The 123,856-nt window shown below is 42.7% G+C and overlaps 13 protein-coding genes, 1 long non-coding RNA gene, 14 other non-coding genes and 2 pseudogenes across 39 annotated transcripts in view; 12 read left to right on the forward strand and 18 right to left on the reverse strand.

Moving 5' to 3' along the window:
• Window positions 1-384, reverse strand: part of H2BC8 (H2B clustered histone 8) — a 478-nt gene extending 94 nt beyond the window's left edge. The window contains exon 1 of the mRNA XM_001927717.7: window positions 1-384. This exon is cut by the window's left edge and continues 94 nt beyond it. Coding sequence (XP_001927752.1) covers window positions 1-337 — 337 coding nt within the window. The 5' untranslated portion in view covers window positions 338-384.
• A 10,179-nt stretch (window positions 385-10,563) lies between these two features.
• Window positions 10,564-12,416, forward strand: H3C6 (H3 clustered histone 6). Its single transcript, XM_013988945.3, has one exon. The coding sequence runs from the start codon at window positions 10,590-10,592 to the stop codon at window positions 10,998-11,000; it is 411 nt and encodes a 136-aa protein (XP_013844399.1). The 5' UTR covers window positions 10,564-10,589; the 3' UTR covers window positions 11,001-12,416.
• Window positions 12,417-18,014: 5,598 nt separating this feature from the next.
• LOC146401241 (histone H2A type 1-B-like) lies at window positions 18,015-18,556 on the forward strand (annotated as a pseudogene).
• A 91-nt stretch (window positions 18,557-18,647) lies between these two features.
• On the reverse strand, window positions 18,648-19,313 carry H1-3 (H1.3 linker histone, cluster member). Its single transcript, NM_001031792.2, has one exon. The coding sequence runs from the start codon at window positions 19,311-19,313 to the stop codon at window positions 18,648-18,650; it is 666 nt and encodes a 221-aa protein (NP_001026962.1).
• Window positions 19,314-24,341: 5,028 nt separating this feature from the next.
• H4C6 (H4 clustered histone 6) lies at window positions 24,342-24,747 on the forward strand. The gene has a single exon (XM_021098435.2). It carries the CDS (start codon window positions 24,369-24,371, stop codon window positions 24,678-24,680), a length of 312 nt encoding a protein of 103 aa, XP_020954094.1. The 5' UTR covers window positions 24,342-24,368; the 3' UTR covers window positions 24,681-24,747.
• A 193-nt stretch (window positions 24,748-24,940) lies between these two features.
• Window positions 24,941-29,123, reverse strand: LOC146401242 (histone H4). Of its 2 annotated transcripts, none has more exons than XM_084967645.1 (2): window positions 28,757-29,123; window positions 24,941-25,112 (listed from the first exon to the last, which is right to left on the reverse strand). In XM_084967645.1, exon 1 carries the CDS (start codon window positions 29,093-29,095, stop codon window positions 28,784-28,786), a length of 312 nt encoding a protein of 103 aa, XP_084823771.1. In that variant the 5' UTR covers window positions 29,096-29,123; the 3' UTR covers window positions 24,941-25,112; window positions 28,757-28,783. The 2 variants fall into 2 exon arrangements, with proteins under 2 accessions (XP_084823771.1, XP_084823770.1); XM_084967644.1 differs by lacking the exon at window positions 24,941-25,112 and adding an exon at window positions 26,774-27,999.
• A 4,240-nt stretch (window positions 29,124-33,363) lies between these two features.
• LOC110261735 (histone H3.1) lies at window positions 33,364-33,859 on the reverse strand. The gene has a single exon (XM_021100026.2). The coding sequence runs from the start codon at window positions 33,828-33,830 to the stop codon at window positions 33,420-33,422; it is 411 nt and encodes a 136-aa protein (XP_020955685.2). The 5' UTR covers window positions 33,831-33,859; the 3' UTR covers window positions 33,364-33,419.
• Window positions 33,860-34,836: 977 nt separating this feature from the next.
• Window positions 34,837-38,364, forward strand: H2BC9 (H2B clustered histone 9). Its single transcript, XM_084967649.1, has one exon. It carries the CDS (start codon window positions 34,869-34,871, stop codon window positions 35,247-35,249), a length of 381 nt encoding a protein of 126 aa, XP_084823775.1. The 5' UTR covers window positions 34,837-34,868; the 3' UTR covers window positions 35,250-38,364.
• LOC146401243 (histone H3.1) lies at window positions 35,861-43,812 on the reverse strand. Of its 2 annotated transcripts, XM_084967647.1 has the most exons (3): window positions 41,550-43,812; window positions 40,869-41,014; window positions 35,861-36,113 (listed from the first exon to the last, which is right to left on the reverse strand). In XM_084967647.1, the coding sequence occupies exon 1, from the start codon at window positions 42,279-42,281 to the stop codon at window positions 41,871-41,873; it is 411 nt and encodes a 136-aa protein (XP_084823773.1). In that variant the 5' UTR covers window positions 42,282-43,812; the 3' UTR covers window positions 35,861-36,113; window positions 40,869-41,014; window positions 41,550-41,870. The 2 variants fall into 2 exon arrangements, with proteins under 2 accessions (XP_084823773.1, XP_084823772.1); XM_084967646.1 differs by lacking the exon at window positions 35,861-36,113 and having other exon boundaries at window positions 39,651-41,014.
• Window positions 39,651-43,812, reverse strand: H2AC10 (H2A clustered histone 10). Its single transcript, XM_084967648.1, has one exon. The coding sequence runs from the start codon at window positions 43,770-43,772 to the stop codon at window positions 43,380-43,382; it is 393 nt and encodes a 130-aa protein (XP_084823774.1). The 5' UTR covers window positions 43,773-43,812; the 3' UTR covers window positions 39,651-43,379.
• Window positions 43,813-44,119: 307 nt separating this feature from the next.
• H2BC10 (H2B clustered histone 10) lies at window positions 44,120-46,668 on the forward strand. The gene has a single exon (XM_021099836.2). It carries the CDS (start codon window positions 44,167-44,169, stop codon window positions 44,545-44,547), a length of 381 nt encoding a protein of 126 aa, XP_020955495.1. The 5' UTR covers window positions 44,120-44,166; the 3' UTR covers window positions 44,548-46,668.
• An 846-nt stretch (window positions 46,669-47,514) lies between these two features.
• H4C8 (H4 clustered histone 8) lies at window positions 47,515-48,621 on the reverse strand. Its single transcript, XM_021099847.2, has one exon. The coding sequence runs from the start codon at window positions 48,586-48,588 to the stop codon at window positions 48,277-48,279; it is 312 nt and encodes a 103-aa protein (XP_020955506.1). The 5' UTR covers window positions 48,589-48,621; the 3' UTR covers window positions 47,515-48,276.
• An 867-nt stretch (window positions 48,622-49,488) lies between these two features.
• TRNAM-CAU (transfer RNA methionine (anticodon CAU)) lies at window positions 49,489-49,560 on the forward strand. Its single transcript has one exon. It is a non-coding gene; the product is annotated as a tRNA-Met (tRNA).
• Window positions 49,561-52,608: 3,048 nt separating this feature from the next.
• On the forward strand, window positions 52,609-52,681 carry TRNAR-UCG (transfer RNA arginine (anticodon UCG)). The gene has a single exon. It is a non-coding gene; the product is annotated as a tRNA-Gln (tRNA).
• A 2,217-nt stretch (window positions 52,682-54,898) lies between these two features.
• TRNAS-GCU (transfer RNA serine (anticodon GCU)) lies at window positions 54,899-54,980 on the reverse strand. The gene has a single exon. It is a non-coding gene; the product is annotated as a tRNA-Ser (tRNA).
• A 2,210-nt stretch (window positions 54,981-57,190) lies between these two features.
• On the reverse strand, window positions 57,191-57,262 carry TRNAQ-UUG (transfer RNA glutamine (anticodon UUG)). The gene has a single exon. It is a non-coding gene; the product is annotated as a tRNA-Gln (tRNA).
• Window positions 57,263-57,810: 548 nt separating this feature from the next.
• Window positions 57,811-57,882, reverse strand: TRNAQ-UUG (transfer RNA glutamine (anticodon UUG)). Its single transcript has one exon. It is a non-coding gene; the product is annotated as a tRNA-Gln (tRNA).
• Window positions 57,883-58,935: 1,053 nt separating this feature from the next.
• On the reverse strand, window positions 58,936-59,017 carry TRNAS-UGA (transfer RNA serine (anticodon UGA)). Its single transcript has one exon. It is a non-coding gene; the product is annotated as a tRNA-Ser (tRNA).
• Window positions 59,018-59,478: 461 nt separating this feature from the next.
• Window positions 59,479-59,550, reverse strand: TRNAM-CAU (transfer RNA methionine (anticodon CAU)). Its single transcript has one exon. It is a non-coding gene; the product is annotated as a tRNA-Met (tRNA).
• Window positions 59,551-60,261: 711 nt separating this feature from the next.
• On the reverse strand, window positions 60,262-60,332 carry TRNAG-GCC (transfer RNA glycine (anticodon GCC)). Its single transcript has one exon. It is a non-coding gene; the product is annotated as a tRNA-Gly (tRNA).
• A 755-nt stretch (window positions 60,333-61,087) lies between these two features.
• Window positions 61,088-63,288, reverse strand: LOC100626507 (histone PARylation factor 1 pseudogene; annotated as a pseudogene).
• A 2,431-nt stretch (window positions 63,289-65,719) lies between these two features.
• TRNAW-CCA (transfer RNA tryptophan (anticodon CCA)) lies at window positions 65,720-65,791 on the reverse strand. Its single transcript has one exon. It is a non-coding gene; the product is annotated as a tRNA-Trp (tRNA).
• A 1,920-nt stretch (window positions 65,792-67,711) lies between these two features.
• On the forward strand, window positions 67,712-67,784 carry TRNAR-UCG (transfer RNA arginine (anticodon UCG)). Its single transcript has one exon. It is a non-coding gene; the product is annotated as a tRNA-Arg (tRNA).
• Window positions 67,785-71,715: 3,931 nt separating this feature from the next.
• Window positions 71,716-71,797, forward strand: TRNAS-AGA (transfer RNA serine (anticodon AGA)). Its single transcript has one exon. It is a non-coding gene; the product is annotated as a tRNA-Ser (tRNA).
• A 363-nt stretch (window positions 71,798-72,160) lies between these two features.
• Window positions 72,161-72,233, forward strand: TRNAR-ACG (transfer RNA arginine (anticodon ACG)). The gene has a single exon. It is a non-coding gene; the product is annotated as a tRNA-Arg (tRNA).
• Window positions 72,234-73,599: 1,366 nt separating this feature from the next.
• Window positions 73,600-73,671, reverse strand: TRNAM-CAU (transfer RNA methionine (anticodon CAU)). The gene has a single exon. It is a non-coding gene; the product is annotated as a tRNA-Met (tRNA).
• A 1,080-nt stretch (window positions 73,672-74,751) lies between these two features.
• Window positions 74,752-74,823, reverse strand: TRNAW-CCA (transfer RNA tryptophan (anticodon CCA)). The gene has a single exon. It is a non-coding gene; the product is annotated as a tRNA-Trp (tRNA).
• A 9,674-nt stretch (window positions 74,824-84,497) lies between these two features.
• Window positions 84,498-91,574, reverse strand: LOC106507685 (uncharacterized). Its single transcript, XR_014809773.1, has 3 exons — window positions 91,066-91,574; window positions 86,827-87,053; window positions 84,498-86,214 (listed from the first exon to the last, which is right to left on the reverse strand). It is a non-coding gene; the product is annotated as an uncharacterized LOC106507685 (long non-coding RNA).
• LOC100626604 (butyrophilin subfamily 2 member A2) lies at window positions 91,301-104,785 on the forward strand. Of its 10 annotated transcripts, XM_084967651.1 has the most exons (9): window positions 91,301-91,504; window positions 91,980-92,109; window positions 93,086-93,433; window positions 99,021-99,302; window positions 100,728-100,895; window positions 101,361-101,381; window positions 101,481-101,507; window positions 103,200-103,264; window positions 103,463-104,785. In XM_084967651.1, exons 2-9 carry the CDS (start codon window positions 92,025-92,027, stop codon window positions 103,820-103,822), a joined length of 1,356 nt encoding a protein of 451 aa, XP_084823777.1. In that variant the 5' UTR covers window positions 91,301-91,504; window positions 91,980-92,024; the 3' UTR covers window positions 103,823-104,785. The 10 variants fall into 10 exon arrangements, with proteins under 10 accessions (XP_084823777.1, XP_084823776.1, XP_084823780.1 ...); XM_084967650.1 differs by having other exon boundaries at window positions 100,728-100,949; window positions 103,200-104,785; XM_084967654.1 differs by lacking the exon at window positions 101,361-101,381 and having other exon boundaries at window positions 100,728-100,918.
• A 10,257-nt stretch (window positions 104,786-115,042) lies between these two features.
• On the forward strand, window positions 115,043-121,250 carry BTN1A1 (butyrophilin subfamily 1 member A1). The gene is made up of 7 exons (XM_021099851.2): window positions 115,043-115,121; window positions 115,367-115,714; window positions 117,890-118,171; window positions 119,256-119,405; window positions 119,894-119,914; window positions 120,018-120,044; window positions 120,451-121,250. Exons 1-7 carry the CDS (start codon window positions 115,043-115,045, stop codon window positions 121,122-121,124), a joined length of 1,581 nt encoding a protein of 526 aa, XP_020955510.2. The 3' UTR covers window positions 121,125-121,250.
• Window positions 121,251-123,856: the final 2,606 nt, after the last annotated feature.

The following is a 123,856-nucleotide window of genomic DNA, read 5'->3' on the forward strand; positions in this document are numbered from 1 at the left end:
ACACGGCGTGCTTGGCCAACTCCCCGGGCAGCAGCAGCCGCACGGCCGTCTGGATCTCCCGGGACGTGATGGTCGAGCGCTTGTTGTAATGCGCCAGCCGCGAGGCCTCGCCGGCGATGCGCTCGAAGATGTCGTTGACAAAGGAGTTCATGATGCCCATGGCCTTGGACGAGATGCCGGTGTCCGGGTGGACCTGCTTCAGCACCTTGTACACGTACACGGAGTAGCTCTCCTTGCGGCTGCGCTTGCGCTTCTTGCCATCTTTCTTCTGCGCCTTGGTCACGGCTTTCTTGGAGCCCTTTTTGGGGGCTGGAGCAGATTTCGCTGGTTCAGGCATTTTAACAGAACTGCAGAACCACACTAAACAGAGATTCTTAAATGTCTGCTTGCGTTTAGAGCGTCTCTTTTTATAGGCGGTCTATGCAAATTAGGTATTATAGAATATCCAGTTCTGATTTGATAATATATTGGTGACGAGATTATGTAAATTTACTTGCATCACATCGCCTTTCTTATTGGTTGGCTAGTAACAAGATGACTTTAACCAATCCTACCTCTCAATTTACAATTCCATCCAGCACTATAAGTGTCCTCTTGTTGGTCTTTACAGGTCATTTTTTTTCTGATTTTCCTGTGGCTTTTCTTTCTCTGCAAATATCCAGAATGTCTGGACGAGGCAAGCAAGGCGGAAAAGCTCGCGCTAAAGCTAAGACTCGCTCTTCTAGGGCTGGTCTCCAGTTTCCAGTGGGCCGAGTGCATCGCCTGCTCCGAAAAGGCAACTATTCCGAGCGGGTTGGCGCTGGTGCTCCGGTGTATTTAGCGGCGGTGCTGGAGTATCTGACCGCTGAGATCCTGGAGCTGGCGGGCAACGCGGCACGAGACAACAAGAAGACCCGCATCATCCCGCGCCACTTGCAGTTGGCCATCCGCAACGACGAAGAGCTCAACAAGCTGTTGGGTCGTGTAACCATCGCTCAGGGCGGCGTCCTGCCCAACATCCAGGCGGTGCTGCTGCCCAAGAAGACCGAGAGCCACCACAAGGCCAAGGGCAAGTGATTTGACAGGGACCTGAGCTTCCGGAAGTGCTTTCAAACCCAAAGGCTCTTTTCAGAGCCCCCTACCATTTCAAAAAAAGAGCTAGTAACATGTGTTAAAAGAAAAAAAAAAAAAAACAGTTTTTACTGGAACTAGGGTAGTAAAAATCTAGGCCTTTAGCAAAAGCTCCAAGGAGTAATTGGAGATCTGCATCATTTTGCAAAAAGTGTTAAATAGGTTAATGTCTAACGGGATACGCAATAATTGGCTACACATTTAAGACAGTCCAGTAATCTGGCTTTGGTCAGTAAATCCTGAGCGTGGCTTACCTACAGAAGTATTTGGTGGTCTATATATTTGCCTGGCAAACTACTTGGTTCATAAAGGCAAGCATATCAAACGAAATGGCCAGACCTCGGGCGGCTCGTCCTAAACTGCCTTTTCTAACCCTGTAGCTTTTTCCTAACCCTGCAAGGAAGTTAGGCTCTCTGTTCCTGATAACTTTCTCAAACTACCATGTGAAACAACCAGAGCATTGAAAGGGCATCAGAAACTGCCTGGAGTTAACATGCTGGCTCATAACAGAGAGTGTGGATTGGATTCGTGGATTTTCCATTGACAAACTGAGATTTGGGGCCAGTTTCTAACCTGGTACAGTTTTGTCCTATGTAAATTGGATGCTTTATTTTTTTTTATTTTATTTATCTATTTATTTATTTTGACAACAAAACCACCTAATGCCTCTAGGATCAGTGTAGTGACTGACATTTAGCAGTTCTTCAGTCCCCATTCTGGAAATTAAAGGCCCTTTTCAGAGCCACACAGTTTTTATAGAAAGCTCTGGAACACTTGCTGTGCAGTTTCCATGAAGTTTTCTCTGTACTAGCCAGTTAAAGTTAAAAATGGAAAGCTGCTCCCATCCTTGCCACAAAGAGGTGAATTTAGCCATGACTCACATTTTATACACCAGGAAGTCTTAAAAAATTAATAAAGTTAGGTTTTTGCTCTCCCTTTTTACTGAAACAAAAGATGCACCTCAAGAATCCTTAATTCTGTGTCAGGACATAAACCAGAGTTTGTAGGCTATATGGATGACATAAAGTATATGTAAGTGGCAAAGGATCAAGACCATAATGCCTCATGTTGAGAGGTTTCTCGTGTATGTGCATGACGTATATACATTATTATATATACATGTATTCTCAAACTTTCTGTCAAAAAGTCTAGAATAAATCAAACGTGAGAACAAAGGAGGAATAGCTAACCAATGACAGGGCAGGGAAGGCATTTTAAATTTTGCAGATGGCAGTATTAGTGAGAATTGTTTAGTTTAGGTTATTTCTCTTCAGCAAAAATGCAATGAAAGAAGTACACTAAAATCAATACTACATGAAACCTTGTTAGGGACTCAATTTACAGTGGACCATAAACTTGAAATATGATTATATTATATATTAAATCTATAATGGAAATCTAATCATATTTCTCCAAAAAGCATTGTGAGAACCAATTAGATCACAACAAGGGACCTGGGAACAAGACTGATCTGCTTCTGTAAATAAGGTCAGAAACAGCACCAGCACTAAAATACCCTCCAGCCAATTTTCCTTGACATTACCTTCATGGCTTGCACTAAGCAGACCACTCACAAGATACCCAGCAGCAAGACCTACCTGGTGGGGCTCAGCTCTTCAAGGACACCAACCTGTGCACCATCCACGCCAAGTGTGTCACCATCATGTCCAAGGACATCCAGCTTGCCCACCACATTTGTGGGGAAAGGGCATAACCCAAGACTTTGGCTTACTCGGAACTGAAAAAGCCTTTTCAGAGCCATCTGCTTTGTTAATAAGAATTCTTGCAATGCTTTCCCTTACTTTACCTCCCTGGGCAGTTAGTCAATAAGCAATAATAACAAGATAAAGCTTTCTCTATCCTTCTCTTTTTCTGCCTTAAGGCAGGATATAAACTCTGTTCTGGAGACTGCCTCATATTTGTCAGACCAGAGAGGCACTAGAGAAATCTGCTAAAAAACCTTACTGTTTCTTCCGATATATTTATTTCCTCTTCAAACCCTAAAACTAATTTCCTCATCCTATCATTTCTCTACAAACCTACTGCTCTTTCTTCAAAATACTTTATAAACTGGGGTTCTAAACACTCTTTGAATTGCTTTTTCATGGGTGTCCTTCCCATGCACATATGAAATATACATGTTAATAAACCTGTTTATTGTTCATTTGCTGATCAGTGTTTTGTTACAGGGGCTGGAGCTGAAAACCAAGATGTATAGAGAGTCCCCCCACCCCCCAACCCCAGAAAAAAAAGATTGAATTAAAATCAAAAGAACAAATTTAGATGGAAAAGGTTTATTAATTGCCGTATGGCTGAATTAAATTATAAAATTTAGGTTATGTTTTCTATTGGATAGAGATAACATTCATCTCTAATGGACAAAAGTCACTGAAATTATCAAAATATCCTATGAGTTAACACCAAGATTCATGAATACTTCATAGATATTAGACTGATAAATAGTTAAACAGAAACACATGCCTCAAGAATATCTTAAAAACACTTAGTGGAGTTGCCACTGTTGATCAGTGGGTAAAAATAAAATTCTTATCCAAGAGGTCATTAATCTTTGGAGTTATTTGTTCTACTGGACAGAAATTATTTGCATCTCTACCAAAGAAAACCCTACAAGTTAAGAAATATCACTGATGCCTTTAATCAACAGTAAATAGATGATCAAAATACATTCTCACAGAATTCTTATGATGCCTGTAACCTTGTATATTGGACATCACAGCCCCTGTTCCAAGTCTCAGATAATTTTTCTCACACTAGATTGTTCAAATTCTGCTGCAGAAGATTAAGAACCCGAAATAGTATCCCTGAGGGTACAGGTTCAATCTCTGGCCTCTCTCAGTGGTTTAAGGGTCTCCCTTGCCCCCAAGCTACAGGGTAGGTAGCAGAAATGGCTGCAGCTCCAGCTTGACCCATGGCCCTGGGAATTTTCATATGCTGCAGGTGCAGCCCTAAAAATGCAAAATATATATATATACACACACACACATATATACATATACACATATATATATTTTACTGTAAATCCTTACCCCCCAAATACATATATATTTTTATTTATATAAAATATATAGTGAGAGAGAATATATGGAAGAACATTCAAGATTTTTTTTTTCTTTTTCGGGCCATACATGCAGCACGGCATAAGAAACTCCCAAGCTAGGGTCACATCGGAGCTATAGCTGCCAGCCTGCACCACAGCCATAGAAACTTGGGAATCAAGCCATGTCTGCAACCTACACCACAGCTCATGATCTTTACCTCCTTTCCAGAAATGATAAATTGTTTTCTTCCTTCTTTTGAGAAAATGCATTTGTACTTCTACTAAATGATTTTTCTTCTTGATAAAACTACTGAATCCACATTCTATCATACAGAAGCTTAGGCCCTTTCCGACTCTCACTGCTTTAATAATCAGTTTTGAAAGTTTTCTCTCAAAAAACCCACTTTTTTTTTGGAGTTCCCTGATGGCTCAGCAAGTTAAGGATCCAGCATTGTCACTGCTGTGATGTTGGGTTCCATCCCTGGTCGGGAAATGTCTGCATACCTTTGGCACAGGCAAACCACCACCACCACCACGAAAGAAAGAAAAGAAAGAAAGAAAGGAAGGAAGGAAGGAAGGAAGGAAGGAAGGAAGGAAGGAAGGAAGGAAGGAAGGAAGGAGAAAGAAATGCACTTTTGGAAAAAACTACCAACATGTATTCTCAGGTAATCTCCATCTTCTGATATTCCGTCCGTAAAGAATTCTACGGTCACCAATTTTTCTGGAATTCATCTTTCCTTATCTTGATAAGTAATGATTTATTTGACAAGCCTCCTTTGTTCTCTAATGTGATTGATTGATTGATTGATGTATTTTTACAGTGCTTCAGTCAATTTGAGACCAGTCTCTATAGTTCAGTTTCCTAGAAATGTAGTGAATGTCCACTGTATTCCAAGATAGCAAGGCCAGATAGAGAAACAGAGAGGAGAAAGGAAGAATCTTAGAGCAGTGCTGTGCAAAGAAAACAATGAAAGACACGCATATTAAAGGAAAATTTTCAGGAGCCAATTTTTTTTTTTTTTTTTTTTTTTTTTTTGTCTTTTTGCCATTTCTCAGGCCTACTCCGCAGCATATGGAGGTTCCCAGGCTAGGAGTCTAATCAGAGCTATAGCCGACAGCCTACAGCAGAGCCATAGCAACGCAGGATCTGAGCCGCATCTGCAACCTACACGACAACTTATGGCAAGGCCAGATCCTTAACCCACTGAGCGAGGCCAGTGATCGAACCCACAACCTCGTGGTTCCTGGTCGGATACGTTAACCACTGAGCCACGACAGGAACTCCAGAAGCCATATTTTTAAAAGGAAAAAGATGTGATTGCTTAAGTACTATGTTGCATTTCACCCAAAACATCCAAGACATTTTCATTTCAACATATAACCAATACAAAGACATTACTAATGCAATATTTTATATTCTTTTTTTCAACCAAAATCTTCCAAATTTGGTGTTATTTTATTCAATCTAATACTGATTTTTTATTATAAATGATGTGTATTTAAATTCCATACACTTTATTGTTTAAAATTGAGTTCCCCTGCCCAGATTGTTCAAACGTACATAAAAATTCCCATTTAAATTTAAAATTATGAAAATTAAATAAAATTTAAAATTCAGCTCCTCAGCAACATCGGTCCCATTCCTTAGCCTCCAAAGTTATTCCTGACTCCTTTATAAAACAGTGTATCCTAGGGGAAACTGTGTTTGGAGTGTGGAGGTAGCAATGGAGACAACAGGTTAAAATGGGAGAATTATATAAATTTATGTCTAGTCATGTAAGTTTGGCACTGACTGTTTAAATTAAAATTTTTTCACAGAGATATGGCGATTATGAAAGCAACTGAATATAAACCCAGATTGCAAAATACCAGATTAGAAGATTTAAGGCTACTGGGGAGGGAGTTCCCCTTGCAGCTCAGCAGTAACAAACCCAACTAGTGTCCATGAGGATGCAGGTTCAATCCCTGGCCTCGCTCAGTGTGTTAAGAGTCCAGGGCTGCCATGAGTTGTGGCGTAGTTCCCAGACATGGCTCGGATCCACTTGCCACGTGGCTGTAGCTGTGGCATAGGCCAGCAGCTACATCTCCAAATCAACCCCTAGCTTGGGAACTTCCATATGCCCACAGGTGTGGCCCTAAAAAAAAGTAAAAGAAAAATAATATTGGGGAGAATGTCAATCTGTACAAGAATTTCCTCAGGTAATTATAGTAGTCCTCAACGACTGTGTTGAATATTGACCAAAAACGTACCTTTGACTTTCTTTTTTTATTTTAAATCATTTTCATTTTTTTCATTATACCTGGTTTACAATGTTCTATCAATTTTCTACTGTACAGCGAGGCGACCCAGTCACACATACGTATATATGTTCTTTTTCTCACATTATCATGCTCCATCATAAGTGACTATAGTTCCCAGTGCTATACAGAAGGATCCTGTTGATTTTCAAAACACCTTATGTTTTGTTTCCACAGGTCCATTCGCCAAAGAAAAAAAGAAAAATTCCATTCTACAAATGAAAGAAATGGCATGAAAATGAAAAAACACCTGTCACAAAACAGGTTTTGGAGATCAGGAGGTGAAAGGTAGGGACTGAGGGCCCAAGCAGTGGAGGCATGCCTCACAGGACAGATACGCCAGTGGAAAAGCCTTGCTGCCCAATGGATTTCAGTAATTTCCTTGCTCCCTAAGACCAGCTTACCACCATAACTATTTCACCTTCATTTAAAGTGTTCAAAAATGATTCTCTATGAAAAGAGAAGCCAGGGATGCCTTTACATTTCAGATATGCATACAAAATATGAGGCAGGGTATAATAGTGATCATTGACTTGCCCACTGTGTGTAAGTATCCTAAAATATCAAATTTGAAAAGCAGATGTTGGCTTGATAAAGACAATTACTTCAGCCTCTTGAAAAACAACAGAATTTGTTAAATGCCCTTACACAGGACCTGTTAAAGTGAATTCAGGGGAGTTCCCATTGTGGCTCAACGGAAACGAATTCCACTAGTATCCATGAGGATGCAGGTTCGATTCCCGTCTTCGATGAGTGGGTTAAGGATCCAGTGTTGACGTGAGCTATGGTGTAGGTCACAGAAAAGTCTCAGACCCCGAGTTGCTGTGGCTGTGGTGTAGGTCAGCAGCTGTCACTCTGATTTGACCCTTAGCCTGGGAACTTCCATATGCCTAGAGAGCGGCCCTAAAAAAAGTAACAACAACAAAAAAAATCTTTAGTGTGAACATTCATTTTCACAACTATGTGACCCTAAACTCATATGCCCAATCATGAACAAGTACATACATTTGTAGTAGCTTCCTGGCTCCCAAATACCAAGTCCCTAAGCCATGACAGCAATTGATCACTCATTTTGCCTTCAGCAGTACAAAAACTATCAAAACAGTAACATAGAAAAACTATGCATTTCCTTCCATATCCTCTGTAGTCCCTGCACCTCTGCATGTTCTTATAACTGTTTTTTGTTTGTTTGTTTTCTTTTTTCTGACTAAATGACCTAACATTGACTGAAGGTAGGGAATACAAAAAAGAATTATAAAAGAACAATGATTTAAAATGAGGATGTTCTGAGGTCCCACTGTGGCTCAGCAGGTTAAGAATCAGGCTTTGCCTCTGCAGGGGCTCCAGTCACTGCTGAGGGATGGGTCTGATCCCCTGCCCCCAAACAGTGGGTTATGATCCAGAGTTGCTTATGCTGTGGCGTAAATCGAAGCTATGGCTTGGATTAAATCCCTGGCCCAATAAAGTCCACATGCTACAAGTCCAGCAAAAAAAAAAAAAAAAAAAAAAAAAAAATTTTTTTGATTAAATAAAATGAAGGTTTCAGACTCTGCTTCAGACCCATGTAGGGGTAATCATATCAGTTATATCCTGAAGGCAGTACAAGTGGAAAAAAAATTCCTTTTAATGAAATGTTGGAAAATCACCTTTGAAACACTCTACCCCAGTACCCTACTAGTTGAAATTAAACTCTGGAGTTCCAACAAATACCCCAGGCCTAATCCAGTACATACTGGATTATAACTGTGTCCTTTGTAAAATATGGACAGCTATTTTACATGAGTTAATACTGGTGAAGCACATATAATTATATTGTCATATTATGGGCATTGTATTTAAAGCAAGGAACCCAAGTTCATAGATACCCACTATAAAATCTTTAATGTTAAGCTATTATTGGACAATTATAACAAATTATGAGTTACCAGTGTGGCTCAGCAGGTTAAGAATCCAAGTAGTATCCATGAGATGCTGGTTCGATCCCTGGTCTCACTTAGTGGCTTAAGGATCCCATGGTGCGGCAAGCTGCTGCAGAGGCCGCAGATGCAGCTCTGATCTAGCTTTGCTGTGGTTGTAGTATAGGCCAGCAGTTACAGATCCAATTCCACCCGTTTGGGAACTTCCATATGCTGCACATTTGGCCATAAAAAGAAAAAAAAAAAAAAAAAAACAGAATACTAGAAGTTTCTAATAGTTCCTACCATATAAAATTATTTCAAATTCTTTGCTGCTCTAAAGAACAGAAATTCAAAAAACCTCTCATACTTCGATACCATGTTCTGCACTTTAAAGAATGACAGAATGTAAAAATAAAATACATGCATTTTTAAAATGCTGGAAAATCTGGATATTTAGTTCTCAATAAACAAAATGAGTGGTTTTTAAAAGAGCATCTGAGGAGCTTTGGTACTTGGTCACAGCTTTGGGGCCCTGGGACACAGCCACCTGGGCGAACTCCCAAGGCAGCAGCAGGGATGTAACCTGGATCTCCCTGAACTTGACGGCCAAGCGCTTTTGTAATGCACCAGGTGCAAAGCCTTGCCCTCACATGCTCAAAGATGTTTGACCAACGAATTCATGACGCCCACGGCCTTAGTCCAGATGCCTGGGTCAGGGTGGACCTGCTTCAGTACTTTATAAACATAGACAGAATAGCTCTCCTTATGACCCTATTTGTATTTCTTACCATCTCTATTCTGAGCCTTTGGGGGCCCTTTGGGAAACCAGGTTCACTCAAGCAAAAAGAAATTGATAAACAAAGAAAATGAGGACAATAGGTACAGCGCAAGTATTTACAGTACATAAATCCAAATGCAGAATCACAAATCTAAATTTTCATTGGGGGCCCAAGTAGACCAATAGCAACTAGTATGTAAATTAGGATTTAAAATGGCTTTTTTTAATTGGATAAAAAGCCGAACACGTGCGGGGACTCCAATACATTGCTTTACAATGCTGTTTCATTGCTATAATTTAATTCATTTTAAAAAAATCTATAAAGCCCTTAAGAAAAAATGGAAATCTTTGCGTTTAGTACGAAAACTCAGGATATCCTATTATCTACCCCAGTCCAGTCCTGACCACAATGCTGTCAGGTTTCTTCTGACTTGCGCAGGACACCTCGGGTCTCGGCGAGAATCGCGAGATGCCGGCCCACTGCAGTGTTGGAAAAATTCGGTCGCCGCCATCTTTTTCAAGGTTCCGCATTGCAAATATTTTCATAACAGATGTCACCATTGGAGCCGGACTGACATTTAAAATTCATTAAAGCCAAACAGCCAAATTCCTAGGTTTTGATTTTTGATTTGTTCTTTATTTTTTAAATTAGTTTCCTTTTTTTTAATTTTCGAGCGCCGAGGCTCACACACACACCCACCCACACACACACAACCCTTGCTTGGCGCCTGCTAGTGAGCGCATCCCCGGATTCCGGTCTCACGGAAAGGCCCGCGGCCACTCCGCGAGGCAGAATGCGCCCAGGGCCTCTGGGAGGCACTCAGATTAAGTCAGCGCGTCCTTCATCCGCCACAGATATCCAGTTTTGAATTAAAACCGACATTAGAGATGCAAGGATTCCAGGATATTGAAATTTTGCTGCGTGTGCCCATGATGAAATACACAATTTTTTCCATCTTAACCGTATACCCCGGAAGACCGCTACAGTGAACTGGGTGTTTACTGTAAATGTAGAAATAGTACTCATAAAATGCTTAGATGACGGATTTTTAAACAGGGGATAAGGACTAGGACTATGATCCGGATGAAAACGGGTTAACTATGCATAAAATGGCGGTTGTTTAAAGTGTAAAGAACTTTCGCTTCCAAACGCCATTTTATGTATCCAAACAGGAGAAAGTCCAAGAATAATATGACTAATGTGTTTATACACCATCCTTGAATGTGTGAAGAATTGTCAGTAAAACTCGAAAACAGATTTTTTGTTTTTTTAAAGGGGGCTGGGCTGCTAATGGAAATTAGCCAATCGGAAATCTATCGGGGCACTTCCGGAATTTAGCAGCCGATGACTAACAGGGATTGCCCACAATCCAATCAGAGTGATTCCGTCCTGTATAAATATAGGAGCAAAATTTCCGGACAAATCTCTTTATTTAGCTGAGAAGTCATGGCTCGTACCAAGCAGACCGCTCGCAAGTCCACCGGCGGCAAGGCGCCGCGCAAGCAGCTGGCCACCAAGGCGGCCCGCAAGAGCGCGCCCGCCACCGGCGGCGTGAAGAAGCCGCACCGCTACCGGCCCGGCACGGTGGCCCTGCGCGAGATCCGGCGCTACCAGAAGTCCACGGAGCTGCTGATCCGCAAGCTGCCGTTCCAGCGGCTGGTGCGCGAGATCGCGCAGGACTTCAAGACGGACCTGCGCTTCCAGAGCTCGGCCGTGATGGCGCTGCAGGAGGCGTGCGAGGCCTACCTGGTGGGGCTCTTCGAGGACACCAACCTGTGCGCCATCCACGCCAAGCGCGTCACCATCATGCCCAAGGACATCCAGCTGGCTCGCCGCATCCGCGGGGAGAGGGCGTAAATTGTTTTCTCTTTCCGACTTTAAACCCAAAGGCTCTTTTCAGAGCCAATTACCTGGTCTATGAAAGACGTTGTAATGCTTTAGAGTCATCGATAGAGGGCGAACTTGGCCCTCTTCTGGGAAACCTTTCTGGAGCTTTTCGTGGAGTTAACCTCCATTAAAAAAAAAAAAGAAAACTGTTCATTTGAAGTCTTAAGTTGTAGGAACTAGGTCCACGGTTTTACCTTGAACACCAGTTTGTCCTATTTTACGCAGTTCCGGTACATTTGGGTGTAGCTAAACTTTTGGTCTACACTACGGTGCCCTTGCTCAGCAGAACTGAGGCCAAGCTCGCTAGAAAGGGCCAGAACCTGTTGAGGCTGTACAGGGAATATATTACCACCCCTAAAACGGAGCCAAGGTTTAGGTTATTAGCTGGAGCACTCAAAGGGGAGACTCCTGGCCGTGAAAGTTGCTAAGAACTTTGTGGCGGTCTTTGCCCAGGTCTTCTCTACAAGAGCAAAAGCAAACCCACAAGAGCTACTGAGTGAGTCTCTGTGAAAGAAAGGAAGAATGCAGGTTTTGTGAGCGTTTTTAGCTGTTTTCCTAAATTCTCTATCTTAATCTCTAAATCAGATCTCATGAAAGTACCTCATATTTGTCACTAAAACATGAAAATCTGCTGGAACGAAGTTTGAGAGCTCTCGCAGAAAATACACTGTCTCCTCTTCTCATTCATACAAAACAGCAATATTATACTATTCTGTATTAAACAGATAACTCCTTCCCATGGAAGTAACAGATTCCTATTCCCAAACTGCTAGCTGAAGGGAAAGGAAATCACGAATTTTGTTCACAAACTGTACAAGCTGTTATTTGGAAATGTGGAAAAGTCGTTACTCATTAGGATACTGTTTGGAAGGATTTTATATCTATTCAAACTCGAGCAAATTTGAGTTTCAAGATGGGTGAGGGAACTTTAACTACAAAATTGAGAGGTTTCTGTTAATTTCTTCTTCAATGGGCTGTTTCTTCTTGAGCACTAGGAAAAGGGGTGGTAAGTTTAACAGAAACAAGGCTATAAATAAGTATGGGACCATTGTAAATCCTAGGGGTTTTATAGAAGAAATCTTTGTTTTTAGAAGTCTGACAGACATTGAGATTCAGGTGCTGGGACCTGGGGAGTCTGTGTCCACATATGAAAAAAAAAAAAGCTCAATTATTCATAATTCCAATAATGGAGTGTTAGATATTTCTAGTATTAGATTTTTTATTCTTGTTGCATATATGAATAATTTATTTCACTTTATTACTGAATAGTATTCTATTGCATGGCTGCACCAGGATTTGTTTCTTTCTTCACCCATTGATAGGCATCAGGTTTTTCCCAGTTTATGGTGGTTACAAATAAAGCGGTGATGAACATTTGTGTATAAATCTCTGTGTGGACATATGTTTCTCTTGGGTAAATAGATAGAAGTGGAATGACTTGGTTATATGTCATGTGAATGTTCAGTTTTCAAAGAAACTGCCTAACTTCATTTTTCTGATTTCAGATTCTGATTGTTTGATACTAGCAGATAGAAATGCCTTTTTTTTTTTTTTTTTTTTTTTTCAGTTTGCTAGTATGTAGAAATACAACTGATTTGGCATTGTATCATATGGCTTTCTTATACTCATTTATTCCGTAGTGTTTTGGTAGATTCCTTAGGGTTTCTAAGGAAATGATTATACATCTGCAAATAGAGACAGCCTCTCAATTTGTATGCCTTTTATTTATTTTTTTTCTTCCTGATTGCCCTGTCTAGGATCTCCACTATGTTACGGAATGATACGGGTAAGAATGATCATTCTAATAATTTTTTTCCTGGTGTTCGTATCAAGTTATGATGGTCTCATTGTTTGAGTTGGAAGAAATTCTCTCCTCCTACTTTTGGGAAGAGTTTCTATAGAATTGGTTCATTTTTAAATGTTTTGTAGAATTCACCAGAAAGCCATCTGGGCCTGAAATGTTCTTTGTAGGATGTTTTAATGTTATAAACACATTTTTTTCTAATAACTATAGGAACATTCAACTTATCTATTTCTACTTTAGTTAGATTCAGTAGTTCACGTCATTCAAGGAAATTGCCCATTTTATCTTAATTATCAAAGTATTTGGCATACAGGTGTTCATAAAATTACTTTATTAATCTCTTAATGCCTATAGAATCAGTAGTGAGGTCCTATTTCTCATTCATGATAATGGTAAAATGTGTCTTCTCTTTTTTCCCTGATTAGTGTGACTAAAGGTTTGTCACTTTTCTTGTTCTTTGCGAATGTAGTATTAGATTTTTAAAAGGCATTCCATGTGAGAACATGGTTTCCCATATCCTGTGCTTTTTTGAGATTCTAGCACAGTAAGTTTTTTTATGTGTGTTTCTGTCTTACCAGATGATAGATGTCAAGATAGGACCCAGAGGGGACAGAAAACATCTACTTATATGAATAAATCCACCAGAACATGTAGAAAAGTCCTTTGCCTAAAACCAATCCTCAGGAAATTAGTCAAATTGGAATTTAAAATTAAAAATTACTGAACACTCAAGAATCACAATTCAGTGCATTCCTGATTACAGACATAAAGGATTGATAGAATTCTTGCAACTTTAGTATTACAGTTTTGCCAAGTAGAAATAATCAACATTTGTTGAGTCGTTGTATTGAATGGGCCCAAAGTCATGCATTAGTCTGTGAAGACTCCAAAATATAAAGCAAGTTGAATAGTTGTATACTAGTGTTATCTACTATACATAATTATTATCCTATTAGTACTGTACAGAGAAAGAAATTGAAACTAAGAAAATTTCAGATAATGAAGCAGAGCCAAACTTTTTGTCTTAGGTAGACACTGCTATATTAAACATACTAGCATCAGTATGATCTTCATTAGTTATGCCTGAGGCATTTCCTTTGAAGAGCTGTCATAGGAATACTAACATCTTAATGCTTTCATATATGTTAAAGAAAATGGATTTTGAAAATGTACAGGGTCATATATGACTATGTTCTATTATACTATAATTATTACAGTGAATCACAAAAATAATGCACATCAATAAAAATATAACATTAACAGGTCCAATCGGAGCTGTAGCCACCGGCCTACACTACACCACAACCACAGCAACGTGAGATCCTTAACCCGCTGAGCGAGGCCGGGAATTGAAACTTCAACCTCATGGTTCCTAGTCGGATTCGTTTTTCTAATTTTTTAGTGCCGCACCTGCAACATATGAAAGTCCCAGATTATGGAGTTCCCGTCTTGGCTCAGTGGTTAATGAATCCAACTAGGAACCATAAGGTTTCAGGTTCGACCTCTGGCCTCACTCAGTGGGTTAAGGATCCGGCGCTGCCGTGAGTTTCGGTGTAGGTCGCAGATGCGGCTCAGATCCTGCGTTGCTGTGGTTCTGGCGTAGGCCGGCGGCTACAGTTCTGATTAGACCCCTAGCCTGGGAACCTCCACATACCGCAAAAAAACCAAAAAAAAAAAAGGAAGTTACCAGGCTAGGTATCAAATTGGAGGTGCAGCTGCCAGCCTACACCACAGTCACAGCCAACAAAGGATCCAAGCTGCATCTGCTACCTACAACACAACTCAGGGCAAGGCTGGATCTTTAACCCACTGATCTAGGCCAGGGATAGAACCTACCTCCTCAAGTACACTAGTCAAGTTCGTTACCTGTGAGCCACAATGGGACCTTCAAAACTGCATTTTTTTTAATCAGGGGAATTTATTCATGGAGATGGAATTTGAGATAAATTGGAAAAATTCTCCCAGTTAGAAAGGAGAGAAGGTATTACAGATGAATAAAGTCCAAAACAACAACAAAGGAATAGAAAGGTAACTTTGAGTTATTATTAGTGCTAATTAGTGTGAGTCGAAAGTATTATTATGAAAAAAAGCTATAAAGTTCTCACTGGAACCTAAGGGAGCTGATGACACGTTTCATAGGACAATGAACAGAATGACCAGAATTTGAGAATTAGAAGCTGGAGAAACTGGTTAGGATACTAGCCAGGAAACAGTGGACTCATCCCAGTTATGAGATGTTTAGGATAGAATGTGAAGAGTGAAAAGGTCCATTACCTGGACTTATTTAATCATCTACCTGATTTCGTGACTGAATGCCTATTGAGTATTCAAGGCCTCCACACAGAGATATGAATTCAATCTGCCTCCTCCAGTTAAAAAAAGGCCAGGAGTTCCCGTCGTGGCGCAGTGGTTAATGAATCTGACTAGGAAGCATGAGGTTGTGGGTTCGGTCCCTGGCCTTGCTCAGTGGGTTAAGGATCTGGCATTGCCATGAGCTGTGGTGTAGATTGCAGATGCGGCTCGGATCCCTCGTTGCTGTGGCTCTGGCACAGGCCGTTGGCTACAGCTCTGATTAGACCCCTACCCTGGGAACCTCCATATGCCACAGGAGCAGCCCAAGAAATGGCAAAATAAAAAAAAAAAAAAAAAAAGAAAGAAAGAAAAAAGGCAGTTGATTATTAAGTAGAAGGGAGAGAGTACCACCTTCTGGCTGCCGCTAAAATTACTTTTGGCTCAGATATATACCATATGCATAAATCCCCTCCTGCAGCTAAGAAAATATGAACATGCCTTCACACCTTCCATACTAAGATGTCTTTTTTTCTTAATCTTATTGAATATTTTGCAAACAACTCCTCACACAAGCTCCTGCCTGATGTTGGCCATCTTTAAGTGTCAATTTGTTGAGTGTTTCTAAACCTGAATTTTTGTCACTGATTGACCACATTTGTTCAGCAAAAGAGCATCACAAATCCAAGGATGAGTATTTCAGGAGACACTCCTAGGGGTGGAGTTTAGAGATGAAAAACAGGGACTACGACTAAACTTCCTGATCTCTCATCTTCCAGCTACAAAATACCTTGACATCTTTAGTCTTCTTTACTCATGACAAGATGTTCTTTTTAACAGCTTTAACTGCAACAAAAATTCAGAGAAATAGAGTAGGATTTGAACAAGTTCTGATTTCCTTGGAAATTTAGGACTGTCCCAGGGAAAGGAATATGACTTAATTTACATAAGCCAGAATACAATGAAAGCCGCATTGCTTGAATCTTCTTTAATTGCTTCTGGTGCATTCCAAAAGGGATTGTGAATTGAAATAGGTCATAAAAGGCCTAATATAGAAAGACATGAATGTTACTCCCTGCTGAGTGAGCTTAAAAATGAAATCGAGAATTCTACTCCTTTTCTAATTGATGTAAAAGAGAGGAAGCAGTGCAAATACACACACACACAAACATTACGGATAAAGAAACTTGCGTTTGAGACCCAGATTCGCCATTTATTGACAAGGTGAAACTACCATTTCATCTTTCTAAGCCACAATTTTAACTTTAAAACAAGCAGCTTAGCAATACCTACTGCAAGTGCTTTATTTTACAGTGAGGTGGTCATAGAAGTGGTTTGTAAAATATAATGAACTACAAAGATACTATATAGTCATTGTAACCACTCTTAATGAATGTCACATTCCCTCCTAAATCTTATTCATCATTCCTCATCAAAAAACCAAACTCTTCTCTTTCTGGATACTAAAGTCCTCACCGGTCTTTTCCTCCTGATCTTTTCCACGTGAAGCAATCACTTAATTTCAAAAAGATTCTTTTGAGTAATCATGACATTTTCCCATTTATCCAGATACCTTTCTCAACTAAATCATTCTCACGAGAGTAAAGTTTTTTGGCTCTTGCTGGAAAGAAGAAATTATGATATGCAGTCGTGATGGGGGAAAAAAATGAACCCCTGCTTGGAAGAGCTGAAAAGATAATCGGGCAGGCAACATCCTTTTTTAAAAAGAAAGTGTAAATAGTAAAATTTAATAAACTATTAACCAAAAAGTTGTGTATGCGGCTGAGGGAGGTGAGGAGGGTGGGAGAAGATGCTGTAAACAAAGAAATAAGATGAAATATATCAACTGCAAGGTATTTGCCCACTGGAGATCTGCTCAGGGACTCACTTGTTTAGGTGGACTTTGCATAGCCTGGGGAAACTTATAACACCTTCTCAAAACAATGTTGTTAAATACTGAAACCACACTGGATAAGAAGTCAATGACATTAAAATACAGTTGTAAAAATGTATTTATTAAGTATGTCTAATGTGTTTCATTGGTCACATCAAAAAAAGGAGCAACAAGTGTAATGACAAAGGTCAGTTTCAATTATTCAGCCTAATTTCGTAAACTTTCTTTCACCAGAATCTGCAATATGTTCAAAGTGATACAAACACATCTGATTGCCACTGTTGAAATTCACGGGTACTGCAAGACCATTGTTGCCTACAGGTATACTTGAAGAAAATGCTTAGCTGCGAAAATAAAGATGCAATTTCCCCTCATCTATATTTACAAGCCCCTAATGATCTGCAGAACTCAGATTTTTGTTAAGATTTGCCAATAAAAGCGACCTTCCCTGAAATTAAAAAAAAAAAAAAATCCCCCAAATCTCAGGCCCAATCAACCCAAATTCCTAGAGCCCATTTATTTTGACCTGGTTAACCCCAGCTCCAAGAACTCTCCAAGCAATACCGTGGTCTTTCCCAAAGCATTTTTTTCTCCCTTCCTATTCACCAAGATAGACAGCCAACTGTGGCTCACTGGGTGCAGTCAACATCAGCGGGGGAGAGGATTTGGCAAAGAAAAAGGTAAATCATAACCAGCCAAGGGTGATTTACACTTCTCACTATCCCTTAGCCTCAGGGTGGTAGCAACAATTATACAGATTTAGGCAGAATAATACGATGAATAATCCCCTGAAATAAGGACAGCATTAAATAAGCCAAAACAACAACAACAACAAAATCTAAGCTTTTCAAAGGCTTCGTAATATGCAAATTAGGATCTCAACCTCTAATTGGCGCAGTATTTTCTCTCCTGAAGTGTGTTCTGATTGGCTCCCAAATAGCCACTGCAAACCAATGGGAATGGAAATTTTAGAAACATCTAGAAACTAGAATAACCTCTTCCTCAAACTGCACTCTTTCCTAACGTGTCTCGACCTGGGAAACTAGGCAGCAAAGCGCGAGCAAAGGCCAAGACCCGCTCTTCGCAGGCCGGGCTCCAGTTCCTGGTGGGACGAGCGCACCGTCTGCTCAAGGGCAATTGCTCCGAGCGGGTCGGGGTCAGAGCGGCCGTGTACGTGCTGGTGCTACCGGAGGAGCAGACGGACGAGATCCTGGGGCAGGCGGGCCAAGGTGGCTAGCCAGAAGGCGCCGCATCGTCCCGCGCACCCTGCAGCAGGCCATCCCCAACGAGGAGGTCAATAACCTGAGCTGCGTGACCATGGCGCAAGGGCGGTGTCCAGCCCAACATCCAAACAACCAAAGTAGAACAAGAGTCACAAGGCCGATGGCAAGAAAAGGGTTGAGAACACTATCCCGGCGCTGAGTATCTTTAGGCTCTTTTCCGAGCCATTTAGCGCTCAAAAGTTCCGCGCGCGCCCCCTGGCGCATTAAGTCTCAGCCAATCACATAAAAGCGGCAAGTTTAAAAAAGAATTCACCGAAAAACATTAGGTCCAGCCCTTTTACCTGAAAGCAGTGGGTGGCTCTGAAAAGAGCCTTTAGGTTTGCAAAGCAGGAGGTCCCGCCACAATTTTACTTCTTCTTGGAGACGGCTTTCTTGGCCTTTGTAGCCTTGGGTTTTGCGGCTTTAGGCTTGGCTGCCTTGGGCTTGGGGGCTTTGGCCTTGGCCGGGCTCTTAGCAGCCTTTTTCGGCTTGGCTGCCTTCGCCTTCTTCGGGCTCTTGGCCACCTTCTTGGTGCCAGCTGCCGCTGCCGGCTTCTTGGCTTTCTTGGGGGTCTTCTTGGCGGTCTTCTTTGGGGTGGCTGCTCCGGTAGCCTTCTTGGGCTTCTTGGCTGCCCCAGCAGACTTCTTAGGCTTAGCTGCTCCCGCTTTCTTAGCTTTGGGCTTGGCTTCCCCGGTGGCCGCCTTCTTGTTGAGTTTGAAGGAGCCCGAAGCGCCAGTGCCTTTAGTCTGCACCAGGGTGCCCTTGCTCACCAAGCTTTTAAGCCCCAGCTTGATTCGGCTGTTGTTCTTTTCCACATCGTAGCCGGCGGCAGCCAGCGCCTTCTTGAGCGCGGCCAGAGACACGCCGTTGCGCTCCTTGGAGGCGGCGACAGCCTTGGTGATGAGCTCGGACACCGGAGGCCCGGACGCTTTGCGTTTCCCAGCAGCTGCGCCCGTCTTCTTCGCCTTTTTCTTTACAGGTGTTTTCTCTGCAGGCGCGGGAGCAGCAGGAGCCACTGGAGCGGTCTCCGACATCTTTCTGACTATCCAGGAAAAGCAAAAAGTACGCTTAAACTATCAGAATGGCGTGTCCCAAGCGCCGCCGGCTGGGGGTTTATATAGAGAGTCGCTGAGTGATGATTGGTTGCCTGCTCGGTGCGCCGCACTGCTAAGAAGGGCTCCTCAGCTCTGCCGAGTGGCTGTGTTTTTTGCCCCTTAAAAAAGAAGAAAAATATAAGAAGTCTGGGCACGAAATAATTAGGGATTTGGGGGAAATTGATCCGACACGCTTCAGGCTTCATTCCTGCCTTATTTGCTGTACCTGGTTTCAAAACTGGCCCCCTGAAACTTTCCCGATTCCCCCAACTCTCTTTGAAACTTCAGTCAAATCGAGACAACTTTCAGATTTTCCTTAAAATTACTATTTCTCTCTGTTTCCTTTGCAAATCTTTCTTCCAGGGCCTTGTCATGCACATTGTTTTCTTTGCAACCCTATATAAATAAGCTCATTTTTACTCAAATATACAAGGAAAAACGGTTTTTCCGCGGGAGCAATAACACAGCTCTCCTGCAACTTGTTTGCACTAAGCCCTGGGAATTGGCACTGGGGTAGAAAATTCTACGTCCGAGATGGATAACTATTTTAGAAAAGATAGATTTTTTTTGAAAAAAGTATTTCAGTGATCAGTGTATAAACTAGTTTGGTCCCAGTATTTCAGTATTTGAAACATTTTAGGAAGGATGGGGTGTGAGGCTACTCCATTTGTGTTCTAGATAAACAGTTCCAAATCAAGTCACCAACCCTCTTTACAAATTAGTATGATGGATTTTTCAGACCTGGAATGTGCATTAAAGATCAATCATGCCATCTACAAAGACTAAAAGTGAATCATGAAGCAACAGAATAGAAATTCTACATCATTTTACCAGCTATGAGTTCAAGAACACTGTAAGATCACATGGGTTGGAATTGTAAAGTACTTATACATGCCCTGTCCATAGAATTTTTCTCTTCTAATATTTAGCATAGAATTGTGTACATATTTCCTATATTTCAAAATGTTATTTAAAATACAAATTTGACTTACTTTTTTCAATATTGCAAGGAGGGACAGAGAGATTCAGAAAGAAAAAAATTTAGATCACTTTCTGAATCTTTATAACTCTCCTTGGGGGTTTTACTAACAAAATATGAACCAGGCTGTCATAATCTAAATTAATTAGCTGGATATATTCACCTAAGCATTTGAGCAAACTTTTCATAACAAATATGACTGACTTTACTACTCTATCTCTTTGCAACACACAGGACTAATGGAATAAGGAAAATATTGGACAATTAAGCATAAAATATCCTCCAAAGAATCAAATACTGAAATGAAACCTTATGTTTGTCAAAATAAATAAACAACAAAAGTATTTTGGTGCTATGTTTTTTCTAGTAAATACCTCTACGTCCAAAAATCTAGTTATTCTGGCCTATATTTAATGGTGATTTGATAATTTTCTCATACAATTCCGAGACAAGAATATTTACTGATGTCATCTCTCCGCATTTAACTAATTCCATAAAAATCACTTGGCTTGTTTTTAAATAGTCATTATTGGCTGGCACTGTCTCTGGGAGTTGAGATCATGTTATAGACCAAATACACTCACTGCACATAAAGAGGAGAGCTTAGGAGTTCCCTGGTGGCTCCACAGGTGAGGGATCCGAAATTATCACTGCAGCATGGCCTGGCCCTGGAACTTTTTCATGCTGCAAATGTGGCCAAAAAAAGGTGGAGAGGAGCTTATAGGATTGGATCTAGAGCTTTCCAGTTTTCCCAGGACAGGCATTTTATGAGTACCTGGAAGAAGAGGTTCCTTTTCATCTTCAATAGCATCACTGTCAATACAAATGGTAACAAACATTATATACGCCATTTTCCTTTTCAGTCCAGAGCCTAATACTATCTAGAATTCAAGATAAATTAAAACTCAGATTTTTAAAAGATTACTATTGGCCATCATTATATAATATCAGGTGTTTTATAATTATTGGAATTCCTCCCTAAGATACATGTACTCAATTTAAGATAGGTGAAAAACTCTTTCTACAGCAGACATCACCATTTCTTTCTTGTGCAACTATTACTGGTTCCCATGGCTATTTAGGTTCCACATAAGTGAGATGACATTGGGGCTCAGGGCCATTTGCTTAATTGTTTACAGGTAATCTGTGCCCTTCCTGGAGAGCAATAATTGAGATATTATGTTCCCTAAAATGTTCTTCTCCAGATGTTTAGAGAAGAATGAAGCTGTGTTGTGTATAGGTTCTGTTATTGCTTGAGATCCAGGGACTGATGCTCTAACTGTAGGGTGGGCAAGGTTCTTGAAAGTTGAGAAGTTTCACCTATTACTTGGTAAACTTGAGAAGTTTCACCTATTACTTGGTACCCCACCAAAAAGTTGCATTTATTACTTATGAACTTTCTATTTGTTTATGTCCTAAAACAGTGGATTTTCTGCTAGACTAAGACATGAACTATTTTTATTTTTATAGATGAAAAATAACCTAAGAAAACTAAAGTTGCATAAGCGATGGATGTTTCACGACTTCATGTTCTCTCAATTTTGGTGTCAACCCCCCATCCACCATAGTAAATACCTGTGAAAGATATAGAATGCTGCTTACCAGGGCAGTCCAGAGGGCCTGTACTTAGGTGTTCCAAAATGCCATAAATTTCAAACATTTAAGGCAAAAAGTGACCATGATGAGTAAATACCAAATCTATTTATTTGCAAATAGAGTACTGTGTGACAATCTAATGTGTTCAGAACAGTAATGAGAAAGCGCATCTATTTTAATTTCTGTCAGACGATCTCAGCTGAAGACACTCTCCCACTTGAAACTACTTTTTAATCACATCTATATAATTTTATTCCCTAAAAAGGATACTACTACTCTCAAACTTCCAATTTCCTCTTTTTTTTTTTTTGTTTTTTTTGGTTGTTTTTTTTTTTTTTTTTTTTTTTTTTGCTTTTCAGGGCTGCACCCAAGGCACTTGGAAGTTTCCAGCCAGGGGTCTAATCGGAGCTGCAGCTGCCAGCCTATGCCACAGCAATACTGGATCTGGATCTGAGCCACGTCTGTGACCCACACCATAGCTCACCGCAACGCCAGATCCTGGTCCCACTGAGCAAGGCCAGGTGTCAAACCCACATCCTCATGGATATTAGTCGGATTTGTTTCCATTGCACCACAATGGTAACTCCTCCCAATTTCCTTTTTACTTGTCCTTCTACATACATTCTGACTATCTGGTACACCCCAAAGTGTGTACCTGGTAATTCTATTCTACTTTAAAAATACCCCAATCCTCATTCTCAGCTATCTATGACACTCCCTTTCCCAGGCTGGGACTGGAAGTTCTTCAGAAGAAATTCTCTATCATAATATAGCCCAATAAAACCTACTGCAATGACAGAAATGTTCTGTATCTGTACCTTTCAACAGACAGCCACTACACCTGCCCGTGGTCATTGAGCACTTAAAAAGTAGAGTGACTGAAGAAAGTCATTTTTAATTTCACTTAATTTTAATTAAATTTGAATGAACACATGTGGTAGCAGCTAACGTGAGAAAGCACAGCTCTCAAAGCATGCTTCTCAGACTTGAATGAGTACACCTCCCACCTGGAGATCTTGTTTATAATGCCATATCAAAAATTCAGTAGATTTGAGGTTGGGCCCAAAATTCTGAATGTCCATCAAGCTCTCAGGCGATGCTAATATTGCTGGGATAGGGCTGCTCCAGCCATCACTACCAGAATGAACCTAGGAAACTGCTGGGTAGATATTAAGACCTTTCACCCAGAGTTTACTTCTTGCTCCCTTCTGCTAGACTTTGAGTTCGTTAAAAGAATGTGTGTGATCTGTCTTTGTAAACCTGATATTTGTACACCATTCTTGGCATATAGAAGACCCTAAACTGTTGAATGAATCAGTCAATCAATGATTCTTGTTTGATGCCTTTCTCAAAAAGGAGAGTATGGAAGATCACAATGTCTAAATCTACAGGTAACCACACCCAAACAAAATCTCAAATCGCCTGTGACTCAAGGAAATTAATAATCTTCTGACTGCCTAAATAGTGAGTACCAGCAGACAAGGGATTTTTTTTTTTCCATCCCCCCATAGTACATAGAAGGCAATCAATATGAATTTGTGGAATGTAAGTGCTGTCTTTCGTCTATTAAAATATCGATTACTCTCATCTGTATGTAGAATATCAATTACCCTTTTTACTGGGACAGCATTTCAGTCTATTAGCGTAATTTTTGTTAATCCTCTTAATTTGCAGACTTTTGTTCATCACGATGAACCCTCAATGCTTTATGGACACAGCTCTGTGGTAGGTGACAAGTAATAAGACTGAATCAAAAGGCTTCAGTTCTAACGCCAATAGTGCCACCTATTAGAACAGGATTAGGTCTTCACGCCAGAGTCTTCACCGACACAATGGAAATAGTGCTTTAAAAATTTGGGAACAAAGAGTGGCAATTCAACTAATGTTGGTTCCCCTTCCTAGAGCTCCCTCCTTATCAGGAATGCTGATATCGGTGTACGTGTAAATGCTCTGTAAAATGGCAAAGTTCATTATCAGCCAAATTTAATAAGTACTGCCAGAGTTTAAGATTTACTCCTGACACTTTTTCAGTATCTTCACATTTAAAAATAATTGTATTCCACTTTCTCTCCCTTTTGTAAACAAGTGTAGCGTTACTGCCTCCTTTTTATTAATGATAAAAGGAAGGGACCTGTACAATGAGAATTGAGAAAATCCACAGGCACGTAACTAGAGACCACAAAACCAGCAACTCTGGACCCCAACCAGGAAACAGGAAGAGGCAGACAGTGAGTCACATTTCCCCGCCCCGTTCTCTTGCTAGACAATAGTAGACGCCCAGTAAGACAGAGAAGAGGAGGGGACAGAGGTCTCGTTCCCGCCCCCGCCGTTTCAGTCTCCAAAAAGGTCCGCAAAACTGCTACATAAGAGACTGAAGCTGCCGCTGAAGCTTTGTAATAGCTTAGTAACACTGTCTAGTCATGTCTGGCCGAGGCAAGGGTGGCAAAGGACTAGGTAAAGGGGGCGCCAAGCGCCACCGCAAGGTGCTGCGAGATAACATCCAGGGCATCACCAAGCCCGCCATCCGGCGCCTGGCCCGGCGTGGCGGCGTCAAGCGCATCTCCGGCCTCATCTACGAGGAGACCCGCGGGGTGCTGAAGGTGTTCCTGGAGAACGTGATCCGGGACGCCGTCACCTACACCGAGCACGCCAAGCGCAAGACCGTCACCGCCATGGACGTGGTCTACGCGCTCAAGCGCCAGGGACGCACCCTCTACGGCTTCGGCGGTTAAGCTTTCCTCTTGTTTCTGGCTAAGAAGCCCCAGCTTATTAACAAAAGGCCCTTCTCAGGGCCACCCACTTAGTCCCATAAAAGGCTGTTACTAATACAACCAGGGAGAAAAAGTAAAAGTAGATTGCTAGTTGCTTCTGGCAATGCTAAATTGCAGCTTTCACTTGGTAATGCAGCCATTACTCCTTTGCGGCGTCTTTCTCGTTCGCAGTCGTTTCAAAATGGCGGCCCCCACATCGTGAAAGCACAGATTAGGAGTTAGCGGTGTAGTTGAATTTATTTCAACCAGAGTAGGTTGCATATAAAATGGCATCCGTCTTCTCACTGAAGCAGGTTTGCATTCATTCTACTCCAGAAATAAAAGACCACGATGTTCGGATCCAGTACCGAGCTTCCGCGAGAGGGCAGCTGGCTCATTTAATTAGCTTCCCTCCTACAGGAAACAATACAAATAAGTATGGATAGTTGGAACCATAATTAATAACGTCTATGAGATATTTTAAACTTTTGTCTTGCCCTGAGGATCCGTTGGAACTGTAACTTGCATTGGTTGCCCTTGTCCCCGAAGTCCCACAGGGGCAACCTGGAGGGGCGCGGGTGGATGCTGCACACACACTGCGTGGGCATCACAGCTACGGGATAATTGGGGAGAAATTATGGCTTAAACTGAGTATAATAAGCAAATTTGCTCTTTTAGGGCAGCCATCACCTTTCTTTAAAGCACCTCAACCCTGATAAATGGTGTATTTGGCACACCCAGTAAGAGCCCTCAGGGCCCATGGCAGATTGCCTCTGCCAATGTTGCTGTTCCAAGGTTACACGATAAGGCTGTAATTGTACTTTGTCTCAAGTTATTGTGCCCTCTGAGTATCTAGTCTATACATTGAAAAAATGAGTGCTGTCAGGAAACAAGAAAGCTTAGTCCTAACCCAGTATGGTTTAAATTAATTAAAAATTTTACCCATTTTAATTTAATCTGTGAATCTATCTATTCTGTAAGATCTAGGAGAGTTGCCTGGTAGTATTCTTGGAGGTGAAGGAGGACAGAACATGCCACCCTAAAATATGCTATATTGACCTGAGTTATTTTTAGCTAAAGCCACTTGAAAAATAACAGGGGCCAAAGGCACTCTGACTTCCTCTTTTCCTTCTAAAACCAGGAAATGAAACACCTGTATGGAACCTCCCAGTACCAGGAACAAAATAGCATTCTTATCACCAGAGATGGGAAGCTTGAAGCTGAGATAAATTTATGAAAACAAATATTGTTAAGCTAGTCCTTATCTTTTCTGCCATTAATTACTTTTCTACCATTTGTTTCTTTTATACCAGTAATTACCACCAAGCTCCTTTGTCTTGTCACACTTTCATAATTTACTACTCTTTGTCAAATTCAGTGAGTTTATAAGGATTCAAATCTAAATGCTTCTTTGGGATCTTCATATCCTTATGAGGATGCCTGTGTTATGTAAAACTTACATGATTTTATATGCTTTCCACCTGTTAATTTGCCTTATGTCAATTTAATTCTCAGGCCTAGCCAAGAAGGCTCAGAGGATAGCCTTGGCCTTGACTCCCCAAAGGAGACTACCAGGGCAACAAGGTTATCTTTTCCCACCATAACCAGAAATGCTGCATAGAAAGCATTTAGTGTTAACTGTTAGCCAGACATTTGACAGAGCAGAATTTTGTGAGCTGGAGCTAGACTCCCTGGCTTCAAATCCCAGCTCCATTTCTGTGGCCTTGGACAAATTACTCATCCACTCTGGACCTCAGTGTGCTGATGCCTAAAACTGAGGTGATATTAATGTCTTCTCTTGGAGTTGCTTTGAGGAATAAATAAGTTTTAATAAGTACACGATTGTAACTTAAAATGTCTACTCTTGGAGTTGCCGCTGTGGCACAGCAGGATCGGTGGCATCTTGGGAGTGCTGGATCACAGGATTTGATCCCCCAGACCTGCACAGTGGGTTAAGATCTGGCACTGCCACAGCTGTGGCTTAGGTCATGACTGTAGCTGGGATCTGATTCCTGGCCCAGGAACTCCATATGCTGAGAGTGGTCAAAAATGAAAAAAAACAAAAACAAAAAAAGTGTCTATTCTTATTATTCCTTTATTAAAATGGTACAGAAAGCCATTTTAAAAAGAATGTACATATATGTATAACTGAGACACTTTATACTGTACAGCAGAAATTGGCACAATATTAAGTCAATTATGATTTTTTAAAATATGGTACAGGAGAGAAAACCTGTATTAACAGACTTTTTTTTCCCCAAATGCAGACGTGTGTTGCCTGTTTTGAGCCTTTCAAACCTAAAATAAACTTGTACAGAAAAATTTGTTTGGAATCCATTTTCAGAACAGTGGTAAATTTTGTGATGAGCTTCTTTGGACCCAGAAACTAGTTCTCTTCTATAATATTATACCTGAGCAAAAGTGGAATACTTAAGCAGTCATTTCTCATGTTGGCTGCTCTGTGGCGTGCACAACATAGGGTCCAGTTACCCTAACTCTATCCCAGAGCTAGAGAAACCATGGAGGGTAGGATTAAGCCTCTGGTGAATGGAAAAGAGCCATGCTATGGAATGACTGCTACCAAATTGTTGTAGAGCAGATGGAAAAGTAAACAGAAAACAGAGGGTCCCAACGTGCTGCCTGTCCTTGAGACCTGAGCTGATTCTTCCTGTGTTTGTCCTTCAAGTGGTGGCACTTTGCCAACTATACTGGGAGCAAGAGAACTTATCATGACTTACTAAATTTCTTGATTCAAAAGGTTCCTTCTCTCTTCTCTTACAGATTTGAGGATGCCATAAGGTTCAAAAAATAAAATAAAAAATTTATTTCCCCTCTCTGCAGACACAGACGTTTACAGTCATATGTTCAACAACCTCTCACAGTGACACAGATGAGTTTCCAACACGTAGTCACCTGCTTAATTTTTCCCGAAATTTTATTATATATTCAAACGAAAAAGTTGAAAAAATGAGACCTAAGACTTAACCCCTAAGTATTTTAGCATTACACACTAGAATAAAGAAATTCTCCATATAATCCTAATAATATCAAATCTAGAAAAAAAAATTATACAATTATCTACAGCCAGTCCACATTCAGGTGTCCTCAACTCTCTTGGAAATGCCCTTTATAGCCTCATCTATAGAGCCAGGATCCAATCAACACGTGGTGTTTTAGTTGCTCTGTTGCTTTACTCTCTTCACTTGGAACAGGCCCCAAACTTCTTTAATTACTTGCTTTTTTTTTTTTTTTTTTTTTCCCCTTGGGATGGTGTTTTCCTGGCTCTTTCTTCCACTGTACTCTGTAAACGGGGTTGAGGCATGGTTAGATTCTAGTTACATCGTTGTCAAGTCTATATAATTCACAGGAGGAACAATAAATGAAACTTTTTAGTAGTACTAACATCACAACAGGGGGCTGTCATTCCACTGTAAAGATACATTTTCCCCTTTGCAAATACACATGTGTGGGACTATTTTGGTAGTCTACATATACTGTTCCCCAACTTCCATCCCAAAAGATTTTCGCATCCGTTGATAGCCCATGACGATAGGACGAAAACCGTGTGCAACAAATGCATCCTGAATGGCATATTGTAAGGCTTCTTATTTAGCTTCTCCTAGTCTTCTAACAGATCTGACTAGAAATAGCATGATTGGATTATCCTAGCAAGGAATGAGTGGGTGGAAAAAACTAAGACTAGAAGAAAATGCATCCCGATTATAGAAACAATTTAGCAGGTTAAATCTGTGGTGTCTTGAGACAGCACACATTTCTATGTAAAGAACCCATGACCCTTCACTTAGAAGCTGTGTGGACATTTTTTGCCACTAGGTACCTGTTGGTACTTAAGTGCAGTCCTAACAGCTGATACTAACACCTACAGCATTACAAAAAGATTTTAGAGACTGTGAACCTAGCTACACATAGGCAATACAATACTCAGGCTTAATTTTCCCCACTTTTTACCACCAAGACACCCCAAAAGCACCCAACAAGAGTGAGCTCTTTCATGGAAAAGGTAGGTGGCCCTGAAAAGGGCCTTGAACTTTGCTTACTCAAAAAAGGGCCTGCAGAGCTCGGACTTAGCCTCCAAAACCGTAGAGGGTGCGTCCCTGGCGCTTGAGCGCGTAGACCACGTCCATGGCGGTGACGGTCTTGCGCTTGGCGTGCTCGGTGTAGGTGACGGCGTCCCGGATCACGTTCTCCAGGAACACCTTCAGCACCCCGCGGGTCTCCTCATAAATGAGGCCAGAGATGCGCTTGACACCGCCACGCCGGGCCAGGCGACGAATGGCCGGCTTGGTGATGCCCTGGATGTTGTCGCGCAGAACCTTGCGATGGCGCTTAGCGCCTCCTTTTCCAAGGCCCTTCCCACCTTTTCCGCGTCCAGACATGTTGGGAAGAAGCGAAAGATGCAAGTGTGTAATGCCTGCCCCCTGCAGCCTGTTATGTAGCAATTGCACGGACCTTGGTGAAAACTGAACGAACAGAAAGGCGGGAAACCGTGGAGTCCCCGCCCCTTGCTCCAAAGATTCAAGGTATACAGGAAGTAAGGAGATTTATTGGTATTTAGAAAATAAGAATCTTTACACCGAATCGTCAAACATGTACACAAAAGAAACTGCCTTGTTTATGTATATGTATGCGATTTTTTTTTTAGGACTTATGCATTCCATATATTACTGGATCATTTGCCACACTGAAATACAAGACTAAATCACCAAATCAAATTAATTCCCAAGTACATTAACAACCATCCGCACCAGGCTTTGGGTTTGGAATCCATGAGCTAGCTGCTCTCAAACTGTTACTGGGCACGTTTATTAATCTATCTGAGTCTCGGTGGGCTTAGCCACAATGTAGGATCAATACTATTGATAATTGAGTTATTGTAAACAAAAAGACTGGCTTCTAGTTTGTGAAGAATTAATCCCTCTAGCCCTGGACTTCGGTTCTTTGTTTTAAAAACAAAGTCTTTATAATACAGACAGGACTAAGGTACAAGGAAGGATTTCAAAACATTTCTAATATGACACCAGTTGTAAAATGTGCTTTAATTTATGCAAATTAACATATATATTTAAATAATGAAGGATCTTGGAGGAAAAGAATGTAAATTGTCAGAAGCTAATGCCTTGTCCTCTATAGAGGACAGGGAGTGGAGGGGTGATTGTCCTTTCCTGGGGTTGGTACATGGAATTCAAGCAAAGCTATCATAAATTCTAATGTTAGGGAAAGGGATTTTATGCAAGTGTTAGATATAAAAAATGTGATCGAAGCTATTTTTTTCCGTTGTGTTTTTTGGGGGGGGGGGGCAGGGGAACCTTGGCATGTGAAGGTTTTCCAGCCAGGGAAGGTGCTTGCACCTTGGCAGCACCCAAGCTGCTGCAGTGACAGCACTGAATCCTTAACTGGCTGCAGCACAAGAGAACACCTAGATTTTTATATTATTCAAAAAAATTACTGAACTAGCTACTCAAGAGCATCAAGATATAAATGATGTCCTTAGAATAAATAGAATGTACAGAATAAGAGATTATTTTTGTTTCACATTTATTATATACCATGTACACTGCCCTAAAGAGCATGGACTAGCTCAGCCAAGTACTCATCAGAAAATTAGAGGCAGCAGAGGCAAGATCTAAAAAGAAAAAAGAAACAGGCACCAACGTAAATGAAACAGGTGTCAATGCAATGGACATTTCATCCTTATAACAGCCAAGAAAGAAAGCAGTGATGAAGAAAGAAAAACACTGTTTATGCAAAAACAAAACACACACAATAAAGAACATTAACTTTTTAAACAAGCCCTAGAATCCCAAAGAATACACAGTAGCAACTGCTAAAGAATTATCAGATTTTTCTTTACCTTGTTATTTTGAAATAACTAAGTTTGTAAGTTGCTACAATAGTAACTAGAGTTCCTTGAACCCACTTTCCCCCAGTAGTGACTTCCTATATAATTGTTTTATAATATCAGGCCTGGTAATTGACAATGACAAAATACTCTTAACTAAGCTGCAAGCCTTATTTAGCTTTCACAAGTTTTTACAAGGACGCATGTGTGTATGTGAATGCACGCTTGTAGGAGCCTATGCAATTTTTTCCCATCTATAGCCTCAGTGCTGATGGAAAACTATTCCATTACCACCTAAGAATTCCTTTTATAGTCACACTCAGTGACCTCTTCCCTGTTCTGGGCAATCAGTAATCTGTTATCAATCTCTAGTATTGCCATTTTGAGAATCTACATGGAGATTTTGAGAATATACATGGAGTAGTACAATAAGTAATTTGGGGGGGGGCTTTTTTTTTTTTGCTTTTTAGGGCCGCACCCGTGGCATATGGAGGTTCCCAGGTGAGGGGTCCAATCGGAGCTACAGCTGTCGGCCTTCGCCACAGGCACAGCCACAGCCACAGCAACGGATCCGAGCCTCCTCTTCGACCTACACCAGAGCTCAGGGCAACACCGGATCCTTAATCCACTGAGCGAGGCCAAGGATCGAACCCGAGTCCCCATGGATCTTAGCCAGGTTCATTACCACTGAGCCACAACGGAAACTCCAATATGTAACTTTTTTTTTTTTTTTTTTGTCTTTTTACCTTTTCTAGGGCCACTTCTGTGGCATATGGAGATTCCCAGGCTAGGGGTCCAATCGGAGCTGTAGCTGCTGGCCTACGCCAGGGCCACAGCAACGAGGGATCAGAGTCGAGACTGCAACCTACACAGCTCATGGCAACGCCAGATCCTTAACCCACTGAGCAAGGCCAGGGATCGAACCCGCAACCTCATGGTTCCTCTTTGGATTCGCTAACCACTGAGCAACAACAGGAACTCCCAATATGTAACTTTTTGACATTGGCTTTTTTCACTAAGCATCACATTGTTGCATATATAAACAGTCTACCTTCTTATTGCTAAGTAGTATATTCCTTTCTATGTATGTATGAGAATTTACTTAGCCAGTTCACTGGTTGAAAGATATTAAGTTGTTTCTAATTTGCAAATTAAGCTGTCATGATCTTTTTTCTACAGGAGTTTTATTTCTCCCAACCCTCACCCCCACTTTTGGTTTGCCTTTTGTATTTCCGAAGTTCCACCTGAAAATTACATTTTTTTAAGATGGCAGAAGTGCTAATATGATGACTGGGTACCTAATGAGCCTTTCAATGGTCACAGGAAAATCACACTGTTTTACTATTATCACTTGCAAGTTTGCTTCAAGTTTCAAAAACTGCACGGAGCTATTCCAACAGTTTCTAATGTTGGACTTCTGGTTCCTATAGCTGAGGATTTGGTCCAGCAGCAGTCTACAGTGTTTGTTAAATAAACTGTTGATGTCAATGTTCTTTGGTTCCTTCCTTGGGACTTGTGTTTTCACTCTAATACAGAGCTATTCATTTAGCTCCTTGAGAGTCTCCAGTGTTCCCTAGTCCCCAAGAACTAGGAGTAAACCCAGGAATAAGGCTGGGCGTTCCCATTGCTAATGTCTGTAAAACCTGACTGAATCCACGAATTCTGCACGGCCCTAGGGTTCATCCTAGGACTCTGCAATTCATCAGAGGAAAGTTGGGAGCTGTTATCTCACTGGATCTTTGAGGGAGGATTACCTATAGGCAGGTCATTGCAAAGTTTGAGTTCTGCCTTAGTGACTACATCATGCTTCTCACGCAGACAACATTCTGCACAATCTGAATTGTCAGTTAATTGCTGCGACAAGCTCTACATTCCTGCTGGGCAGAACATATTATTTCAGGCCCCAGATTTGGTGCACCAGTGCTCTGCTCAGCTGTATCACTAACAGCACTGTTGCCCACTCTACTGGTGATGCTAGCAGAAGCTGAACTTTGGAAATCCCATGGAAGCCACGTTTTGGGTACCAGATCTCTATTTTCAGTACTACAAGGATGACTACATTTACCAGAGGGTGCATTGCTCAGTAAGGCAAATGGATAATGACCAAATGGCTCTCCTGTAGTACTCAGCATGTATCCTTGAACATCATTATTTGTGCTTGCCAGGTAAAGTGTTGTATACACCTAGGATGCTTTCTAGGATGTTTAAGGATATGTCCATCTTCTCATTCCCTATGACATTCCTGGACTTCCTGTGTCAGGGAGGGTGATGGGAATATTTGAATTCTTTTGCCTACTCTAATAATTAAATTAACACAAGACATTAATGGGGAGGAAGTCAAGTTTAAATTCTCTGCACGGGGGCTTTCTTAGAAATAAGACCCACGAAGTAAACAAAGCAGGAGGTCTAGGTATTTTTAGCATAAGTATAGTACATATAAACTTAGTATATATATTACATATTAAACTATATATAGCTTGTTCTTGGGGTAGCTAAATTTCTTATACAGCTTTCCTAGTGATACACTCCTAGTTTCCATTCTGCTGACAAAAGGGGTATACTATCAGGTTCACTTCTCAGGAGAAAATCTGGTTTCTATCATTTTTCCTGTTTCTCCAATGAGTACAGTTTAAAGTACTAGCAAAGTTTGTTAAACCCTGTTAACGTCTGGAGAGAAAAGTAGATGTTCTTGCTTTCCTGGGGTCAATACATGGAATTTTGAGTTAAAAGGTTAGTTCTCCCTTGCTACATCTTCAAAGGGGGCTGGCAAATTAATCCCGTGTGATACAGCTTTTCAGAGTGAAATTATAGGTGGCTCTGAAAAGAGCCTTTGGGTTAAATTGACACGCGTTGATGAGAATTTACGCTCTCTCCCCGCGGATACGGCGAGCCAGCTGGATGTCCTTGGGCATGATGGTGACGCGCTTGGCGTGGATGGCGCACAGGTTGGTGTCCTCGAAGAGCCCCACCAGGTAGGCCTCGCACGCCTCCTGCAGCGCCATCACGGCCGAGCTCTGGAAGCGCAGGTCCGTCTTGAAGTCCTGCGCGATCTCGCGCACCAGCCGCTGGAACGGCAGCTTGCGGATCAGCAGCTCCGTGGACTTCTGGTAGCGCCGGATCTCGCGCAGGGCCACCGTGCCGGGCCGGTAGCGGTGCGGCTTCTTCACGCCGCCGGTGGCGGGCGCGCTCTTGCGGGCCGCCTTGGTGGCCAGCTGCTTGCGCGGCGCCTTGCCGCCGGTGGACTTGCGAGCGGTCTGCTTGGTACGAGCCATAACAAGACTTTTCAAACACTGTTACAACTGGAAGTGCTGTGCTTCTTCCTCTTATTTATAAAGGCAGAGTCATCCTGATTGGTCCGAACCTTCAAATTCCGCGCCGTGAATTAAATAACTCAATAGGCCTTGTGATTGGCTACCACGTCTCACTTTAGAACAATTTACCCAATCATAGTATGCGCTATACTTTCTCGCTTGAAGGGCCCCGCAATTTTTTCTGCCTGTATTTTACATACTTTATTTGAACGTTAGTAGGTTTTGTTTTAATCCCCTAGTTCGGGATTAAGTTTGGGAAGAGACGAAAATGAATGTTCCACAGGTCTGAGCCCTTTTAAAAACTTCGTTTTTGAACGCAATTGATCCAGTCCAGCTTTGTCCTTTAAAGCTTATGTCCTTCAAAGCTTATGATTTTGAGTAAACGTTTTATCTTAGCACTTCAAGCAATTTATCATATAATTCCCAGCCCTCCAACAAGCACTTCCAGGCACTGCTCCTAGGAAACATAAAAATAATAGCGCTGTTGAAATGTGATGATCCCTAATTCCTGTTAAAGCTTAAATGTTGTCTACATTGAAATAGCGAAACTGGGAATGCCAATGGCATATTTGTGAAAGCAATTAAGTATTTAGCTAATTTTAATGCTCTCTTTTCTAAAATTAGTGACTTTTAACTGAATTTTGGCAGAAAAACTAGAATCGTAAGTTTATATTGGGCTTTTATCTCTTTAGATCTAGGAAGGAGCAAGGCTCACAAATAGATACTTATGGACAAGACATCGATTTAGTTTTTTTCACTATTTTGAAGTTTAAAGCTATCTTCTCTGCTGGAAGAGAAAGGAACCTAGGATTGTTCCAGTTAAATAGCCACTAAAAAAGCAGATTTGTAATCACCTTATTTGCATAGAGACTTTCTACTGGCTGATTTGACCCAATCAGAGACTGAGATATGTCAAGCACCTATTTGCATAGAAGCCCTACAAATATAGGTCCGCAGTACAGCGGGTGTTCAGTTAGTTTGGCCTAACAACCTGATAACATGCCTGAGCCGGCGAAATCTGCTCCTGCTCCCAAAAAGGGGTCTAAAAAGGCAGTGACTAAGGCCCAGAAGAAAGATGGTAAGAAGCGCAAGCGCAGCCGCAAGGAGAGCTACTCCGTGTACGTGTACAAGGTGCTGAAGCAGGTCCACCCGGACACTGGTATCTCGTCCAAGGCCATGGGCATCATGAATTCCTTCGTCAACGACATCTTCGAGCGCATCGCCGGCGAGGCCTCGCGGCTGGCGCATTACAACAAGCGCTCGACCATCACGTCCCGAGAGATTCAGACGGCCGTGCGCCTGCTGCTGCCCGGGGAGTTGGCCAAGCACGCCGTGTCCGAAGGCACCAAGGCCGTCACCAAGTACACCAGCTCCAAGTAAATGTACTTTTAAGTGCATTGTCAAACCCAAAGGCTCTTTTCAGAGCCACTTAGGTTTTCTTTTAAAGAGCTGTAATGCTCTTCTGCCTATACCTGATCTCTAAAAACAATTTACATCTGAAATTTGCTGAGCTTTTTAGCCAAAAACAACAAAAGCAGAACCTCTTATACTCAATAGAGAAAGCTGCTTTTCTGCTTCCAGTCTTCCCCAAAACTTTCCACACTTTTAAGAGTTGCTGTACATGACCTTATTCTTCGGCAAGCTGGAGAAGCCAGATGGGTGGAATTTCCTCACCTAGAAGTGGTCAGGCACTTAGAAGCTGCAGTTGTTTTCAGTTCCGTTTCCCCTGTCCTAACCCCCTCCACCGCCAGGTTATTCTACCCTCCCGGTCTTCTCCCTGCCTTTGGAATTCTGAGCCTAATCTCTTCCAGGCCTTCCCTCCCAAATATTAATTCTAATTGCCCTTTTTGCGTCCCTGGAGCCACTCACTTCAAATGCTTGAATGTCTTTATGATCTATGGAAAAGTGATGGTGAACTTGGAAGTTGTTTACCTTGGTTATCCTTACCATTCTAATTATCCCAAATTTAATTCCTTTACTTGAGCAGAAGCAATTTTGTCAAGCATAGCAGAGAAGTCGTCTTTATTAAAAACTGAAGTCAGTTTTCATTGTTTACTATTGGTTAGTGGTTTTAGTAGGTGGACTGTAACAAAGGCTCTCTTTCGAATAAATGAAATCCTTAGTTATTGTGCAGGTAGAAGAGGAGAGAAGCCTCCAACAGCCTGGGAACAAAGGCTCTTAATTTTGGGGTAGTGTCCTTGGCTGGCGCCCAAGAAATCAGTCTTGTGTAGTCTTTCCTTGAGGCTGGTAGGAATCAACAGAATACAATTGCAGCTTTATTTTCAAAATACTTTGAGATTAAGGATCATGCATAGCAGGCTAGATAGTTACTATCCTCGCTTTTGATAAGTCCCCTCTTGTGGACATTTCTATGTTGGATCATGGGTTGGGGGGAGGACTGTGTTGTGTGTTGCAGAGTATTCTGATTTTGAGACCTAAGTTTGCCTAAGACTTCTTTAAAAGAAGTGTTGAGTGGGAGTTCTTTTTTTTTTTTACTATTATGATTTATTTATTTATTTATTTAGGTCTCTTTTTTTTTTTTTTGCTATTTCTTGGGCCGCTCCTGCGGCATATGGAGGTTCCCAGGCTAGGGGTCTAATCGGAGCTGTAGACACTGGCCTATGCCAGAGCCACAGCAATGCTGGATCCGAGCCGCGTCTGCAATCTACACCACAACTCACAGCAACGCCGGATCGTTAACCCACTGAGCAAGGGCAGGGACCGAACCCGCAACCTTATGGTTCCTAGTCGGATTCGCTAACCACTGCGCCACGATGGGAACTCCGTGCGGGAGTTCTTATGGCGCAGAAGAAACTAATCTGACTAGTATCCATGCGGAGGGAGGTTTTATCCATGCGGAGGGAGGTTTGATCCCTGACCTTGATCAGTGGGTTAAGGATCAGGCATTGCCTTGAGCTGTGTGGTGTAGGTCACAGTAGTGGCTGGGATCTGGCGTTGCTTTGTGTGTAGGCCGGCAGCTGTAGCTCCGATTGGACCCCTATCCTGGGAAATTCTATATGCCACGGGTGCAGCCCCCAAAAGAAAATTTAAAAAAAAAAAAAAAGTGTTGAGTGAAAAAACTAGGACTCTGAGTTTATTCCTTTATTTACTGAGAGTTTATTAAGTTTCAGAAAGTGACAAGTAGTAAGTAAAGAGCAATGAACAGAATAGGAACAACTCTCCTCACAGGGTTCACAGTCTAAAATGAATATTTAGACAATAATTTAATAGAAAGGAGAAGCAAAGGTCTAAATGTCATTTTAACACTGCCACAAGCTGAGTTAACCTTAAGTTTTCAAACTCCCTGCAGGCAATCCTGGAAGGGAGATAGAATAAGAAAGATGGCAAAGGAAGGAGAGACAGCAAAAGAGAAAGGAATCACAGAAATGGTCAGGGTTCAAGTTTTTCTTTAGGAACTATGCTTAACAACAAAAGTTGTATATTTATATTTTAAATGCAACGATGTTTCATTCCAGTTGTCTTAATAAGATATGGTCCTTGTTACCTAGGGCATATAATGTCCCATAGAGGAAATGATAATATATTCAAATACAGAACAGCAATAAAATATGCTTCAAACTAAGGGGCTTTGAGACTCACTACTTGGGCTGAACTTTGTTGTCATCATTTACTAGCTGGGTGTTCTTGGGCCTTATGCAGAACCATTCAGCATGTTTCCCCATCTATAGAGATAATTAATACAGTAACTAGTTGACTTGCTCAAACTTATTTGGCATTTGTCTTACACCAGAACTCTGTTATTTCAATGTTCTTTCTAATACTATCAAGAATGAAAGGAGGACCTAGGCATAGAGACTTTAGAAGATATGCAGGTTTTCTAGAAAGGAAATTAGAGCAAGTGAGGATATCAGGCAATAGATATATGACACTAACTGGTACCCTAGTTCCACACAGATAAACTCTACACCTGGCTGTTAATTTAACCCCTTTTTTCCTGGAACCTCTGAGACCTCATTTCCCAGCTTCCCTTGTAGTTGGGTGTGGCCTTCTATTTGATTTTCTAACAAGGGAATGTAAATAAAAGTAAAATTTGACATTTCTGGGCCTGGGGCATAATATGGACACAGGAAAGACTTTCCATGCTCATCCTTTTCTCAGAGAAAAAATGTTTTAGAAATAAAACATGCCCCAAATAGGGTCATGGATGCTAAACCTCATGTCTTCAGACTTAACTGCAATTTGGGCTTCCTCAGAAATAGAATCGTAAATCAGTCAATCAGGAGTTGCGTGCTTCTCACCAGTTAGGTAATCAGCCCAACAGATCCCTGCCATCTCCTAAAGGAAAGCAACCTTGCAGTAACAAACCCACTTTTTCCCCCTAATATTACTTCCCTGTTCCTGCTCCCTTCCACCTATAAAAATCTTTTATTTTGTTCAGCTCCTTTTATTTTGTTCCACTCCTTTCTATCTGCTAGATTGAATGCTGCCTGACTAGTAAATCACTGAATAAAACCAGTATGATCTTTAAAATTTACTCTGCTGCATCTTCTTTTTTTAGCATGGACAAGCAATGTGTTTAGGAAAATTAAGGCATAAAGATCAGGATGATTAAGGCACAAAGATTAGATGATCAGGGCACCTGGGCTCCAGAGCAAGTGCTTGGAAGAGCTGCTGCCAGCTGATTTAGAATACTCTTTTTGGACCTCAGAAAAGCAGAGAACAAACGAAATTATCCATTAAGGTTGTCAACTGACAAAAATGCATAATCTAAAAGTTGAGAATCATGTTTTATTCAGCAGAGAGCCGGAGGAATGTTAAGTGCAGGAGACAGGCTCAGATAGCTCTGAGAAACTGTCCAGAAGAGGTAAGACAGGAGGCTAGGTATATAGGTGTTTTTGCAAAACAAACAAACAAAAACCCAGATAGTCAAAACATCAAAAGATTGATGTAAATTGAAGAAAACAGACATTTCAAGTTAATGAACTTAGTGCTTTTCTATGCATGGGAAATGCAAGAGTCTGGGCTCACTGAAATAATTCCTTTGATATACAACTTAACCATTTTGTGTCAATATCCTGTTTTACTCCATCCTGAATTCCCTCAGGGTGAACAGTCAGGGGCTGGGCAGGGGATGATGGCCAGAATATCCTTTGTTTACTGATATGGCAGGTGACATTTTTTTGTCTACAAGGTTTGGGGGTTTATCTTAATATACTCTCCACCAAGTGCCCTAATTTTTTTTTTTTTTTTTTTTTTTTCCCTCTGGCTGGCATGGCATGCCACGGTTTTGATCCAGCAGTAACAACTCTGGATCCTTTACCCTCTGAGCCACCACAGAACTCCCCAACCTCTATTTTCTCAAAGGAAATTCAGTCACTTGCTGGATCTGAAGACCTGTTGTGCATTTTTCTCAGCGCACAGAGGGCCTCAATCCTGATCTCTGCCCTGAGTTCCTTTCAGGGTGAGTTGAAGGGCAGCTGACCACAGTGACTAAATGATTCAAATCTTGTAAAACCAGGTGGCCAGCAACATTCTTTAGTTGGCAAAAAATAGAGGAAAATTCCTTCCTCCCCAACAGGTTCATCGTTATCTGGGCAAATCCTGAAGGATACCAGTTTCCTTTTCTTTCACTGAACATTACTTATGAAAAATGAAAGTAATTTCACAGCATAATGAAAATCCCTGCATTTGGACAGCAGTCTCATCCAATAGGAAAGGTTCAGAAGAGATGAAATCCCTTATTCCTTGTCAGTTATAGCTCAAGATCAGCAGTTGAGAACATGTAACATCTTTATCATGAATAAATAATTTTCATTTTAATTTTGCTTTATTTTAAAAAATCATGAGTTTGGGAATTCCTTTTGGCCTAGCAGCTAAGGATCTGACACTGTCATTGCTGTGGCCTGGGTTCAACCCTTGGCCTTGGAATTTCACATGCCATGAATGCAGCCAAAAAACAAATAAATAAAAAATAAATTATTTTCCTTTTAAATCATGAGTTTGGCCATCAAATCATCACTATTATGAAGCCTCTAATATAGAGTGGTATTCACAATGAACCAGCAGATGGACAGATTTATATATATCTAGGGACTCATCCAATAATTATCCAATATAATCTCAGCAAATTTGCTTGCTACAGTATATAAAGCCTTTTTAGAGACATTACATTTGGATTCTCTTTCTTCTGAAAGGGAGAACAATGATGGTGACTATGTGGAACCTTGAAATACCTTACTTTTTATTTTAAATAAATTATCATGTAATTAATACTCTTTCCTTAATGACTAGTATCCTTGAATCAGGCTGGCAGTCTTCCATGGGGTACTCATCTATTCCTACCCCAGCCCCAGTTTACCATCTGTATCGGGAGTGTTCACAAAACTTGAACAGTACTTTTAAAAATTATGAAAAATGTATAAAATCATTGCTAAGCTATCTAGATACTCCAGCTTGAGAAAAGAGAAGATGAACCTGCGTCTATCCAGTTGGTTATCAGACATCCCCATGTAATACCATCACTGTTTCTTGTCTGGAGTGAGAGCAATCTTCTCACAGGTGAGTGAAGTCCTTTCTCCCTTCCAGGCTGCATGACACTGGCTTTCATGTCTCATGTCAGTTAAGTCTTCCCAACCCATCACATTTAAAATGACAAAATATTCACACACACCCCATCTCCCATTCCATGGTGGTCCTTAATCCCCTTCGCCTTAATAAAATCAAGAATCCGTTGCCACCTGGACGGTTCCCAAGGGAGGAATTGTTAACATAGCTATTTGGCAAATAACATAATAAAGATCAAGAGTGCTACAAAGAACTTGCAACCCCAAGGGCATGCACGGATTCGGCCAGATCTGCTACTGACTGAATGAGCCAATGAAATGAAGCTGAATAGTACCTCACCACTATACCACTATACCAGATAGATGGATGGAGAGATAGATAGATAGATAGATAGATAGATAGATAGATAGATAGATAGATAGATAATCAGACGTGGTCCCTGAATTTGCAATTCAAATAAATCAAGTTCCTTACCTGAAGGTAAACAATTTGCCTGTGGCCATAAAACCAGTAAACTGAAGTGTCTCTACACTGTATTAATCAGCTTTAAGCCCAAATGTTTAGATTTTCTCTTTCCTCTCCAAGTATGAATCCTCCAGGTCAGCCTCTATTTTCAAGGACTGAAAAGCACAAAATAAAACTGGGTCTTAATTTTTGCATTGGAGTACAACTGAGTCCACCTAAAAACAAAGCAGAACCCGCTTAAATGAGAGAGGACACAAAAACTCCTCTGCAACTCCTCTCAACTCCTCTGCAACTCCTTCTATCTCATTCAGAGAAAAAGCCAAATTCGGTGCAGTGGCCTACAAGCCCCTACATGTGACTTGGCTCTGCCTTCATCTCCTCCTATAGCGCCCCTCCCCCACCATATTGCCACCCAGTGCTTTTCCTTTCAAAATCCGTGTGCTCAAAAAATCCAAGACCCTCGCATTACATTGATTGGAAAGAGCAAACTCCCTAAAACATGCCTGCTGTCAAGCCCAGTAATACCTCAATCCACCAGCATATGATGTATTTATATCCCGCATCTCACAAAAGACCTGTTTTCAACTTTTGCCTGTAACACACCCACTAAACTATTAGGAAGATTTAGAAACAAAAACCTTTTCAAGTTACAACACTCCCAGTTGCGATCAAATACCCTCAGTGACTTACTGAGAACAAGAAATTCTATCTTCGTTTTCACTGTGGAGAAACGGGATAGGTTTCGTCTTGGGAGAGCTGAAACCCAGGTTCCAGTCCCAGGTGGAAGTGGGTAAGTATTTGGCATTGCCGCAGCTGCGGTTTGGGTAGAAACTGGTCTGGATGCGAGCCTTGGACAGTAAATGCCATATCCTGTGGGACAATGAAAAAAACCACCTCAGCGTCCTCAAAACGGACTTTCAAATGCTCAGCACTAAAGTGACAGCTGTTCTAAAGAAAACATGGGTGGCTCTTAGAAGAGCCTTTAGTTGGATTGGAACAGCCAGCGAAGCCTTACGCCCTCTCCCCGCGGATGCGGCGAGCCAGCTGGATGTCCTTGGGCATGATGGTGACGCGCTTGGCGTGGATGGCGCACAGGTTGGTGTCCTCGAAGAGCCCCACCAGGTAGGCCTCGCACGCCTCCTGCAGCGCCATCACGGCCGAGCTCTGGAAGCGCAGGTCCGTCTTGAAGTCCTGCGCGATCTCGCGCACCAGCCGCTGGAACGGCAGCTTGCGGATCAGCAGCTCCGTGGACTTCTGGTAGCGCCGGATCTCGCGCAGGGCCACCGTGCCGGGCCGGTAGCGGTGCGGCTTCTTCACGCCGCCGGTGGCGGGCGCGCTCTTGCGGGCCGCCTTGGTGGCCAGCTGCTTGCGCGGCGCCTTGCCGCCGGTGGACTTGCGAGCGGTCTGCTTGGTACGAGCCATTGCAGTAGAACAGAAGAAAAACGACACGCTGATAGACAACCAGGGAGAAGGTGTCTTTATATATTGTCAGAAACACACTGATTGGCCTTGCCCTATTTCAAAAGTCCCGCGAAACAAAACCATTGGCTGAGAACTCAATGAAGTGATTGGTGATTTAGCCCAGACTCTGATTGGATGAATTACTCTACATTCTAATCCCTTCTTTGCTATAGCCGGCGATGCAAAGGAGCAAATTTTCCAATGTCCTACCTCAGTGCCCTCTCAAATTCTAAGGAACCGTTGGGGGATCGTGGAAGATGCCATTTCTGATTCAGTAGATCTACGTAATGGGCCCTAAAATTCCTAGGACAATGCTTCAAAAAGATTTACTTGTATTCTCTTTTTCCTTGGTGGTAGCTTTTTCTGAACTGGAGTCTCCTCGTCTGCCACTCCCTATCTCCACTCTAAGACACCAGAGGTAAAGCGATGGGCCTGAGATGACTGGGAAACAATGCGAAAGAAATTACTGACTTTCCTGTGGTGGCCAAATGACATTTTGCTTCGGTTCAGAATTTGAAAAGCCCGCGTTCATTTTTGATTTGCCAGCACTTCTAACATATTCCTGTTTCATTGTCTTAGTCGTTTAAGGCCACCACCTCCACCAATCCTTCCCATGGTGTTGAACGTTTCCCCTCTCTAGAAATCACATTTCAAGCAGTTCTGTGAAATAGCCAAGATCACTTGCGGAGAATAATGAGCTGGAGATTATATAAAAACAGTGGATTTAACTGTTAAGTTTCATGGACTAATCACGGGTTTAGAATTATTTCAACCTTCTTTCAATGTGAAAACGTGGATGGCTGAGTAGAGCTTTTGAGTAAAAACGTGTAGCTGAACGGACTGATATTTAAGACTTTATGGTGCATAAGACGTGAGCAATGGCTAAACTCACCCCTTTGTGGCTAGGACGGTACCAGCTTTTCATTTTTAGTTTTAACTGACTAGTGCAAAGAAAACTTAAGCGAAACTACACAATAAGTATTCCAGCGCTTTTCAGAAAAAGTGGGTGGCTCTGAAAAGAGCCTTTGATTTCCAGAATGGGGACTAAAAACTACTGTTTCACTTGCCCTTGGCCTTGTGGTGGCTCTCGGTCTTCTTGGGCAGCAGCACGGCCTGGATGTTGGGCAGGACACCACCCTGAGCGATGGTGACTTTGCCCAGCAGCTTGTTGAGCTCCTCGTCGTTGCGGATGGCCAGCTGAAGGTGACGTGGGATGATACGGGTCTTCTTGTTGTCGCGGGCCGCGTTGCCAGCCAGCTCCAGGATCTCAGCAGTCAAGTACTCCAGCACTGCTGCCAGGTATACCGGCGCGCCGGCACCAACCCGCTCAGCATAATTGCCTTTTCGGAGAAGTCGGTGCACTCGACCCACGGGGAACTGAAGACCGGCTCGCGAAGAGCGAGTCTTGGCCTTAGCGCGTGCCTTTCCGCCCTGTTTTCCTCGACCAGACATTGTGAAAGTAGAAAAACAGTCTGAGGGCCAAAGAAATTGTGCCTGAAAACACAAGCAGCTAGACTCTTATACTCTGCGGCGGTTTGGCAAAACAGCCTGTGCTATTGGCCGAACACAAACTTCAGCCAATCAAAAGCCAGATGTCAAACAACGACGCCGCAAATTTAGAAGAGCTGGAAGTTGAAAGGTCAAATTATGTCAGAGGAGCTAAGGGAAGAGCCAATGAGAGCTTGAAAAAAAGAGCCAATCAGAAGATAGGATGCAAAAAAGGCCAATAAGAAACCGTAATTCTGCCATCCTTAATTTGCATATAGGCCAAACAAATACTAAGGCCCTTTTGTTTCTGAGCTTATTTCGCGAGTATTGTCTTGTTCATTTCTATTTTACCTTCGCGATGCCTGAGCCAGCCAAGTCCGCTCCTGCCCCGAAGAAGGGCTCTAAGAAGGCGGTGACCAAAGCCCAGAAAAAGGACGGCAAGAAGCGCAAGCGCAGCCGCAAGGAGAGCTACTCCGTGTACGTGTACAAGGTGCTGAAACAGGTCCATCCGGATACCGGCATCTCGTCCAAGGCCATGGGCATCATGAACTCCTTCGTCAACGACATCTTCGAGCGCATCGCCGGCGAGGCCTCCCGCCTGGCGCACTACAACAAGCGCTCGACCATCACGTCCCGGGAGATCCAGACGGCCGTGCGCCTGCTGCTGCCGGGGGAGCTGGCCAAGCACGCCGTGTCCGAGGGCACCAAGGCTGTCACCAAGTACACCAGCTCCAAGTAAATCTGTCTTCTGCAACAATACCAATAACTCAAGGCTCTTTTAAGAGCCACCCACGTTGTCTCTTAAAGATCTGTAACTACAGTTTGTGAAAGTGGCTTGACCAATCAATGAGAAAAGTATTTTATTGCCATCAAAGTTCACCTTTTTGAGCGGTGGTGGGGCAGAGAACCATGGGTAAGAAAGCATAAACCTGTGTTCAAAAGTGTCATTTTCCATTTATTAGCCATATGTCTGCAAATAGCTGCGAGGGAGAGCAAAACTTGCCTATTTGATATCTCTATTATTCTAGACTAGTTAAGCTTAAGAAAAAGGACCAACTTTGAGAACGTAGAAACTGTTATTCTTGTAAGACATATTTACAAGGGAAATTCCCATTTATAATAGTGTCTCCCTCGGTGTACCTGGAAGAGTACGGCCTAATGTCTAAATCTGCATAACCGCCTTACCCGTGTTTACTGTGCTTTTCCTGGTTACCTCCCACAACCGACTCCCCCAAACATTCTTTGTATCTGAAATAGTATTTAAGGTGGTGGCTTCAGCCATTTCCTCCATGAACTTAGTTTTCCTGGGGCTGGCTCTCCAATGTATACAGGAGGAATACATGTTAATGCCTTATGTTTTTCTGCCGTTAATCTGTCTTGTATCAATTATTAGACCAGCCAGAGAACCTAGAAAGGAAGAAGGAAAAAATTTTCCTCCATACAATGACTGGATTTTTGTGAACATTAAGTTACTGTATTTTTTAATAGTGTTGTGAATCAAATTCCCTAAACCCCATATATAATAAAGGGCATTCATTTCTTGTTTTCCAAAGTTATTTTTAAATTTTTTTTTTCCTTTTTGGCTGCCCCGTGGCATATGGAGTTTTGGCTGCCCCGTGGCATATGGAGTTCCTGCAGTTCTGAGCTGCAGTTGCCAAATCCTTAATCCACTGAGCCAGGCTGGGGATCACACCTGTGTCCCAGCACTCCAGAGACACTGCTGATCCTGTTAAGCCACAGTGGGAATTCCTACATGCTTTTTAAAACAATGTATTTGTGAAAATAAATTTATAAGCATGGATTAAGAGTTAACTCCCCAGCATATGATACAGCACTGACTGCCTCTTTGAATGGTAAATTTGGCCAAATTACTTAAACCCTCTGTGAGCATTTCCTTACCTCTAAAATGGGAATAATAATTAGCAACTACTGTATGGCAGTGCTGGGATTGTCAATACAAGAGCACAGGTAAGGCACTTAGAATGATGCCTGCACAAAGAAAGTCCTCCAAAATATTTGCTGTTGCTAAAGCCTCCGATCGAAGTGCTGGGAAGGTGCATTTAGTTCTGCGCACTTTGGAATCCTGAGGCCTTGAAGAAGGTAGTAGGCCAGAAAGCCTAGTAGCATTTGACACCAATTAGGATTCCTTGTCTGGCAGTGTGAATACTCCAAACCCCTTCTAACAGTCTAAACCCCTCTTTGAAACCAAAGCTTGAGAGTTCCCTGGCGGGTCAATAGGTTAAGGGTCCAGAGTTGTCACAGCTGCGGCTTGGGTCATGGGTTAAATCCCTGGCCTGGAAATTTCTGCATGCCCTGGGTTTGGCCAAAAAATGTAAATAAAACCAACTTTTTTCCCTGAACTGTTCTGAGGACAACCTAGTGCCTGTGATTGTTAAGTCCTCCCTATCTTTGATAGCCAACTGAAGCAACATGTGCCTTACTTTCCAGGGACCTTCTCATGCCTCACTAGAACTAGGGGTACGGGTACCTCCTATACTCAGATGTTTTAGGTTATAAGGAAGGTCAAAAAGGAACTACTCACCTCCATTTGCCTCTCAGATATGTGATCTCCTTTTCCTCCACACCCCCTTCTGCCCAATCACAAAACTTACTGCTACCTCCAGACTTTCCTTCTTGATCTTCCCTCCATTTGGAACTTCAATTTCTCAATCTTTTTTTTTTCCCCCAGCATCACTTAGGAGTAAATCGTTCTTTATAACTTTACCACTTAAAATAGTTCTATGACCATACCATACTCCTTCCACACTTTGTTTTCCCCAGCTTCAGTGGTTTTCATAGCACCATGTGACAGTTTTACCTGTTTTGTTTGTGCCTCCTCCAATAAAAGTTACATGAGAAGTATTGTTCTGTTCACTACAGTAGTGAATTCTTGTAATTCCATAGCATCAAACAGTGCCTGGTATGATTTTGCATGTTTGTTAAATTAATATCATCACATGAATTATTTCCTCAAATTGGTACCCCAGCTCCAATATCGTCTGATTCTTTTCATTGTTAAGCACCAGGGTGGTTAAACCGCGCCCCAATGAGTTAAGCATCCCCACAGCAGCGGCTGGGGTCCCTGCGGAGGTAAGGGTTCGATCCCCAGCGGCAGCACAATGGGTTAAAGAATTCGACATTGCAGCAGCTGCGGGCGTAGGTCACAGCTGTGGCTCGGATTCAATCCCTGGCGCCCAGGACCGCCACGAACGTAGCCATAAAATTTAAAAATAAAAATAAAATAGTTCAGATTCCCAGTGATTCCATTGATTTCTGACTCAAAGAATCACCCTAGAGCAGGCCACGAGGAGGAAATACCTGATGCAACCCTGCAAAACAGGCAGGCAGGATACCAAAGGAAAATAAATTCGCCAGGAAACAAGTCAAACCAGGACATTCTATAGGGCAGGCCTACGACAAATCAATGTCAAAAAAACTAAGCGGGATCTCTGAGGAGAGAAAACTTAGAGACCTGAGACACAACAAAAGCCTGATTGGAATCTCCTCTAAGCAACCCAGATACCTAAAAAAGCATAACAGGGATTGGTTAATGTGAACAGAGTATTAGATATTAGGGAATTTGGTTTTAGATTGACAGCAATTATATGAGAGCTTTAAAAAAAATAGTGCATACTTACGAATGTGAGGTAAAATATCCTGATGCCAGAATATGTGTTTTTTTAAATCATGTCTACTTAACAACTGCTAAGCTTAGCTGTCATTTATTTTCTTTAAGTAACCCTTCATATGGACAACGTTTTTCCTAACAGGAAGCCAGAATTTAGTGGTCTCTATAACCTAACAATACATGCTAGCTCTCTCCGCGTGTACATTTTAATTTTGCTCCCTGTCTTTTGTACAAGTTCTAGTTAGCAGAGCCGAGCAACGTCTCCACACGCCACCCGAGCCGAGCAGCGCGCGCCCCTGCCCAAGGTTAACATGCCGCCTCCCTCACGAATTCGCCTTTGTTCCGGGCCCGCGTCCCGCCGCAAACACGGCCTTCCTTTGTTCCTCGGCCTCGCCGCCATTTTGAGCCCGGACCACGGACGGGGGAGGGGAGGCTTGCGGCGCTCCGCCGCGGGCCGTTTAAGCTGAATTCTCTCTAGTATTCAACACCAGACGTACACGACTCAAATTGGAATGCTCCAGAACTGAAAAAGGAATCCTTCGGGGGTAGAAAGTACCGTAACTTACTTCACTGGCCCATGAACGTAAAGCTGGACGATAAACATCAGCCTAAAACCACGTTACCCGAAGCGCAAACACACAGCCCAGCACACTTCCAAAGCCTTAGGACGCGAGCTAAAAAGTACTAGTTTTAGTTTAAAACGTACACACTTCGTTATCTGCTTTCACAAACACCGAAGTATAAAAGAAATCAGCAAGTGCCGGCTCTTTCGCAGAGACACGTGGGCGGCCCTGAAAAGGGCCTTTGGTGGAAAATGTTAGGTGGCAGGAATCGGGAGACTTAACCGCCAAAGCCGTAGAGGGTGCGGCCCTGGCGCTTCAGCGCGTAGACGACATCCATGGCGGTGACGGTCTTGCGCTTGGCGTGCTCGGTGTAGGTGACGGCGTCCCGGATGACGTTCTCCAAGAACACCTTCAGAACCCCACGGGTCTCCTCGTAGATGAGCCCAGAGATGCGCTTGACCCCCCCACGCCGAGCCAAACGACGAATGGCGGGCTTGGTAATACCCTGGATGTTATCCCGCAAGACCTTACGGTGGCGCTTGGCGCCCCCCTTTCCGAGCCCCTTTCCGCCTTTACCACGACCAGACATGGCAGCGAGAATTCAGAAAGCTTGCAGAAAAGTGAGAGACTGAAGAGGCAATTGCCTTATATGAGCGGATTGCGGACCGAATTGAAAACTGAGGGCGCGCTCTCCGGAACACTTTCATTTATCCTGCCGGCCCCTCCCTTCGTGGGCCCGTTGAGTAGTGACGTCATGACGCCTTAGTCCCCGCCCGCCTAGAGAACCCTCGGCTAAGTTATTGGTCGCTGATCCGGCATCTCTAAGTGGAAATTTTCGGACCTATTTTACAAATTCGTCAGACTACAGAAATCAACTTTTTTTAAAACTGATTATCTTCCCGTTTGGGATGCTTTGAGACAATTGCGCAGAAGCCTTGACCCACACGACCGGAACTGCTGCAACCTTCGTAAGAATGCGAAGTTCTGCTTTGCCCCCCACGTTTACGGTGCCACCAGTATTACTGCTCCCTGCAAACAAAATTCTTCAAACCCAAGACCCACTCCGGAGTTTAAAAACTGCAAGATTTCAGCTTCATCACCAAGCCAAGGGAAATTTGACCAAAACGATTTTCTTACCAAAACCGAATATCTGGTTGGTTAGTGATTCTGTGGCTCGCCCGCCACGCGGACGCCCGTGTTCATTTCCCGTTTTGTTTTCTTTCCCTTCCCTGTATGTTAAATCCTGTAATTCTCATTTAATTATATAACAATTTACCTCACCTCTGAGCCCAGTACCTTAACACTGTGTTAATGTTTACTACTCTTCATTTTATTTTCTCTGATTCTGGTAGCGAGATTATTGCGGAGATTTGGCAACTTGTAGTCAAGGTATTGAAATAAATAAGCGACTTCTGACAGATTTCTTTAGAGGCCAAGTCTCCGCTGATTCACGTTAACTACATTACAAGTAAACGTTTTTCTAACGGGTAGCAGAGTGGCGCAGCGGAAGCGTGCTGGGCCCATAACCCAGAGGTCGATGGATCGAAACCATCCTCTGCTAACTACAGTTCTTCTTTCTTTTTCCCTTCCCCATTACTTCTCTAGTTAAAATTCTGTAGCTTGGTCTCACAATAAGGAAAGAAAATTAAATGCCACTCTCCCCCCCTTTTTTTTAAATGCTGGAACTAAAATGGTTTCCTGAAAACAAACGTGAAACTGTTATGTGAGTTCTTCTGGATGCCAGAGTGACCACGCTATTGTTGCCACCAGTTATCTCGACAGATCTCCTAGCCCTGTGAAGCCAGGAAAATGCTGAAATAAACTGGGCAGAGGTGAAAGCCAAGACATTGAGTTATATTTCCTTCTATAGCATAACTCGGAAAGCACCACTTTTAGGTAATTGTGGCCATGTGGTTAAGGTAATAGACTAGAAATCTACAGGCGCTGATCCTAGCGCTGATTCATTGCAACTATTAGAGTTTTAATCTTGGGAATAAATAAGCAGCAGTTTGAGAGAGGGCAGAGTTTTGGTGGCCATGATTATACTCTGACCTGAAGAAAAACCACTTTGGCCTCTGCTGGTAAATGAGTTTTTACCCTCTACCTTCCTTTACAATTTCTAACAGAACTATTCTCTATTTCTAACAGAACAGAACTATTTCTAACAGAACATGCTCATTTTTAAAATATATGTGTGGACTGTTTTATACTTCTCTCTCTCAGAAAGGATTCCTATTCAGATATCTATGTGTTAGTTGCCTGCTAGGTGCTAAGGCATTAAGTAGCCTGCGGTGTAGGCATGCTTTTAAACAAGTAAGTATGTAAGTATGTATAATACAAGAATGTATAATATAGACATTTCTTTTAGAAGATTGTACACTAAGTGAGTTGGGAACAAGGGGTAATTATGGCTGTTTCTGTCCACCCTAGGGCCACGCAGTAGTTGGTGATTCACAGGAAGGATTCGCATGAATCAACATATACCTAAGGTTAAAATTTCTTACAGCAAAGGAGAAAGTGCAGACACAACAAAGAAAAGATATACAGAAGCAAATACTAGAGAAGGCTTTCTTGCCTTCCATCTTCAGGAATGACACAGATGCCCTTCCTGACTGAAGCGGAAAGTCATGGAAAGCAAGACACCTGTCATGCTCAACAATTTTTGCCTGGATTTCCTTGCCAATGATATCAAAGATGGAGTGTGTATCTTTTCCTTGCTGCGCCCTATATATATATATATGTATATATATGTGTATATATATGTATATATGTATATATATGTATATATATGTATATATGTATATATATGCATATATATGTATATATGTATATATGTATATATATGCATATATATGTATATATGTATATATGTATATATATGCATATATGTGTGTATATATATGTGTGTGTATATATATGCATATATATGTATATATATGTGTATATATATGTGTGTGTATATATATATATATTCACAATTTTGTATATGTATACATATATCTTAATTTGACCACTCCAAACTTGGATGTTTAGTGCACAAATTAACATGTCAAAAAAAAAAGAAAGAAAGAAAAAATTTAACATATCCAAACTGAACTTTTCATCCTAACCCCATACACGTACATTCTACCCACAAAATGCTCCTTCTCCTCCTTCTGTGGTGATCGCTCATCTCAGCAAATGGAAACTTTGTTGTTAACAGCAAAAAATCTTGGAGATGTATATGACTTCTCTATTTCTCTCACACTCTCAATCCAATCAGCAAGTCCTTCAAACCATAGTCAAAATTCAACCACTTCTCACCACTTCCACCAACACTATCCGCTATGGTTTAGCCACCATCTTCCTGCTTCCAGGAAGAGACGAAGAGAGAAAACAAGTCCAGCTTCAAATATATGCAGAATAGAAGGATTTTTGTTGTTGATGATGTTGTTAAATAATCTCCATCAAAAAGAAAATGTATATGAGAAACTCAGCACATTTATACTGAGCTTCTACTATTTGCCAAATGCTATTCTGTGTGAAAGGGCACATTTCTATACAACAGAAGCTGCTAATTTACCAATCAAGAAAAGCCAAGACGTATCATAAATAAACCAGGAAGGGCAACGCTCACAGGGCCTCACGGGTTTCTTTCTCAATTTAAGAAAATTAAGTAACTGCCTAATATGTAGGCTCTCGACATTATCTTCAAAGGAGATACATGTGGTCACAGAGATTCACCAAAAAGCTTCAAAGGAGCCATTCAAAATGTAACTTTAAATGTTTACCTTGTTATTGGCCCTAGCCATCTACAGAATATTATAAATTCTACAAATATATTAACCATAAAATGATTTTATTGCAACACGTTTTTGTGTTGATTCATCTATTAAATGTAAAAATTGTCACAGTCAAAATTTGTGTAATTTTACCGTAGTGTTTATTTCTTAAATATATGGAAGCCTCACATAATAGTAATGGCCCTGGACGTCTCTAAACCTCTTGAGAAACGCCGAGAAAAGCATTCTCTTCTTCAAACAGAGAGAGATATACTGTGGAGAGTGCTCTGATGTCCCATTGTAGCAATTAGGGAAAATTGAAGAAGAGCATGGGGAAGGGGAAATTCTTATATCTGCGGGCCTGAAGATATCCATGCCAGATGACAAGAAAGACAATCAAGTAGATGCTGCCTTATATAGTAAAACTGTCTTCCAGGTGTGGTTTCGGTGACAACTGTCCAGGTAGACATCCCAAATACCTAGAGGTTGAAAATGGTGCATATGAGTATTAAGGGAAGAGTATTAAAAAAGAGTTCTCTTTTTTAAAAATATCCCTCAATGTAGGCAACATGCAGTAGTTTGACATTCTTGAGGCGCCATAAACTCCAGTTTTTCTGTACAGTGATTTTTCTCTCCATGGAATAATGGTCAGCTCTTACCCTTCACAAGGCCCTTCTCCGTGGCCCCAGATAACTCCCTTAATCTCGAATTTCCATTCTTCCAAGGACGAACAGCGCAGGCGGCGCGAGGGCCATTACCTTTACGTCATTGCGTGACTTTCAGGGCACAGGACGGGACAGAAAGCTTATTATACTTTCTAAGCATGTCAGCTAAATCCAAACCCAAAGAACCACGTGGCCTAATGGATAAGGCGTCTGACTTTGGATCAGAAGATTGAGGGTTCAAGTCCCTTCGTGGTTGGTGTTGATTTCCAAGTGTTCATGTAACCGGTTAATACCGGTCTTTCATGAGTAGTCACTCGTGTTTTGTGCACTTTCTTCCTGCTTAAAGAGATTATTCTCAAAAGCCTTGGGAGAACCAATATGAAGAATGGTTGGAGGTCAACAATGAAATAAGGCCTTCCAATTACTTGGAAACTCTCTCTCTCTCTCAAGTTCTCCCCAAATTTGAATTTCAGACCTTGAGTTTCATTTTCACAGGCCTGGCTTGTCCTCGAACAGAGAATTCCTATCTGTAAAGGGAGTTCTCTGGACCTGAGGCCCCAGTGGTTAGCACAGGGGCAATCCTGCTATTTCTCCTTCCTGATGGCTTTGCCCAACGACACAACATTTACAGGTTTCTCTTCTAGTCTGAGTTCAGGCTGCTGGTGGAATCTCTAACTGGTTTCCATTCCTCCCCTGATTTCCGTCTTAACTTCCTTTTTTCCTTTGATTTTGTTGCCATCAAAAGGAGGAAAACAGCCTACGTGCAAATCTAAAGTGCAGAAAATATTAAGGTCATTTAAAGAGCCAGACTCTTTGCGGAGTGTTTGCAAACAAGAAGGCAGAGAATACAGCTGCGTGAAATATACAGAAACTTTTTTCTATGCTTAAATAACTGAATTTAATAATGACTCAGGATAAAGAAAACTTAATTTCCAATTGTCGACTTTCTGGCGAAACATACGGTGTTTCTGGATCCAAACACTGGTTCAAATCACATGGAACCTTAGCTCTTTTCTACTTAAGGTGTTCCTATTTGGTTAAGGAAAAAAAAAAAAAAAAAACAGACTCTTTGGGTTTAAAAGAAATGAGAGGCAGAGGTAAATTTGCCCCCAAATTTATCTCCTTATTTTGGGAACAGTACAACAGATTAGCCATTTAAAATCATCCTTTAATATGTATTAAAAGGAGTGACAAATATCCTGGGTTTATTCTGCCTGAACAAAGTTTCAGTCCCTCCCCTGTCACCATCCTGCGTGAGCACACATGCACACACACACACACACACACACACACACACACACACAAAATATGCCTGTGTTTATTATATGCATATCCATTGAATGTTTACAGAGTGCCAAGTTGGAGAGAGAGGATATAAAAGGGTGGTACCCCTACCTACAACATTATACTCCAACAAAGTAAAATGCGGATGGAAGGGCAAGAGAGATAAGACTGCTCAGGCATCCAATTATCTCTGATTCTTTGTTAGAGAAAATTCAAAAATATAAAAATCATACCACCCAATTCCTCAAGACTCCTCTTTGGCCTCCAACCTGGATCATCACCTCCAGAGTTTTCATTTTCAAGATTAAATGGGTTAAAGTTTTTAAACCATCTATGAAGCACATATACCACAAAAGCTAAATATTGTTCAGTAAAAATCAAAATGGTTATTACTTCAAAGTTTGTGCGTCATAGATCTCAATCCTCCTAAGCCTTTGGGAGAATTGCTGGCAGATGGCAAGTATACTTCAGAAGGATTTTCCAGGTATCAAAAATCACAATCCCAGACACTGGGTGTGAAAGACTTTATCACCTTAATCATCTGATCAAAAAAAACTTGGCTCCCATGAACCTTAGTAAGGAAATTTTGGTTATATGATTTTTTCAAGAATTAATTTGTCTGGTCTCTACCTCAATTTTCTCATCTGTAAAATAGAGATCGGTAATGTGGGGAAAGGGATTTTCATCTTTACAGTCCCTTCCAATTTTGTTATTTATTCTACACTGTGTGCTCAGCCCCTTGCTATACCTTATTATAAGGTGATAAAGAGGGGACAGGTGAGCTTTTACGGGATTATGTGCTAAAATTTTTAGATGTAAGTGGCAGAAGATGATCAAAGAAGAAAGAAACAAAGAGAGGCTGGAACACCTGGAAAAAGATCTTTGACTTAACTTTATTCATCTAAAATACAAAGTGGAGAGTGATGCTTTCATTTGAGGTTTCGGCAACCAGGCAGAAGCTGCAGAATCGGTGAGCGTACCTGTGCCTAAGTGGAAGTAGCACCAACACTCTCATCCACGTGCTGCAACGCAAATCTCCTAAGTCTTTATAAAAAGTATTGTTAGTGGTTGATGTTACTTTCCGGGAGGCAACGGTGGAGAACCTCTGACATCGGAGAAAGCCCTTATCCTTTCGGATTCTTGCACTAAAACCTCACTGCCACGTTGCAGTGGACAGCGACGGCGCAAACGACGAGGATGGGATTCGAACCCACGCGTGCAGAGCACAATGGATTAGCAGTCCATCGCCTTAACCACTCGGCCACCTCGTCACTTAACAAAGGCAGCCGTGGATAAATATTATGTTTCTTTACTCAGCAGCGGTCTATTTAACAAATTATAATTTTGTCTCTTTTGTTGAGGATGACACGGTCTTTGCGCTCTATAAATGGCCCACTTGCTTCAACAAAGGAAAAAAAAAGTAAAGAGACAGCAGTCCGGGGAAGGAGGGGAGTGGGGCAAGAATGCGGATCTGAATAAAAATGACAAAATACACTTCCTAGGGGAAAATGGGACACTCTAACAGGGAACAATGGGGTTAGTGAATGCTTTTATTTTAAAAGTCAAATTGAATTTTGTCATTTCTGTGCATATTATAACTATCATTAAACCAGTTTCATTTATTACTGCTGTATACTCCTCAGCAAGAAGAGTGTTGTCTGTAGGATGTCCTCCAAATAAGACATTAATGCCTCTTGGAAACAATCATCACTTGAGGAAATCCCAGTGGGTGATTGGTGAAGAGATGGGAGTGATGGGTTAAGATCAAATAGTGATTAGTTCTTAATGTCAGACCTACAATTTTGGACTTTATCTTAAAGAATTTTAGGGCAATCTGAGAGTTTTTGTTTTGATTTGTTTTGTTTTGTTTGTGTAGGGAAATATAATCAAAATTCTAGTTTAGTATTGCCACTTATTATTATTACTACCTATCTCAATGCCTCTAGCCAAATGTCACCAAGAAGACACCTGTAGTTGGCTAAGTGGGGTTTGTTGCTGCTGCAGCTAGGAAGAGCAGACACTATGAGAGATGCTGGGTGATCTAAGTATAGGGATGTTTAACAAAACTTTTTAAATGGAAACAGCCTTTCATGTTGCAAGTTTTTCATGTCATTTTGGTGATGGAATACATCCTTTCATGATAAAAATCCTCAACAAATTGGGTATGGAAATAACACACTTCAACAAAAATCAAGGCCTGAGCTCCACAGGAAGAAGAGTCACAGATGGAGCCTCTATCATATGAACTCTTAATCACCCAAGCACGGAATTGACTTATGGGAATCCAACCCATGTCAGGCAAGTACCAGGCAAAGAAAAAACAGGCACCAAGAGGAGACATTCTAGGGCAACATGAAGATGATGGGGAGAGGGCAATTTTCAGTAGCCAGAGGAATGAGCAAGGAGCTGGATGTTGATGAGAGAAAAGAAATGCAAGCTGAAGGAAGTGTTTATATATCAGAGTGTACTCCTGGTTAGGGAAAATGTGAGGGCAAGGTCACCAAAACTGAGACAAGTCTACTGAGATTCGAAGTCCAGGCCTTATCACTACATCATGAAGCCCTTACAGCTGGGTCTCTACTGAAAGACTGATGTGTACTCGTAACAGATTGGTTATCTTCAAAATAATGTAGGCAACACATAAGCTTAAAGAGTTTGAACAGAGCCCCTAATGGGTACAGCTCTAAGAGGTACAAAACAATCATTCTGCTGTTTCGTAGGAAGTTCTCCAGGGCAGTGTTAGTGTTTGAAAGTCAACAGAGCACTTAGGCACGCTCCGGGAAAGGAAGGGCCTGCGTTGGGAGGACTGTAAAACATAACTCTTAATCACTAGAACTAGGATTCTAATTTAGCAGGATTTTAGGCACTCTGGGCAAAAAGGCAAAAAGGGCCATAGTGTGTAAAGGGAAGCAGGGTTAGAATTCCGGAGGTAGGCAGTCAGAGACCATTTTCTCTCGGCCAGTGCCTGTTTGTTGACTTGATTGTTAATTTTGAAGTAATTGGCAGTATCTGCAGCCAGATGTGTACATCTGGCTAATGATTTAGGAGAACCACGGAGGGGAAATTACCAAGATGCTGCTGAGATTTCACAGAGATTTGGACTCAAATTGCTGATATCAGAGTCCAGAGAGCTAAGCATGGGGTCCCTACATGAGAAAATTTCTAGTGCAGTTCTTATGCATATTCTTACATCAGGCTGATACAGTTTGAGAGGACTTCAGAGAAGAAAAGAGTTGCGAAAGGGCCCTCCAAGACATGAACTATTAAGACCTTGAGCACGAAAATAACGTAGGATCTGATTACCTTCCGGAACCTAGAGTGAATAGTATCCCACAAAGACCCAAAGAGGATACTTTTCAGGAGTCCGAGAAGAGAATAACGAATTACAAGATGCTGTTTGACAAAGGACAGCGTGAAGGGAGACGGTTATGTCCTGCCGATTAGGGGGAAACACGGTAAAATGTGCCTCCAAAACTAGGCGAGGTCCCACCGAGATTTGAACTCGGATCGCTGGATTCAAAGTCCAGAGTGCTAACCATTACACCATGGGGCCAATATACCCAAAGTATTTCTGGAATATTTATGAATATTCATTGCACTCCTATCCTTATAGTATTTAATGTAGTAGAGTTATTTTCTTTTTTCCTTTCTTTCTTTCTTCCTTTCTTTCCTTCCTTCCTTCTTTCCTTCTTTCTTTCCTTTCTTTCTTTCTTTCTTTCTTTCTTTCTTTTTTTTTTTTTACCATTAATAAAGAATTCCCTGTCTTCCAGACAACAGAGGCTTCAAATGAAAGGAGAAGGCCAGGGATACGAACTTTTCAGAACCCAGTTCATGTTAGAAACTGATAGAACCCGAACTCAGAACTGAGGAAAGGGATGTGAAACGAGAACAGTACCCAGGAGATAAATAACTTAATTTACCAGGGTCTGAGGGGACTCTGCGGTCGAAATAGGAAGGAGGGGCAAGAGAGGACAGGTATGCGAAATGCTGTTTTGCGGGACACGGTCTCATACTGAAGGGGACAGGCCTTGCAAGGGCTAAGATGTCTCGGAGTAACACGGTGATTTAAGAGACCAGGAGGGAAGACACCAAAACACTGGTAGGTCCCACCGAGATTTGAACTCGGATCGCTGGATTCAAAGTCCAGAGTGCTAACCATTACACCATGGGGCCGCCACAAACACTCATTTTTCAGGCTTTTTAGGAATGTGTTTGCAGTGTATTATAAATGTTTCGTTGCAATGATTTTTGTCCTGAATACCGGGAGGCAGCAAAAGTGATCAGCACTGCAAAAAGCCGAACAGAGCTCAATTTAATTGGAATGTTTCTCAGGGCCCTTGAGTTTGAGTGGCGTTCCTTGCAAAATCAAAAACGTGCGTTCACTGAATTCCTAACCTAGGCCATAAACATTTGTCGGTATATGAGTCTATAGAGGAAAGAGTCAACACTTAAAAATCCTAAAGAACACGTGTGAATATAGAAAACTCAAGAAAAAAAAGTTCAGCGTAAGATGGGAAATTACTGGTAATTATTTGCTTATCCACATTCCCTAATGGATCGATTTCAAGTTTTAATACAGGATGAATTTTTTTTACATTCACTCTTACTTGTTGCGTATAACTGTATGTGCACATGTAAGAAGAGTGTTAGCGAGCAAAAGAGTTCTTTTTTTTTTTTTTTAATAAAATTTGGCCAACACGGGAAAACAGTTTTTAAAACTCTTAAACTGATACTTCCTCTCTGCAATCTGGCCTCCTAAGTGGAATGATAACAGGGTTCTAGAAGAAGGAAACATTGGAAATATATGTTTGAGATGTTGATTCCAAAGCATCAAAATACTCACCAGTAGGACAGGAATACACTTGATGTACCCAAATATTTAAAAGAACATCGGGGCAGGGTGGAGGGGCGGAGATAGATGCCGGGAAGGTTTCGGAAGTCAGACCTGAGCTGAATTTCAGATAGGAAAATAGCAAAGCACAATGAATCACTACTTGAACATCTTTTCAGCTTGTTTAGAATGAACAGGTCTCAGAGATCCTTACCGTTTACCCAAAAGTATTTTCGAATATATTAGTTATACTGAAGGACTAGAACTACCTGCTTCCAATTTTATGGGGAAGGATAATAAAAGCCAGGAAAACGAAACAGTACATTTCGGTTATTTTACTGTTTCTACAATTGGTCCTTCCAGAAGGTGCTGTACCTGGAAAGAAAACACAGCTCCGTAGCCGGCAGGATTCGAACCTGCGCGGGGAAACCCCAATGGATTTCAAGTCCATCGCCTTAACCACTCGGCCACGACTACAAAACTGCACAAAGACTTTAGATACATTCCCATGAGGAATAATATCTTTCCTATTACAAACATTTGGCATTTTATTTCTTCAATTGTTCTGGAATGCCTGTAAAAGTAAAAAAGATCAACAATTTGAAGATTGAGATGTTGGTACAGACATCATTATAAATTGCTACATTTGTCTAATATAGAAAATGCCGAAGATCTTTGGAGAGTCACTTTCTAATCCCTAAGAGGGTAATGGCCCAAATCTGAGCAATCAAATTGATAGATTTGCCAGTCATAATGAATAAGAATTACCTCAGTTAGAAAAAGGAAATATTTATTTCTAACAAACTACTCTGAAGATTCTTACATATTTAGAACTGGCGCACAAACTCTATTTGATGGCTAGTTTGTTGTAAATTTTATTCAACCCCCTTCTCTGAAAGCAAATGTGAAAACAAGAGGGAGGGAAATTAAAAGTTACTTAGCAGAGGATGGTTTCGATCCATCGACCTCTGGGTTATGGGCCCAGCACGCTTCCGCTGCGCCACTCTGCTAAAGACGTAAAGGCCCTTTTTTCAAATGTTACTTCAAGGTGACAAAGTTTGGCACTTCCTTAAATCTAAAAGGTTCATTTCTAAGGATCTCTCCAGGACTACCTGTAAGAGTAGGAACTACATTTACGTCTGTACACTGTTGCACTCTGCCTCCAAACACTACCGCCTTAGAATTCACCTCCAAAAACCTTCTTTCAGTTGAGGTCGGAGTTTCCTTAAGCTCGGACAGGATAAAGTTTCAGGTTTTTGTAAACAAAACGCATGCCAATTGGCATAATTTATAGAGGTGAAATTGCAAAAGGAAGATCACTTTTGGCTTCTTTTGTCCATACCCGGATACCAGAAGCATAGTTCTTTGCGGGGGGGGGGGGGGCGGGGGGGCGGGGAGAGCCGCATCCGCGGCATATGGAAGTTCCCGGGCTAGGGGTCGAATTGGAGCTGCAGCTGCCGGCCTACACCACAGCCACAGCAACTAGGGATTGGGGTCCTAGCCGCATCTGCGACCTACACTATGGTTCATGACAACGCCGAATCCTGGCTCCACTGAGCGAGGTGGGGGTCGAATCCCCATCCTCATGGATAATAGTTGTGTTCGTTTCCGCTTCGCCACAATGGGAATCCCAGAAGCATAATTTACCTTAAATTAATTTTTATTTGTGGTTTTCAAGAAAAGTATTTACTCTTACCCCTCAGAAGTGCGAATAAGTAAGTTGCATTGGCCGGGAATCGAACCCGGGCCTCCCGCGTGGCAGGCGAGAATTCTACCACTGAACCACCAATGCCTCATGTGTAACTTTCTTTTTTTTGTCTCCATATAGCTAAAATCACATTGTCCCTAAACCGCTGGTAAAACACTGATGTACGTTTTTTCCCTGGGATTTTCTAAGATCTTAGTTAAATGAAAGACTGTATCTAAATATTCTGGGAAAAAACTGTAAATTAGAAGATAAAACTGCTGATATGTGTAACTTGGAGACTTCTGAAGGTGAAAAACACCTATAAATACCTGACATGTAAAAATGTCTTTCTCCATTTCTTCAATTTAAATTTTTAATGAAAACACTTTATGAAATTCTCTCATTTAGGATGTAAGCCAATTAGGTTAATTACTAGGCCAAAATGTTCAGGTTTGAAATACCAAGTTACCTCATTTTGGGAAAAAGGCTTTCTATTGTCATTCCGTTTGTGGAGATCCAAATTTGGCAAAAAGGGGATTGTCAACAGAAGCAGGATAATAAAGGAAGAAAATTCTGATTCCTTCTTCTTACGTGCCCGTGGAGAGGATGACCACCAGTTGTCGAAGTAACTGCGGCGTTTTGGAACCAAAAGTCAAATGGGGCCTGGAAATAAATGAGATTATCTTCTCTGTTTTTCAGGACTTTACAGTTGGTTTGGAGAAAAATGAAACAACACAGAGAAAAACAATTGATGATCAGAGACAATAACCTCTACAGAACTGAGTCTTGAGTTTGGGTTTCAGGGAAGTAATGGATTCTGATAGCCTGGATTATAAAGCTTGTGAGAGCCAGGAGGCTTTTCACTCCAGCTTCCATCTCTTCACCTCCTCTTCAAAACAGAGCAGTTGCAGCATGTTTTTGGCAGCTATGATTAGGATGTTCTGAAGGGGAAGAGTGGCAAGAAGCCTTTTATCAAATTAATACGTTATTTGTGTTGATCTTAAAGGAAGAATTTGGGCCACAAATTAGGTTTTTCCCAATCCTAGCAACAAAGAAATACATAATTGGACAGTATGAGAGATTTAAACAAACTTGGTCAAGTTACCTAATTTGTTAGTTCTTGTTTACTCATACATAAATAGAGCCTAGAGTTGTTGACTTATATTCTTCAAAGGGCTGTAAAGGTAACTTAAAATGATTTAAAGTTTAATTTAATTTAAAACTAAAGCCTTGAAAAATCATATAAAGCCACCAGATAAATATTAGCTATTGATTTTTACTTCCTGTAACTTTTTAATAAACCAGTGAAAGTCATAAGTTGTATCTTATTTCTGTTACAAACAGAAGTCTTTGGTAAAATTCATAGAGTTTGTACTCTTGTTAGTTGTACTGAATTGATTGCCTAGTGTAGGCTATTCTAGACCAAGTACCTAAAGTATGTTCTTTATATGTGATATAAAAGTAATCTTTATAATGTGCACTTTACTCCCTCGGATTTTATCTACCATTTTTCAACTGCTACCTCCTCAAAATGCCACTGGAAACCTCACTGAAAGAACAAAGCCAAGTCTATTGGACAAGAGAGAACACCAACTCAAGGGTCTTAATAGTGTCTCAGAATGGATAGGGCAAAGTTGAGCTATTTAGTGAGATTTTTGAAATCTGTGAAAGTTAGGATGGGCTAAGGATCATGATTCCTTTTAGGACTAGTAGACACAGTTAGCAGATGATTTTGAGGTAAAATGTGTTATCTATTAACCTAAAACTTAGTGGCTCAAAACAACAAATTTTACTATCTCTTATTTTCTGTGGGTCTGGAATTCAGACGTGGCTTACCTGGGTGGAGGTCTCTTGCAAGACTGCAAACACAATGTTGAGAGGAGTTGCAAACATCAGCTTACTTGAGGCTAGAGAATTTTCTCTTTTTCTTCTCTTTCTTCGCCTTCTCCTCCTTCTCCTTCTTGTCCTCCTCCTTCCCCTTCTTCTTCTCCTCCTCATTTGTAAATACTTCCATCAATTTACTCTTCAGTATTCCTTAAAAACAAAATAAAAATCACAAGTTTATTCCCAATGCTTACGTTGGTCTATAGTCTCTTTACTTTTATTTGCCAGATGATCTTCAATAATTTCTGGGAAGAGATTCCTCTTCAACAGATTATATACATGAGGTAAAAGCTGGCCAGCAACTTCATGAAAATAGTGTGAACTATAGCAAAAGAGGTCCATTCCCAACTCAAGCCCCATGCCATAATCACATTCATCATTAGCATTTCCTGAGTGGGAGCAAAAGCTTTTAGTCTCTCCTCATCACTTGGTGCCTCAGTAGTTATCTTGCAAATTATCTTAAGGTTGTCATCTGTTTTAGGGCATTTTCTATCACTTTTGTCTGCTGGGACAATCAAGCTAGTACCTTGAATGGTCTTTGTCACGTCTTTGCTCTCTCTCTGTTCCATCTTCACAGTTCTCTGTTCCAGTAAATACCCCAGCTGCCTGGCTGTCTCTATGAGCGGGTTCATCTATTTTTTTCAAGACACTAGTTTTCTTTTTATCTGTTACTTCTTTAAGCTTTTTAATCAAAAATAAGTTGACTGCAACGAATGATTTATCTCCATTTTGAACAATTTTACAATGCTTCTTTGCTTTACATGTACCCACATATACAGGCAGTTCATCAGGAGAATCCTTAAATTACCCCATGTGGTATTAGGTTTTATCATCTCCAGGAACTCAGGAGTATCATAGTAATATCTCTGGTTTAGGTTAAAATTCAGCCTTGCTGATTTTTTTCATCATTTTATATTTTCTAGGAAGGACATCATAAGGACTCACTAACTGAATTCAAGGCTTGTGGACAATGAATCAGCTGATTTTTCAGGGTCAAGTTCTTTATAGAACTTCCAGAAGTAATAGAAATCTTAAAGCAGAGAAAGCTAATGATTTTCTCCTCTTTTTCAAGGTCACTAGAGACATTGGCTTCACCAGAATTACTCTTCACACAGGCCGCTTTTTCACACTGTTTTTCCTCGCCCACCCACCTGTGCTTCCTGCTGCTGCCAACCATGCTAGAGAATTGTCTTCTAAACTTGGTCACTTAGCTGTTGAATGGAAACAGTTTTCCACCATGGGCATATGACCTCCAGACAGGGCAGCTGGCTTCTATCAGATCAAGTGATCCAAGACAGAAATTAGATGGAACTGCAGCCTCTCAGGACTTAGCATGACAATGCCAACTTCCACATCATCCTATTCACTCAAAGCAAATCACTAAGTCCAGTCCACATACATACAAGAGAGAAAATTTAGTCTCCATCTCTTGAAGGAGTGGCTATATTTTGAAATCAACACAGGGGCTGAAAGAGTACTAGCCTGTAAACTCTCATTTGATGCCTTCTGTTAAGAAATGGACGGATCTTTCAAGAAATTCCTAAAATAAACAATAAAGTTCTTAGAATAAGCAAAGTCATTTGCAACTTTTATCTTTCTGGACAAGCATCCTCTTCTACTGGGAATTAAAACCTGCTTTTTTGGTATTCTGAATTTTTTAACGAAGGTTTGGTTTGACACTTTCTGGAAATATGTTGGCTTCTACAGTGAAACAGAGGAAAATGTAACATATCCTTGCCAAATAAATATTGGAATCAATAAATATGGTTATAATATATCCATATGTCAGATACTCTAACTAGATGATAGGGGATAGAGGTGGAGATTGAGACCCAAATACTTGGCTCAAGATAAATCTGGTGACAAGAGCATACAGAAAATCTAACATGGGAAAATCCATATGTAAGTGAAATAGAATAAAAATGGCATTTATGAAAATAAGTCACCCAGACCTGACTTACTGCCATGTTGTGATCACCTGTAATAAGGTTTGGACCTTAGATTTAATGGTAGAGAAAACTCAGTGAAATTATCACCTAAAGGGAATAAGGCCCTAGGAACTAATTCTCACCAGTAGGACTCACAGGATCCTGATGTTATAAATCAGAATATAATTTATTAATGCAGAAGAGAGTTTATAACTTTTCAAGACTGGAATGCTCATTTCAGATCACCTTGAACCTGGTCATAAAGTTCTCTAAAGACTGACTTAAATATGAGAAGGGGGCCTGGTGACATACTACTGACAAGGACTCCCTCTTTTTTTCTTTCTGGTTTTTTGGTTTTTAGCTGAAGCATAGTTGAATTACAGTGTTGTGTTGGTTTCTAGTGTACAGCAAAGTGATTCAAATATATATTCGGGGGACTCTTTGACTAAACTTTAGCCACACCTCTCTGAGCCCTCCTCTCTGCTAGGCCTTAACCTTGGCCTGATGAACCCAGTTATAGCAAGAATTCTACTAAGCCACATTATTGAGACTCCCTCCACCGGTGGTAACTACTCAAGTTCCGTTTTGTAATTTTCCATTCATGAACTTTCTCACCACACCCACTTGCTGTAAATCCCCAGCCATCCTTCCTATTAGTCAGAGCTGAGCCCAGTTGTGTACTGAAGTTTCTTATTGTCTTAGGTCCAATTAAATGTCTGATCATTGTTCACACGTGGTCCAGCGCAATTTCTCTTTAACACTATCCAGGGAGAAGAAGGTAGGGCTGGAACAAAACTCTCCCCTGCAACAGAGCAACAGGATTTGTGGAATTGAAGGACCTGTGTGACAGGGTTAATCAGCACACTCGATGGTTTTGTTTTGAACCGGGGAATGTCAGGATAAGATTTATGTTTAAAAAGAAGCGAAAGGACACCAATTAAACTGAGAGAGGAGATCTGGAAAGAGGATTTAGGTTCATGTCAATACTCAGGCTAGACATATTGACGGAAGGAAGGAAGCCATGTGGTAAGGACGAGAAGAGGAAGCATGGGTTATAACATTTTAGGAGGTAAAACCCTTGAACTCCCTGCTAGGATTGGGAAGGGAAGAAGAGGAGGCGTCCTGGAAGGTTCCAGGTTCCGGGCTCAGCGGGATAGGGGCGGGGAGTGAATGTTGTAGGCCGATAAGCAAAGGAAGAGTCAAAAGGCAAAGAGCACAGAGGATAAGCCTGCGCCAACATTTTAGAGCCTTGGTGGAGGGGAAGGGTCTTCAGCAGCTAAAGACGCGAAAAGAAGCGATCGTAGAAGAAAAGGAAACCAATATGAGAAAAAGCGTATATGTATGTATGAGTAGGGCAGTTTGCTATACAGCAGAAATTGACAGAACCATGTAAATCAACTATTTTCAAAAAAGAAAAGAAAAGGAAACCAGAAGGCTATGCGTTCCCTGATGCCAAAGAGGAGTGTTTAAATGAAAGCCCTCGGTTAAAGGACGTTGGCCATTATGGGAATTCATCCTCGTTTTAGAATTCTAATGGCAAGTTAGGGGCAACCGTGGAGTCACAAATGCAAATCCTGAGTCCTCTGTCTAGAGCAGACAATCTGTTAATTAGTGTCATAAACAGACTTTATATATATCTAAAAGCTACTCCTCATTACTCCCTTAAAAGGGAGCTGAGGTTGACCCCGACGTGATTTGAACACGCAACCTTCTGATCTGGAGTCAGACGCGCTACCGTTGCGCCACGAGGTCCCCGGCAAATTGCTCTTTTTCTCCGGAATTTGGATTTTAAACAATGCTTTCTCATGGCCCGAAGGCTCTAAAGATTTAGTTCTTTTTGCTGGTAGACTTGGTCATTTTTCTCTCCGCTATTCATGGGCTCGCTAATGTTTAGTGGAGAAAGAAAAGGGGTTAACCAGATTAAATATTAATCCACAACCCCAAACGCTCCAGATGGGGAAAACTCAGTGCTTTCTCACATTTGACCTTTGCACTTGTCGAATTTTTCCTGTTTTGAGAAAAATCGTGCAGTTATTGAATTTGGATCCGCAGTGAAATAGGTGTAAAAATGGCCAAGATGTCTGAACTACTACTTTTCCTATAATTTTACTAGACTTCTCTCTCTTTTGAAAAAGACTCCCAGACTTGCACTGCCCTGCGGTGTTAGGTCTCGCCCCCCACTAACCGCCCCCACCCCTCGCCCATCCTTTCTCAGCGCACGTCTGGCCCTATTCTTAACCTGGTGAAAAGATGCTTTATCCTCAAAAGGCTGAAATAAAGGGTTTGCCTTCCCAGAAACCCTCTCTTCTCAGTGGGAATCCGTGGGCCTTTGGGTCTGTAGTGTCCACGTGTCACTCAGTCCACAACAACTCGAAACAAATCGCTCTTATATATTGAGCTCTTAACCATTTTCTAATAGCCCAATGTCAGCAGACCTTCCTCCAATCTGTGGTTGTTAAAAAGGTGCTCGCGGACAGGACAGGGAGCAGGGCACCTGCTGGGAATTTAGTAATGCAAATCCTCTCCACACTCTAGGCCACCTCAATCAGACACTCTGAAGGTGGCCCCCAGCAGTGTGTGTTTTAAGCCCTCCCTGATGGTGACGCCGGGAGAAGTTTGAGATTCACTGCCCCAACCTAGACACCCACTACTTTGCTCACTCAAGAAAATTAACTTCCAGTCCGTCTTCCAGGATGGAGGGGCAATGCAGCATTAGTTTGCTGCCTCAGCAAAGTGCCACAGATTGGGTGGCTTAAGCAACTAACTTTTTTTTCACAGTTCTGTCAACAAGTTCGTAGAGGACAGTCTTCTTCCTGTGTCTTCACATTGTCCTTCCTCTGTGTGCTGGTGTCCTGATCTTTTTTATAAGAACACCCGTCATTGGATCAGGGCCCACCCATATGACCTCAGTTTACTTTAATTACCTCTTTAAAACGCTGTCTCCAAACACAGTCGCACTTTGAGATCCTGGATGTTAGAGCTTCGATATTTGAGGGAGGAGGATGGGAAGGGGGACAAGAGGACACAATTCAGTTCCTAACAGGTAGTTCCCAGATAAGCTACTGCTGACAGTTCCTGAGCCTGGGCTGGGGCATGAGTATGGAGTTTCTGTGGTATAAATCTGATCACCTCTTCGCTTTCCCTATGACATTTGTTTAGGATTCAACTTTCTCAAGTCTGACAAATCAACTACCACACTTCAAACGCCTTTCCAGATAATAATATTTTGTTCTCTCCTGACCTTTTGATCCTATTTGAACACGTTTTAGAGTTGTTTTGAGTGGGATTTTTGGAATGCACAAAAGTGAATTCTTGTCTTAAATCTACAATCTTTACCTAAAAGCACTGTAAGGCAGCAGAGGTTTCCTGGGGATATAAAGCAAACCAGCTCTATCTTTTCCTCTCCTTCATTTCTCAGCACCTGGTCTGGCCTTTCTCCCTGATTCCCATCAAAAGATGAAGTGCTCTATTAGTTATTGCAGCATCAGATTCCTCTCCCTGGCAGTTATGTAGGTTGTAACTTTATAGACTTTTTTTGCCATTAGGTTCAATTTGTTTTCCCAACCAGACGATAAGGTTTCTCCTAGTTTGCAGTAAGTTTTCATTCTGTTACGAGAGTGATGTTATTTTATTTGAACAAATTTGCTAAATGCACCTTTACGACCGTAGCAGGACCACGTGGCCTAATGGATAAGGCGTCTGACTTCGGATCAGAAGATTGAGGGTTCGAATCCCTTCGTGGTTGCTGTGGGGTTTACCTTATGGTTACTGAAACCAGTTCCAAATTTTCGTGCTGACCACCCCACTATTTATTACCTCATTTTTTTTGGTTACAGTCAGTAATCAGAAACCCCCTTTTCACTGTAACAGTTTCATCCTCAATGTATTTCCTCTCCACACCCCTTCTTTACTTTTTGTTTCTTTTCACCCGTTCTGTCTCTTCACAGCATCTCCAACAGTCGGTTCTCCCGGTCTGCCCTTCTCAAAATTTGGAACGCGGATCAGTGGCAACATCTGGGAGCTTCTTAGAAATGCAAACTTTCTCAGCCAGTCCCAGTTTCCTCTCAACGCTACCCTTGAACTACAGAATTAGAAGTTTAGGAGTGGGACCCAGGAATCCAACTTCCAGGTGAGAACTATACACATTGGTGTGCGAGAACCATTCTGGACCTTACAGGCTGTATAATGTCTCTCAAGTTCTTCCCGCCCATTCGACGACGGTGCAAACACATCAGACAGAGCCTTTCACTATTTAGCGGTCTGTGTGTTGCGGAGGGCGGGGTGCCGTTTGCATCCTTGGAGATGGCGTTGACTCATATATCTTACAATGAGCTTTCTCCATTGGACACTTGGTCTATCAGCTGACTTTATTTATTTTTCAATATATGTATTTTATTTTTATTGAGGTATGGTTGACTTACCGTATTATATTAGTTTCAGGTGTACAATATAGTGATTTAAAAATTTTATAGATTATACTCCACTTAAAGTTATTGTAAAATATTTGCTATAGTCCCTGTGCTGGACAATATATCTTCGTAGCTTATTTATCTTACACATAGTAGTTTGCACCTACCTGCTATCTAAGATTGTTATAACGGAGAGATGTGAAGCTGCCATAGAACCCCTAAGAAGGACTGGGTGGCGGGAAAAAGGTAAACAAATTTGAAAAACGTACCTTCTAACGCATGTAGGAAAATATAGTGGAAGATTCACCATTAGCAATCCCTGGAGAAATAACAGACTTAGGCAAAGAGCATTAATGATATTAAAACCCTTAGGAAAAAGGTTTTGGGAAACAGTATGTTCATGGTGTCAAAGGATCACCCCAAGATTATTTGCCAGTTGCAAAGAGAAAAAGAACAAACCCAGGTGGGGGAGGATGGGGGGCTACTTTATCCTCACCCTCAGTGGGGTATCCTGATAAGTGCCTCCTGATGTGAAGTACTGTATCAAGAGCACAGTGTCGAGCCACACATTTTTAACCTGAATCTAATCAGTTAAAGGAGTCCAACCATATAGAAGTAACTTCTAGTTTAGAGTAGAGGAATAATTAAAACTTGCCATGAGAAAACAATGGAAGAAATTCAGAGTGTGGGACATTCTAGAATTGGCTTGGACTTTTAAAAAAAGTTAATGACAAAACAATAACGACAACAGTAACAAAAAGCTGGGAGACTCTTCTGAACCAAAAAGGAACTAAGGAAACATTGCAATCAAATGCAGTGAATGAATGAATTTTGCTTGGACCCTGATTAGAAAAACTGGCTCCAAAATACATACTAAAGACATTTAAAGAAGGACTGGATATTAGAGGTTTTTATAAAGAATTGTTGGATCTTTTTTAGTTAAGATAATGGTATTCTGGGTATATGAGACGAGTTTAGGTAATACATGTTTATGTATGTAGGGTATGATGTGTCGTGATGTCTGCAAATGAATTTCATAGGATTCAACAGAAAAAGGCAGATAAGACTAACAGGGCAAAATGTTAATAATAATTGAATCTGGGTGGTTCGTATATAGATACTTTTTATATGCTTGAACATTCTTATAATAAAAGTTTAAATGTTTAAAGACGTCTTGGCAGAAGCTGTCCTATGTAAACAGAGGCCCTGACAGAAGAGCACGGGGCTCTGAAGAGACAAAACAGAAGGTCAGCATCAAGAAACCAGTGCCAGGTGAAGAAGGGCAGATCCTTCCTTGCCTCAGGAGTCCCAGGCTCCCTTGACAGTGTGGCCAGAAAGGGAGCTGGGAATGTTATCTAGATGCCCATGATGAGGGCCTCCTATGCCATCTGTGGACCACAGAGTACCTTTAAAGACTTTAAAGGAGGGAAGGAACCCAAACTGATTAGCATTATCAGATGAACACACCAGTTAGTGCTGATACAGCCCTCCCTACATTATCTGCCCTAAGCTATATCTCCAGTTCTCTCTCTTATTGCTGCCCTATCCTGTACCCCTCCAAAATGCAATGATGTTCCAGCCTGACAGCACTCTCATCCATTTCTCTCATGGTCTATAAGGTTTAAGTCTGGAACACCACTCCCCTAGGCAATTTGGCTCATTCCCACACATCCTTCAGATCTGAGTTTAATTATGATTCATTCCACAGGTATTTATTGAGTGTCCATTTGCCCAGACATAACAAAGGTATAACTGGGACATTTTTTCATGAAACTGGGAGACTAATGAGTACTTCTCCAGTCAATCACCTAACACATTCACGATTGGAATCTAGCACTCCTCCCATGGGCTACTACAGCACACCAGACCCCTCCCTTGTCATACTCAATGGTAAATGTTTACTTTTGTAATTGTTTACTCTAGAAATCCCTCAAAAAATGCCCCTACTTCTCTTGCTCTCCACCAGATGTGTGGCACCTAGCAAAGTGTTGGGCATGTGACTGTGCTCAGAATAAAATTTTTGAAACAATGAAGAAGTGAATGAATCTGTTCAGGGACAAGGGACCGGAGGCCAAAAGACTTTCAAGAAATTGGTACAATAACTCTAAAGAGAAACTGTAAGAACCTGATCTAAGAAAACAGGCCTGAGGCTTGGGAGGAAGAGCCAGATTTGAGAAATAACTTGGAGATTGATCTGAAATCTGGTAACCTGTGGACCTTGGGGAGAGAATCAGAGGATAAGGGAGTTCTGAGTCTTTAGTTTTTAGTACCTGGGTGTTTCTATCAAAAATTTGGGTTGTTGGAGGAAGTTCAAGTTTAGGAGAAAGGATGGGACATTCATTTGGAGATGTACTGCTTTTGAGATGACCATGAACATGCCAAAAGAAATAACTAGGACAATTGTATATTCTGGAGCCCAGAGGTCTGGGCTGGAGATAATTTTCAGCCCATCAGCACATAAGTAGTGGTTTATCAGTCATGCCTAGCCTTTCTGTTCCTGGGATGGAGCAGTTGATGAAATACAGAATCTTATACTTACTAATATACCCATACCCACAGACATACACATACAGATAAGACTGTGATAATAACTGTGTCGTTTTAGAAAGCTAGAGATTCTGGGGTTCCGTTCTTGCTTTGGAGGTGGAATTTGCAAATATTTTTTGCCTCTTATTCACAGAGTATCAGATAAAGTTGTTCTTCCTCTTGTGAGAAAAGGTCCCAAGCAGTGAAGTGGATTTGATTCTCAGAAGTATTTTTTACTTTCCTATTTATTCAAAAAATATTCTATCTAGTGCTTTAAAACATTTTAAGCATTACAAAGAGACAGGAGAGATAGGCTTCCTTGTGGAATATTTTGATGGATCCTCATTCTTGAATTTAAAAAATGATGGTGACAATAGCTGCTGACATTTGTTGAGCCCTAGTAACTACATTCCAGGCACTGGATTCAGTATCTGAGACGTAGGGTATCAGTAAGGAACAGCTTTGTCAGATTATTTTTTGAGGATAAATTTTCTACTACGGTAAAAATAAGAGAATTTTTAGAACTATTGCAACATATGGCAATTTACTTTCTAGAAAAGACCAGAGCATTCTCAGTTTACCACTTGCTATAATTGAAGCTGACTGGCCCTTCTTGGGTTTCATCAACTGTTAATGGAATTTAGCATCTTTTGTTTTGCCTTTTTAAATTACTAAATCCTGAAGCATAGAACAAATGATATATAGTAACATGGAGAACATTGAAAGGCCGTCATAACGTATGTAGTCGTGGCCGAGTGGTTAAGGCGATGGACTAGAAATCCATTGGGGTTTCCCCGCGCAGGTTCGAATCCTGCCGACTACGGAAGTTGATCTGTTTTTTAGTAAGTGTGTTACACCTTCTGTTCTTGGTCGCATTGACCTTTAACTTGAAGACACTTTCTAAAATACCAAATAAAATATTAAACATCAACTCAGACCTTTTGCAAGTTACATCTAAACAGAGTTCTCGTAGACCATGAAAGAATCATAATGCATGAGTGACATAAAAGGAACCAATAAAACTATCTTTTATTACAATTCTGAGGTTTGGGGTTTTGAAACCTTGGTGACCCGAAAAAAGCAAGCAGAAGGAAAAGATTTCACACATTCATATTTAGAGCAACGTAGTAATGCTTGCTGCCACTTCCTTTTTCTGTGAGTGTTAAGGCCCCAGCTATTCGTGGGTGGGCCAGTGGCGCAATGGATAACGCGTCTGACTACGGATCAGAAGATTCCAGGTTCGACTCCTGGCTGGCTCGTCCAGTTCCCTTTTTGCAGGCTCTTTAAAATCCCGCAAATTTCCATCTTTCCCAGGCCTCTGAATTAATTATTTTATCTTTAAAATGTCTTCATTTATAATATCACTTTATACAAAATGACCAAAAAGTTAACATAGGCTTGAGCTATAGATCACTACTCTTCTTTGACATATATAAGTTTTCTTTAAATCAAGTTGCTAAATTGAATGTTTTTCGAAACTGATGAATTCTTACATCAGAGGTGTGAGGGGAAACTTAAAAAGAAAAGACCTTCCAAAAGCATCATTCTCTTGAGTGCTAAGAAGGGAAGTCTAAGAAAGAGAAGATTTCGAGATAGTAATTTCTTTACTTCTCTTTTGTTTTTAGATGTAGTTTCTTAGAGCCAGTTACTGGTTCACAGCACAGTTAAGGGAAGGGTACACATGTCTTCGCACATGAATAGTCTCCCCCATTATCAACATCCTCCACCAGAGTGGGTACATTTGTTGCAATTGATGAACCTACTATGAACCAAAGTCCATAGTTTCCTTACAGTTCACTGTTGGTGCTGTATAGTTCATGAATCTCAACAAACATATAGAATGGCATATATCCATTGTTCCAGTATCGCGCTGAGGACTTTCACTGCCTGAAAAATCCTCTGTGCTTTGTCTATTCATCCTTCCTCCCCTCACCAGCCTCTGGCAACGAATGAACATTTTACTATCTCCCTAGGTTTGCTTTTTATTCGAATGATACAATAGGTAGACTTTCAGATTGGCTTATTTCACTTAGTAATATGCAGTTAAGGTTCTTCCATGTCCTCTCCTGCCTTGTTAGCTCATTTCTTTGTAATGCTGAATAATAGTCCATTGTCTCGCGCACCTGCTTATTTATCCATTCACCTATTGAAGGGCATCTAGGTTGTTTTTAAGTTTTGGCAATTATGAATAAAACTGCTATAAACATCTGAGTACAGGTTTTTTGGTGGACATAAGTTTCAACATCTTTCGGCAAATTAACAAGGAGGGCAATTGCTGTAACAAGGAGGGCAATTGCCGGATGGTTTGGTAAACGTATGCTTAGTTTTGTGAGGAACTGCCAAACTTTATTCCACAGTGTCTGTACCATTTTGCATTCCCATTAGCAGTGACTGAGAAGAGAATTCCTGCTGCTCCACCTCCTCCCCAGCATTTGATGTTCAGTGTCCTAGATTTTGCCGTGTGGTGGTATCTCATTGCCGTTCTAACGTTTCTCTTACCACACATGATGTGGAAGGAACATGTTTAAAAGGTGGGCTAAACACCTCACAAAGAGGATATACAGATTACAAATTTTCCTAATATAGTCTCTTATCCCGGCTCTTTGGAGGGAAAAGAAGCCAAGCTAGCAGAGGATGGTTTCGATCCATCGACCTCTGGGTTATGGGCCCAGCACGCTTCCGCTGCGCCACTCTGCTACGAGAAAGTGATTTCTAATAGTTAGTATTCAGCTTTTTTCGCACTTCTTTTTTTTCCTTCTCCCCAATCTGCAGAATTAAATTCATTCGTGCTTTCTTTCTGTTTCTCACTCTATTTCTGTCTCGCTTTCTCTTCCCCTAGATCAGTAATCTGTCTTTGGTACTGCAATAGCCAAAGACTGAACTAGCTTATTTTGGATACTCTTCTCCTGTGCAAAAAGGCATGCTTAGATGTAATGCCTGTTACTATGTACTATGTGAACGTGTACATCTATAACAAAATATCTGCTGATATTCCAGATGTCATGCTTTAAAGTCATTCTAAGTCATACAAAAGAATAGGTTCTGATGAAGTAAACGTGCTTTCCTTTACTTCCATGCTGTAATGTGATGGTTTGGAATCTTTTGAGGGTTCTCTAGTCCCAGGTAATAAAAAACGCACATTCCTGTACATTAAAAAAAAAAAAAAAAAAAGGGTTTCAGGGTGTTCACAAAACATTTAGCCCAGAGGACTAACTTTCTCCGATGTCATGGTTCATTTCTTCTAGTCTCAACTTGGCAGTACAAATCGAACAAACAAAAACGCTGTGTTCCGGTTTTTTGCATCTGGAAATGAACTGACTCCTTCCGTGGTTGGCAGGAGTAGGTGAGTCGCTGAGAGCTAAGTATCTGCTTGTTCCGTAACCTCTCTGGCCAGAAAAAGCTGACCCAGGTGTGAAGCCGGTAGGCTTAGGTTACCCACTGGGGCCTGACTAGTTGTCTGTAAAGATCTGCTTAATTTCTGACGGTTGGAGAGAGATGGATGAGGAAATGGGTCAGGGAGCACAGAAGTGAGTGGGGAGAAAAACCTGGAAGTCGATGAAGCGTGAAATTCAGAGTTTGCAATAACAGAATAAAAATGTCTTCATGGGCCCAGAAATTAACGCCCAAAGCACGATTACACCAGTGTATATTCCTGTATACCTGTCTATTTATTTACTTTCTCAAGAGCATCGCACGTTGGAGGAAGCAGAGAATGCATGTTTTTCTTTCCCACATTCCGCTTCACAGACCACTACACCACCTAAACACTAAAACAGTTGACCCCGACGTGATTTGAACACGCAACCTTCTGATCTGGAGTCAGACGCGCTACCGTTGCGCCACGAGGTCCTGTGGGGGCCCTGTCCTCCTTTACCTGTCAACCTCATCTATGCAGTTAATTGTCGGTACTCAGTGAAGACCGCGCAAGTGAATACAAAATAAAGCCTGGTGACCTCCTTTCATTCACTTCTCGATTCTCTCTGCCTCCGAATTCTTCTATTTTTCATTGCTTCCTATTTTATTTCATTCCTTTTTCTTACCCAGTTTCTCCATATCCGTCAAAATAGACTTTTGGGGGAGTTTTTTTTGTTTTGTTTTGTTTTTGTTTTTTCGTTTTTGTCTTTTTTAGAAATAGTAGGCATTCTGTTTAAAGTCGGCCCTTGGGGTTGGAGTAAGAGTAATAATGAGTGTCCGCCCTCTCCTCCCTCTCCCTAATCTGGGACGCTGACCATGGTTTTGAATTTGTTTTCAAAGTTGATGGTAGATTGTAACCACACACAAGTTTTTCTGTGAAATGAATTTACCTGGGGCCAGCCGGTTTAGTCGTGCAGCATCCCGTCTGCGGATAACGAGCGGCGTCTCCTTCCACCCACTCTTGTCCTTATTTGACATGATCGATATCCTACTGCGAGAGTTCCTCCAAATCCGATCACTTAATCTGAAACTGCCCCTAAGAAGAGCAAGAAATCTTTCTGCCGAGGAAGTGGATGATTCTGGCACCATGGTTTGGCTGGTTAAAGCGCCCGTCTGCGAAACTGCATACTCGGGTTTTGAATCTCAATGAAATTCCGTGCCCCGCCCCCGCAAGATCTAAATAATGGAGAGCTCGCTTTCAACTGCTAGGGAAAAACACTCTGAAAATGAATCCTAGGCTCTGGACCCATTTTCAAGATTAAGAAAGGGAAATTTTAATTTGCAGAGAAAGGTGTGTCTGTTTTACAGTAATGGATCATTTTTCAGAATATCCTGTCCAGTATCATCGAACCCCAAGGGCCGACTTTAAACAGAATGCCTACTATTTCTAAAAAAGACAAAAACGAAAAAACAAAAACAAAACAAAACAAAAAAAACTCCCCCAAAAGTCTATTTTGACGGATATGGAGAAACTGGGTAAGAAAAAGGAATGAAATAAAATAGGAAGCAATGAAAAATAGAAGAATTCGGAGGCAGAGAGGACTACTCTTCATTTCTATATTTCTGCCCAGGTGGATTTATAGGTGAGGAAGTGAAATACAGGAAGAATTCTAAAATAGTTTAGAAAATAATTATATGTTATTAAAGAGGTGATAATTTTTAGAATTTTGGAGAAACTTGTGTACCTCCAATTCTTATCTCTTTTCCTTTCTTTTCCTAGACTAGATGATGCATGCTATATATCAGCACCTAGTATACTCTATATTCTACTTATATGTTTGTTTATTATTTATTACAAGTAACTAAACTAAGGCACAGCCTCTTTAGGGGCCAGTACAACAGGTCAGCTTGCCTTCCACACACACGCCATATCCCCTTTGGTTTCCACACACCCTCTCACCACCACACCATGTCTATGGCTCCCTGCTAAGAACACACACCAGGAAGGTTGCCCAGAGGCATGGGGTCCTCTCTAAGAAATCAGACTCTCAGAGTTGATATATGTCCTCCTTTTGATTGTGGATTCCCCGTAACATGGAATCATTGCAGCGGAGGATGCTACAGTAGTTGTCAAAGTCTGTTTCTTTTCTTCTTGGAAACACAATTGTCTTGGTCTGTTTGTTTTTTTGCAAAAATACCATAGACTAGGTGGTTTAAACAAAAAACATTTCTCAGGGTGCTGGAGCCAGAGAAGTCCAAGATCAAGATGTCAGGAGTTCAGTATGACTGTGTCCTCACATGGTAGAAAGGGTCAGAGTCCTCTGGGCTTTGTTTCATAAGGACACTAATTCCATCTGCGACATCGCCATCTAATCACCTCCCAAAGACCCCACCTCCAAAGACCACCACATTAGGGATTTGGTTTCAACAAAAGAGCTTGAAGGGGACACAAATATTCCTCTAAACTACATTTCCTAGCCTCCCTTGCAATTAGATGCGGCCCTGTGGCTGTGGTCAGAACAATGCCATGTGAAATGAATCATAACCAGCCAGTTTGAAACTTTGAAGCTTGACCTAGGACAATCTCCCATGGGAGTTCCTTTCTGCATCCCTTTGCCTTTCTGTCTGTCAAACGCCCAGGATCCAGCAGAGGACTTCACAGCCCTGACTCCAAAGTCACACAATGGTCCCTCAGCAACCATGTTAAAAATAACCAGAAAATCTGCTTTAGATGTTGTTTGAGAGAAAGACAAAAGTTTATGAAGGTGAAAAATTGAGACTTAAGGGAGTTTCGCTGCTTGTTTTTTTTTCAATGTGTGCTACAGAAACTGGTATCACTAATACAATAGTGGTTTATTGTCCCTTGCTTATAAATGTTCTGCGTTTTAGCACTTAACTCAGAATATCATAATCACAGCCTTCTCGTAATATACCAAGTGATACAGCAATATGAGGCATCAGCACACACATGCTCCACATATGGCTGAAAATACACAAGTTTCTCCAAAATTCTAAAAATTATCACCTCTTTAATAACATATAATTATTTTCTAAACTATTTTAGAATTCTTCCTGTATTTCACTTCCTCACCTATAAATCCACCTGGGCAGAAATATGGAAATGAAGAGTAGTCCTCTGCAAATGTTATACTGCCCTAAAAATCTTCCTCTCTCTCTTCCTCTCTCTCTCTCTCTCTCTTTTTTTTTTTTTTTTTTTTTTCTGCTTTTTAAGGCCACCCCTATGGCACATGGAAATTCCCCAGCTAGGGTTTGAGTCAAAACTGCAGCTGATGCCAGCCTACATCACAGCCACAGCAACACCAGATCCGAGCCACATTGGTGACCTATGCTGTAGCTCACGGCAATGCCAGATCCTTAGCCCACTGAGTGAGGCCAGGGATTGAAACTGCATCCTCATGGATACTAGTCTGGTTCCTAAACCACTGAGCCACAATGGGAACTCCTGGACTTCACTTTAGCAATGACTTTATTTTAGACTGCTCTCTCTCTGGTGACACATGAGCTATTGCCAACAGATCCTCTGAGGGCAAAGTCCTCATGCCAGGTAGTGTGAATTCCAAGTAGGCAATACTGTAGGATTGGGATATGGTCTGTTTCTCAAATATTCACTGCCTTTGTGTAAACTACCACTGCCTGCTTTGTGCTCAGCACTGCAGGGGTAAGAAAGAACAGCCAGGAAAATTTGTGAAAGACTTTTGTAATGAAAAACTTAATGTGTAATGGTCAAAAAAGATTATGGGGTTTCTCTTCAACGAAATATTGACCTTGTCTAGCAGACCTCATACCGAGGATCTCTGATTCCATAGGACTGAGCCCTTGTTTCTTTTTCTAGACCATTTATGACTTTGTAGAGACAGATGTTAACTTGCTGAGAATAAGATAGTTCCAGTCCTTGGCACTGCAAATGACTTCTCTCTGATAGAGAAGAGAAGATTTTGGAAATCAAATTCTCATTTGAACTACTTTTAACATTTTTCGTATTAATTTAACAATAAGTTAAATAAATCATTGACACATGCCCTTTTATTATGTTTACCTTTTAAAAAAATTACCCTTTATTGGAATAGGCAGGGTTTTCACCCCAAAGCCGTTACCAGAACGAAACAGGTAGGAAATGATAAAAAATAGTACACAATCTAGGGTTAAATTTTATGGAGGAAGAACAAAAAATATACAAAAGGGGAAGTTCTCTCTAGACTGTTGTGGGAAATAATGATTAATCAAACAAAAACACATGAGGCTTTAGTCTCAGGAAAAATTGCTGGAAACTATTCTGTCGGTAAAAACTCTACTGTCTTAGGAAGACAACAGCTGATTGTTCATTGTTCCTTTAATCCTCACAACAATGACTGTCATCTACTGGGAGGAAATTTGCTTAAACTTCATGCATTGGCTTTAGGCTGTTACATTTATGTCCATTTGTGACTGTTCTAGCTGCATGGGTAGTTTTTATTTTGTTAATTTAACTTTTTCTACACACTTAATACGTCACTGAATTTGCAAAACCTCTTTGGAAAGGCTCTCTATTCATATGGAATTTTTTATCTGAGAGAGAAATAAAGGATTTACATTCTCTCTCCTCTTTTTTTTTTTTTTTTTTTTTTTTTTTGTCTTCTTAGGGCCGCACCCCTGGCTTATGGAAGTTCCCGGGCTGGGGGTGGAATTAGAACTGCGACCGACCTACACCACAGCTCAAGGCACCACAGCTCACGGCACCACAGCTCAGAGTAATGCCAGACCCTTAACCCGCTGAGTGAGGCCGGGAATTGAACCTGCATCCTCATGGATGCTGGTCAGATTCGTTTCTTCTGAGCCACGACAGGAACTCCCTTTCTTATTTATTTTTTTCATGGTGACTCTCAAGGTATCTTGGTTTCCCAACCATTCTGTGGGAGAGAATGAGGAGGCAGAGCTGGAGTTATTTTCCGACCAGACCCCTCTGCCACTGGGCTGGACCAGGGATCTGGGAGAATCCTGCAGCATCCTCTGCCCGCTCTATCCTTTCTGCTTTTCTCTGCAGGAATAATGCCCAGCACTTATGTCTCAGGCACATTGTTCTTGAAGGACTTTCCTTGGACAACAGTTCAGGCTTTACTCTTGCTTCTTCTGGGATTTCTCCTGCTGGCTGCACCTGGTGTCATCTGGAAATGTTGCCGGGAGAAAGAGCAAGAATGCTGGACCAAAGGCAAAGCAATCAGAAGACCGAGCCAGTGTGAGTCCAAAGAAGACTATGGAAGAAGGATTGGACAGAGGAGAAGGGAGAGGACCAGGATGAAGAGGATCAAAGGGATTTGCAGTTGAGGTTTGTTTTTGTTTTGTTTTGTTTTTGACAGAACAAGGCATTTATTACAGAAACACCCTCAAACCACACTGGAAAAGATGTTCACAAGGGTGGATGCAACAGAGACCAACCCTGGAGTAGAGGGGCACCCACATCAGGCCATCCCACCCCCTGAAGTTGAGGTTTTTAATGCAGGCCCTTCTCCTTCAATACCACAGTGCCCCCTTTTTACTTCCCCTGAGCTATGACCCTGACTGTGACCTTCATTCTGGCACAGCTCACAGGACTCACTGCATACACAACCCAAGATGCAGTCTCCCAGAGGCCCTTTCCATGTACAACTGGTTCATCTCCTATGGAGGATACTGATTCATTTCTTGTCTTTTGCAGAGAAACTCTGAGAGCTTTGTAAGTCCTGTGCCACCCTCTCCCGTGTGTACGATCTGAGAGCCTCTCCTGTGCCCTTTCTCTCATGAGGTTTCTTTGTTCTACTTCAGGCTGGAGAAAAGCCCAGAAAGTGGATGGTGAGTAAATGGGAGTTTTTGTTTTTCATCAAAGACTGCTTCATTTAATAGGTGCTTTTATTCTGATCCTTTCCTCCGAGGCCTTGCTCACTCTTAACACAATCTGGACTTAATGCCTATAGTCCAGTCACTCTGCTCACACCTCATGGATGCCCCAAAGGTTTTTCGAATCTGTGGCCAAAACTGAACTCCATCTCCTTCCCTGTCACCCTGCCCTTCCTCCTCTACACCCCTGCTGCAGGTGCTGCCACCACTCACCCGAGTGGGCTCCTTTCTCTCCTCTCTTCGGGGCAAGTCCTTTTACTGCTTAGCCCCAGACCCCTTCTCAGGCAGAGACTACATCTCCCAATCTTTCTTCTTTTATCACAGATCCCTGGGACTAGATTACCAAGGCCCTTCTCTTAACAGCAAGCTGCTTCCATTCCCCTAAGAGCTACTGCTGCCCTTTTCCTTTTTAAGACTTTTTGTCTAGGGAGTTCCCTGGTGGCCTAGCGATTAAGAACCTAGCATTGTCACTGCTGTGGTTCGGCTCCAATCCCTGGCCCCAGAACTTCCACATGCTGCTGTTTTTGAAGTTTGTATCATTGACCATAGCCTCCAGTTTCAAAGGAAACTTGCTAAAACAGAAATCTGATTACATTCCTCTAAATTCCTAAAACTTCCGCAGCTTCCCATTGCCTTTTGCTGTCTTATCAGGATGGGGAATGATATGGACATTTGTAAATTCTAAAAGAATTTTCAAATTTTTGTGAAAAACTGTCTTGGAGTTCCATTGTGGCTCAGTGGGTTATGAACCTGGCTAGCATCCATGAGGCCTCATTCAGCTGGTTAAAGATCTGGCTTAGCGGTGAGTCCTGGTGTAGGTCATAGCTGCAGCTTGGTTCTCATGTTGCTCTGGCTATGGCGTAAGCCTGCGTCTGCAGCTCCAATTAAACCCGTAGCCTGGGAATTTCATATGCCATAGGTGCAGCCCTGAAAAGAAAAAAGAAAAATTGTCTTAATGTCGATTTTACTCCAAACATCCTAAGCAGATGCTGTATCACCTACTTAACATCTTTGTAATCAATTTTTTCTGAGTGGTTCCAGTTTCCAAGCTAACTGCTATATTCATAATTTCATTAGTAATAAATGAACTCCCTAATGACAGATTTTAACTTTTTTGTTTGTTTGTTTGTCTTTCCAAGGCATATGGAAGTTCCCAGGCTAGGGGTGGAATCAGAGCCATAGCTACCACAGCCACAGCCACTTGGGATCCGAGCCGCGTCTGCAACCTACACCACAGCTCACGCCAATGCCAGATCCTTAACCTATTGAACCAGGCCAGGAATCAAACCCGTGTTTGTGGGATACCAGTCAGGTTCATTACTGCTGAGCCACAATGGGAACTCCCAGATTTTAACTTTAAATGCTACATTTTTTAATTGGCTCCCTCAGGAGTTTGAAGTTATATTTTCAGATGTATTTGGAAATTAAGTTTTGTCTAACCAAGGTTTTTATATAACTCAACTGAAGAAAAACTACACTAAAATATAAAGTCCAATCCGTGCATTCTTTTATCCCTGTGTTGCAGGCACACAATGGCCCAGTCCCATTTCTGCTCTATCTCTGGACACTTCTCTGCATGTGCTGCCCCACCCTGGCTTGACCACGCCATCTGCAGCGCCCCAATGCATCATTCAGTTTCCTGCTTCTGTGTGCATTTCCTTTGCCTGTTCGCCACACCTGGTTAACCCTGTTTACTCAGTCAGACAAACTGAGACAGGCTCCTTAACTTCTCTGAGACTATTTTTCCCATACCTAGAAATTGACTTAATTACAACTACTACTCGAGCAGATGTTAGGAAATGAGATACGTGCTAGTTCTGTACTGGGTATGCAGGATACCCAGTACAGAACTAGCACGTAGCTAAGTTCAGTGAACATTAGCTGCGAGCCTCATCACCACATCCTTTTACCACGTCTCTGAAGCTGATGCAACCCTCTGCCCCAGAGAGAAAAGAGAAGCGGAAGGTGCCAGACTTCCTGTCCTGCCACCTGCACCTGTCCTTTCTGATCTGTTTGCTCTGATTTCAACAGAGCAGATGTCTTTTGCCTTTCAACTAAAATGAAGGTTATTTCTTCATTTTCATCCTGGACTCCTCACGCTCCAGCTTCCCTCAGGGATTCTTTGTCCATTTCATTCATGTATTCATTCATTCATGTACCAACTCAGCAAAGGCCCATGACCATTAACTATGTGCCAGCTACACTTTTAGGTGCCAGCCAGGGGCACAGAAATGAACTTAACAAAAGTGTTTCATTCGCAAAGAACCTACCCTCTAATGGAAGAAGATAGAAAAAAGAAATAGTAAAATACATGGTTCGGCACATGATGCTATGTGCTCAGGAGATCATGGAATGTGGGACTGGAAGGTGCAATTTAAAATAGGGTGATGATTGTACACGTATTGGAATCAACTATAATTCAATTTAAAAATTAAAATAAAATAAAATAGGGTGATGAAGTAAGGGAGTAAGCCACAAAAATAACTAGGGGGAAAGCATTCCAAATAGAGAGAACAGCAGTGCCAAAGCACGCTGGTTTGTTTGAAGAGCAGCAAAGGGGCCAGTGCAGCCAGAGGACAGAGTGACCAGGAGGATGAGAGGGGATCATATCGGAGGGGTTTGGAGGACCAGTCAAATATGGCCTTGAAAGCCATCGTGCTGGCCTTGGCTTTGCCTCTGAGAAAGGCGCCACCTGTGCGTTTTGAGCAGAGGAGGAACTGAAACTGAGACTAGGCTCCAGGAAGGGTAGAAGGGGCAGGATAGAAGCCAGAATTCAGCTGGGAGCCACTGCAGCCATCAGGGGAAGGGACGAGGATGGCTCATACCAAGGGGGTGCTGGAAGTGGTGAGAAGGGGTCAGTGCTGGGTTTATTTTAAAAAATAGAGTAAAACGGCTTTGCTGATAGATTTGAGGTGGAGTGTAAAGTAAACGGAGGAGTGGATCAAAGAAGGATGCCTCCAAGACCTAAGGCTTAAGAAACTTTAAAGATAAAGTTGCCAATTACTATGATGGGGAAACTGAGGGAGATTCAGGTAGTGGGCGCAAAGAGAGGAGGAAGCACAGAATCAAAACTTAGGATACATTGAGGAGCCTTAATTAGTGAACCAAGTGGAGACCCAGTGTAGACAGCTGTAACCAAACGTGCAGTCCATACAAGAGGTCAGGGCGAGAAATATAAATTATTCTTTCTTCCTCTTCTGTATCTTTTGTGTGTGTGTGTGTGTGTGTGTGTGTGTGTGTGTGTGTGTGTGTGTGTGTGTGGTGACCTTGCATAACTGAAAATGCCTTTATCTAAAAGATTTTTTAAAACTTTCTTAAAATTGAAATACAGTTGACTTACAAAATTGTATTAGTTTCAGGTGTATAACACAATGATACAGAATTTTTGCAGGTGTTATTATAAGTCCTTCCCAGATAACTTAAGTAGCCAGTATTAGTCTCAACTCCATCCTACACGTGAAGAATCCAGGATACTGAATAGTTAACTAAACCGGCTTTGGGTTTCATGGCTAATGAGTCACAGCTAACAACATACTGGGGTGCAGAGAAGAGCCATCAGCTAGTAGATGATAAGCCACAGTGCTCAGACACACTAGCCGCTCCCCAGGTAAAGGTATAAAAAAGTGCATGGGAGTCCCTTGTACCAGCAAGAGGTGGTATATTAACTATGAAAAAGAGATGCTTCCTTCGGAGACTAACTAAATAAAAGAGACAGATTTCTGGGCAGTTGGCCGTACTTACTGCACCCAGGACAGTGTATAGATCTTGGAAAAGATGCGAGAGGAGCTCCTGCACTGGCTCAGCGGTTTACCAACCCGACTGGTATCCATGAGGATGCAGGTTCAATCCCCGGCCTCACTAAGGATCCGGGCATTGCTGTGAGCTGTAGTGTAGGCTGCAGATGCAGCTCAGATCCCACGTGGCTGTGGCTGTGGCTGTGGCTGTGGCCGTGGTGTAGGCCGGCAGCTGCTGCAGCTCCTTCGGCTACTGAAGCAGAACGAGGAGTGACATGTAAAGAACTCCCAGTGGAGTCCAAGCCCATAGTTAGGAACCAAGAAGGGGGAACAGGAAGAGCCCTTTTCGTCTGGCCTCCCTCTCCCTGGCACTTGTGAGGGAAGGCAGCCAGACAAGCTCAACAGATGAGTGAAGAGGGCCCCAGAGAAGGGAAGAAAAGGCCTAGAAAGGGCCAAGAAATGTGTATTTCTCTATCATCCAGGGAGTGCTCACCTCTCTTTTCTCTATTGTGGACTGGAAAAAAAGCTCGAAATTAAGACATAATAAAAGACACAGAGACAAGATACAGATCAAAGGTGGGACAGGGGACTCAAGACCTCATAGATCAAGAGCCCCAAATGTCAGTGCCTCACTGCTTTTATTGTGCTCGTTGGTATTTTTTAAATGTTGGGAGCTTCTGTCGTGGCACAGCAGAAACGAATCCGACTAGGAACCATGAGGTTGCGGGTTCGATCCCTGGCCTTGCTCAGTGGATTAAGGATCTGGCATTGCCCCGAGCTGTGGTGCAGGTCGCAGATGCAGCTCAGATCCCATGTTGCTGTGGTTGTGGTGTAGGCCAGCAGCAACAGCTCCGATTACACCCCTAGCCTGGGAACCTCCATAGCTGCAGGTGTGGCCCTATAAAAACAAAAGAAAAAAAAAAAAGTGAGTAAGGGGGGAAAGGTTTCAGGGCATGGCCACCTCCAGGCACGCAGCAAGTTATTTTTTAACTCTTAACCTTTGAGCGTCTGATCATTTCTATAGGGCACGATGAAGACCGGGACAGCTACCTATGCATAACATCTACAGAATAATATGTGTCTGCACTGATCCGGGTTGCCAAAGTCCGCACTTTGCCCTCTCAGTTGATGCATGTCCTGGTGTTCCATCCTTTTCAGCCCACTTCTCACAGTTAATCGTATGCTTGCTATGTGCTGTCTCATAGCCAGGAAGGAGTTAGGGCAAGATATCAGGGTCAGGGAAAGATGGGGGACAGGTGTTTCCCCACAGGGGTGGTACAAAATGATATGGGAGATGAGAGGATGAGGTGGGAGCGAAAGATTCGTGATCAGCCACCTCTGCCCCCAGGGACCTGGGTCCTCTGGATTTGGGGATTCTGGATAGTCTCCTCTTTGTAAGTTTCCGAACTCTCCTAGGAGCTCTCTGAAACATGCTCTTGAGGCTTACACCACAGCTACTTTGCGGAGGAAGGATAGGAACTTCATGGGTTAGGACCGGCTCCTCTTCCCTCTTTTTCCAGTCCTTGAGAGCTTGGGATGCCAGACTCGACCTGGCATCTTTTCTCTCTCACTCTTTACGCAGTTTACATTGATAGGGATGGAGGAGACACAGGTATTTTAGGAGTCCCAGTAAAGGACCACAGATAATGAGGAAAACTTCGGGGACAGTGGGAGATCTCGGTAAGTAAATAAATTGCTCAAAAAAGCCTTCAGCACAGGGCAGGTTTGCTGCATTAGTGGAGCCTTGAGTATTGCCTCAGGTCATTGGGTGGGGAGATGGGATGAGTCCTGCATTCATAGTCAGACCAAGGGCAAGAGTTTGAGGACCACCCTTCTGCGGATTTGAACACACACCTTACGGGGTACTAAGGAGGAGCTACTACTCCCAGAAAGGAAGAGGCGGGCTTTTCCAACCCCCACTCCCCTGGATGATGAAACTGTAGCCCACCAGATCCTCAGGCAGAGCTTCGTGCCTGCCTGCTTCCATCTCTCACAAGCGTCCTATCTGAATAAATCTATTTCTTGCCTATCACTTTGCCTCTCGCTGAAGTCCTTCCGCATGGAGACATGAAGAACCTGAACTTCAGTGTGTCCAGACACAGGGTGAGTGATTCTAATTTAAAACCTTGGGTTCAAGTCCCAATCTGGGTTTAGGCTGGGTTCGAGTCCCGATACGTGGGTTCGAGTTCCAATCTGTGTTCTGGCTAGGTTCAGGCAGTTGATACTGTCAGTTTCAATGTGGCTCTGGATCCAGACATGGCCAACTTTGAACGCTTTGTGCCTGAAACAAGAATATATTTATATTTTAAAATTTAATATACATTTGCATAGCACTCACTATGTTAGGCCCTTTATAAGCGTTAATTTAATACTTTAAACTTATGAATTAGGTTTTATTATTCTATTTGAAATTATTATTAATTCTATTATTATCCCCTTTTTACAGATTCAGACACCTAGAACAGAATGGTTAAGTAATTAGTCCAAGGTCACACTGCTAGTTGGATAGAGGAGTTAGAATTTGAATCCAGGCCCCTCAAACCTGCACCCCAACACGGCCATTGCAGTGACAACCCTGCATCTTTAACCTGTTGTGCCACAAGGGAACTCCCCCAAGTGCACATTCTTAATCAGCAAATTAAGCTGACTAATGAGCATCTACTTAAATGTGGGGGCAGAATGAGTGGATGGGAGACTTAGATGACGTTTTATGCTTTCGATTTGATATTTGAACCATGAGAATGTAACCCACTGTAAATTTTAATGAGGAAAAACTTGATTCCAAGGCTCAAGTAACACATCCACATGTGAGAGGCAGCCACTGCAAGACAGGTAGTAATATTGTGTTATTGCTATAACTATAAACCCTTGCTAGGGTTTACTAAAGTCTTACCTAAAGTTCTCTGAGACTTTAAGAAGAGAACGATCATTTAAGGTCAGGAGCTAAACTCCATGATCCCTGCCCTGGGGGTGAGAGGCTAACACCGGATCCCATGGCAGGACCCCTTCTTCAGGAGCGCGCAGCACTGGATCGCTGTTTTCTTGGAGAACCTGACTGCTGCTTCTTGCAGTGTCTAGTTACTTCCTGCGGCAGCAGAAGAAGGAAAAAGAGGTCTCTTCCTGGAGAAAGAAAGAGAGAAAGAGGAAAAAGAAACTGCCAAGGCGGAAAAGGAGCAAGAACAAAAAAAAAGGTATCTAACCCTGAGAGGGAAGCTTACCAAAGGGAGCTCAACCACCTCACCCCATCCCCACTCCACTCGCCCATCCAGGCACTGGGTCATTTTTAAGGTTTGTTTTCCAGAAGTCTTCCTCCCTCAATCCCCATAACAGTCAGTATTTTAAAAGTTCTTACATTCAGCTCCTCGGAGTTCTTAATTTATAACTGACTTATAAATGAGAAGTTTCTCTTGTGGTTTAGTTTGGGAGTGACCATCCAGTAAAAGATGCAATGTGGTTTATGCACACAAAACAACCTTGGCTATCCTCCCCGAGGCGGGTGTACAGCCTGGCAGCGGGACCAGGTAGAGCCACCTCAGTCCCATCGGGACGTAGTCATGCCCCCCCCTTCACTATTCGAGTTCAGTAACAGTGCAGATTCCATGTGGCCTTTTCGCTACTCTCCGAGAAGTGCCTGATGATGTTGATGCACTTAGAGACACAAGAACAGTCTTTGCTATTATTGCATAAAGCCATAAATGTACATAATTTATGTTTAAATGGTTAAAAAAAAAAAAAGCAGGGGGAGTTCAACCACCTTGCTCAGTGGTTGCAGAGTCAGTCCAGCATGAACTCAGTGAGTTCTGATTCACCCCCACCCCAGAAACTAAGCACATCCTCCCACCTCCACTTTAGTCTTCGCATGACTTATCGTCTTTCTTCCTTTGCAGAGTGGAGAAAGACCCAGGACATGGCTTGTGAGTGGCTCTGACATATTCTCTTGCATTCGCATCTAAGACTGTCTCGGCCGAAATATTTTCCAGCCCGTTTTCTCAGCCCCTAACTCTGTCCTGGGCTGCGGAATGTTCTGGATCCTTTCCCCCAAGGAAAGAAATATGGGTGGCTAATGGGGGGAAGTAGTGGTGGGGAGAATCATGTGTGTGTGTGTGTGTGTGTTTTAATGATGAAAAGGACACTCAATCTCCTTCTATGAGGTGTTCACAAACTCTTAAGCCTAACAATGCATCTCAGAATAGCCAGGGAATGCCAAAGGAAAAGGGGCGAGGAGAATGGAACTCCATATAAGAAGTGCCTTCCCTATACCTGGAACCTCACTGGTTGCTTTACATAATATGCAGGCTACTGAGAAGAAAACAAAGAATACAAGATTTAAGAAAATCAGAGGGGGAGTTCCCATTGTGGCTCAGCAGTAAAGAACCTGACTATTATCCATGAGGGCTCAGATTGGATCCCTGGCCTCACTCAGTGGGTTAAGGATCCTGTGTTGCTGTGAGCTGTGGTGTAGGTTGCAGACGTGGCTCAGATCTGGTGTGGCTGTGGCTGTGGCATAGGCCAGCACCTGCAGCTCCAATTAGACCCCTAGCCTGGGAACTTCCATATGCCAAGGGTGCAGCCCTAAAAAAAAAATAAATAAGTAAAAGAAGAAGAAGAAAAAGAAAATCAGACAGGGAAAGAGAAAAGCATCTCTTAAAAAGTGCAGTAAGAGTTCCCTGGTGGCACAGAAGGTTAAGGATTTGTCACCGCTACAGCTTGGGCCACTACTGTGGCATAGGTTTGATCTCTAGCCCAGGAACTTCCACATTTATGGGTATGGAAAAAGAAAGAGCAGTAGCCACAGTGACTCAGTTGCTGTATAAATCTTTTTAAAAAATAGTATCTCAAAATTTCTTCATTGAATTGCCCAATTCTTTTCAGAAGGAAGCAAGAAATAACACAAATTGAGATAGATGGATTCTAGGATACATTTACAGGAATGCATACACACAGGGACCCCTCTGCCCAGCCAGGAAAACATTGACCCAGTGACTGCTGATGGATGTCCCACACTTGATACAAGGAAGAGATAAGGGAGGGGAGAGTTGAACAGGCAGAGGGCAGAGGTAGGAAGGGGAGGATGGTCAAAAAGAAGGAGAGATGGATGCAAAAGGAAGAGAAAGGAAAAGACAGATCAGCTGATGTCTCTCCCTTTCTTCCACTGTAGGTGGGTCGAAGTCTCAAGCTTATGCTTGTGAGTGACCTGGATGTCCTTTGAGTTTCCTGGCACAGGTATACTCAGCATGTAAACACTTTTTCTGCCGTGTGATCCATTGGCATTCCTGGTAGGAATACTCAGATCTGACCCAGAGGCTCATTTCCCAGAGAGGATACCTCTCCAGCTTTTCCACAGCCTCAGAGGACCTTCAGATACAGCATCTGGGCACTTTCTGTTGCCTCTCACCCTGCTGGCACACAGGCACACGGCCTCGCATAGCCTGGCCATGTCCCCTGCAACCAGAGCATGATGGGGTGAAGGAAGTACACATTTTCTGAGGAGTTTTATGCTTGATCTGTCAGAACCGTAGATGAAGGAGGCTGGACACTGGAAGAGACTGAAGAAAGGGACACAGAAAAGGCTTAGTGAGGAGAATGGGTGAGAGAAAGACAAAATTAATGAATTTTCTTTATGTATCTCCTTTTTTTCAGAGTGGAAGAAGGCCCTCTTTCAAGCCGGTGAGTCAATTACTCCTCAAGGACAACAACCCTCTCTCTTCTTTCTCCTTCCAATCTTTGGCTGGTACCTCCCATTAGCCAAACCCAACAGGTGACCAGAGGCAAGTGAGCCCAGGGATACTGCTGAAAGAGGACAGATTCCTGAGACCCAGAATAGGGTGGAGAAAGATGGAAAGTGGGAATGGTAGCATGTAAAGCCCCCAGCATGGTCCTTAGCGTAGAAAAGGCATGGCAGCTAGCATAACATTAGGCACTTCCTCCATGCCAGGCCCCGAGCCAAACACACAACTTGTGTTGTCTTCCTACCCTAGAGATTACTATTTTTATTTGTTTGTTTGTTTCTTTTAGGGCCACACTTGAGACAAATGGAGGTTCCCAGACTAGGGGTCAAATCAGAGCTGTAGCTGCCGGCCTACACCACTGCCACAGCAGTGTCAGATCAGAGCCGAGTCTGTGCCCTACCCCACAGCTCATGGCAACACCGGATCATTAACCCACTGAGCTAGGCCAGGGATTGAACCTGCATCCTCATGGATATTAGTTGGGTTCTTAACTCTCTGAGCCACAATAGGAACTCCAGAGAGATTACTATTGAGTTCACCCAAGTAATCCAGAATAATCATCCTATGAATCCAGGATAATTTTCCTACTTTAAGATCCATATCCTTGGAGAGTTCCCTGGTGGTCTAGTGGTTAGGATTTTGGTGCTTACACCACTGTGGCCTGGGTTCAATCTCTGACTGGGACACTGAGATCCCACCTCAAGCTGCTGCTCACCATGGCCAAAAATAAATAAATAAAAACACAATAAAAATATTCATAACGTTATTTCTCTCTGTAAGGTCTCTTGTGCCACGTAAGGTGTAACGATACATCACGGGTTGTTAAGATTATGGTGGGAACTCTTCAGCCTACTGCACACAGTCACCACCTTGCTTACTCTGAAGGAGCCCTCCATCCAGTACACACTAAGGGCCTCCTTGACTGGAGAGAGTCCTATGAATCTTAATGAGAGTGACTCTTTTTGGAAATTTTATCTGTAACCCTACATTTGCTTACTAGACCGAGGTATACAGGTCAGAGTGTCCTTTTGCAGAAAAGATAATGCTTACTGTTGATGTATGGTGAAATTTCTACCTAATCCCATCTCTTGGGTTCCCCAAAAGCTGACTCTGAGTCAAAGACTTGGGGTCAGGTTGTCTCTTTGAGAAGTGATTACAGGGAACCCAGGTTGGGGAACAAATAAGAGAAAAGCCAAGTAAGTGAAAAATGACATTGTGTACTTTAATCTGTCCGTTATCATGTGGGCAACTGGGGTTCATCCCACTGGGGACTAAGAAACATGTGAAATTGTGAGATATGCTTATGTTTACATCATCACCTCCCCACACCCCAACCCCAAGCACTAAACAGACGGACAGACAGACAGACAGACACACATACACACACACACATTTCTACTTACAGGAGGCCTCTCCTGGTGATTAGCAGCAATGCCACAATCCACGGGGAATCTCAAGGCTTTTTAAAAACGAAAAGTATCTTGAAAAAGGAAATTTTAAAAAGGTTCGGAGCAGCTGTGCGATTTTAATTCCCAAACTGGTCCGTGTATTCTACCCAGTAACCAGTGAGAAAGTAGGCTCAGGGACGCCATTGGCTGGCTGACCCATAGCGGCTCTAAATCATTCATAGGAAATCTTGTGACTGTGGTTGCCGAGTGGGCCTGTTCCCAGGTCCCGCAGTTCCCGAGCCGCGACCAGCTGCAGAAGGAGAAAAGCCTTTTTGCTTTCGGGACGATTTGGTCGAGTCGTGCCCATGGTCGGCTTAGAGGGAGAAGGGACAACCAGAAAATCATCGTTTGAGCGTCAGAGGAGAAAAGAAAACACAGAAGTTAATTCTAAAAGGTAAGAAAAGGAGGGGACACGCTCCGGCTCAGGATGGAGTGGGAGTGTGGTAGGCGGCGGGGCGAGGCGTGGGGGGAGGTGGACAGAACCGGATAAGCTGGACTGGCGGGCTTCCTGGGAGGGGATGCTTCCGGGGCGGGGGGAGGCTCTCCGCCCCTTTGCTTGACCTGGATTCCACCCTAATTCTCAGGGGGGAGGGAGGTTAAGGAAGAATATCTAGTGACATCGAAGAAACTCAACTCCATCCGGAGAAGTGAGCCAAGGAAGAAGGAAAACTGTCTTCTCCATCTTTGCAGTGTGGGCTTATTCCGTGGGGTGCTGATGAATCACTCTATTGGGAGATACCTGAACTGGGAGAGGAAGGGGGCCGCCCAAGACAGACATTGGGGCGCTGATGATACCAACAAGGGTTACAGGGAAGCTTGACCTAAATCAAAACTGTGGTGCCAAGTCTCCTTGGCTGATTGTCTCCTAGGCCTCCAGTCCCTGCCTCTGGTGGGTGTTTCGTCTTTGGTGCTTTATGGAGCCAGTTGCTTCTTCGCATTTCTCCCTGCCAGGCTCCCTTCTCTTCTTCCACCTCCTCAGCTCGTTTGCACCGGTCTCAGGTAGGGGTGCATGCCACTAGCTCCTACTGACTTATCAGAAAGGAAAATCAACACTTCAGTCTGCCAGGAGGAAGAGTAAAGAAAGGCTGCAGTTTGCCACCTTTCATGCGTTTCAGTGCACTCCATTAGCAATCCACCGAGAGCCACAAGGGCAAGCTGTGTATATAACCTAAAAACTCTTAGTAGCTACATTTTAAAAAGTAAAAGAAAGAGATGAAACAAACTTTCATTATATATTTTAACTCCAAATAACCAAAATATTATTCAAACTTAATTCATGTAAAATGTTGACAGTGAGACAGTTAACATTAAGTTAATTTAATTTGTTTTTTTGGTTTTTTTGTTTTTTTTTTTTGCTTTTTAGGGCCTCATCTGTGGTATATGGAGGTTCCCAGGTTAGGGGTCCAGTCAGAGCTACAGATGCCAGCCACAGCCACATCAGATCCCCAGCCGAGTCTGCAACCTACACCACAGCTCACAGCAATGCCAGATCCTTAACCCACTGAGCAAGGCCAGGGATGGAACCCCAAACCTCATGGTTCCTAGTGGGATTCGTTTCCACTGCACCATGATGGGAACTCCAACACTATTTAATTTTAAATTTTCAAAATCGTGTGTATTTTACATGCACAGCATGCTTTAACTGGGACTATCTGGTGGCTATCGTATTGGACAGCTCAAATTTACACCGTTTTCTATGCACTGTGCTAGATCAGGGAATGGAAGAAAACCTCTGTAAGCTCAGGGTCAGTGTGGGTGCTCAGGGCGTGCGTCTTGATTGTTGATGAAGCATTAGCACCCTCAATAGACACCCCTAGTACCCTTCTAAGTATTTGTCAGTACCAATCAGCCGAATCTCTGGACTCTCAGAGTCCTCAGCTGGGAATAGAAGTGTCTGTCTCCTGGAATATCAACCTCCTTTCCTGCCACAGTTGGTGGCTGGTGCCCTGGTCTGATTCTTTGTTGTGTCGAACAGTCCCGTTTACTGTCCTGGGACCCACTGATCCAGTCCTGGCCATGGTGGGAGAAAACACCCATTTACCCTGCCACCTGTCACCGGAGAAAAACGCTGAGGAAATGGAAGTGCGCTGGTTCCGGAAGCAGTTTTCGCCGGCAGTGTTCGTGTACAAGGGCGGGCGGGAGAAGACGGAGATGCAGATGGAGGAGTACCGGGGAAGAACAACCTTTGTAAGCGAAGATATCACCAGGGGGAACGTGGCGCTGATCATACACAATGTCACAGCCCATGACAATGGCGATTACCGATGTTATTTCCAAGAAGGCAGATCCTATGACGAGGCCATCACGAGCCTGAAGGTGGCAGGTACGTCCTTTCATTTTGCTTGGTTGCTTTCTCAGTGTGACTCTTAGGGAAAGTTTTTCTCCTCACCTCAGGCTCCCTGCAGACCTGTGGATTTTTGCCTAGAATCCTCTTTAAACAGCGAGGGTGGGCCTTCCCCTGCTCAAGGGCCCAATGCGTGTGTTTTTTGGGGTTTGTTTTTTTTTTTCTGCCAAGTAGTGGGCATAGACTCTTGAGACTCACACACAGAATTTAGCTGCAGCCTTGAGCAGCAGAGAATGCTTAATCCCTGCAAATTTTTCTTATACTTTCTTAGAGATGGCTGATCATCTTTCTCAGTAACGTGTTTTAGAACTAGACATTTTTATTGTGAAATATAATACTCAGACGGAAAAACTCATAGAACACTAATGTACAGATTATTGAATTATGAACCATAACCCCTGTAACCACTACTCAGGTTAACAAATAGAACGCTGTGTTCACCTGACTGTTTAAGTTCACTAGGGCTGTCATAGCAAAATACATAGATTGAGTGGCTTAAACAGCAGAAAGGTATTTTCTCACTGTTTTGGAGGCTGGAAGTCCATGATCCAGCTGTCAGCAGGTTTGGTTTCTCTTGAGGCTTTTCTCCTTGGCTTGCAGCTGGCCACCTTATCTCTGGGTCCTCACGTGGTCTTCTCTCTGTGTCTTCAAGTGGTCTTTCCTCTGTGGGTGCCCATCCCTGATGTCTTTCTTGGTGTGTCCTAATCTTATAAGGGCACCAGCAGATTGGATTAGGGCCCACCCTAACAGCTTCATTTTAACTTAATTACCTCTGTAAAGGCCCTCTGTCCAAATACAATCACATTCTAGGATCTTGGAAGTTAAGGCTTCAACATACGAATTTTTCGGAGACAAAATTCAGTTCAGTCCACAACATGCCGCTTCTCAAAATTCCTGTGATATCTTTGCAGCTGTAAAATGAGAAATATTTATCTTTATCCTCAATAGATACTACAAATTTTGTTTCCAAAGTGTTTGTACCAATATACGTGCCTACCAATCATGTATGATGCTCCGTACATTTTTCATTAAGTCCAAGGTCAACTTTTTTTTTTTTTTTAACCACTAAAGTTTTTTATTATTTTACTCCGTATTTGAGAATTTAATCAGTGTTTTGGGTCCCCTTCATTGAGCTAGCTTCCTCAGGAGGCATTTCATTGGTGCATCTGCACCGGTTCCAGCTCAGGTAAGGTCAACTTTTTTACATGTGATTTCGATGTTTTTTTCTTTCTAGAAAGTTCTTTTCCATGACTGTGAGGCTCAAAGACCATCTCTGACCCTTTTCATCCACCTTCCCTATTTTTTTCCTCAGCACACAGTATCTTCTAACAGAATATGCATCTTATTTATCCTATTATGTCTTTTCCACTACAATGTAGACTTAAGGATTGTGTTCTATTTTGCTCCTGCTGTATCTTTAGAACAGAACCTGGAGCCTTACAGGCGCTCAACAAATATTATTGAATGAATAAATGAATCTGCTCCATCAAGCTGTAAGTAGTCATTACATCATGCCTGAGCTATCTCTATTCTAAGCCTGAGATCTGGGGTTTTTTGTCTTTTTACCTTTTCTAGGGCCACTCCTGAAGCATATGTAGGTTCCCAGGCTAGGGGGTCTAATCGGAGCTGTAGCCACCAGCTTACTCCAGAGCCACAGCAACACGGGATCCGAGCCGTGTCTGCAAGCTACACCACAGGTCACGACAACGCCGGATCCTTAACCCACCGATGGAGGCCAGGGATCGAACCTGCAACCTCATGGTTAAGCCATGATGGGAATTCCTGAGTTTTTTTTCTTTTTTAACCTTTGCCCATGAGCCTCTAATTAGTCTGTGCTTTTAATCATCTTTGATGCCTGCATTTGTCAGGATCAGCTAGGTTATGCTCCAATAACAAGCAGCCCTCAAATCTTAGTAGGTTAAAACAACGAAGATCTATTTCTAACATATGAAATATATCCTTCATGAGTCTGGTGGGCTCTGCTTCACACAGACTTCCCTGGAGCTTTGCAGTTCTCCTGAAGGAAAGCGAGACCAGCACATCACTCACTGGCTCATAAAACATCTGCCTGGGAAGTGTTAACACGTTATTTATACTCCCATATCATTGACCAAAGTAAGTCACGTGGTTATGCCTAACTGTACAAGAGAGGGAAATATAAACCTGAACATGTGCCCAGGTGAACTGAAACTTTTTATGGACAGCACTGAAGTGTACCCTTTCAGGTTTTTGTTACTAGACATTCTTTTAAAATGCTAAGAGTCCATATCACAATCAGAACTAATCAAGACCTGACAACACCATCACTTATTCACAGCTATGTCTCCTGCATCTAGCAAATTGCTTGGCACCTGATAGGTAAGTGCTTAATAAATAGTTGTAAAAAAATGAAGGAGTGAAATAAATGAATTGCTGAAATTAAAATCAGAATGGGGAAATTTATCCTTGGGCTCCTTCCCATCACAGACATTCACAAATTCATTCCACAAATATTTAATAAGCATCTCTTATGTTCAAGTCACTGTTCTAGAAACCAAGGATAAATCAGTAAACAAAATATATGAAGATGCCTTCTCTCATGAAACTCACATTCTGGAGGGTGCAGAGAGCAATAAGTGAAATAGTTAAATTGTATTTTATTCCAGATGGTAATGAGTACTATGGAAAAAAGAAAGCAAGGAAGGGGTTGAAAGTGCTAGGAGGCATGGAGGTTGGGGAAAGCTTCTCTGAGAAGATGGCCTTTGAGCAAAATCAGAATGAAATCAGGGAGTGAACTACATTTCTGGGGCTTCCTAAGAGGATCTAGTGTGAAGTCCCATCTAGCACAGCAGAGGGCTCTCGGGTTCCTGATAGGGAACCATATAGTTTATCTTTCAAACTGTACAATTTTTCGAGTGACAGGAGGCACTGTAGGTAATCAAACCAGACAATTGAAATAAACAAGCACTCCCTACCCCACCTTTTTTTTTTTGGCTTTTCAGGGCTGCTCCCACATCACATGGAAGTTCCCAAGCTAGGGGCTGATTCTGAGCTGCAGCTGCTGGCCTATGCCACAGTCCCAGAAACAGCAACGGGAGATCCAAGCTGCATCTGCAAACTACACCACAACTCACAGCATCGCCAGATCCTTAACCCACTGAGCGAGGCCAGAGATCAAACCTGCAACCTCATGGTTCCTAGTTGGATTCGTTTCCACTGAGCCACGATTGGAACTCCTTGAGCCTGCATCCTTATGGATACTAGTCAGATTCCTTACCATTGAGCCACAAAGGAAACTCCCAGGACATCTCATTTCTTGGTAAATATTCATTTTGCCTTCTATCCCTTTCCCCAGATACAAGTTGTAGTAAGAGTGACTGACACTCTTAGTAGTAAATTATATACTAAGCCTGGTGGCTCCAGAGAGAATGAGTGAGAATTTGACAGGGCTTCAGAATAGACGTGGCATTTAACTGGGATTTCTGCTAGCTTATTGGCGTTAAGTAGGACCTCACTTCCAGTGTCAGTGTATTATAGTTTAAAAGAAATGTTTGAAAATTGGAAAAGCCTTTAAGATAATACATAAATCAATGGCATTTCACTCTGTCAGACCAGTAGAAGTGATGTTTGGAGACAGTGCCACCTTCCCAATGGGCCTCAAATATAACAGGTAGGAAAACCCATCCGTGAAAGGGGTCTCCTCAGAAAGGCAACTTTGTATCTGATTAATACAAAATATCATGGAAGAAGGGTTTCTCCACCCCTGTGTCCTCTGTTGGCAGCAACACTGCACAGCTGACCAACATGGGTTCATGTGTGGCAGGAATTTTCCATTGTTTTCCTGTAAACATGACCCTGGCCTTGTGGGCCGCACTCTGAATTAAGTTGTACAGTAGTTTTGTGGTTGTTGTTTTGGGGTTTGGTTAATTGGCTGGCTAGTATTGTTAGATCTATTGTCTCATGTTTACCTTTATTGAATCCCCCCCCCAGAACGATTTGTAAGATTTCTTTCCAATGTGTCGAGTTCTTTTGACTCTTACTCCACTTCAGAGTTTCTTTCAACATGCAACTATTTTATTTTTCCATCTTGAAAAGATCAAATTGAGCGGGAAGCAGTAAGACTTATGTGACTGCCTTAATTTTGTCTTTGGTATAATTTGTTGGATCATCTGAACAAAGAAATTCCTTAAAAAGAAGTTTGGATAATTGCTGGATTCCTGGGAGGTCTCTTAGGACCATGCATTTGCAGCTCGGTCATATCTGGTGTTGTCTTTTATAAAGATAGAATAAGTTAAGAAGACTTGGATTTTTTTTTTTAAGGGCCATGCCTTCAGCATGTGGAAGTTCCCAGGTTAGGGGTTGAATCAGAGCTGCAGTCTGCAACCTACACCACAGCTCACAGAAACGCTGAATCCTTAACCCACTAAGCGAGGCCAGGGCTGGAACACACATCCTCATGGATACTAGTCAGATTCTTAACCCACTGAGCTGGCAATAAGGAGGTGATATTGTTATCTTAAGGACCCCAGGAGCATCCAGATCTAATAGGTGGATACTGTCAGGGGACTCTAAGAAAATTACTTAATGACTGAGCCCCAGAAAGGTACACATTTCTGAATTGGGGTAAGAGTTGGCTTTGCACGCTAGCTCTGTCCATTCTCCCCCAAACCAGTAGCTCCTTAGGATTATCAGCTAGCTGTGGTGATGTGAAACCCTACACCAGAAGAGGGACAGTGTCTTGAGGTCAAAAATTTCTTAAGATTCTGCCAGCCTGGCAGGTTTCTGTCCTTATTGCCTTAACCTAGAACTTCAGGAATTCAAAGCTATTAAGTCCTCCCAAGGCAGAAAGGGAAATCTCCAACCTACTTGTTTCTGGTCACAGTAGACACACCCAACCAGAAGTGAGAAAATTAAAATCTCTAGCTGAATGACTCAATCAAGAAACATTTATTAGGAGGCAGAGAGATGCTTGCTCCTGTAACAGGATCTGTCAGTGGAGCACAAAGAAAAGTGCAATTGTAGGAATTCCCTTTGCGGCTCAGTGGTTAACGAATCAGACTAGGAGCCATGAGGTTGCAGGTTCGATCCCTAGCCTTGCTCAGTGGGTTAAGGATCCAGCAGAGCTGTGAGCTGTGGTGTGGGTTGCAGACGCGGCTCTGGCGTAGGCCGGCAGCTACAGCTCCGATTAGGCCCCCTAGCCTGGGAACCTCCACATGCCTTGGGAGCGGCCCTAGAAATGGCAAAAAAAAAAAAAGAAAGAAAGAAAGAAAAGAAAAGTGCAACTGTAATCCTGCCCAACCCCCAGCTCAAAGTGTGCACAATTTTTTAGCCATGTTGGTCTCCTGGTGTTCTCCAAGGTCACTGCTTTCTTTCCTCCTTTCCTCCTTACTTTCTCCTCCCTCTTTTCATTCCTTTCTTTCTCCTTTCTCAGAAGAGGGTGCCTGGAATATGCATAATCAGTTTCTCTGGACACTGTACTCTTGCTTTCTCCTCCCTTCCCTTGGCTCTCGTCACTAAGAGCTGATCTTCTAAGACACTGGCTAAGACACCATTACCTCTTGAGCTGAGCCCTGGTCTCTCTCCCCAGGCCTGGGCTCTAAGCCCATCATTGAAATGAAGGGCCATGAAGATGGAAGCATCCGGCTGGAGTGCACATCTACAGGATGGTACCCACAACCCCACGCGGTGTGGAGGGACCCTTATGGGGAGATCATGCCCTCCCTGGACGAGGCTTACCCTGCGAATGCAGATGGCCTCTTCCTGGTCACCATGGCTGTGATCATCAGGGACCACTCTGTGAGGAACGTGTCCTGCTCCATCAACAACACCCTGCTCAACCAGGAGAAGGAAACTGTGATTTTCATTCCAGGTTAGTTCCCCGCTCTCTGGAGGCTCACTTCATGGAGGCAGGATCCTCAGCCGACAGATGGGAGCCCAGCATGGGGATGGGGAGTTGGGGAGGGTGGAAGGGTCTTGGGCCCTGAAGAGCTGGAGACTGCAGCCAAGCCAAGGCTTTGATCCTTGACACAAGAGGAAAATCAAATATCAAAACACAGGAGGAGAAAGCCTCTTCTCTGAGGGTAAATCTGATCCCCCCCCCCCCGTTATGGTCCTTATCCTGCAGCAATTTTCATTTTTTTTTAAAAGATTTTAACAATAACTTTTATTTTCACTTTATTAGATTATATAACATTGATGATCAAGAATTTTAATAATTTTGCTTGATCTGAAGCAATTTTCAAACATCTAGAACAATAAAGCAATAGACAGTGGTATGGGCAGGTGGTGTCTGTTGAAACCCTTCCTTCCTGCCCAGGAGATTTCCCAAGGGACCGAGCTGGAAAAATTCTGTCTGTAAATATTCATAAATTCATTAAACAAATACTTAAAAAGCATCTTCTATGTTCAAGACACTGTTCTAGAAACCAAAGATAATAGTAAACAACATACATGAAGATACCTGCCCTCATATAGCCAATGTAGGCAGTAAATGAAATCGTTCATTAAAACAAGGAGCGAAATAAATTGTGGATTATATCAGATGGTGATAAGTACTGTAGAAAAAATAATAATGGAGGAAGGGGTAGGGCGCATTAGGGGCATAAGGCAGTTTTAATTGTAAATGGGATGATCACGGAGGGCTTCATGGAAAAGACGGCAGTTGGAGAAGCAAGGAGTGAGCCATGCAGGTGTTTGAGGACTGAGCAAGCCAAGTGGCAGGAACAGCATGTGCAAAGGATTGAGGCCGGAGCATAGCTGGCAGTTTCAAGGACCCCACCCCACCCACACCTACACACTGAGAGGCAGGTGTGGCTGGAATGGATTGAATGCAGGGAGAGTTGGAAGAGATAAATTCATTCATAGAGGCAACAGGTCCAGATCACACAGAGCCACAAATGGACTTCGGCTTTTAGTTTGCGTGAGATAGGAAACATTGCAGCATTTTGAGTAAAGAAATAACATGATCTCACTTTGGCTGCTGTGCTGAAGACCACAGAGGGTACGGGCAGAAGCAAGGAGGAGGGCATTGCAGTATTCCAGGCAAGAAGGGATGGTGGCTGTACTGATTCAGTATGGCTGGTTAGGTCTCAGTCACCCTGTCCCCTACCCATGGCGACTCCAGGTGTAACTGTTTTCTTTTTGTTTGCTGGGCCCCCGACCCTGGCGATCACTGTGGGGTGAGCCAGTGCAGAGCCAAAGTCTCTTTCTCTAACTGGGGTGTCTGAGAGAGGGGCTTTCACCCTGGAAGTCCTTTTTCTCACTAAATGGGACATTTTGGGGGTTCCCTTTTCAGATTCCTTTACTCCCAGCACATCTCCCTGGATGGTGACCCTGGCTGTCGTCCTGCCTTCTCTGCTTCTCTTTGTCTCTGCGACCATCTGTCTCATCAAGAAACTCCACAGGGAAAAAGAGATTCCGTCGGTACAAAAGGAGATTGAAAATGAAGAGAAAGAAATTGCACGTAAGGAACTAGGGAAAGATCATGTGGAAAAAGAGAAAGAACGTCAAAAAAAAGGTAAAAGAGTAGGAAGACAGTTCACTGTCATACAGAAGACACAGCTCAGGCAGCTAAGAGCCTGGGTAACAGAGAGAGGAAATGATTAAAGGCCCCAGCAAGGGCTTGAAACGCCTGACCTACTAATGAATCCTTCCCACCTTGCTTTCTTCCATTCTGCCAATGTTGCAACCATTCACCTGGCTACATATAACCCTATGCTGTTGAACAAAAGCAAACATGAATAAGTACAGCTACTATCCAGCCACCTGGTCATGTAACATTTCTGGTATCTTGACAATTCCCTAGGTAGCTGGGGTGGGGTGGGGAGGGATAACATTCATAGAAAGGGCCAGCTTTTCATCATTTAGGACAAACATAAATTCTCTTAGTTCTCTTGAGGACATTCATTTGGTTCTGTTTCTTTTTCAGAGCAACTCCAAGAAGAATTGCGTAAGTTTGACATTTCCCAAACTAACCCCTGTATGATTTGTATTCCGCTCGGTTAGCCATTATCTCATGAAGCTCACTTCTCTGCCTGTCCCGTTGCAGGATGGAGAAGAAGTCTCCTACATGCGGGTGAGCGCCTCAGACATTCCCTCAGATCCTGAGCTTTCACCCCACCAGCCAGCCAACAGGACACATTAGAGCAGATGAACAAGGGGGCCCAAGGCTGGCTGCGTGGAGGGTTCACGAGCAGCATCCCACCCAAAGCTGGATCCTACCTCTGCTGCCAGAATCCCCACAGCTCTTACCCAGCTCTATAGCTTACTTCCCACCATCCTTTCTTCTTTAGAACAATTACATCCATGACTATCAAAGGTCTACCATATATAGTAGACCTTTGGCCAGATTACATTTTAATAGCCATTGCTCTTTGGATCTTGGATTAAGTTGAAAGAAGACAATACTGGCTTAGGTGTTTACAACCTGGGAGATGGTGTATTCTACACAGTGAAAGTGGAAGCCATTAATTCCCAGGCCCATCTCAGGGATGTACCAGCAGGTGACAGAAATGCCTTCTTGCTCGAAGAGAACACGAACACTCTGTATCTAGCCTGTCAAGGGAGGGGATCTGGGCAAGCGACAGAGCACGGGGTCCAATTGCCTGGTCCTAATGAGCACTGAGTTTTGTGGTTTGTCCTGCTGAAAAGCGTCAAAGAATCCAGGTTCTACAAGATCCCACGGCACTTGGACCTTCCTCTTTTGATTTCAGAATGATCATAGTCAGACGTATCCACCTCTAACACAAAATCATTGTGTTTAAATGATTTTTCTTTTTCTCCAAGTAGACTGACTAAGTAATAGTAACTGCAGATGGGAAAGACCTGCAGAATGTTGGGGATCTGAAGCCTTTCTTATATCCCGAGAGGTCATAGCTGCAGACTTTAGACCCATGTCATTTTTTTTTTTTTTTTTTTGCCATTTCTTGGGCCGCTCCCTGTGGCATATGGAGGTTCCCAGGCTAGGGGTCGAATCGGAGCCGTAGCCACCAGCCTACACCAGAGCCACAGCAACGCAGGATCCAAGCCACCTCTGCAACCCACACCACAGCTCACGGCAACGCCAGATCGTTAACCCACTGAGCAAGGCCAGGGATCAAACCTGCAACCTCATGGTTCCTAGTCGGATTTGTTAACCACTGAGCCACGACGGGAACTCCTAGACCCATGTTGTTAAAGCAAAACTGGATGGATATAGTTCCCCCTGCCTTTTGTCACGCATACCTCTCAGGCAACGGGTTGACTTTGGGGGACATTACCCTTCTCTACCCTTTGAAGGGTGCCTTTGTTAGTCATTTAAGTCAGTTGTCACCTGGTTAAACTGGAAGAACACTGAGGACCAGTGTAGGGACCCTTGATCACCCTTATATGTGTAGGGAGAAATTCTCCTTAATGGCCTAATTGGGAGAGCGGGAGCGGGATAGGACCTCTTTCCTAGTTTAAGCCAAGTGGGAAAGTTTTTAACTAAAGAGAGTCCCAGAGATCATATATTGAATAGAAAAAGGACATATCTGAGAAAGCTGAGAGGAAGCGGAAGCTGTTTATTTCAGCTCATTGGCTACTCTTTCTATATGCCTTAGAGCCCCAGTTTTCCTCTATCTGAGGCTGTGTTCCTGCCACTCAAGAGGTAGAAGTGCAGCCTCAGTAATTCCCTCTTTGAGCTGCCTAGAACTCAGGATCAGGGGCCTTCATGGACAAGCAGATTTTGGGGCACCAGGGACCATAATCTCCCAGGACCCCAGGCCTAAACCTGAGATTTCCTCTGCAGCGGATGTGGTCCTGGACCCAGACACCGCCCATCCCGAGCTCTTCCTGTCAGAGGACCGGAGAAGGGTGAGGCGGGGCCCCTCCAGGCAGAGCGTGCCTGACAACCCGGAGAGGTTTGACTGTCAGCCTTGCGTCCTGGGCCTAGAGAGCTTCTCCTCAGGGAGACATTACTGGGAGGTGGAGGTTGAAAACGTGATGGTGTGGGCTGTGGGGGTTTGTAGAAACAGTGTTGAGAGGAAAGGAGAGATCCTACTGCTTCCTCAGAATGGCTTCTGGACCCTGGAGATGTTTGGGAACCAGTACCGCGCCCTGTCCTCCCCTGAGAAGATTGTCCCCTTGAAAGAGCGCCTTCACCGAGTTGGCATCTTCCTGGACTATGAAGCTGGAGATGTGTCCTTCTATAACATGAGGGACAGGTCGCACATCTATACCTGTCCCCGTTCGCCCTTCTCTGAGCCCCTGAGGCCCTTCTTGAGGCTGGGGTCTGATGACAGCCCCCTCTTTATCTGTCCAGCATTTACAGGCGCCCAGGGGGTCATGGTGCCTGAGGGTGGCCTGGTCCTTCATAGGGCAGAGACCCACCACAGCCTCTGGGACCAATTCCCTGGTCTCAGAACCAAGTAGAGAAGCCCAGGCCACCTCTACTATCACAGCGCAGCGCCCCCTGGAGGAGAACCACCCTCCTTCCTTCTGGTCATGGAAGAGAATCTCCTCCAGAGGTCCCCTGGACACCTACAAGCTCCAGCCCCATGTCTCCCTCATGAGGCTGGTGCGCTAATAAGTCACTTGCATGTAACCACGGGGCAGGGTCCAGTCTCAGGAACACTAGTACTGCCACATGTCTGCCAATCAAGAAGCATGTGACAGGCAGAAAACTGGCTGCCGTAGCATCAGAGGGACACAGTCAGCCTGCTATGGAGTTGGCATCAGATATTGTGGATTTGGGGCGAGAGCAACACGACAACCAGGATGTAAGAGGGGAGGGGGAAACCACGCAGGGAGGTCAGAGATGGAGGAGGTAAGACCAGAGAGGTGGATCAAGGCGATGGATGTGCTTGTGCCCCATCATGACAGCACAGGGGTCCCAGGAGCTATTGGTCCACTTCCAACCCATCCCCAAGATTTCCAGAGCACACAGTAAAGTTCCTCAGGCCTAGATCTGGGATGGGGAAGGATGAAGGATGAAGATGCATCTGAGTCTGGCCTGGCTCGGGTATCCCCACCATAAACAAGGCATCTATACGTAGTTACAGAGTGGGCCAAGGTTTAAGGTCCCAGCTGAACAGGTAAGCATTGGACCAAGTGGATTTCAAGGTCAGGTTCAGTGGAGAGAACAATGCTTTCCAGCTTTTGGGCCTCAGGATGCCTTTAGATACTTAAAAATTATTGAGGACCCTGGAGAGCTTTTGTTCATTTGGGTTATATCTATCAATATTTGTGGCATTAGTGATTGAAATGAAGAAATTTTTTAATGTATTTATTAATTTATATTACAATAGCAACACACCAATTTTAGGTTAATATAGAAAAACATGTTTCACGAAAAAAACTTGTTTCCAATGCAAAATAAATTTGAGAAGTGTGGTATTCTTTAATGTTTTTTTCAAATCTAATAATGTCTGGCTTCTAGAAGGTGGCTAGATCCTCACATTTACCTCTGCATTCAATGTTGGGATATCACAGGTCATGGAGACTCTAGGAAAATGCCACTGTACACTAGTGAAAGAAGGAGAGCAAAAATGACAAATAATGTCTCAGTAATATTATTATGGAATAATATTAACCTTGCAGGCTCCTTGAAAGTATACCAGGAACTCCCCAGAAATCTTCAAAACATCTTTTGAGAACCAGGATAGAGGATCCTGGAATTGAGTTAGGCATCTAAGATGATGACTTAAATGGTAATATGTTGGATTTTACATAATTCAGCCATCTATTTGTAAAACTTGCCTAAAAAATCAAAAAGATATTTTAAAAGCTCAAAATTGTATTACTGTAATGGACATGTTCTAGAAAGACCAGGAACACTGAAATGGGTGATTTATTGAGATAGAAGACTGGGTTATTAATGTGTATTGCATGTTTTTTTTATTTTTGGTACTGTTGATATAATACTATTTGAACAGTTTTTTGGTTTTTTTTTTTTTTTCTAACAGCATATGGGGGTTCCCAGGCTAGGGGTTGAATCAGAGCTGTAGCTGCTGGCCCACACCATAGCCATAGCAATGTGGGATCTGAGCCATGCCACATCTATGACCTACACCATAGCTCACAGCAATATCATATCCTTAACCCACTGAGCAGGACAAGGGATCGAACCCAGGTCCTCATGGATATTAGTCGAGTTCATTAACTGCTGAGCCATGACGGGAACTCCAATATTTGAACAGTTTTGACTAAAAGCACCAGACTGCAAGTCAGGAAACAAGTGTTCCTAATAACTGCCTATATTAACCTCAGGCAAGTTACAACTTTTCAGTGTTTCAATATTCTGTAAAGTAAGACTTTAAGTGGGTTTACATATCTTGTATTATAGTTTACAAAACACTTTCATTTATGCACCATCCTCACAGCAAATATATTGATCTCCATTTCTGAGTGAAATACTGAGGTCTAGCAAGTTCAAATGATTTTTGTTGTTGCCCAAGAAAAATAGAGTTATCACTCATACTTTTTTTTGATAAATCATGCCTCATTTTTAAGGTGCCTTCTAAACATAAGGTTCAAATGCTTTAAGTATTTGTTGAAAACTAGATATGAACCCAGTGTATAAAATAGTATAGTCACTGTACAAAATAGTATAAATCTTGGTTCCTACCTTTCTTTATGCAGTCTTTTATTCATATCTTTACTTATTTGTTCACGCTCAACAAACTTAGTACCTTTAAGTTGCCAACCACGTGCATGCAGTCAGTTGTGCCGTGAAGCAAATAAACAGGGTGATATTGTGGAGAGGACTGCGTGAGGCCCAAGGAGGACTACTTTAGCTGGCAAAGTTAGGGTGGGTTTCCTGGAGGAGATAAGACTTTTTGCTGAGGCTTGAGGACTAAGAAAGATTCAGCCCCATGAGGCAGTGAGAACATTGTGCACACAAGCCCCAAAGCAGAAATAAACTAGTTGAAGGAACATAAACCCCTGCAGTTGGAACAGAGGTTGCAAATGGGAAGGCAGGAACTTAAGTAGAAAGCAAACCATCTGGGGCCTCAGAACAAAGTTCTGAGAATCACACAAAAGCAGATTCTTACTGAAAACCAAACCTTCAATGAACAAGAAATGTCTGGAGTCACCCAAGTGTTATGTTTTTGGTTGTTTTGTTTTGCTTTGTTTTTCTTGTTAGGGCTGCACCTGCGGCATATGGAAGTTCCCAGGTTAGGGGTCAAATTGAAGCGACAGCTGCCAGCTGATGCCACAGCCGCAGCCGCAGCCGCTGCCACAGCAACACTGGATGCTGGATCTGAGGCGCATCTGCGATCTACACTGCAGCTTGGGGCAACACCAGATCCTTAACCCGCTGGGCAAGGCCAGGCATCCGGATCCTTACAGATACTATGTTGGGTTCTTAATCCACTGAGCCACAGTGGGAACTCCCCAAGCATTAACTTTTATTTCCTTTTCCCAGAAGAATTACTCATTCTTAACAGCATGGGGAATTAAATGTTCTAGAATTTCCTTTTTCCTGGGCTTGGGGACTGGGAGTGAGGTGGAGCAGATTATGGAGAAATGGAGAATGGCTCACAGGGACTCTTCCTCTTTGGGTGTCACCAGTCAGGCCTGGGATAGTACTCCCTGCCCCCTCAGGGGCTGAGAGCCACAGTGTCTGTGATCTTCTTGACTTTGACTGTGCCTTAGATCAACCCCAACAGGAGTGGGGGGGAAGAATTCTGAATCGAGACCTTCCAGCAGAAGTCTTTCAGATTTTCAGCACCCTGAATTAAAAATTAAAAGGTTCACCTTTTACCTCCGGTGGGCTGGGAGTTATCATCAGTGGTTATTGGGCAGTAGTTTCCTTGGTGGTTAATCTTGCTACCTTTCCTTCCCTGTGTGGGAGAAGGTAGGCTGGGCCATGTAAGGAGAAGGGTGGGGAAATTGGAAGTTAGGTCACATTCTGCCATAATTAGAAGTTTTCCCAACTTTAGGGAAAGTGAAACTTACAGAGTCCTGAACTCATAAAGAGCTTTCCTTAATCACATAACCATTTGCACAGGCCTGACAGGAAACAGCCAGGTATATTCCTGCAAGGCCAGCTCACATGGTGGTTTCTTCTTCTCCCCACCATCCCTAATGCTTGGCTCCACACCAACACTATTATACCATAAAGCACAAGGATTTGTAGAATTATCCCAGACCTTTCAATTACGGTTGCTAAGCAAACTTAGAGGACTTTGGTATCAGACTGAGTCATAAGTAATCTAATACAGATACAGTGTGCATGTACAATTATCAATAGATAAGCTAACATTTATATTCAAGCAGTCTCTTGTAAGTATAAATCAAGACACCTATAGCTTATTCTTATAGTCATCCAACAATCATAGAATGTTAGTCAGGAGCCAAGCACTGTGCTATGCTTTGAAGAAAATAACAGTGAATAAGTCAGATGACAGGCATAGAGTATCGCCAACCCAGGAAGCACACCCAACCTTCAATGGCCATACTTTCTATTGAGGTTTCCTTAGGTAGGCATGATCGATTGAATCATTGACCACATAGTGATTGAACTCAATCTCCAGCCACCTCTTTCTTCCTGAGTCAAGCTGACATTATATAGTCTAAATCCTCTACCCTTAATCATTGGACTTTCTGGCTTGGTGACTCACTGTGAATCATCCCATTAGAATAAACTAGCTGGTGCAATCCAAGCTTACCAGGAATAACACAACACTCTTTTTCACAGTATCATGCAAGCCATGATAATGACCATACACCCCCCTCTCTTGGCTAACTGCAGGATTTGCTGCTTCTGGACCAAGGACAATTTTAGCTCACTCTGTTCCTCCATTCCCAATAAAAATTATTGGAATATTCAGTCATAAAACAGTCCCCTGCTTTCTGACAGCTTTCATCCAGGGCAAACCCTTCTTTCTTCAAAGCTTCCCCAAATCACCCAACACAAACCTAAACCTAGAAGTTCCTCACAATACCCTCTCATTGAAGCTCTCCCCACCTCCCAACCCCCTTGGTGTGTGGAATCCATGCTACTGTAACAAGTACAAACAAATCCACCTTGGCTGACTGTAGGTAGGCTTTGGCTGGTGGCCTTCAACATGTCACAAGCAAGTCAGAACCTCACTGTCAACCTCCAGTGCTCATTCCTGTCCATCCCAAATTTGGCCCCAGACTTTCAGTTCCCCAGATACAGGGCAGTCTCTCGATATCAAAGGCCAAGAGGAACTTCCTACAAACTTCTCAGAAGAAAAATTGAAAACAAAGAATATTCTTTGTTCACGATTTATTGATAATTTTTCAGTAATCAAGTATTCACAGAAGGGAACAGTCACTCCATTGTGTTTCATGCACACATTCATCCTCCTTCCCACAACTTGAACTCAAGTCTTAACTGGTTTAGTTCTGTTTATTTTCCAAAGAAACTCATAAAAGAACTTGGAGAATTCTGATCTTTCCTCCATTGATCTGTAAACAAGGCTGCATATCTCCCATAAAACCCCTCTGTTACTGCAGAATGGAAAAAGTAGAATCGTGCCGTCAACAGCTCTTCATTTCAATGGGACTCTGAATCAATCTACTTCCCAGGGATTCAAAGCTGCAGGGTGCACAAAATGAAAAATACTGAAACAGCACTTTGCTGATGGGAATGAAGAGATGGGAGATGGTACATTGCCTTAACAGTCTCCTTAGGAGACAGAGAAGTCTCTTGGAAAGTGACTACAAGATTAGCTAACCCATTTCTCCTTCCCCAAGAAATGTAAAAGCGCACTTATCTGTAATAATTAAGGAAGAAGTTGTTATGAGGGGTTGGGGTGGGGGAGGAGGGTGTCATGGGGGGCCAGTAGGCTGGGAGCGGAGACCAAGGGACAGATAGAAAAATGTCTCTTCCTGAGGACTCCTGACAGTTCCTACCATGGTGTCTCATTTCTTTGGAGAAAAAGAGATGCCTTCGAATAGCTCACATTCTCTGACTCTCAGTCTCCCCTCTTTCCCTCTCTCTCTCCTTCTCTCCCCCTCGATGGTCTCCTGCATATACTTCCTATAGGTATTCACCGAAAAGATCCTCAGCCAGTGAGGAATTGGGTTGTGGATAAAGATTTGTATTTTTTCATCCCTAGTGATCACTCTGAAGAGTTTCCAGTTTTATATAATCTCTCAGAGAGTCCCTAGCAAAACTGAGCCCCAGGGGGCCACAGCAGTAATCCAGGTGTCATCACACTCTACTAGATCTTCTCTGTCTCATTTCCTCATTTCCCCACCGCATTTTCTGGAATCACCTCCTAAATAAATTACTTGCATCCAACTCTGTTTCTCAGGGTCGGCTTCAGGGGAAACTCAAACTAAGACAAGATCTGATCAGGGAACACAGAGCGACAGCTGTGATAAGAGGAAAACAAGATGAAGTCAGACCAATAATGAATTGATGGCCTGTTTCTAAAATTCTAAACTCTGTATTTTCATGTTTTCTGTAGCCTGTCCTCCTGGAGGTGAATGTAGCCCTGCTTTTGGAGGGCTTTGCCCCACCAAGTAACAGAAAGAGAATGCAGTAGGGTGGATTCTGGGAAGAACTCAGAGTGGTCCATAAACGCTGGTCCCTTCCCTAAATCCTCTTATTTCTTCTTTGCACAACCCAACCTCACTTTACTGGCTCCGGTACATTCCCTTCCTGACCCTCTTCTTTGTTCTAGGAACTCTGCATTTCAAAAGCATTTCCAGGAATAGGACACAGAGATGACACCACTCAAGAAGACCTCTCATCCTCTTCCTCTCTGCTGCCCCCCCCAGGACACATTTAACCTCACTCTACCCCCACAGACCCCTCTTCTACACAGAAATCCATCACATTTTTTGTAGACCTCTTCAATTCCTTTCTTTCTTTCTTTCTTTCTTTCTTTCTTTCTTTCTTTCTTTCTTTCTTTCTTTCTTTCTTTTTTTTTTGTTTTTGTTTTTGTTTGTTTTGGGTCTTTTTAGGGTGGCACTTGTGGCATATGGAGATATGGAGGTTCTCAGGCTAGGGGTCTAATTGGAGCTGTCGCTGCTGCCTACACCACAGCAATGCCAGATCTGAGCCATGTCTGCAGCCTACACCACAGCTCAAGGCAGCGCCGGATCCTTAACCCACTGAGCGAGGCCAGGGATCCGCAACCTCATGGTTACTAGTCGGATTCATTTTCCCCTGAACCACCATGGGAACTCCTCTTCAATCCCTTTCTACCCTCTATTCACATATAAAAACCCTGTTGTATTATAATACACATAATTTTTTTCTTCCTGTTTCACTGAAATATAATTCACATATAGCACTGTATATGTTTAAATCACACAGCATAAAAAAATAAAGTGTACAAGATAATGATTTGACTTACATACTTCATGAAATGATGACCAAAATAAGTTTCGTGTACAATCTATCATCTCATATAGATACAAAATTAAAGAAAAAAAATATTTTTCTCCTTGTGATGAGAACTCTTAGGATTTACTCTCTTAACAACTTTCGTATATAACATAGAGCAGCGTTAATTAGATTTATCATGCTGTACGTTGCATCCCTAGTACTTGCTTATCTTATAACTGAAAGTTTGTACCTTTTGACCACCTTCATCTAATTCCCCCTCTCCCCAACCTGCCCACTTCTGATAACCACAAATCTGATCTCTTTTTCCATGAGTTTGTTTTTTTGTTTGTTTTGAAGTATAATTGACCTTCAACTTTGTGTTAGTCCATGTTGCACAATATACTGATTCACTATTTCTAGACATTACAAAATGATCGCTACACAATGATTGTAAATTTAATGCCTAAGGAAAATGTAAGGTCAAGTAGAATGAAGATGAGAAGAATCATTGGATCTGACTAGTTTATAATATTGGGAAATTTGAGTCAAATGTGGGGAAAGAGGGGTTGGGGGAGAAGCCCTGCCATGTCATTAGATTTGCTTTTATATGGAGCATATCCTCAGCCCAAATGGTTTCATGTCTAAGAGGAAAGAGTGTATGTTTCTATTCTCCAGTGGGCCTTGGAACAGCAGGAACTTCCTCACAGCAGCCCCTCATCACAAAGGCATCTCACAAACAACACGAGCCATGAAAGGTGGAGGCAGCTAGAATCTCTCTTCCCTGATACATTCTGGAAAACTCAAAGATCCTGCCACTGATTGTTCAAAACTGTTGGTTTCTGTTGAAATGACTCAGATGTTACCCATTGAGAACCTTGACTGCCACTTAATAGCTTGAGCTCTAAATATTATTTGCTTTTATTTCTCTGGCCCCTTTCTTTTCAGTCGAGCTCCCTTAGGTGCAAGTAAATGCTCTTTTTTTTCCCCAAAAAAAGATTTCCTATAGGATATTTGACAATGTGAAGCAAGAAACAGAAATCTAATCAGAGTAGGTTAAGGAGAGGAAACCTATTATCAGCGATATTTTTAAAAGTTAAGGACTTAAGGACAAATGCAAGCTGTAAATGATGCAGGCACATTTCAAACCAGCAAAGCCAAGGACTGGTTGGCTTGATTTAAGTTGCAATTTTTTTTCTTTCTTTCTTTCTTTCTTTTTTTTTTTTTTTTTTTTTTTGTCTTTTTAGGGCCGCACCTGTGGCACATAGAGGTTCCTAGGCTAGGATTCAAATCAGAGCTGTAGCTGCCAGGCTACACCACAGCCACAGCAATGCTGGATCCTAGCTGCGTCTGCAACCTGCACCACAGCTCATGGTAACGCGGGATCCTCAACCCACTGAGCACAGCCAGGTGTCAAATCCACATCCTCATGGATACTAGTCAGCTTTGTTACCACTGAGCCACAATAGGAACTCCTAAATTGCAAATTCTGCTTTGGTTTATATGCTAAGGGGTCAGAGAGTAAGAACTCAAAGAACTTGGTTTAGGAGAGGAAGAGAGATTTGGAAAAAAAAGGACAAAAACAAAAATAAAAAACAGAAGACAAAAACCCACTTCATCATACAGTAGAAATTGACAGAACACTATAAATCAATTATAATGGAAAAAATAAAAATCATAAAAAAAAAAAACCCCACTACATCTTCTTAGATAGGATTCAGGTCAGGTTTGTGCCAGCAAAGAGGAACCAAGAAGTAGTCTGTGTCACAGGATAAACCTAGCCCATCTTCCTGGAGAGCCTATTTCACTTGGAGGGGGCAAAGTCTATCCAGAGTCATATTTTTTTAAATTTCATATATAATGAAGTAAAATGTTTTAATTTACTTTAAATATATATAGAAAAGACCAAAGACTTCAAAAGTGTTTCTCGTGTGAGTTGGGTTGGTGCTCAGAAGCTCCTTCCTAAAGGCCCTCCCTCTGGGTAGATACTTGGATGGGATGACGATGCGTTGTTACAACTGAATGAAGAAGCCCTAGAAGTGAAGTTACATCTGCTTGCTTCTGGAATAAGTTGCTCTCAAATGAGCTTGTAAGGGAAGAGTAGAAGCTTGTCATGAAGATCAGAGGAAGCAGGGAGGAAGAAGAGAGATAAGCATTATTATCTGGCAGCCTGAAAGTATATTGTGCGTTGAGGGAAACTTATCTCCTTCCAAATTCTGTCAGTGGGTGGATAGACCATTGAGGGGGTGGGGAGGGGAGAAGAGACTTAAAGGAAGAAAGCAGAGAGATGACTAGATCTTACAGCATTTTCTTGACCAGAGTAAGGTGCCTGAACACGGTGCTGGGGTCATTAAGGAGACATATAGCGATTTTTAAGCAAAAAGTGGCAAGATCAGATTTGCTTTTTGAAAATTCATTCTCCTAGCATTCAGGTGAATTATCTTTCATTGGTCTTGATCACAGCCCCAATTAAAAGGCAAAGAACAAACTGGGGTGGTGAAGGGTTTTAGCCACAAATATTATACAGGGTTGATGTCTTTAATTTATAAAAAAAAAAAAAATCCGTATAGATTGATAAGAAACCGCACCAGAATCTGTCTAGGAAACAAAAGGGTAATTAGGTTGAAAAATTCACATCCAGACTATATTAAAATATATAAATACTGAAAAATGACCAGTGTCACTATCAAATAAATGCATAGTAATAATAATAATAATTTGGTCCATTTCATCCATCTAATTAGTGGCAATGAGGAAGGATAACCCTCAATTCTGGCAGAAATTAGATGAGAAGGACTTTTCCACTGATGGTGTGATAGGTTTAACATTTCAGGCAGAAACTCTGGCAATATGTTCATACCCTTTGACCTAATGATGTCTTTCTGGGAATTTATCAGGAAGTTATCAAAGATGTGGACAAAGACTTGAGGATAAAGTGCACTATTTATAGCAGGCAAAAAACCCAAGGTGTCTCACAATCTTGGGAATTAGAGGAAACTTCAACATGATATTATGTAGCTATTAACAGTATTTCAAATGATACAAAAGCTATCATCAATTCTGCCACAGGCTATCATCATCTGGTGACATTAGGAGTGATTTCTACTTTTAAAAAAATATTTTCCCCTTTTAAAAAATGTTTTCCATAACAATAAGAGGCTTAGCCCACAACAAGGAATCTCAGGCCTCATGAGTTACTTTTAGGGAGGTACTTTTGGCAGAGAGGCAGCTTTGGGACCCAGAAAACTGAATCACTCATAGGCATTCCCAGACTATCTTTGATTTTTTTTTTGACCCACATAAACAATAACAGAATAAGAATTTCCACTCTTCCACGTCTCTATCACATACTAAGCACTTAACATGCTTAATCTCCTTTAATCCTCCCATCACTGCTCCAAAGAAGATATTATTAACAACATTCCCTTTTTAGAGACAGAAGAACTGAGGGAAGAGAAGAGGTGAATTAATGGCCCAAAGCCTTGCAACATAATTTCATTGTTTTCTTGCATCCTTTCTTTTTTGCTCTGTCCCCTTCTGTTTAACCCAGGTCCTGATATCTCAGCTGAAGAGTGCAAATCCACAGAGCTTTCTTCTCTCCAGAAACTGCCCCCCCCCCCAAGTATACACATCAGGGACCTGGGGGCAGGCTTTCCTGAGAGCACTTCCCCCTTCCTTCTCCTTCTGGCCTTTAACTTTTGCTCCTGGGGCCACAACCAGCTTTCTCATTTGGTAGCAGAGACTTATTGGAGTCTTTTCCTCCAACGCCAGAGGTCAGTATCTGGGATTCCTCTCAGCCAGGGGGCACTTTCTCTCCCCTTGGCTCCTTCCTCCCTAGTCTTAGGCTCTCTTCCCTTCAAGCCCTTTAGCTCTCTTCAGCTCCTTGTTCCATCTCCTCCCAACCTTTCTTCTTTGCTACTCCAGCCTGCTCCCTGGTCTCCACCTCTGCCTCCATCATAGCATCTTTATTATCATGGCTAAAAGCAAGTACCAAAACACTGTATTTGAAAGAAGAGGGTTTTTAGGGCCGTGGTTCCAAGATTGTCCATTGATATGAAACCCCTTTATGGGTGCTATGCCTCACAATTCCCTTCTGCTAAGTCTCTTGGGGGTTTCGGGCCCATTCTGTTGTTTTATACAGACAAGCTTGACCAAACTTTGGGTGGGTGGGTGGGCACGAGCTGAGAGTCTGCACTGTGTGTGTTGGGGTGGGGGTGCCTAGGAGGAAGCTTCAGGTGCAAATGACTCTTTCCAACAAAGAAATTATCTCCTATCTCTTCATTTCTCTCCTAGGCTGAAGTTGCTGCCCAACTCAAGCATCTTGCTGCCCAGAAAGGCTGGAGATGACAGTCTTCAGAAGCTCCTGCCTCCTTTCGTGTTTGCTCATCTTCATTCTCCTCCAGCTGCCCGAGCTGGATGCAGGTACATCTCCCCTGACTCTCCGGCCTGCAGGATTGAAATTTCTCAGTAAGTGTAAACAATCCCCTTTGGTTCACCTTAGAGGCTTCCCCAAGGGTCCAGATGGACTCCATCGGGCTGTCGTAGGAATAAGAGAATTAGTGGAAGAGTCTCTACCCTTAGGCGGGATCCTGGTCTGTACCAGCCAACCATGCCCACCCGCCTCACCCTTCACCCCTATTCTGTCTGACCCTCCTGGTTTTTGGCAGCTCACTTTGACGTGATCGGACCCCCGGAGCCCATCCTAGCGGTGGTGGGTGAAGATGCCGAGCTGCCCTGTCGCCTGTCCCCCAACGTGAGCGCCGAGCGCATGGAGCTGCGGTGGTTCCGGAAGAAGGTCTCTCCCGCGGTGTTCGTGCGCCGAGAAGGGCGAGAGCAGGCGGGAGAGCAGATGCCAGAGTACCGGGGGAGAGTGACGCTGGTGGAAGACGACATCGCCGCGGGGCACGTCGCTGTGAGGATCCAGGGGGTCAAGGCTTCTGATGATGGGGAGTACCGCTGCTTTTTCAGGCAGGACGAAAACTATGAAGAGGCCATCGTGCATCTGAAGGTAGCTGGTGAGTAGAGCAGTTTTGAGTTTTCTCGGCTGTCGCCAGGTGGGGTCTATTTTCCTATGGATCTGTTACTTTGGAAACCATCAGATGCCTTTCCCAAATCCCTTTTAGGTTGGAAGAGGCTGGCTAGGCCTAGAGTAGGAAAGGAGGAGGAAGGGGTTTGAGTTGACAGTGGAGAGAGAGAGAGCAGCGATTTAGCTCTCTGAGAAGAGCTTTATTTCAATGATGTCCTGCCTTTTCCTCTCTATTATAGGATAAGAATTTCCTCATGTTATTAACTAAAGGAGTGTAGGATGTAATGGTGGTATTACAATCTTTTCTATGGGTAACACCATACTTTGCTTGATCAAAGCCCAGAATCGAGCATTTATGTTGCGTCTATTTTTCACCATTACAGTGAGGCTGTGGTGACCAACCTCAATGCATACTTCGATGCTGCTTTTGTGAATTAGTACTCGAAGACAAATTTCCTAAGCTCCTAAAGCATGGCAGCTTGTTAAGGATATTGATCCACCTAGAAAAGTGTTCGTTTTTGTTTCCTTTCGCTTCAAGCCACAATTCAGAGTGAAACAATAAGAAAAATGGTAAGCACTCAGGAGGAAAGTATGCCTTGAGGTCTGGCTTTCCCACTTGGCATTAAGCAAATCTCCCGCTGAGCTATATTTCCTACTGCAAAACTGGGGAAGCACCTATCCAACAAGATTTTGCAAGAATGAAATAAAATGAGACAATATATGAGAAATGGCTTTGTCAATTCAAAGCTTGTAAGATGCCACTACTGCGCCTCAGACTGCCCTGCAATGTATAAGATACAACTACTTTTCATGTATATATTCAAATAAAGAAAAGAGGTGTGTGAAATCTGGGTCCTTGCCTCATAACGGGATGCCCCACATGGCAACATCATGTATAACTCATATGTCCTTTTTAGGGAAATATCTTTTTTTTTCCTCATCCTTTTTTAGGTCCATACCTGGGGCATATGGAAGTTCCCGAGCTAGGGGTCAAATCTGAGCTATTCTAAGCCACAGACAAAGCAATGCCAGATCTGAGCCGCCTCTGCAACCTACACCACAGCTCATGGCAATGCTGGATCCTTAACCCACAGAGCGGGGCTGGGGATCAAACCCTCAATCTCATGGATACTTGGGGTTCTTAACCTGCTGAGCCATAATGGGAATTCTAGGGAAGTATCTTAAAGTTCAGTTATAAAGCCCTAAAGATTTGACAGCCTAAAAATGCCACCGTTATCTTTTATGAGTGATAGACACCTATGAGAGTCTGCTGAGGGTGGTGGCCCTTTTAATGAAAAGAATACACATTCTCATATATACACACAACTTGGAATATAGACTTAAACTAATAGATATGGGCATGTGTTTAAGCACTCTATTCTGGAGCTTGGTGTTTTTCTGTAGTTAGTGGACTTGTAAGAAAATAATTAGACTGAACATAAAAGAAAAACAGCTTCCTGTTGATTTATGTTAGAATGTAAATTGTGTGTGTTGGGGGGAGAAGATGAGGTTTGCAACCATTTAAGAAAATTCCTGATTCAGTATCATAGGTAAAGGAAACTTAAATTGTGAGCTACCATCTCAGTGCAAAGGACTTCCAAATCCCCTTCTCTTCAAGGACACTTCTCTGTTTGTCTTTAAATACTCAATCCTAGCTCCTTTTTCTTTTCTTGGATGTGCCCACAGTGTGCAAGAGGTTCCCGCATGTACGTTACAGGGCCACAGCGTGACAATACTGAATCCTTAACCCACTGAGCCACAAGGGAACTCTCTCAATCCTAGTTCTTTTCCTAGTCAAATCCTTTTTGTAATATTTCCAGAGATATGAGCTCTCTTATATATCTGGAGCTCCCAGCCTAGACTTACTAATCTATCTCTGAGCCTTTGGTCTTGCTGTTCTTGCTGACTGGACAAGCACCCCATGTCTGCCCATCAAACTCCTGCCCACATTTCAAATGCTAAATCCCAACATGGCATCCCTCTTTGACAAGATTATGAAATTCCTTTTATTGCTACCTCAGTTTCCTGGTGTAATAAAATATGGAGATGAGTCCTTCTCATTTCCAGTTCCCTTGGACTTGTCTTTCTCAAACTGGGTAGCCCTAGGTTACAAGGCTCCCAAAGAGTGTCCACTAAAGGAGTAAGGGTGCTTCTTTCTCCATAGCTCTGGGCTCAGATCCTCAAATCCATATGGAAGTTCAAGAGAGTGGTGAGATCCAGCTGGAGTGTACCTCAATGGGATGGTACCCAGAGCCCTGGGTGCAATGGAGAACTCCCACGGGAGAGGAGTTTCCATCCATGTCAGAGTCCAAGAGTCCTAATGAGGAAGGCCTGTTCACTGTGGCAGCTTCAGTGATCATCAGAGACCCCTCTGTGAAGAATGTGTCCTGCTATGTCCGGAACCTTCTCCTCGGCCAGGAGAAGGAAGTAGAGATTTCCATCCCAGGTCAGTGAAACCAGTACTGGGTTCCTTTTTGACACAGCTTCGGGGCCTCATCACATGGGACACCTGCCCAGGTGTAACCTCACAGCAGGCTTGTCTGCTTTCCTTACCTTAAGCTTTTCCCACCTAAGCTCCTGCCCACTGAGCCCCACCAACTTCCCTGGAAGAGTAGAGACTCTGAAGACCTCAATTTTACCTAGATCTCATAGAAATTCCAGATTTTCCATCCTAGGAGAGATATCTTAGGTAGAGAAGCTTTCTCTCTGGGGAATCTTCCTGATCCAGAGCCTTCTGAATCTAAATTAGTTCTCCTGTTTCCACCTTTGCCTCCTCCTCTTCCCATCCCACGCTAGAGCTTTGTCTAAGTTTTCAGGGTCCTCAGGGGGAGGAGTAGGGAGTGGGATAGACAAGGAGTTTAGGGTTAGTAGATGCAAACTATTGCATTTGGAATGGATAAGCAATGAGATCCTGCTGTATAAGCACAGGGAACTATATCTAGTCACTTGTGATGGAACATGATGGAGAATAATGTGAGAAATACATATATACAGCTGGTCACTTTGCTGTGCAGCAGAAATTGACAAAACATTGTAAATCAACTATAGTAAAAACAATTAAAAACTTTTTAAAAAAAGTTTTCAGCATCCTAAGGGAAGCAAATCTTGTTATTCCCCACATAACACCTCTGGGGTTCAGGCAGAAACTTTTCCATATTCTTCACTCACTGATTCCCATTCTGCTGCACACAGAGGTGATATTTCCCCTTCCTTATTTCCTTCCCTCATCCCCTTGGCTCCCATCCTGCACTGATAGCTAAGGAGAAATTTCCTTGACAACATGAATTGGTCCATTATATTCTGTATTTCATTCTGTCCCCAAATGACTCTTGTTCATCTTCATTCCTCTCTCTCTGCTCTCTCTTACCTAAAATCAAAATTTATCTGAAAGACTTAGAGTGGCATTTTGCCACGGGAGGAATGGGAGAGTTCCAGGTCATCTTCTCTTCCAGCCCCCTTTGGAATCAGGAGAAGAACTGGACTTGCTCAGAGTTTCTCAACAAATGTCCTTCTTGGGAATTTTGTTTTAGCTCCCTTCTTCCCAAAGCTGATTCCCTGGATGGTGGTTGTGGCTGTCGTCTTGGTGGTCGTAGGACTTCTCACAATTGGGTCCATATTTTTCACCTGGAGACTATACAAAGAAAGATCCAGACAGAGGAGGGGTGAAATCAGCACTAAACGTAAGTCCTAGATCCCAGTCTACTGGTCAGCAGTGCTTCCAAGTAGAGTTGGATCTGGTCCTTTAGGGTGACTGCCAATGGGAAGATAATTGATCCTAGAATTCTGAAAGTCAGAGGGGATTATAAAGCTCCTGAAATGAGTGGTATCCAATATGAAGAAGACCAGAGGTTTAGGGCACAAGACAAGTCAAAACCAATTCTAGTTGAGATAATAGACTTGATGTTTATTCACTGCTCACCTTCAGACCCATCCTTACTTCTAAATGGGTTTCCCAGTAATGACTAAAGATCTGATCCCAAGCCAGTAGGAACTTCCTACATATTTCTTAGAAAACAAAACGTCATCCTTGTTCTTCATTTATTGATAGTATTTCAATAATCAGGTAGTCATGAATTAAACAGTTAGCACTTTGTTTTTCGCACCTGTTTTGTCCCCTCCCTCCTGGCCACTATAGAAGGTCATTAAGCTATTTCCATTTGTTTTCCAGAGAAACTCCTGGAAGAGCTCAGTAAGTTCTACCTTCTTGTCCTTATTTTATCCACAAGGTTTTCTCTCTCTTATTATAAAGTATGTCAATAACACTCCTTCCCTCTTTCTCTCTTTTACTGCAGAATGGAAAAAGGCTACATTGCATGCAGGTCAGTGACTCAATATCATAAGGGCTGGGAGACTCCACCCCACAGGGATTCACAACCCTATAATACTTGGAATTAAATGAGAGTGAGGAGAATGTGAAGGGGTGAGAGGGTGGCAAATGGCCTCCACATTTTCCTTGAGGCACATAGACGGCCCTTGGAAGAAGGCTAGAAGGCAAGTGCCCTCTGACCAGGTCCCATTAGGCACTAGGGACCATCAGTTCATACCTCACCCTGTGGCTGCTGATGGGAGAGGGAAACAGAGACAGCTGAGCAGGCCAAGCTGCTCTCTTCCTGAGGAGACCTGTCAACTACTAGAACAGTGCTCTACTTCTTTGGAGAAGAAAGAATAGTTCTTTCAACCTCTAACATTTACTGATGTTCAGAATCACCTTCTCTCCATCTCTAGTTGATGTGACTTTGGATCCAGATACTGCCCACCCCCACCTCTTCCTGTATGAGGATTCCAAATCTGTCCGACTGGAAGATTCACGTCAGAAACTGCCTGAGAAACCTGAGAGATTTGACTCCTGGCCTTGTGTGTTGGGTCGTGAGACCTTCACCTCGGGGAGACATTACTGGGAGGTGGAGGTGGGAGACAGGACTGATTGGGCAATCGGGGTGTGTAGGGAGAACGTGATGAAGAAAGGATTTGACCCCATGACTCCTGAGAATGGGTTCTGGGCTGTGGAGTTGTATGGAAATGGGTACTGGGCTCTCACCCCCCTCCGGACCCCTCTCCCATTGGCTGGACCCCCACGTCGGGTGGGGATCTTCCTGGACTATGAATCAGGTGACATCTCCTTCTACAACATGACTGATGGATCCCATATCTACAGTTTCCCCAGTGCTTCTTTCTCTGGCCCCCTCCGACCCTTCTTCTGCCTGTGGTCCTGTGGTAAAAAGCCCCTGACCATCTGTCCGATCACCGATGGGCTTGAGGGAGTCACAGTAGTTGCTGATGCCAAGGACCTTTCTAAGGAGATCCCACTGTCCCCCATGGGGGGAGAATCTGCCTCTGGGGATACAGACACCCTCCATTCTAAACTAATCCCTACCCAGCGCAGCCAAGGGGTGCCTTGAGGAATATCCCAGTTGAACTATCTCCCTTTGCTCTTACCCTCTCTTGCATCACCTCTCAGGCTTTATCTGCCAGCTTTACTTAGCCCCTGTTTCTTCCTGTTTGGTAGAGATTAATTAGTCTGGGGAACATTGTGTTGCTGCTGATAGAGAGTGTGGGGTGTAGGACCTTCCTAATCTGTTTCTGCACCAATATTCAAGGGGCAGGGAGGTGACTCAAACTGCCTCTCACATTCTCCTGTACCTTAAGGCCAAACCCTATAGAGAGGGACTTGAAGTTCAGGGATCAAGATGGGGCTGGATAGGCACGGGGTTGTGACAGAAATATCTTGGTGTCTAGAATAGGACTATGTAGAGGAACAGGTTTTAGGCCAGCTGAAACCCCAAAAGGTCCTGGGAAGGGAAGATTTGAGGCTGAAATCCCATAAAGGAACTTGGAGGGGACATCAGGATAGAGGGAAGTGAGGTGAACCTAGCCCAGTGATGGACCTCTGGCCTGCCCCTGGACTTTTAGGGCCTTTATCTCAAATTTTATAAGTCGTGTCCTACAGAATGGATCTGAGTAATTGACAAGGAGAGTAAAGAATAGATGAAATGAGTAGGGCTGGGAGTGGGGGTCGGGTAGAACATGTGCCAGAGGAGAGAATTTTAGACAAGGTCAAAGGTTGAGTGCGCAGCCATGCCTCAGGCCCCATTCGTTCCCCTCTCTGCACATCCCCCCTTTCCGCCCCGCCCCTTCTCCCTTGCCTGGGGCTCATTCTCTTCTTGCTTCCTTGACTCCACAAGTTTCCAGTTCTCTTCTTCCCTTTGATCTAGAATCTCTCCATTTCAGAGGCAATTCCAGGAATCATCTTTCAGTGATATCACCACCTTATCAGCCATTGTCTCATCTTCAATCCAACATTAGGTTTAAACCCCCTCAACCACAGCTTCAATTAACTTCAACCTCCATCCACTTCCATATGCCACCGGCAATCACTCTCCCATCACCCAGCTTTCCTACATGCTGCTTCTCCTCAGGGTCCCCTGAAGCCCACGTCATTGTGTTCAGCACAGCTAGATTGATCGCACTTGTTTGTATTTGCATTTTCTTGTATACCTGTGTCTTGTCTTGTTGCCAACAGCCTGCAAATTTATCCAGGCTCCCACCTTCCATTTCCATTGGGTTTTCCAGTTTCCAGGATAGATGTCACCTCTGCTCTTAACCTAATAAATATGTCTTCTAACTGCTGAAAACAGCATCTGTACCTTCCTTTCTTCATCCCAACAAGTGAAATTGAAAAAGAAACAAACAAAAAACCAAAAACACAAAAAACAGAGGAAAGAAACCTATGTGGGAATGCTGTGGGCCAAAGCAGTGTGGTTCTATTCATCCTAAACCCATCCCCAAACCTGATGGCCATGGGCTCACCAGGGCAGCCAGCACAGGGGGCTATTGTCCTAGGAGGGTCCAGCTACTTACAAAAAGGCCACAGAGCCAATGGCTATCTACCCTCAGCATCTGTCTGAGTGGTGACTCCATTTCTACAACTAACAAGGTAACCTCTTCAAATGCTTATAGTACTTTTCCAGGAAGAGAAAATGTTTGGGAAATTTTAATGACAATGCCTCATAACTGGAAAAACAAACCAACTTGGGTGATCTTTAAGCCACTATTCCAGAGGAAAGACCCTTTAGATTCCTTCTTGAAGGCCCTCATAGTTCAGTGAGATGCCCACTTTCCCCTGTGTTGCCCCAAGCAAGGGTCAGGAAGAGTCCCCTTCACAGAAGGTCTGAACTTGATGCAATTCAGCCAGCTCTGCAGCCCAAAGGGACAGAATGTGAGTCTCTAAAATTATACCAAGTGGTGGGAAATCACCTACTATGTATGTCTCCTGCTGAGAAATTATCAGAATCAGAGCTCTACTCATCGAACAACAAGAAATCCAAATTCCAAATTACGTTCATGCTAACATATTATTTCCATTATTGCACCCATTATATTTCTCATGATTAAGCCAAAAACCAGCTTTCGTAAGTTTTCATCTACCTGCTCTCTTCATGGATGATCATGACAAATTAAAACCAAACATTCTCTCTTGTGTGGAAATTCTGAACACCAGACAAGTCTATTATCATCACATTCACTATACTTTAAGTGAAAAATGACAAGCATAGAAATATTCCACCACTCACTTTTTGTCATTGTCAGCTCTCAGGCTCTACCTCCACTTAGATTTTGGTGTTGGTGTTTTCCTACTGACTTGAGACACACACATAGCAATATCTGGATAATCATGTTCGTGGATGTATTGTTAGATGATGATGATGATGATGATGATGATTTTTGATGATGATTATTATTTTGATGATGATGATTATGATTATTATTTATTATTATATGTAAGTTCCCAGGCTAAGGGTCAAATCAGAGCTGCAGCTGCCAGCCTACACTGCAGCCACTGCAACATGAGATCTGAGCCACAACTGCGACCTACACCACAGTTGACAGCAACGAGGGATCCCTAACCCGCTGAGCAAGGCCAGGGATGGAACCCACATCCTCATGGATACTAGTTGGTCTCATTACCACAGCCACAATGGAAACTTCCATCAGATTGCTTTTAAACAAATCTATATCCAGGCTTAAGAATCAGGAGACTACAGAGGGCTTTACTTTGGGAAGGGGTCTAGAAGAAGTAATAGATGAGAAGCGACTGTTGACATTTATTCTGACTGCCTCCTTTCACAGATGA

The sequence above is a fragment of the Sus scrofa genome, chromosome 7 (genome assembly GCF_054392235.1).
Source record: "Sus scrofa isolate SSC_HxYL_T2T_F1_AM1 chromosome 7, Sscrofa_HxYL_maternal_Yorkshire_Landrace_v2.0, whole genome shotgun sequence".
NCBI classification, from domain to species: domain Eukaryota; kingdom Metazoa; phylum Chordata; class Mammalia; order Artiodactyla; family Suidae; genus Sus; species Sus scrofa.

Excerpts from the sequence above, each read along its gene's own strand:
- H3C6 (XM_013988945.3), top strand. The coding sequence starts at position 10,590 with ATGGCTCGTACCAAGCAGACCGCTCGCAAGTCCACCGGCGGCAAGGCG.
- H1-3 (NM_001031792.2), bottom strand. The coding sequence starts at position 19,313 with ATGTCGGAGACCGCTCCAGTGGCTCCTGCTGCTCCCGCGCCTGCAGAG.
- H4C6 (XM_021098435.2), top strand. The coding sequence starts at position 24,369 with ATGTCTGGCCGAGGCAAGGGTGGCAAAGGACTAGGTAAAGGGGGCGCC.
- LOC146401242 (XM_084967645.1), bottom strand. The coding sequence starts at position 29,095 with ATGTCTGGACGCGGAAAAGGTGGGAAGGGCCTTGGAAAAGGAGGCGCT.
- LOC110261735 (XM_021100026.2), bottom strand. The coding sequence starts at position 33,830 with ATGGCTCGTACCAAGCAGACCGCTCGCAAGTCCACCGGCGGCAAGGCG.
- H2BC9 (XM_084967649.1), top strand. The coding sequence starts at position 34,869 with ATGCCTGAGCCGGCGAAATCTGCTCCTGCTCCCAAAAAGGGGTCTAAA.
- LOC146401243 (XM_084967647.1), bottom strand. The coding sequence starts at position 42,281 with ATGGCTCGTACCAAGCAGACCGCTCGCAAGTCCACCGGCGGCAAGGCG.
- H2AC10 (XM_084967648.1), bottom strand. The coding sequence starts at position 43,772 with ATGTCTGGTCGAGGAAAACAGGGCGGAAAGGCACGCGCTAAGGCCAAG.
- H2BC10 (XM_021099836.2), top strand. The coding sequence starts at position 44,167 with ATGCCTGAGCCAGCCAAGTCCGCTCCTGCCCCGAAGAAGGGCTCTAAG.
- H4C8 (XM_021099847.2), bottom strand. The coding sequence starts at position 48,588 with ATGTCTGGTCGTGGTAAAGGCGGAAAGGGGCTCGGAAAGGGGGGCGCC.
- LOC100626604 (XM_084967650.1), top strand. The coding sequence starts at position 92,025 with ATGGAGCCAGTTGCTTCTTCGCATTTCTCCCTGCCAGGCTCCCTTCTC. Across the intron at positions 92,110-93,085 it reads CTCGTTTGCACCGGTCTCAG|TCCCGTTTACTGTCCTGGGA; the intron begins GTAGGGGTGCAT and ends TGTGTCGAACAG. Across the intron at positions 99,303-100,727 it reads AACTGTGATTTTCATTCCAG|ATTCCTTTACTCCCAGCACA; the intron begins GTTAGTTCCCCG and ends TTCCCTTTTCAG.
- BTN1A1 (XM_021099851.2), top strand. The coding sequence starts at position 115,043 with ATGACAGTCTTCAGAAGCTCCTGCCTCCTTTCGTGTTTGCTCATCTTC. Across the intron at positions 115,715-117,889 it reads CGTGCATCTGAAGGTAGCTG|CTCTGGGCTCAGATCCTCAA; the intron begins GTGAGTAGAGCA and ends CTTTCTCCATAG. Across the intron at positions 118,172-119,255 it reads AGTAGAGATTTCCATCCCAG|CTCCCTTCTTCCCAAAGCTG; the intron begins GTCAGTGAAACC and ends ATTTTGTTTTAG.